Source organism: Thermobia domestica, chromosome 9, assembly GCF_964235325.1.
Source record: "Thermobia domestica chromosome 9, izTheDome1.hap1.1, whole genome shotgun sequence".
NCBI lineage: Eukaryota > Metazoa > Arthropoda > Insecta > Zygentoma > Lepismatidae > Thermobia > Thermobia domestica.
The window spans coordinates 17,799,065-17,943,243 of NC_137462.1; the positions used below are offsets into that span (position 1 = coordinate 17,799,065).

General features: G+C 36.5%; 1 protein-coding gene and 1 long non-coding RNA gene across 6 annotated transcripts; one reads left to right on the forward strand and one right to left on the reverse strand.

Annotated features, from left to right (window-relative positions):
• Positions 1-17,965: 17,965 nt before the first annotated feature.
• LOC145694441 (uncharacterized) lies at positions 17,966-120,218 on the forward strand. 5 transcript variants are annotated; one of them, XM_081770678.1, is made up of 11 exons: positions 17,966-18,328; positions 25,359-25,443; positions 28,715-28,776; positions 31,188-31,221; positions 36,031-36,163; positions 48,335-48,397; positions 61,005-61,186; positions 63,914-64,015; positions 75,268-75,357; positions 95,542-96,252; positions 115,975-120,218. In XM_081770678.1, the coding sequence occupies exons 2-11, from the start codon at positions 25,435-25,437 to the stop codon at positions 116,329-116,331; spliced, it is 1,743 nt and encodes a 580-aa protein (XP_081626804.1). In that variant the 5' UTR covers positions 17,966-18,328; positions 25,359-25,434; the 3' UTR covers positions 116,332-120,218. The 5 variants fall into 5 exon arrangements, with proteins under 5 accessions (XP_081626804.1, XP_081626807.1, XP_081626805.1 ...); XM_081770677.1 differs by having other exon boundaries at positions 17,967-18,328; positions 61,005-61,213; XM_081770681.1 differs by lacking the exon at positions 75,268-75,357.
• Positions 120,219-123,285: 3,067 nt separating this feature from the next.
• Positions 123,286-126,688, reverse strand: LOC145693920 (uncharacterized). The gene is made up of 2 exons (XR_014132852.1): positions 126,359-126,688; positions 123,286-123,447 (listed from the first exon to the last, which is right to left on the reverse strand). It is a non-coding gene; the product is annotated as an uncharacterized LOC145693920 (long non-coding RNA).
• Positions 126,689-144,179: the final 17,491 nt, after the last annotated feature.

Here is a 144,179-nt window from a genome sequence, read left to right on the forward strand (position 1 = left end):
ATATGGTATTCCTCCTGAAGCACCCTGTATATGAAAGCAACACATTAGAATCATATTCTATTAGATCATTCTGAATCATATTACATAATCTGTTGAACACACCATTCTTCCCTCAAATGTACCTTTCTTCCTAAAATTTACTCATCTCCAATTTGATTATACCATTTTTAATGAAAAATTATGACCTCCAAGTATTTTCATGGATGCAACCTGCTCCCTAAAACTAGGGTTGCCATATTACCCGATTTTAGCGGGTACCGCCCCATTTTCAGGTCCTATATTCGTACCCCAGCTTAATCATCTGTTAATCACGAAATACCACCCGCTTTTTTGGATTGGGGAAAAATCTAAGACGACTTTGTTGATAAAGTGTTCTTATGTTCAACGTAAACCGTTACATTTCTGTGTCAATCTCAATCGCGAGTGGACAGAAACAAGATAAACGTAGGAACTCTCAAATTATTACTACTGGTTTTGTACAGTATGAAAGACGTATCATGCGTGGAATTTTATGATAAAATTTTATGCAATCGAGATTTTTTTTAAAGAAAGTTAAAGGGAATGAAAATTATGTAAAACATTTGGCATAATCATACATATTTTGGTTCAATCCATGAATACTAATGTATGATCTCATGGGTGCGTATTTCTTTTATGACCATTCTGTCCAATTCAGCTGAACAAGTCTATGTTTTTACCTGGTCTATATGTTTATCCAAGGGCGCCGATCCTGGGGGGCCGAGGGGGCCCGGGCCCCCCAAGGCTCATGTGGGCCCCCGCATTGTATTTATGAATATACAATATTTGGCATAATTTGAATGCAATTTGTCTTTAAATCCTCATATATATACCTTCTGCATCTGAATGGGTCCCCCAAATTTACAGAAAAATCGGCGCCCTTATGTTCATCTAGGATTCAGAAATGATTGCAAATCGAATTACGGTATCTTTAGCATTTTGTTTAGATTAGATTCATTATTAATATTTTTTTCTTTTAAAATGTTTATGATGTGTTTCATATATTGTGAAACCGTGGTGATTTTGTATGTTAGTACGATTTCAAGTAGCAATCTTTATAAATGATTAGAAATTTTATAAGAGATGGACCAAGACTCCTAAATATGTTTTACATTTCTCATAATAAGCATTTAGAAATTATTTTGTGTTTCTCAGAGAGAAAAGAGTATGAACTATATCTGCCATATATCACTTGCTTTTTTTGGGGGGAAGGAAACTTGCCTTACACAAATCCTTACACGGTGGCTCGGTGATAGAGCGGTCACCTCTGGTGCTTGGGGTGACTGGTTCGATCCTAGATCGCTCCAAATGAACTTTGGTGGACAAAAACCGTGTGCGTGGGTTTCCTCGGGATTCTCCCGTTTCATCCCACTTTCTTTATTCCACCATTTCACTAATTTCAATACCGTCTCTTTTAATCTAACCGGCATAACCGTGGGACGTAAAGATTTTTATTTCATTTACATATCCTTACAATTACAGATATCTTACTGTAATATTTAGGGGAGAGTTTCCGATATCGCACCGGCTTCTAAATAGCACCACCCCTAATTTAAAAAGAACAGTAGTACCAAGGATCTTATAAAATAGAGGACCTGTCCTTACAACAAAATCTTGAAGCCATACGTCACAGTTTCGCCACCCTACTCCGCCCAATAGGATCGCAATGTTTTGAGCCAACAATCATGGCGTAAACGAAAGTAGCCAATCAGACGATGGTAGAAACGAGAGTAGCCAATCAGATGTGCCGATGCTCGGTTGCTTTTTGGCTTCACTGATTTAATAGGTTGAAGATACATATGGGCAGATCCTCTATTTATAACATCCTTGCGTAGTACTAACAAGCCATCTGGTAGTTAAATTAAGTACTTAAGCATATTTCCATAATTACAGAGTAAAGTGACGACGTTGAGTAAGTTATGTGTGTGTGCAGTTGCAGTACAATATAATTGGAGTATTCCTTACTAATTTTCGGGGGTATTTCACAGTAGAATAGGGATTAAGGTAAGAGAATTAGCCTATGTTTCAATAAGTTGTAATAAACAAAATACCATTAATATTATAATGACAAACTCAAGTTATTCTTTTTTTTAATTTTTGAGGTACGTAAAGAATATTTTTTTTTAAATGGTGTAGTTTCCCAAATTGCACTACTACCGTGTGTCCGAAATCGCACCAGTGCGATTTTGGCTCCCGTGATCAATTGTTTTTCCTGGTTTATTTCTCGTTACAATTCACACAAGGTGGGCAAATGGCAATTTGAAAAATGATCTCCGGAGTCTATGAATCGTGCTTGTGACGCTGGCCAGCCCAGAGGAAACAGAACTACCAACATGCAACCACAAAGAACAGAAGTACTCTCAAGTCCTTAGAAAAAACATCTTGAAGAATAAAGGCAAAGGCAATCAAGAGTATCCAAACGCGTGGAGAGACCTAATCTTTCTGAACCGTCAGGTAGATCTGCATGTATTTCAGGAAACCTTAACACCAAAAAGCGAAAAGTAGACACATCCAAATCACGATGCTCTGAGCTACATATTCGCAGTGTTTCAAATGTAGCTTTTAAAATCAATGAACAACATTGGGTTTGCGTCCTTTGTGAACAAACTTTAGTCGAAGATATAGTACAGGGTGTTTTGTGTTAAGTCTGGATACACAAAGTGCAGGTGTTTCAGGAGATGAACGTGCATTCCAATGTGATTTTTGTGCACATAAGGTGTAGCTGCCAGTTTTCCATAAATATGTTAGATAATTTACGTATCATAGAATTGTGAACAATAATGCTCATTGGATCAACAATACAGATATCTTTTTCTTTAATGATATGTTTTTCCTTGTATTAATAACACTGAGATAAAATGTGATATATCATAGAAATAATTTGTTTTACTTGTAGGTTGCATTTCTACTTAGCTTATTTCTAAAGTGTTCTGTGCTCGGTTATCTACATTGCAGTATTTTTTCTCTTTAAATATTTATTGTATCTCATCTTAATATAACATAAATAAAATAATGCGATATTCCATGGAAATGATAATTTGTTTTACCCATTATGCATTACTGTCAAAATTTGCATATATTCAAATGGCGGTGCGATTTTGGCTTCACATAATGTGTTCGGGCCATTCTGCCCTCTGTTTGTTTCATAAAAATAAGAAGAAAAAAGGAGGCTTATGTTTTCTCAATATTTGAGTCTATTGTCAACATTTCCAAAACTTGGAACAAAATATATGTTTTATGTAGTGTCAGTTTTGCTGTAGAGATGTCTCTGCAGGTCAATAGGGTCTATGGTTTCTATTTGTAGTATCTTACTCTGGCGGTCTCTTGACTTTCTTTTCAAAAATACCGTTAGGCCGCCTCCCGCATCTTTTGTCAGTGTTGTGTTGTGCTTTCCTGCAAAAGCCTAGTGTGCGGGATCTTCAGTGTTTGTGTATTGGATTTTCTTAGTCTAATACTTATTAACTCCAGCAACTACACAAATTTATACAGTCCAAAATTCCAGATGCAAAATAAATTGTTATTGTTTTCAGTAACTCATTATCTGTTTAATTAAATACGCAAAACAATAAACTATTGTTTGGTCGGCGTATACATGGTCCTCCGAACCGGATTACTAGTGCTTATGTAAACTGTTGCTGTGAACAATAATACACTAGTGATTGAGTGTTTTTTTTCTCACGAACATAGTGCAGTGTTTTAGAGATGGAGCCGCTAAAAATTAAGAAAAGAACATTAGTCAAAAATTACGCGCGAAGAAAAACCCATGATAGAGTGAATATCAAAAAATTAGCACCAACGAATGTTAGTTGTACTTCTAAATATTAATAGAAAATGGTGAACGTGTACTAAATCCTCTGCGCAACGTTGACATTTCATTTTCTTCCAGTTTACCTGTCCATAGCGTGGACTTAAGGTGAAACTAATCTAATTTGGCCCAGTGTTCTTAGTCGCCACCGCAGCAATCGCTACGGAAAATTAAAAATATGTTGTCCGGGAACGTAGTCGCGAAGATAAATGCCGACAGTGAACATATTTGGATTACTTCATACAGATAAACTTATCATATGTTATTTATTAGCTAATTAATTCAAAACTAAACAGAAACATACAATTACTATTAAAATAATATATGACTGTGAATTTTATGGAATTTTATATTGCTTTCGATTATTCATGAACATACTAAAACATGAAACACACAAGATTAATATCATATCTAACGGAGTAAGTATTGCAGTAAGTAGCAGGTAATTGACAACAGTAATTTATATATATAAATATGGCTAAATAGGACAGATTGTGGGCTTATTGCACGCAGTAGCATTTTTCTTTATTTAATGTGCTTAGATTTAGCTATAGTATGTTAACGCATATTTGCACAGTAGCGTAGGATATTAAGTATATAGTAATGCTAGATGCTTCACGTAGTTTATGTACAATTAGTAGTAAATATAGTATCTTCTGTCGAATATTATATATTTGTAACCACATTTGTTATGTCTCATCTTCGTTTCAGGTATCCCATCCTCAACATACTATGCTGTTTAACCACGACTTGTAAGTATTCTTTTTATTTATTTACCATTTATATCCTTTCTTTTATTTATATTCTATTATTTTACTTTTATCAACTCATTTATTATTATCAATTGTATTTTATATATCTTCGCCGTACTTAATTACATACATGTATATATTCCTTTATTTATTTATTTATTTATTTATATCTCGCCGTATCCTTTTATTAATTCAATTTCTTAATGTCGTGTTACAGGTTAACGCAGCTAACCCAGGTGATACGCTGAAGTAAGAATGATGTAACTACAGAAGACAGAAGTAAGAAGTCGACAGAAATGTACATAAGAAGCAGATATATTGATTATTATCGCTCTAATGCATATTTAGATTGCAATTGCTATGTGCATATTATAGTAATCAAACAACAGAAATTAGCTAAATTTGTATGCCACAATCTTTGTCAGTGCCATCATTTTTTAACTGCTGATCATACTAAACAGTAAGAATCAAATAAATGTGAATAAGTAACAGGATTGAACGAGGTATTCAGTCACAGCAAATTTAGTTGATCTGTTGATCGAGATAAGTATATAATTTACCTCATTTTACGAGTGGATAGCAGATAAGAGGAGGGAATGAAGATTCCACTCCCCGAACCGGTGACTTCTTCAATGATACATAATTTTTGTTATCATCATCTCACTAAATATATGAATAACAATGAATAACATTGAATATACCTTGAAGTTGATTTTACTTCCAACAGCTGTCTAATGTTTTGCCCTCTGGATATACATATACAAATTCAAACAATAGTAGACTGTCTGACTGCAAAATATATGTAAATTCCTCAGAATTTTGGTTAAATTCTTACCTTCACTTTTTACGTTTTTCGTTTTATAATTTTAAATTCAATATCAAGATGGTTTATATTTTCGATGCTATATTATTTTTCTTCTTCTTCTTGTGTCGCAATTTATTTCCATAGCGCCATTCGCTTTTAGTTCATGAAATCTTAATAAATAATGAAAAGAATATTGAAATAACATATAAACATGGAATAAATTGAATAAAAATAAAGAATTAACATTTTAGTAAGATACATTATATTGTAGAAAATTTTAGTTGTAGTGTAGGCAATGACGGATCACTACAACTTTACCCGCCGTCGCAAATAAAATTTTATTTGCAATAAAATTTTATCACTGAATATATAACGGTAAGTATTTATAAGTCCATATCATCATCAGTCTCAGTATTTGGTACTTCATCATTAAAAAGATTGTTCATTAATAGTAAGATGCTGCGAAGATATATCCTCAGATTTAGGAGGATAACGACTAAGTGTATCAGCGACAAAATTTTCCTTTCCCGACACATGTTCAAATTTTAAATCATACCTCTGTAACTTAAGTACCATTCTTGTGGTTCGGGAATCAAGATTCTTTACGAGACGAGAACGCGTAAGTCGCATGATTATCACAATGAATAATAGTAGTTCTTCCCAAAATATAAGGCGAAAATCGTTCGCACAGGAATAATATCGACAGTAGTTCAAGCTGGAATATAGACATTGAAAATTCGTGCAGCTTTAATCGCCTGCTGGCATATGCCAGTACTGATATTTCATCTTCTCCTTCAGGATATTGACATAGATAACCAGCGAGATTCTCCTTGCAGGCGTCACTGAATATATGGAAAGCCAAAGAAAAATTTGGTTGTCCCAATGCCGGAGGAGTAGTAGCTAGCTTTCTTAATAAATCGAATTGATTTAATAATTCATCTGTGAATTTGAACGGTGCATGCTTCTTAAGTAATTTGTAGAAAGGTGCGGTTAATTCAGCATAATTAGGGATGTGACGGTGAATCCATCCTAGTATGCCTAAGAACGACTTCAATTGTTTCCTACTTTTAGGAATTGGGAAGCAACGTATAGCGTCGGTCATTTTGGGATCAACTTTCACTTGAGTTCCACTGACAATATGACCTAGAAACTTAATTTCTGTTAAAATGAATTTACATTTTTTGAAATTTAAAAAGAAGTGAGCAGAATCAAAAATATGTAATACTTTCTCAAGATGGCATAGGTGTGTTTCTAGATCCGGTGAGAAACATAAAACATCGTCTAGATATACTGTAACAAATGCTCTAGTTGACATATTGAAGAATTTGTTCATCATATTTTGGAAAACAGCGGGAGAAGATCGTAGACCCATGGGCAATACTTTAAGACAATATTGTCTTCGCAGGTAGACAAAACTGGTATATTTATAGGAATCCGGATGTAATGCGAGCCCATAATATCCAGCAGTACAGTCGAATGATGAAAAATACTTTGCTCCACTAAGTCTCGCTAGAATTTCAAATATTGGTTCCACTTGAACTTTTGGTGCTATTACTCTCTTGTTCAGATCACGCAAATCCAATACCGGCCTAACTCCACCCGAAGACTTTCTTACACAATGCATGGGATTACGGTATGGTGAGGAGATTTCTTCCGCTATTCCATGTTGTACCCATTTTGCCAATTCAGCTTCGAACTCAGATCTCATTGCATGAGGTACGCTATAAAGTTTTCCAACGATAGGTTCTTCATCCGTAAGTTGGATACGATAAGGTTCGGTCCTAATTCTTCGAGGGTATTCAGTAAACATTAGCCGGTGTCGTTTTAAAAGAGATATCACTCGTCCTTTTGTCGTTTCATCTAGATCTTCTCGATTATTTATAATCGTCTCTATTTCCGTTTCAGTAACATTAGGCTCTGGATCCTTCACTTCTTTAGGCGGTTTGTCTTCTTTCAGGGAGCAGATAAAATATGTTTCCACCTCAGCAAGGTCAATATTTGGCAATGAAACCTGTAAAAAATTTTGCTTAGATATATCGATGGTGATACGTTCTTCATTATTGTTCTTCAAGCTGAGTTCTCGTTTTTCACTATTAATAACGCATTGGAATTTATTGAGGAATGGGCTCCCCAATAATAAGTCAGGTTTAGCGTTCTTTACCACAAACAAGGGAGTTTCGAACAAATTCTCTTGTATTCTTAAGTTTACGACTTGTAGGCCTTTTACATGAAAATGTTCAGCACCTGCAAATGTTCCTAAAGTCATATGTGAGTACGGTCGTAATTTAGCAGTTGGAAATTTGGCTAATATTTGACGCCAAATTCTTTCACTCAATACGTTTACTTCCGCTCCGGTGTCTAATACACAAGTCAAGGAAATACCACCAATACTACCTTTGATCGTAGGGGACGGGTAACAATAAGATTCCATTGATAACTCATTACTTCCCTTATCATTGTCTTCCTCTATGACAAAAGATACTTGGTATTGTAAATCGTTCAATGTTGACGTAGAATCTCTTCGTATACCGAAGTTTTCTGGAGTGGTGATATTTTTAAATATGCAATCGACAGCCCCCTCTACGCTAGATTCCGCTGTCTGCTTCTCTGCTTGATACTTATTCAACAGCCTTAATTTTTCCTCAGGTGAGCAGTTGAAATGCTTGAGGTTCCGAAAATTCTGTGTACCAATTGGTCGATTATCCAACGTGGTTAAAACAGCACAGTTTCGTAATATTTTCTCAACTAGATACGGTCCAACATAACACGGCAAGTATTTGGCTGTTTCACTTTTAATAGTCGATGATAAATGATGTGTCTTTCTCATCACTAAGTCACCTGGCTTTAGGTCCACATCGGTTTTCTTAGTATCTAATCCATTGGATTTCGATCTCGGTAAGACAGGATTTTGTAGAGCTAAAATTCTGTCGTGAATATCTACAGGGAACAGTTCTTCCGGCCAGCAATAGGCGCGTTTGAAATTGTCCACAGCTGACTGTGACAGAAATAGTTCAGCTGGGGTCGACTGTGTTGTAGTGTTGACTGAATGGTTTAGGATATCCTGGACCATTTTTAACATACGACTCCACTTGTTTTGATTTTCGGCGCAGTATGTTCTTATAATTCTATTAAGTTCTCTATGCTTTCGCTCTATGATCCCATTTCCTCGGGGATTATAGGGTGTTGTAAGGCAGTGTTTGATCTTCCGGCTGTGTCAGTACTTTTTCCAGGCATTAGAAACAAATTGTGATCCCTGATCAGTAACAATTGTATTTGGATAAGGAAATAAGTAAAAGTAAAATTTTTCTAAAGTCCTGATTATTTCTCCAGCCGTAGCTTTACGCAAGGGAAAGAAACACACAAATCTGGAATATACATCAACAATAGAAAGAATGTAGTAGAAACCATTACTTTGTGGCAGTTTTCCCTCTATATCCATACATAATTTATCATGTGGGAAGTTAGCTGTTAAATGATGTTTCTCGCTGAATTTGTCTATTTGGAAATTTGTTCATCGCACAATCCAAACAGTTTCGGATAGAACGTATCATGTCCCTTTTCAAAGTTCTCCAATAAAATACAGATCTACAGAATGCCAAACATTTCTTCTGGCCAAGGTGCCCTTTCGATGAATTCTTTGAACTAATTCATTTGCCATTACTTGGGGAACAACTAACAGCCAGCTTCCTCGTTTTACATTTTGAACAAATATTACCGAATTATGTCTCTTTATATATCGCGAATTAGGTAAATTCTTTATCAATTTATTCTTCAAACTTTGACAATATGCGTCACTTTCTTGTGCTTTTCTTAGTTCTTCAAAATTAAATAAATTGGGGACTTCTTTAAAAATAAAATTACCAAAGTAATGAAACGCATCATGTGTACTATTTTCTAACGTCTCCACAACTGGGACAGGGGAATTCATGGTTTCGCAGCCTCCTACCCCTGCGTCCGTAGGCTGCGGCCTCAGTTTCCCGATTGAGGTCGTTGATCTGGAACCGGAGTCTGCTTACCAGGCGGCGGTTCGGTCCCAGCACTCTCTCTGTTGTTTGGAGGTTCTACTGCTGTATTGGTAGGTACTGCAGTTAGGTTCCATTGTGGTTGGTAAGAATACGCACGCTTGCGAGACCAAGGTGGTAACGATCGTCTGTTTCGGAATCCCCATCGTCTTTCCTGGAATCCTGGGTGATAATTTGGTCCAGAAAAACTATTATTTTTCGGTGCCGTGCTCATATTCGTTGACGCTGAAGGCGTTGTAACTTGTTGGTTCACTTCGACATCTGTCTGAGCAGCTGAGTCTGTTTTCATTCTCTTTACATAGTTCACACGGGGAGCTCTGTAAAAGACTCTCCGATTATTTTTCGCGTCAAAACTGTTTAAAACCGAATTTTGACTGTAGTCCTGAATATCAGCCAAACGCAGCAGAAGATCATCTACGTTCTTGCTCGGTGTAGCGCGTAAGATTTTAGCATCTTCAGGAGGTATACTATTAAGAATTAAATCAATCAGTTCATTCTGGTCAAAATTACTTGCAATTTCTTGGTACATGTCCACTAAATCCCAAGCAAAATCAGATAGATTTCCGTGTTTGAACTTGTCATACTTCACATACTGAAGTTGACGCTTTTGCACCCTCTCTAACCTCGGTGAGAGGTACTGTCGTTTAAAACTGCGCACAAAATCGTCATATGTTTTAAGTTCGGGCTGAATATTCCTAAACCACGCTCCAGCACCCTTGAGCAGACATCGTTGCGCGATGACAAGTTTACCCTTTTCGGTTAAATTAAAGAGTTCTATCGTTTGAGTTAATTCATCCAAAAATGCTTTTGCCGATCCGTTAAGTTTTCCACTGAATTTTGGAAAATCCTTTAAGTCTCGAGGTTTGATGTTACTTCCTTCATTGTCGGATCTCGGATTTGTATGTTGAGTGGTAAACCCTACAGTTGGTGAGCACTCACATCGCTGGTTATGCCGCATGAACAACGGTTCTCGTGGAGTGACATCAAGACTAATGTTTTCTCTACTTGGGTCCAATTGATCATAAGCATTGTTATACACATTAAATGAACCAGGTCTTTTTTCCATTTCCAAAACAGGTTTCTTCGACATAGGGAATCCTGTAGTTGTGACCGTAGTCGCATTCCTCGGATTACTATTAATTGTTGTTAGAGTGGTACTACATATTGTCGACGAACTTAAAACAGTTGGTACAACTGGTATTTCAGTTGCCAATCTTTCTTCGGATATTGTGGAATCCATCGTTCCATTATTCGTTCGAAGACTGACTACTTCTTTTTCCAGTTTTTCTATGCGTTGGCTAAAATTTTCTTCTAGTTTCTCCACTCGGTGCCGATCCTTCTTTAACTCATTCCTACTTTCCTCTTGTTCACTTTTAATTATCCCTATACTAATCTGGGTTTCATTCTGAGTTTTCATTAAGTATTCCACGGCATCTCCCATAGTTTCCAGTCTTCTCTCAGTTTGAGCTTCCTTCGACTTCAGTTCTTCAATCTCTTTGTCCAATCTATCTGTAACCGATTTTACGTCTTTCTTCACTTCTTGTTTTAGCGTTTCCATTTCTCGAGTCATATTATTTGTTAACGTCGCCATATCACTGGAAATTCTTTTCAGGTCTTGATTCATGTTATCCATGTTTTTATTCATGTTTAACTCTAGTTGAGCTATTTGCTTTACTAGCATGTGGATCATATCATTTGATATTCCTCCATTGTTACCACCCATTTCTTTTTCGGCGCTAGTTGCCGTCTCAGTATTTCCACTTGCGTTTGTTGATTCGGCATTCTTATTATTTCCAATATTACCGACTTGTCCACCAATTTCACTCTGGGTTCCTTCATTGGTCACACTCTCCATTAATATACTAATATCCTCTTCAGGATTCCATCGATCTGTCTCATTTTCAGTTTGCAATGATTCTTCCACTTGTTTTCCATTACCATGAGGTTCTACTTCAATCATCTGCTTAGATTCTGTTTCCGTCACCTGTACCGGAGTTTCAGGCAGTTTGTTCAATTTACTTTCGTCTCCATCTTCAATGTCGACATACACTTCTCCTTCTTCATCCTCTGTCACGTTTTGAGTGTCACTTGGGCTCGGAAAATCTTTCTCTTTACATTTCGGACACAGCCATCTTACATTCTTCCCACTCAAGTACGCGTACTGTTCGTCTTCTAGTCCCATACACCTGAAATGGAACCATCCGTTGCACACGTCACAAGCAATTATTTTCTCACTTATTTCAGTCTTTCGTTTGGCCGCTTTCTCAGTCAGCACAACACTTTCATTACAGCACATACACTCAAATGTATGTACTTCAGTTCTGGACATTATATTTTCATTAAATTGATCCGGAGAGTTTCATCTTCCTTCGTCCTCAATGCCTACCACTCGACGTACACAATAATGTAAATAAAACAAAGGTTCATTTTTAGTTTATTAACACAAGTTAAATTTACTATTATTTTATTCGCTCCCAACATAATAACATAATATGTTATCCTACATTCACAATCCACATATAATCTTCGGCAGCCATGGTGTTTCGAGATTTCTTACTTACAGAGTGTCATTCTATTCTTGTTCATGTACTTTATCTCTTTCATAACTCTAAACAGCTAAAAGATATACAGAAATTGCGATTTCTATCTTTTAAGTTTAATCCGGTGCGGTCAGGAACGTGTGAACCCGTATTCTCATAAATACAATTTCTATGGAAATCGCATCGAAAGTTTTCCTTATTTCAGTTCATTATTCCTGTTCTCTCTTGATTTTACCATTCGGTTTCTTCTAAACAAAATGGAACTTAAACTTGACACCCTATAATAATTTCGAAATACCTTTCCCCAATTGGCTTCAACTTCATCCTGGCTGGTCGTCGCCATTTGTACTAAATCCTCTGCGCAACGTTGACATTTCATTTTCTTCCAGTTTACCTGTCCATAGCGTGGACTTAAGGTGAAACTAATCTAATTTGGCCCAGTGTTCTTAGTCGCCACCGCAGCAATCGCTACGGAAAATTAAAAATATGTTGTCCGGGAACGTAGTCGCGAAGATAAATGCCGACAGTGAACATATTTGGATTACTTCATACAGATAAACTTATCATATGTTATTTATTAGCTAATTAATTCAAAACTAAACAGAAACATACAATTACTATTAAAATAATATATGACTGTGAATTTTATGGAATTTTATATTGCTTTCGATTATTCATGAACATACTAAAACATGAAACACACAAGATTAATATCATATCTAACGGAGTAAGTATTGCAGTAAGTAGCAGGTAATTGACAACAGTAATTTATATATATAAATATGGCTAAATAGGACAGATTGTGGGCTTATTGCACGCAGTAGCATTTTTCTTTATTTAATGTGCTTAGATTTAGCTATAGTATGTTAACGCATATTTGCACAGTAGCGTAGGATATTAAGTATATAGTAATGCTAGATGCTTCACGTAGTTTATGTACAATTAGTAGTAAATATAGTATCTTCTGTCGAATATTATATATTTGTAACCACATTTGTTATGTCTCATCTTCGTTTCAGGTATCCCATCCTCAACATACTATGCTGTTTAACCACGACTTGTAAGTATTCTTTTTATTTATTTACCATTTATATCCTTTCTTTTATTTATATTCTATTATTTTACTTTTATCAACTCATTTATTATTATCAATTGTATTTTATATATCTTCGCCGTACTTAATTACATATATGTATATATTCCTTTATTTATTTATTTATTTATATCTCGCCGTATCCTTTTATTAATTCAATTTCTTAATGTCGTGTTACAGGTTAACGCAGCTAACTCAGGTGATACGCTGAAGTAAGAATGATGTAACTACAGAAGACAGAAGTAAGAAGTCGACAGAAATGTACATAAGAAGCAGATATATTGATTATTATCGCTCTAATGCATATTTAGATTGCAATTGCTATGTGCATATTATAGTAATCAAACAACAGAAATTAGCTAAATTTGTATGCCACAATCTTTGTCAGTGCCATCATTTTTTAACTGCTGATCATACTAAACAGTAAGAATCAAATAAATGTGAATAAGTAACAGGATTGAACGAGGTATTCAGTCACAGCAAATTTAGTTGATCTGTTGATCGAGATAAGTATATAATTTACCTCATTTTACGAGTGGATAGCAGATAAGAGGAGGGAATGAAGATTCCACTCCCCGAACCGGTGACTTCTTCAATGATACATAATTTTTGTTATCATCATCTCACTAAATATATGAATAACAATGAGTAACATTGAATATACCTTGAAGTTGATTTTACTTCCAACAGCTGTCTAATGTTTTGCCCTCTGGATATACATATACAAATTCAAACAATAGTAGACTGTCTGACTGCAAAATATATGTAAATTCCTCAGAATTTTGGTTAAATTCTTACCTTCACTTTTTACGTTTTTCGTTTTATAATTTTAAATTCAATATCAAGATGGTTTATATTTTCGATGCTATATTATTTTTCTTCTTCTTCTTGTGTCGCAATTTATTTCCATAGCGCCATTCGCTTTTAGTTCATGAAATCTTAATAAATAATGAAAAGAATATTGAAATAATAGCATATAAACATTGAATAAATTGAATAAAAATAAAGAATTAACATTTTAGTAAGATACATTATATTGTAGAAAATTTTAGTTGTAGTGTAGGCAATGACGGATCACTACAAACGGAAGAAAGTAAATTACTAAACGACAAACAGCCAATTTCTAAAATGTCCTACACAAAATAACTGGAGCATAAAATTTTTCTAGTTTCACTACATTCATTAGATTATGGCACAAATAAACGTGATGAAATACTAAATTTCAACAACAAAATGTACTTGTTTTCATCAACAATTTTAATAGTCTCTTTTAATTAAGAAAAATATTATTAAAAGTTTACAAAATCGGAATTTTCAAAATTTTTACTCAGTTATTGAAGAAAATAAATGATATATATCAGTGGTGCCCACCCCCATTATGTCCATGACGCACCCCCCGCAATTGTCTATCCATAGGTGTTCTTCCATGAAAAAAAATCTTTTCGATTAATTTTTACACCCCCCAAACATATTTATATAGATTTTACCGCCCCAATATTTTAATGACGCAGTTTGCGTCATAGCCTCCCTTGTGGGCACCCCTGTATATATACAGTAATTTTAATTTCAATATTTTATAGATTTTGAAAATTTTGTAGTTATATAGCAGGGGAAATTTAAAAACGAAATGGAAACTCCTGCCTTTCGAGATGTGATTTTATAAGATTACAGGTTGGCATCGCTGCCATCATCACTTCGAGGCCACACTGTAGTTTAGTGTTGCTAATTCAGGGGTAAAGTCGCTAAATCTGGAGAATTCGACATCCACGATAACGACAAAAAAAAATCCGATTGGCGACTTTTTTCGTGATTTTCAGTCTCCTTCAAAGTACTCTCCATTAAATGCGATTCATTTCTCCCATCTTCTTTCCCACCTGTTTGAAGCACCTCTGGAACTCTGGAACTTTTATATCGTCCAATGCGCTCTGAGAAGTTCTTTTTACAGCCTCTACACCATCAAATCATTTTGCTTTTAGATTTTGTTTAATTTTCGGAAAATGCCATCATGTTGGTCAAAAGGTTTGGATCACTTTCAATCTGATTTTTTTAAAGTCCTGGCTCAAATTCAGACGAATGATTTGATCCTGTGTGAGCAGGCGAGAAAAACTTAGCGGCAACATGTGTCATTTGCAAAACCTCATGCTTGCACGAGCTCCAACTCACTCCTGTCTCTTTGGAAATATTATCGATCGTGAAACGACGATCCTCGCTGATTTTGGGCAGTTTTGTTCGATGTTTTCGTCGTTTCGAACTGATGAAGAGCACTCAGAACGAGCATGATCTTCAACGCTCATCCCACCTGACTTAAAGCGCCAAAACCACTCAAAAAATTGTGTGCTGTTCATAGTGTCCTTGAAGGCCTGTTGAAGCATTTGGTAAGCTTTCGTTTCCGATTTTCCATGTAAGAAGCAAACACACTCCTTGTTCCTTTGAATCTGCCATAACGATTTTGTAGGCGGCAAACGAGAACAGTTGAGAAAAACAATAATACGATTAAACGTTAACCTCCTACGCAGACGCCGCTTGGCCAACTTATCTAGGAAGGTCTCTACTAGACCCACCTAGCAGGAGACCCCTCTACTACGCCTAGGAACGGCAGCGCTTTTTCAATCCGGTTTCTTTTGGGCCCCCCTCGTAGATGGGTGAATAGAAATGAAGTGGTATTTGTTATATTTCTCCTTTGGGATTTTTTAATTATTCTGCACTTTTCTTTTACAAAGAATTGCACAACGTAAGCACTGTTGTATTAATTATTTCGGAACTATTTTGACTCCAAAATATGAACAAAAGTACCCGAAGCAATGTGAAATGATCCCTGAATTCAGGGATTGGTTGCGCCCTGTTTACAAAGATTTGAGTAGAACATATTGTTTATTTTACATCTACAACTTTGAAACAATGCTTATAGACAACAAATTTCTCGAAATAACTTTCTTGACCGACTTTTCACTCAAAATTGGAGTAATTTTACCTCTCGTTTAGCTACCTTAAGTATCAACATTTTGGCAACACTGCTGTAGCTAGCTGTTTACACTCGTACTTTTAAATGGCAACCTAGCACAAGTAGTTTGTGTTTTTTGGTCAAGCCTCATAAAGTGAATCTGGGTGACCCCCTTAAACTCACCTATGGCAAGTGATGTATTGTTACGTCTCCTAGCGCAAATGTTTCGAAGGCCAATAAGAACTAAATTAATGAAAGAATTATAATTTTTCAACAATTATTTCGAAAAGTATACCTAAACTTATCCTGAATGAAATAAACTATAACTTGGTAATAGTATAGTATTAAACATAAATATTTAAGTCAACTGTATGTAAGTAAGCAAATTGGTATAAATTGATATTTACTTTCAATAACTAAACACTCTTCGAAAATCCAGGAAGACAGCTGCCCTTTTCCCCAATAAGGGCTGCCATAAATACGAGAAAAGCAAGTATTATATATATACAAGGGCGCCCATCAGGGGGGACAAGGTGAGGCTCTTGCCACCCCTTTTGAGGAAATTGTACTTCGAAGATCGAAAACCCAATAGATTTTTTAGAATAGTTACAGTAAAATTTGAGACTACATTTGAAATGTCGCTTATACTTGCTCCTCTTAGAAACCACAACATGGGAGCTCTTGTACATCTGTATACATATCAACATCTGTATACTGTTTCTTTCTAACCTGCATCCAACATCTATATATTTGTGATTCAGATTTTCTTTGTTTTCCATGATTTCCTACAAGGATTTCGTACACCAAATTTTACAGAGATTAATTTTTAATTATTCTTAGGCCACGCCTCCATTGCTTCCGAATGCGAATGCGGATATCCCAGCACGTAAAAATACATTGGAGTGCCTCGACTAGGTCCGACCTGCGAATTGCGAAAACCGACGAAAAGATGCGAATGCGAACGATCTCAACATGCTGGGATTGTTCGTCCGAATTGGTAGGAATGGGGAGTCGTCTGCAAAGGAATTGAGCGCTACGTGACAGAAGAAAGTTTGTTTTGCTTGAAAGCAGACTAGATTGTGAGGTGCGGAGTTAAAGAAAAATAAATAAAAAATAAAAATAAAGATGGAAATAGATGTTGATGCTTTAATATATTGTGTTTTTGATAAAATTACATTATGGAACCAAGCTCATCCAGATTACACAAACAACACGTCGTGAACAAATTATGGGCAGATGTAAGCAAGGAATTTTGAGTGGAAGATATATGTATTTTCGTTTGTTTTCTCTTTAAAATATAAACATTTAATTAATACACGAACCGTAACATTTTATTCAATTTATATTTCGTTTTTGTTCCTCAAATAATGATTTTACGAATACATGTAATTATTGACAAATACGTTTGAAATAGAAAAAAAGGGTTTCTTTACTCGTGGAGAAAATTTTCTTAGAAAGTAGGTTGATTCTGTAATCTCTAATTTTATTTAGTTATTTTAACGGAAGCGACATCCACTTTATTTTGCACACAAAGGAAATTAATAGGTATTATTGTTATTTAGACTCTCAAGACTTTAAGATACGAATTTTCAAGCAAAGATATTTCACGTTGAAGCTTTCAAAGAAACATTTCTTGATTCGCATTCGCAAACCTTCGGATATAGTAGAGGCATATGAATTCGCAGTTCGCATTCACATTCTCATTCGTAATCACATTCAGAAGCAATGGAAGCAGGCCTTAACCTGCAATTCACAGTCAACAGTGAATTTTTCAGGACTCGGAGAAAGATCGTTAAAAAAACACCATTCCATGACAAACATTATTTCATTTTAATTTATATTATCTACATATGATTAAATTTTGAAAATAATTTTAAATTTTGGAAGGTTCTAATTATACGTGTGTGGTTCTGTGTATTATCATAGATTACAGTTTTTGAAATTTTATACGGCAACATTGTTTTTGGTGATCTGTGATTGGTCAACAAAAATCGCAGGAGATTTGATTCATGGGTCGAGTACAAACATGATTCATGCGGCGTCTGTTTAACTTTATGGAACAAGTAAAAGTGGTACAGATTCTGTGTTTTGCATAAACAGTACTCAGTAGTGGCCATTTAAACCTTACACCTATCATTTTATTGAGTTATACTCTTTTTCTTACTTTTGTATCATACGATTCACTCAGTGGTTTAGTTCTTGAAACATTGGAACACGTATATTGATGACATATTTGAAGACAATTGATCTAATCAACCAAAATGTAATCGGATATGTTTCGATACAGTGCAGTATTTGATTCTTCGTATAAATACACATTTAACGTTACAACGACATATGTCCTGTAGGCAGGTAAGCGATACAGTACTTGTTAATTTTGAAGTGTAAACAACTAGCGAAAATTTAGAACTTCATAACCCGAATTTGTTGAATTACATATTAAATGGTGTTACATTTAGCAAAAGTGGTCCAGAAGTGTGTAAAAAATACGTACTTTACAGGAGAAATGGGTGATGCAAGTACTTAGACCAAACATAACGAAATCCAACCTAAACTAAGTTAACCTAATATTAGTAGAAATAAGCGAAATTCTGTCATTTTTTGGAAATATATGTGGCCTATGTTTAGCAGAAGGGGTCCAGCTTTTTTTCTAAAAAATGTTACAATTTTAGTAATTTCTGTTCACATTTGGTTAGTTTAGGGTAGGGTTGGTTAGTTTAAGTTAGGTTAGGCTAGTTTAGGTTACGTTAGGTTAGGTTAGGTTAGTTTATGTTACGTTAGGTTAGGTTAGTTTAGTTTATGTTATATTAGTCTAGGAGTCCCGCATAATTTTCCAAAGAACATAGAATTTCGCTTATTTCTACTAATATTACGTTAGTTTAGGTTAGATTTGGTTATGTTATGTTACGTCTAAGTACTTGCATCACTCATTTCTCCTGTAAATTTTGTGTTTTTTACATGCTTCTGGACCCCTTACAGAAATGACCGAAATTGTAACGTTTTTAAAGAACAAATGCTGGACCCCTTCTGCTAAACATTAGCCATTAAAAGATTTGACCTTTGTAGACAGAGTAGGTCCAGTATTTTCACGTTCTCACGAATGTGAAAATTTCGTCATTCTTCAGAAAGTTCCTACCTTAGCAAGTGTTAATTCCTCGGTGCAAAGTTTAGAAAGTAATTTACCGTCTTTCGTGTCAACACTGGGCCAGGAAATATGCTATAACGTTTACAGTATGAAAAACGCAAGTCAACCTGTACTAGGTGGCCACTAGGACATTTATTCCGAAGTTTGTTGTCCGCGTGATTTTCGACAAAAAGCATAATAATGGCTACGAATATTAGGAAATTATGAATTCTTAGGACCTCTTCAGAAGGGTATAACAGAGTAAGGTAGGAATAAGCAGACTCGTGTTAGCTTAGGGTTAGAGGAGTTTGGCCCCGTTTTGTTGAAAATAATGGAATGTAATTTGTTTGCGTAATGATCCCAAATGAAGCATCTCTGTATACCTGCAGCCAGAATACAAATTGTTACTTTCCCACAATCCAATCTTTCGCGAAGTGGTTCCCTTCGCTTGCAAATAATTACATCTTATAACAGCATATGAATTGACAGGAATTCCGGTCTCTTACATGTTGTCAAGCACACGAACGAGCAGATCATCCATTTGTTCCCGGTGAATTTCAAACATTTTATTAGAAACGAACTTTGAAACTTAACCCTTAGCAATGGCGGGTCTGCTCTTCAATCAGAATGTCCCTAAAAGCACAAGGTTACGTTAATTTAGTTCTTTAACACATTCACTGCAATTAGTTACCTTTACGTTGTGGTGGACAACTTGGAAGGAATAAGTGTCCTTCCATTTTGTTTTCCTTTCTTACTATCAATCAGTCGCATGGAACTGGAAAAATGCTGGGGTACTTTTGGCGCACCACATTTTGGAAGATTTACCGATAAAATTAAATACTTCGTATGAAAGACATAGTTATAAGGAACGCATTTGTGCAGGAGACAGAATTTTATACAAAGTAATATACCTGTATGTTAGGTTTACTAGTGTATGGTTATTAGTGTAATATCATTACGGGTGCTTTACGATGGATAAAATAAATGAGTGCGTATAAAAGGTGTCTCTATTAGATTTTATTTTCCACCGGCAGTATATTTCTGTACAGAGGCTATATTTTATGTGGAGCGTATGAAACCTTAACAAGTGGTATTGAAACTCGTATCTTTGCCAAAACCCGCTTCTTTTCACTATTCTCGCTTACGCGTATACCCATCATCGCTTACGTGCCTTCTCCCGTAGGACGCGCGGGCACGACAGCTTCGTCCTGTCCTGACTCGGTTCGGTGGCATTTATGCTTCTTAGTGTCCACCTAGCACAAGCTGGTTTGTGTTTTTGCACTGTAGTTCTTCCGTTCCTTACGTCCGGAAGCCGTATTTATAAGGACGTCGTTAAAGGTTTGTAATTTTTCAACAATTACTTTGGGTGGCCTCCTTAAATTTTATTTATGCTAACTGATATATTTTCATGTCGCCCTGCGCAAATCTTTTAGAAGACAATACGAACGAAATTAGTGAAAGATTTATAATTTTTCAACAATTATTAATTAGTCCTAGTTGTAGTGACTGCCCGTACCTGTTCATTCCGCCGGTTTTTATTTGGTTGGGGAAGGAGTGGGAAGAATGTATAAAACAGTTACTACTACTAATGGATACTAATGGAATATCATACGGCAGTTAATTGTGAGAACTCTGCTTGCTTTTGTTAGCTACTACATATCAGGGTTGGCAAAATCCATGGTTTTTATTTTTTTTAAAAAAAACTTTTTTTGTGTGTGTGTGTGTGTGTTTAAACCAGGTTTTTATGGTTTAAATAATTTCCTTTATATATTCATATCATATATGGACAGAAATTAGTTTGTTTCGCCTTGATGTTGTTATGCAACAACCGGGTTATGCTGGAAGGGGTCACATAAGCTTAAAGCGGAATAAAAACCGCTTCTCGAGTTACATCCGAGAGAAATTGTCCTCCATTTGAACTCGGAACCAGGACTAATTGGCCACAGATGCGATACGTCTGCCGACTCACTCACGAAGGAATCCTGATAAAAAAAAAAAAAAAAAAAAAAAACGTACTGATCTTTACATGCTTCTTAATATAACTGTCAAGAGTCATTTCAGAAGGACAAAAAGATAAACAGTTGCACAAGTGAAACCATTACACAGAATTACATATGAACAATTTCAAAGTACTACGGAGTACAGAAGAACTAATTTAGTTCAAGTTAGTTAACAACGACTTTTATTGGTCCAAATTAAAGAAATACACCGACTTAATCTGCATATCAATAAGAAAAGTGAATAAAAATACGAATTATTTGAGTCCACTTTGACTCTCACTCATTTATACATAAATAGATACCAAAGATACTTATTTCACTAAATGCCTCTCGTAGGGTCTGTATGACTTCCCCCCCCCCCCACACACACAAAAAAAGTATAGCATTTTTGATGTATTTTATCAACAGTAAACATTGAAACGAAACAATATTTAGAATTTTTCTTCGATTGCAATTACATAACAATAATAACAACTACAAAAAATCACAAAATAAACATTTATAAACTTATAAAAAGAAAGTTTTTGTAGTATAATCTTTTTGAGTAATGAATGGGGAATTTAGGTCTGAATATAATACGAATAATATACGGGAGTGAAACGTGATAACCTACAAATGTGTGTTCATCAAGATTTTACAAACACTTACACTTTTACAAACTTTTTTTTTTTTTTTTTTTTTGTTTAAACCAGTTGGTTTTTTTGAAAAAACCAGCTGGTTTAAACCAGCCAACCCTGCTACATATTTTTCTGGACTGTTCTCCTGTTAAACTGTGGTAAAAATCACAGTCGAAAAAAGAAAAGTTATATATTTTAAATATTTTTCATACAGGTTGAAAAACCAGAGATTGATTTATTTCCATTGAGTTAGAAGAGACCAGAAGTTTCCACCTAACAAATTAAAATTCTAAATATTGTTCTATGCTACATGACTTCTGTAGGTGAGTGGGTCACAACAGAAATAGGTTAAGAGGAATTTAACCACAGTTACACGGTTGATATAAAAGACTGCCGTAAATTTGCTTCGGGGTCCATTTGGTACAGTGGAGAGGCAAGGCAGTTGTTTTGAAGAAGTCTCCATCGTTCGGAACATAGATGGATCTCTCCTGCCCATCAAAGGTTGGATCTTCTGGTCTCTTCTGCCGAATAGTATTGTAAGTGACTATCCTACTTATCCTATAATATGGATAAATGTTGAATTGTGATTTTCAATAGGAAATGTTCAAAATTCTTACCGTGTAATAGGAAATGTCTCCCATCTAATTCTCACTTTCGTATATATTCAATTAATTAGCTTTCACTTTTGTTACCACCATGAATTAGTTATTAATTTTGTAACTTCATTTAATTTGTGTTATCATATTTCAATAAATCATTGTAAATATAATAGCAACCCTTTTAACATCATTTAAATTTATGTTTCCATAATTTAACTAAAGGTGTATCTTATTTAGCAGTGACAGGCATTTTGGTTTTAACGATAACAACTTTTCTTCGTTAAAAAAAAAAAAAAATCTTGAAAACAGTATAAATAGACATGGAAAATTTTGGAATTTAGAAACAAATATCTAGTAGACATTCTGTGGTAAGAATACTCATAGCCAAATTGTAAGCGTTTATGCTTTCAGTGCGGTAGGCCTGGCTTCGATTTCTGGTTAGTACTCATGTGGTTCTTATTCCACATGAAGAGCCTGATATACTAAAAGTAATACAAAATTTGCCGTTTTTCTTTTGCTTGTTTTTTTGTAAGTGAAGTGAGATAATGAAATGCAACTTACCACAATCATAGATACTGTTATTCTACAACAGAAAATACGAACCTGGAGAATTTTCAGTGTTTCAATCCGTAGAAATTACACTGTTGCTAGAATAACATTTCCCCTAAAATCTAAGTTAAAGCAGCGGCTTGAGGAACAAACTCAACTGCATTTCGTTATCATGTATCTTGTGAACTACTTTTTGAATAACAGTAAATAATATTTTACAGGGTGTCTATCGGTCACGAAAGTCATGAAAGTCAAGAAATTTAGCTTTTGGGTCACGATTTGTAAATCTGTACAAATACAAGTACACTAATGCCCAAAATGATTGTCGCATATCTATGACTGTCTTATTGTAAGAATATGCTTTGATAATGATTTTGCAGGGTACTTTTAATACTGATACTATGTGTGTAATTTGGAAATGTATATATGCGGTAAATTTTATAGGAAAATAATTATAAGTATGAAAATTAGAATTAATAAAACACAATGCTGTTAAATGGATAAAAATGTTTTATTTTGGTTTTATTATTCTTATTTACTGCTCTTTTGACATGAACTCTGCCACATACATGTCTATGCCGATTATACATATATTAACATTATAAGAAATACCGGGCGAATTCGTAATTAAATTATATTGCTACACATGCATATTTATAGACATGCGACAATAACTTTGGACATGAGTGTATATACTGGAAAATTTTGTTCTATAAAATGTCAAAGTGCAGCGCCAAACATGTCTATGGCCTGTTTTAGACACTACCATCTCGCAAGCAAACCATGCTTCTATCTCATGCATGAAAAATTCAATGAAGAACACGAAAGACAAAACAATTTCAAGATGAAAGCAAAATACCTTAAAGAGTTGAAAAAGAAAAGGAGATTGTTACGACAAACCGTAGAGGAAGTTGAAGCACTTCAGAAGATCGAAAAATCTCAAAAAGGAGTAAAACCATATTAGCCAACTTAAAAGAGAGATGGGATCCTCCAGTACAACAACTGTTTATAATTAGTGTGACATTTTTAAGGATTGCTAAGGATTTGTCACTTCTGTATTTAGATATGTAATTTTAAGATTAGTAGATTTGTGAGAGTTTGCTGTTGATTAGTTACCGAGCAAAACAGACTATACACAGTGAATGTACTGAAAATGATGCGAGTAGACACCAAGTTTTTATCGCTCCAGGGAACAGATTTTGAAAGTAGATATAAAATAAAGATAAGTGATAAAGAATATAAGTACTGTTATTACTTTTCGAATGCTACGAAGTTTTATGGTTTGGTAAAGAAAAGGTCACGGGAGAGTCACGAAATATCATTTTGGAATGTTAGTAGACACCCTGTTTTCATTTAAATAACTGTACGTTAAAACTATTTTGTTTATTATAAACTAAATACAACTATTCTTTAAGAAGTAGTTCACAGGATACCAAAACAACATGATACGTAATCAAATGCAGTTGAGTTCGTTCCCCTAGTCGCTGCCTTAACTTAGATTTTGGGGAAAATTTTATTCTGGCAACACTGAAAATTCTTCAGGTTCATACGTTGTAGAATAACATCATCTGTGATTGTGGTAAGTTGCATTTCATTATTTGCTTTCACTTATGAAAAACAAACGAAAGAAAGACGGTACATTTTGTATTTCAGATTCATGCCTTACACTTACTGCCTTGCCGACGAAATGGAGCATTCAATCCCAAAATAATAATGGGTCATTCCATGTCAATTCAGTAAGATCATGACGCCCAGCAGTTCAGATTTTCATCTCATTTGATCAGCTCTTAGGACCGAAAAGTTAGTGAGCCATGTAAACGTTTTCTTTAGCTGAGTTCGCAGCATGGAGTCAGAAAATGAGTTTTAATCCCAAAAGGCGAATTTCACTTATTGCTCAGAAAACGAGTTGCCAGTATTGTTAACCATTTTCTTTAGGATTTCCTTTCTTAGAAATACACAGGGTGTTTCAAAACAACACCAACAATGTTTGGGAGGTGATTCCGGACACCAAGATAAGACAAAGAGTATAAACCAACCTGGGTGCAGAAATCCGTCATTTCGGAGTTATAGGTTGCCGAAAACATGCAAAAATGAACTTTAAAGGTTCATAGCTCCAATACTATGAGACCTACCGTAGTCGGACCAAGACTTTACTTAGGAACTAATATGTGCATTATCCAAAAATACATAAAGTTCATCTGCCTATAACTCCGAAAGGAAGCATCTGTGCATCCTGATTGGTCTGTACTTTTTGTGTTATCTTGGTGTCAGGAATCACCTCCCAAACGTTGTTTTAAAACACTCGGTATATATAAATTGTACAAGTTCTCAGATGCATTCATTCTTGATTTTATCGAGAATACATATCATTTCGCTTTAGGTGAACCAAATATAAGAACAATGATTTTGAATTTTATACTTTCGGGTCGTGAGATGCTTTTGTTTTATATATACATATATCATTACATTTATACTATTTTTATTTATTTTCAGACGCATAGAAACCTTGATTTTCTTCATACGAAATTGCCTGTGAAAGGACAATTGTGTTGGATTAGTTGCGATCAAAATGAAGAGGGTAAGTTTGCTATTTTCGTTAGTAATTCTTTGTAGTTGTTATTCTATTGTTCAATCCATTAACTACTATAGTTATTAATGACTTTTGAAACCTTTTTGATGTTGCATTTGACGCTAAAGGAACCATTGCTGATGGTGGCAGGAACTTGCTGTTTCCTTACACTTTGCCTTTTCGTGTTTTCTTAAACAAAAACACCAGGTACTCACTACTTTTCATATTGTTAAAACAGGCACCCTAGAATTGTATAGGATTATTCAAAAATTATTTCATATGTCCAAAGTACAAGTAGACACAAAAGGATAATACAGGGCCGTGGATGATCATTGATAGAGTGCTCATGTCTAATGTGTGGGGTCCCTGGCTCTATTCCAGCTCACATTAAGTGAGCTTTCTTGTGGACAAACACCATATGCGTAGATTTTCTTGCTGTTTTCCCATTTCCTTCCACTTTCTTCATTCCACCATTTCGTTCGTCATCGTCTCCATTAGCCTCAGATACCTCCCTGTTGGTGTAGGGCTAGCGCGTGCGCCTTCGCTACATGTGGTTTCAGATTCGATTCTCCGTGAGAGCATTTTAAAAAAAGATTGAATTTATTACGGTAGTTTGGATTTCAGCTTAAACTATAGGTCCACACCTTATATAGCCTCAGTACTGCAAAGGGGCGTGCAAAACTCCGAACAACCAATCGCAAATCTACATAACTCCGAAGGATGGACGCTTGCTCGACAACTAAACTTCTGGCTACAAGGTTTCTGGAGCGCCTACCGATCAGTCACCTGCTGACAGGTAATCCTTATAAATTTTAGTGCCTATTTTCAGGTACTGGAGTAGTGTCTTCATTATTCAATTAAAAAAGTACCAGTAAAGCTTTTTGCTTCTTTTTTTTAAGCCTGGAGGCATTGTAGAACACGATACATATGGTTTCACGCCTTTCTGCATCGAGACATAGGGTGTGATGACGTCATGACTTCAGAGCAATATTGTTTTGGCGGGCTTCGTTTTACAACTAGAAGATTGAAATTTTCGCATACACTTTCAGTGCACCCCTTAGTATTTTTTGAATCTCTTCGTTAAAACAAGGGTGATTCAGAGTGGCGAAAGGTTTAGAAAAAGGCTTTTTATAACAAAAAGATTTACCTTTTTTCGCGATTTTCTCACCTAACACACATGATGGAGACATGTGAATGGGGACCACAAAAGTTGGCTTATTACCCCTGTTCAATATAATTAAACTATTTTGATTTATAAAATCCTCTATCAATTCACCTTTATTGTCAGTTTCAGAGGATCTCCCCAAAGAACAGATTTAGCGTTAGCGCCCATGGTTAATATAAACTCGTTATTTGAGTTTTGAATAATTTCCTGTATTTTATCAATAAAAATTCGTGTGTTGATTTGTGACGCGAGCGGTCGACAGGTGAGAGCGGCGCTCACTTACAATTTAATCGTTTCTGTAGCTGTTTATGACTATATGGGATTTATTTTGAACACATTTCTATATGTTGACATTTTGTGATTATTATTATTATTATTGTGACCACAAATAAAATTATAATGTGTTTATGGTATATAGAACTATTTTTTATTATGTTATATCTATTTTTATTATCAAATTTTTTTTATGATATCAATTTCTCTTATCCATAAACAATACAATTAGTTGATTATCATTATCACATAAAATTATTTTTATCATCATTATCACATAAGGATTAAATTTTCTAAAAGAAATAAAAAAAACATTTACATAATTAGAGCGAGTTTTCAGTATATGCTCTTAATATGTTCAACTATTCATATTTTGAGTTGGAAATTTCTAACGAAGTTAGATATAAATATCGTAGTGTAAACACTCTACTTATGTCTCTTGATACATACCGTAGGTATTTCAATAAGACACTGTTCTACTCCATGTCTCATCACTATCTTGATGTCACTCATTACACTTCCAGCAGATGCTGTCAGTGTTTCCCACAGATTGGCACCTCACATGTAGTAAATCGTACAGGGTTTTTTTTTTTTTTCTGTTTTTCGCAAGGCATAGCTGAATCTACTCCTTGTTGTTGTCCATGATCTCGGAAAAATCACTCGACGTCGTTGGTCGACAGGTGAGCGTGGCGCTCACAAATTACCCATAGTCACATTTATAAGGCCAGTGCTACTCCAGCAGAAGAGAATGAAAAGATTACACTTGACTCTCACATACAAGACACATCAAGAGACAGCTAGACTGCACCTCAGGTCTGTGACCTCACTAGGACGACTTTGAAACGGAAACATAATCCAGGGTGAGTGCTGCGCTTACCTGTCGACCGTTCCCGGGTTAAAAGCCAAAAGCGTCTTCCCTTGTATTTAATTCCGGTACAAGTCAACCAATTATCAAAATACTGGCCAATTTTGAGTATCTAAATTTCATTAGTCAATACGACAATTGAACATTTTGATCCATTTTCTCCTATTAAAATTCTTGGATAATTACGATATCCACTTCATTTGTTTCTGCCTGTCTCCTGAGTTTCATTGTGGTGATTTTTGATCGCTGAGCATTGTTTTGCATTACTTTTTAAAAATTTTTTACGACTATGCATACCTCGTATGAACTATTGCCTCCCTACCTGATTTGCTGAAATCAAAGTAGACCCTGCCATGTGCGTTTACTAGCTGTTTATATACATTTTGTATACTCCAATAGATCCCTCGCTTTTCATAAACTTCACTCACCAAATCGGTAAGTTCCCAGCCATTAGCCGGAAGATCGTAGATTCTCAATTCCATCTTGTATGCTTCCTCAAGAGATGGATATGTTATCGTTCTACATTTTTTGTGCAAATCCCTCACAGTTTGCCTAAAAGCTATTGTTAAAATTTGTCTATCTTCCAGTTTCGCTAATTTATACTTGTGATCCATATTTTCATTTAGAGGTCCAGGGCTCAATATGATTGGATCATCTCCTATGAATTCTGTAGTTGTAGAAGAAACTTGTATTTTATTCAGAGTCTGAAAGTGATGGCAACATTGTAAAAAGAAATAGAACTGAAAACACTCTGCTTTTTCACAATTTTTTGACCATTTTTGAGGAATTTTAGAGATTTGTAACAATCGGAACAATAAAACAGTTTTTCTAAAGCAATGCTCATTACTTTCATAATGAACCCTGTAAACAGAGTTTTGTCGGTGTCCATTACTCAGAGGTTTCACAGTATTAGTCAGTCATTGAAGTAAATTTGATAAACTGTCTATTAATTCTGGTATTTTCTTGGTTTGTTATAGGCGTCATACGCTCCAAAACAGAAGGGTACCTTCCTCAAGCCAGAAGTTGCATCCAAGGGCTTGTAAGTATACAACCAAATTTTGCATATATACAGATATTAGTTATTTTCTATATACTTCTCTAGTTACAATTTGGCCGGATATGTACCTGTCATTTGTCTGCTTGTATATATGTAAGACAAGATAAAATTGTATAGACCAACCTGGTGCCCAAATGCTTCCTTTCGGAGTCATAGGGTACCGAAAAAATGAACTTTAAAGGTCCATAGCTCCAAAACTATAGGACCTGCCCAGTCTGGTCACGAGTTCACTTAGGAATTAGTATCTGCCCTATCCAAATATCCATGTTTCAGAATCCTAAGATACTCACGAAGCACTTTTTACAAAGGGAGTTTGGCTACGGTCATATAATTTGAAGTACTCTCCAACTACCTCTATAAAAATTATTGCGAAGGTACCACAGGATTCTGAAACTTGGATATTTGGATAGGGCACATACTAGTTCCTAAGTGAAATCTTGACCCGATTACGGTAGGTTCCATAGTATTAAAGCTATGGACATGTTTTTTTCCGGCAGCCTATAACTCCGAAAGGAAGCATTTGTGCACCTAGGATGGTCTATACTTTTCGTCTTATCTTGGTGTCAGGAATCACCTCCCAGACGTTGTCGGTGATGTTTTGAAACACCCTGTATATTTGAAGAGGAGAAAGGGGAGAACAGTAGGAAATCCCCAGAGCTTTGTGGCTAATCAGTGGTCTGCGCTTAAAAAAAGTTTGAGGATGTAAGCCAATCAAGTCATTATTCAATCAGGTTTCGTTTAGACTGGTACAAGAACGGTGTGCGCTTTATATACCTTTTATTGTTTTAATGTTGTTTTAATTAGCTGGAGACTTTCTATTTCAAGTGTTCCCCTGCTGGTGCTGCTGTCGATGTATGTTTTCCGTACCTCCGTCGAAAGAGGAGGGACAAAATGTTGTGGGCGAGATCATTCAATGGTTGGATGCGGACAAGGTTGCCACATTGAATTATTTCACGAACTTCGTTGTGGACTGTCTTGTTAGCCATTCTAAGAAACTTACGATCTTCACTAGCCAAGACCAAACGACTGAATGACAAGTTGGCAATACAGCCGAGGTCGCTCACTTCTTTCCTCCATAAGAGAGCGGCGGGGGTGGGGACGAAGTATGTTTCACATATTTTCCGATTACACACTTGAAATAGAAATCTCTAGCGCGCAAGTCGAGATTTTTTTTCTCCCTTTCATTACCGAAACTTGTTTTCGCTGTCTTCATGAATATCATTAGAACCATCTAAAAAATAAATTTAACCATTCATCCAATAATTTCTCACTTTAGATTAGAGGGCAAGCACAATCTTTTCATAATTAAATATTATATGCACGGAACACTGTCTAAATTAATAAAGTAATTTGGAATTATTTTCTTTCGCTTAATGGTTTCGATTAACTCAATACAATCTTAAACATTTGGTGAGGTTTTTTCAAAGAAATTCTACTTATGGTACTAGAAATACTTAAAAATAATAATAATAGTCGTAAGTTCGTTTGACTACCAAAATTACTGAGTAAAAAAAATAATAAAAAAAAGACTCCAAATTAAGAACACAAATAGAATATAGATATTATTAATTATGTGATCATTCATACTTGATTCTTGGCAACACTGATCCTGAAACCTGATATGATCAGCTTTACACAAAGAAAACAGTATCTTCCATTTTAAAGTATCTAGCCCTTCCTCTTTCGTGAGAAGATAGCAGCCGTATTTTCTTGATTCTTTTCGCTCCTCGTGCATTTAACATTTCTGCACTCAGACTAGGCACTTGTTCATATTGTAGTGACATGTAGACGTATTTTCTGACTTGATTTTGCTACGCTTTCATTAAGAGTCTTCATCCCGGCGAAATTAAAATACCGCTAATTTTACAGTAATTATGTGATATCTTCAAATAGATAAAAGATAATTGAAATATGGAACAAGAGCGCCCTAGACAATATTATTTTGCGTGAGGTACCGTTATCACAAGTCACCTAGTGGCTTTCCGTTTTCAGCTGTTTAGAAACTCGAAAATAAATGCCGATTTTCAAAATGGCTCGAAATCGAAAGCAGATAAGTGAGTCGTGATAACGGTTTCTCATGTAAAATAATATTGTCTAGGGCGCTCTTGTTCCATATTTCAATTATCTTTTATCTATTTAAAGATATCACATAATTACTGTAAAATTAGCGGTATTTTAATTTCGCCGGGATGAAGACTCTTAAGAAGCAGCGATAGTAACTACCATAAATATGGAATTGCGCTTAAGAGTGAGGCGTTGTCTTTCTCAATTCTGTTTTGTAACTTTGTTCGTTAAGAAGATGGTGATGTATGTATTTAGATAAATATAGCTGAAGTTATATGACTAACGCGTTTCTGTAATGTTTCTATAATTTTATTTTCTTATATTTTCAGGTCTCGTTCCAGAAGATTGGGGGAGAGTTCACAGGTAATCTTTGTTTGTGAAATTAAAATTAACTTCGAAACCATCGAGTTAAGCAAAATACAAAATATATTATCTTGTATTCGGAGAGCTAAGTTATATCAAACTGTTTCGATGGTCGTTGTCATCTTTATCAATGCTATTCACTGTTAAACTGGTAACTTGTCTCGGCCCGTTGAAGAGGTAATGATGAACTTAAATTCATAAAATCTGTGAAGAATATAAAGTTTACATAGATTTGCCTTCTAAGGTTCCATCCAGTGTTGCCAGATTGGAGTAAAGGTAGCGGATTGGGCGACTTCTTAACTTCTCTCGGTGCTGAAATTTTACATTGAGCGACTTTTTAGGTTACTTTTAATTAACTGCAGGCTATAACTTTTCAGAATGCTCTACTTTCATATTTTGATATATGAAACCACAAATTATTCGTTCTATATTGTATAATAAAAATTTTGTCGAATATTCTATTCACAATGAACAATAGTTTTACTAAAACTAATATGTTCGATAGTAGTTCACTCTGGTTTTAGTACTTTTTAACCTCCCAATCTGAAGACACTAGACTTTTGTTGATTTTGCTCTCTTGCAGTATCACAGACCGTATTGTTGTCTCAGTTAACGTCTAGGCCTAAAATATTTGTACAGAGATGTGTAAACGTGAACATCACAAATATAATGGTGTTATTGCATTATTCATGTCAGCATAATAGTCGAAGAGGAGTTACATCAAAAACTTCCAAAATTCACGACTCTCAGATAAAGAATTTAGCAAACGAATTTAGAAAGTGAAGTAAAACATTCAGAAAGCATACTTTAAACATTGTAAAATGTATTTCAGAGCCCACAAAACTGACTTAAGCGAATATGTTGGATATCAGAAAGGTCGTCAATTTTATACTATCCCCGTCATTCCAGTTCATTGCAGACTGCAGTTATTCTGCTTCTGACGTAGAATCGGGTTCGCCCTAACACACAACCACCAACAGTCCGAAATTGCGGTCGCCGCCCGCCTGTTATCTCCCAGATATCCAATCCAAGTTTACTAAAATATAAGTTTCATCTATTGAACTTATGTTTTCTTGAAATTAAAAATATCCATCTTAATTCCTTGATGGAACCTGTGAGGACAAATCCATCTCAGCTTTATACTCTTCACATATTTTATGAGTTTAAATTCATCATTTCCTCTTCAACAAGCTGACAAGTGTATCCATGTCATCAAGAAAATTGCACCAACTATTCTACGAACAAGAAGAATATATATCAACTGTCAAATGGTATATAATCAAACGACTGTATACCGTATTTTTTCAAAGAATTTAATTTGCTTTTTTTTGTTAAGGATTCCACAGAAAGACAGGAAACAAACCCATGTTACCAGTTTAGCAGCGAGTAGCAGCTACTGAAGAAGATATCAGTGAGCATGGAAACAGTTTAGATGGAATTTATAATTCCCCAGATATAAGGTAACGCCTTTTATATTTGAATTATTCATTGTGTCTGTACTAATTGGAGCTATATGGTACATACTTACAAGAATTATAAACCTGCTTTTATATCTCAATTTCATTCGTTTACTGAATCATTTCGATCATCGCCAGTTTCTACTGCGTTGCTAGAAACAAATTTGCTTCACATTTGTTTAAGTAGTTCCTTACCTAATGTCGAGTGTTCCAAAATAATCTTTCCAACTTTGATCACGTATAAGTCAGAAATGGGAATGGAGAGAAAGGTGTGTTTGCGGCATAATGTTCACACCACCTGAAGTTTTGTCTTATACCAGCACTTCCAACAAATCTCTAGTTTCTTTTGTGTTTCTTTTTGTCAATGGCCATCCCGAACAGATATCACAGTGTGTGGAATGGTGGATGGAAACCAAATTTGCCACTAAGGTCCACGGAACTTACGGAAATGTTACACACGCACACCCTCATCACGTCCGACCATTGGGCAGTGGTACACGAGGCTCAAAGAAACCAGAAGTGTCATGAAAAGGACGAGTTCTGGACGTCCGAGCACAAGAGAAGCAGATGTGAAATAGGTGCAACAGGCATTTCTTCGGAGCCCAACCAAATCAAACCGTCAAGCATCTCGACTGTTGCAGCTGCTTCATGCGCTTCAACCTAACGACAGGCTAAAGCCTAAAGCATTTGCAATTAAGATTGTGAATCACATCGACGAGGACCCAGATTTTCTAACAAAGGTGATGTTCTCGGATGAAGTGTGCTTTCGTGTGTCCGGGATGGTAAATCGACACAATGTTCCGATATGGGGCTCAGAGAATCCGCGCGTAAGCCAGGAAATTGTACGCGACAGTCCAAAGGTAAACGTGTGGTGAGGTTTGGTCTTGTTTATGATCTTGTAGTGGGACAGTTTTTCTTTGCAGAGGCGTCAATCACTGCAACTGTTTATCTGGACATGCTGGAGCAGTTTGCATTTTCACGGGTCGAACACCTGCAACCTTACAACCTTCTGCAGCAGGACGATGCCCTTAATCACTGGACCGCGATCATTAGAGGGCTTCGGACGATACATTTCTTGGTTGCTGAATTGATCGAGGAGGACCCCAGTGCAGGACCTGCAGAAACTGCGAGCTAGCACCAGCGCAACACTTGAGCTTTTTTACGGAGAACATGCTAGATCGGACGTGAGCAGAATTGGAATATTGCTTATTCTGCGTTCTACAGATAGAGCACATATTGTACTCTGTTAAACAACTTTCGACCCCAGCTTGCGCCATGTGGACTTTGTGGTGAACGGACACCGTGCTCATGGGTTTTCTCGGGGTTCTCCCGTTTCCTCCCACTTTCCTCATTCCACCACTTTCACTCATCTCTCATAATCACAGTCTCCTTTAGCCTAACTGGCATAACAGTTGGACGTAAAACTTAAAGATTTTATTTCATTTTCTGTTAAACAACTAGTAAAACATTAGGTGTGTGTGAACATTATGCCGCAAACTGTACCTTTCTATCCATCCCAGTTTCTGACTTATACGGTATCAAAATTGGAATGATCATTTTGGAGCTACTGGTATATTTAGTATATTAGATGTACTTTCCTAATACATTCTGGAAAACTATCTTTTGTGAACTGCTATATATAAATATACCGTTATTAAAACCAAAACGTTCTTTTGAATTAGCCAGTGAATTAATTTTTTAAAGATTCCAGTGACAAAAAGTACCAGTTAGTGATTTTTATACATATATACAGTCTGTGATATATATAGCTTTTGTATTGAAATTTTTTCTGCACATTTGTTACTTCTATAGCATTTACAACTTAGGTCTAGTGACTACCGCATGTATGTTTGCTGCTCGTGGTCCCAGGTTCGATTCCCGGGAACAACAAAAAATTAATTTACATTCATTCATTTTAGGGAGCACGGTGGCTCAGTGGTAGAGCTCATACCTCTGGTGCGTGGGGTCCTTGGTTCGATCCCTGACCTAGTAAGTTTGTGGTGGACAACATTGTGTCCGTGGGTTTTCTCAGTGTACTCCCGTTTCCTCCCACATTTTATTCCACTAATTCTTCCATCATCATTCACTTGCCTTAATCATCGCCTCCCTTAGCCTAACAGGGCATAATCGTGGGACGTTAAACTGAAAGTTTTCATTTCTATATTTGAAACAATAACAGTACAATATTGATCGCACATCGTCCTCTAATAACGCCTCATGTTCTGACCCCAAATAATATTTTGTAGATAAACGGAGAGAGAAATAGACCAACACGTCCGCCACCAGCAACAAGTGAGAAAGAAATGAAAAGTTGGAAGTGCATAACGCCTTACTTCCATAGAAGCGCATGCCCTCTCTGTGTATTTGCTGGGGTCTTTCGGACTTCACGTATACTCTCTATGATTTGCATTTCAATATTTTACTTTTCGTGCTATGTATGAGTAGCTTGATCGGATCTTGAAACTGGCAAACGGGGACGCCTTGTATCTTGTGGTCAGATTTTAATTTTAGTGAGCTATTTGCTCTAGTAATAAACATTACTATAGTAATAATTGCACTTACGTTAAACGTAGCATCTAGGAATATAGGAATTTAATAAGTGTAACATGCAAATGAATGGAAGTGCAGCATTTAACATTATCTGCATTGTTAATGTAATGTAAATGTGAGTGAGAAATAACGGGTATTCAGTTTAGTTTATTATTTTTGCTTAGTTATGAAAAGAATGAATTTTCTGGAAGAGATCTATGTTTTACTCAAGGTAATCATAAAATTCTGAGCAGGGGTGATGAAAGCTGGCTCTCTCTTTCTCTTTCTTTCTTTCTCTCTCAACACTTAATGTTTGCACATTAAGGAAACGTTGTTTTTCCGCACGACACATGTGCATTAAACTAAAGATACGCTCTACATAAGCAAGATAGTCTCCACCATTTTGCAGATATTGTCAGTAATGATATGTAGTTCTTAACACTGTTGAAATATGTAACTTTTTCGAACAAAATGACCATTTTCAAAAATTGGAATATCTAGATGTCCTATATATATATATATATATATATATATATATATATTAATCCGGGACAGCTAACTGAAAAATAGCGCTGTCGGGAGTGTCGCTGTAAAGCTGGGACGTCTGGTCAGCTTGTTTATGAGGTATTATTTTCTTTATTTATTTACTTTTTGAATATTTTTTTCTTTTTAAGTGCTCATATTTTATTGTTAATTTTTAAATTGACAATACATATCAATATACTTTGACCAGAAGAACGCCTCATTAAATCTTCCCATCAATCAATCTTAAGTTTGTAGACTTGTATATTTTATTGAATGGCTTGAATCCTCTGATATTTAGGAAAGAAGTAAACCCACAATTAGTGTCCAAGAAGCTTCATTCGAGGAGGGTGGAACGTCTAATGAAAACCAAGGAAGTAGAGGAAGAAGGAAGCTTGAACCGATTAGATATGGCGCAGGACTGCGAGTAAGAGGTAAGCACAGAACAGAGCAGGTTTATATTTGGGCCAGCTTTTAATGACTTGTTGAGTGTGAGAAAAGAGATTCAAATTTCAGTAAAATATTTCCCTTTTTTCGAGGAAATCGTAACACATTTGTTTTGTTTAGAGGTCAATAGCAAGAATGGATAATATGATATATGGCAGGCTAGATAGGTTTTCGGTTCAGTTTCCTTATCTTCGTAAAATACACGGTGAGTGAAAAAATCATTAAGTAAAGTACATAATTAAAGCTGTGTGCTTCAGTTATAAAGGGAGCGGCAGAAAGACTCTGCTTGGGAAGCTAATAAATTGAAAACCAAAGATTTTACGTTTTTTTTTTTAATACCTGGAAAATATACAGAACAGTTTTAAATTACAGCGATAACATTATACTTAAGTTGTATATCTAATTTAGTAATTAGGACAGAAGTGCTATCTTGACAAGCACTAGCTACAAAGTAAAAGAAGAAAGAATAATTAATGTCAAGTGTGAGTAATGTATGTGGATTGGGCAATGATTTTGGTATGTTTCAGTTATCATAGTGACAATCTTCGTTGCCAAGGGTATGTTTATAAAATATATAATTGTGTGAGACGCCATTATAGGTAGATGTATATTTTTGAATTGTAAAGCAAACCAGCAGTTATCGTAAAATATAGTATGTTCTGTGAATTTGGGACAGGCGTATGATTCTTTAAGTTATCTTCAGTATGAATTGCATTTAAAATATATACAATTATACGAACTGAGGCATTGAATGGTTATAAAATCGAGATGTTTTGATCGAAACATTACTCAAGTGGTAGCCTTATTACTGATACAGGTCGCGAAGCTGTTGCGAAATGCAAGCTGTGTTGTTATCGGCGACGAAATATTCTTTTTAAAATTCAACCACAAAATGCACGATGTTTTGCAGCTACACCATAGTATACCCTGAAGAGGGCACGTAAACCACTGTTAGTTAGAAAGGATAATTCAGTAATATTACGTAAAAAATCTCGATATTTATGATCACATGTTTTTCTTAAGGTTAGTGTAAAGGGACTAATTTTGTCGATAGATGTCACTACAGTCTTCGTATCTCTCCCATGTATGTTTTACCTTTCACGAAAATTTACAATTTGTTTTATATATTTCAACTTAGAGACTTCAAATTTTTAGAGAAGGAACTTCATAACCTATTAATGGGAACAATCCGTGCCGATCTTTTATTTAGAATTTTCTTCATTGTTGAAACAGTTTCATTGTTAAAAGTTTGGATATCCATTTCAACAATCAAGCCATTTGAACAATGAAGAAAATTCTAAATGAAAAATCGGCACGGATTATTGCCTTCGATAGATTATGAAGTTTCTTTTCTAAAAATTTGATGTCTGTAGGTTGAAATTTGTAAGAGAAATCTTGAATTTTCGTGAAAATTAAAAAAAAAAAACATGGGAGAGATACGAAGACTGTAGTGCCATCTATCGGCAAAACTGGTCCCTTTAAACCAACCTTAATGTCTTACAGGTTGCTTGTACTCCTATATATGTATTTACGGTATACTCTAGGACAGTGCTCTATCTGTTTGCTTTACTATTGTGTGTGTATACTTTAGGTTTTTCACCCGATAGTTTCTTCTTAGTCAGAACGTAGTCCTAATCTCTGAATAGACGATTCTAAATCGCAAAGCAAAAATTGGCTGTTGAGGGATTAGGACTACGTCCTCAAGAACGGGCATTGCAGCTAGTGTGTGTTGCAGTCGTCTTAAAATACTGTAAAATTAAAAAGAAATAGCACTTGCAAATTTACATTAAAATGCTGCAATTTTTTTAAAAATCACCTTTACATTAATTTTAAAGTGCTGTAAAATTAAAAAGAAATAGCATTAAGAGTTTTCACCATAGCAAAATTAAACTACCGCAAATTTCAGTTTTTTTTTCCTGCGATATCTTCGAAACAAATAGAAATAATCAAAAAACAAACATGTAGTGCACTATTCAATTTGATTTGTGTGTGTGTGTGTCAGGGAAGAAACTGAACTGTGCCTCCTCCGTAACATAACCCTAGCTACGGGCATGGTGGATATCGCAAATAAGCCTAAGAATGGGTTCCAACTGAAACCAAACAAAGCTCAGCTGACGCATGGGTCGAAGTAGTTTAGAGCAATCAGCAGTGTATGGCCGTTTTTCGGCTCTGGCACTGGAACAACTTCAAATGTGACACCGGAGTTTGCGTGGTTTGCATATTCGGAAACTAGCCTGTCTTTCCGTTGTTCCCATACACACAATGCCCGAGAGGTCAGTCGGTCACCGGAGATACGCGCCTCCACAAATAAACAATCCGTGCTTCGGGGCCGGTTCTCGTCACTTCTTGTGAGGATCCTGCTCGATCTCTGTGTAGCCCAGGAAATGAAAGGAAAAAATCCATGATTATCGGGGAAAATTCGAGACAAGCTGAATTTTTCCCAGTTGTTAGGACCCAACTAGAGATGTATTTCCCCAAAAGCCCCTCCACCCTCTTTTAACATTCAATTTGCAAGCTTTTCGATTATCATTCATATCTCCGTTATTATTAATCCAATCTTCAAACTCCTTTTACAGTTTTTTCCTTGAACCACGATCTAAAAAATAAAAAGTTATTCTTAACAATTTTCACTGGGTCTAATACTTTAAACGATATTCGTAGAAATATGTAAAATTTTAAATTTTTATGTGCATTTTTCTCCGTTTTTTATATTTTAACTTTTGTGTGTTCGATAATTTGTAGAAATGCTTGAAATAAAAGTTGTAGAGCGCTTCTTTAGCTTTAAAACGGTGTATATATTAATATACTTAAAGGTATGGGAACGTATTAGTAGACACCTTAAGAGAGCGAAGTGCGCGCTCACTATTACTGCAAACTTCGCAGTTGCCGCGCCCTCGCTCGCCTTGTTTACCTCAAATATCGTAGCATAAGATTGTATGGACCCCAATACAATATCCAAAGGCGGGCCCCTTTCATTGTTTTTCTGGCTTTGTAGGTTTCTTGAACCGTAACACTCCCGGTTCCTGACTCAAGCCACACTCAGTATCGTTCTTGATGAATGATGATCGTAAATAACTATTTTCCGATTTTGTAGAATATATTACTCGTATGTTTTCAATTTCGCCTATCTTTTTTGCCAGTTTTTGTTCGGCGTCGGAGGTGGGGAGGGCTTGAATAATCTTGCTTGCAAGTACTAGCCAACCAGAAAATCTGCTTACCTGACCATTTTTCAGTCACAGTGTTTGCACAAACTTTACTCGCCAAATGTAAAAAAATAATGTACTCGCCAGTAGCTAGCAGGTGAGTAGATTTTTCAAGCCCTGCATATGATATAGGGATGTTCCATTATCCAGCACCTATGTACGCGCCGTCTCCCGGACTGACACCGGACAGCTGAGTTAATTGACACTATTATCTATTGAAAATAATCATTGCCATTCACAGCATCATGGACCTTCCACCCACATCTAGCTAATATTGCAATTTTTGTGTTCTTTATTCACGTTATGTTCGTTATTCACTTCTTGACAAATGATGAATATCGTCTCTGAACTTACAGAGGGGGAGCTAGAGCTGTTAACGGAGAAAGGAAGTTCACAGTGAGACGCAGTGGTAAATTTTGGTCAGGTATCTAACAAATAGGAGTATTGAGCAGTCTCTCATGCGTCCAATGAAATCTGTTGGAAGTTTCACACATGGTAGAGGCATAACTGAAAGCACGGTGTCCAACTGGGTGTTGGGAATTCCTTATGTTGTAAAGGTTCACGAAGCCATTGAAGAGTGTTTGGGAACTGCTATAACATTCACTGATCAACATTGGAGAGTAGAGAAACAAGAAGAGAAAGAGACCAGGTAGATTTGGAAAAGTTCACTAAGTGGCTTACAAAACACAATCCGTTCACAAAGTTATCTCAAGAACTTGTCACTTTATTATCTAAATATGTGTCTGATAATTCTGTCAACTGTGATGAGGCTTATGAAATAATAGTCGCAGCGATGGAAGGATTGAAATACAACATTTTTAGCGATTTACAGCTTCATAGAATGGACATGGTGAAAACTCAAGCAAAAAAAAAAAAAAAGTTCGGTCAAAGGAAGTGACAGTTAATCCTCAACAGAATATTGTGTGTTTGTGACAATCCGAACAAATTAAAAGAATACCTAACATATGACAGGGTGCCTAACATATGACTATCGGTCACGAAAGTCATGAAATCAGAGAACGGCCATGAAAGTCAAGAAATTTAGCTTTTGGGTCACGAATTTTTTGTTATCTGTATAAATATAAGTAAAGACTGGAAAATTTTGCTCTATAAAACGTCAAAATTCACCGCCAAAAATGTTTATGATCGGCTTTAGACGCTACCAAATCGCAAGCAAAGCATGGTTCTATCTCATGCATGAAAATTCGGCCTAATTCGCACCCAGATTCACTCGTGAGATTGTCCTTCTGCTGTCATCATTGAGCAATAGCGGTGCAAATCGCATCGCATTGCTGAAACCACCTACGCATCTAACCAGTTTATTCAACTGTCAGAAGACTCCCAAGTTTTTATCGCTCCAGGGAACAGCCTTTGAAAGTAGAGATAACATAGATAAGTTCTAAAGAATGTTTCGAAATTTTATGGTTTGGTAAAGAAAAGTTCACGAAAAAGTCACGAAATTTCATTTTGGAATTTTAGTATACACCCTGTATGAGCTAGCATCTAGACCAAAAGAATACCTAACATATGAGCTAGAATCTAGACCGCCGTCTCGGTTTTTTTAATAATAATAATAATAATAATAATAATAGTGTCACTCTGTAAAAGCACGAAATCCTCATTGCTGAAGATATTCTACGGTGGTTTTCAAGAAGATATTGATGTAAGTGATGCGACATTTGTAGTCGATGGAGGATTTCTGATTCATTATGTGAGATGGCCGAGTGATTCCATATATGGAGAAGTAGTTACAAATTATTGACTATGTGATATCTAACTACAAAGGAAATGCTACTTTAATTTTTGATGGATATCCGAGGCATTCGACCACTAAAGACTAGGAACAAAACAGAATAGCTGCAAATAAAATTTCATGTAAAATGAACTTTGACAATAACACAAAATGTTTAATAGCCAAAGAAAACTTAGGAAATAGGGAAAACAAGAAAAAATGTTGCAGGGAGTAGCATCAGAATTGGACAAATGAGGTGTATCAGTATACACGGCAGATGATGTTGATGTTCATATAGTGGAAGCTGCCATAGAAAAACTAAATCAGTGTTCCAAGATTGTTGTTGAAACCTATACGGATTTATTGGTCCTTTTAGTGGCCCTTACCCCTGAGAAAGAAGAAAAATAGTATGTATTTTTGTAAACAAATAGGCGGTAAGGATCGAACCGAAATATTTTACAACATTCAAATGTTGGTTGAACAAAACAAAGAAATCACAAGTAGTCTCTTATATACCCATGCAGTGACTGGCTGCGACACTAGATCTTGCTTTTATAGTTTAGGAAAGGTAAAAGCAGTAGAAATGCTGAAATCCTCGTCTGACGCTAAGAAGCAAGCTTAAGGTTGATTTAAAGGGACCAGTTTTATCGATAGATGGCACTACAGTCTTCGTATCTCCCATGTATTTTTTACCTGTCACGAAAATTCACGATTTCTCTTATGAATTTAAACCTACAGACTTCAAATGTTTAGAAAAGGAACTTCATAATCTATCGAAGGCAATAATCCGTGCCGATTTTTTATTTAGAATTTTCTTCATTGTTGAAATGGCTTGATTGTTGCAAACGCATATCCAAACCTTTAACAATGGAACTGTTTCAACAATGAAGAAAATTCTAAATAAAAAATCGGCACAGATTGTTCCTTTTAATAGGTTATGAAGTTCCTTCTCTAAAACTTCGAAGACTAGGTTAAAATTTGTAAGAGAAATTCTAAATTTTCGTAAAAGGTAAAAAATACATGGGAAAGATACGAAGACTGTAGTGACATCTATCGACAAAACTTGTCCCTTTACACTAACTTTAAATATTTACCGAGGACAATATTTCCAAAGAAGAATTGCTAAGAAGTGGAGAATGTTTTGTACTAGAACTGTATGGACCGAACAGGTATTCAAACTTGAATGAAGCCCGATACTTGAAATTCACTATGCTCACAAGAAAGTCAAATTTGAGATCGAATTTCGATTTGGCTAAACTACCTCCAATAACAGAAGCATGTCAACAGCACTTACTAAGGGTTTATTTGCAATTACAGAGATGGTTGGGAGCCAATTTGTCAGCTACTAAATGGGGATGGAAACTAATCCATAAGAGAAAATGGAGGAGGGTGAAAAGTACTTAAACCAGTTACCTCTTCAAAGCCTTTTGCACCAGATGATTGGTTGTATTTAGTGTCATGTTCTTGCAAAAATAATTGTAGGGATTATTGTAGGTGTCAGCAGTCAGATATGAATTGTTCAATTATGTGCGAACATCGTAATAGTCTCTCATGTCACAACACAGCAACCATGGATGAAGATCAAGACACAATTGATTTGAATATTAGCATGTATATATATTGTAAATAGTGTTAAATGCCTTCAATATAGATAGGAATTGTATATATCAATTATTGATACGATAATGTGTAAACAAAAGTCAAGAAATGAATACGGTAATGAACATAACGTGTATAAGGAGCACAAAAATTATAACATAAACTAGCGGTGGGTGGGAGGTTCGTGATGCTGTGAATAGCAATGATAATTTTTAATGGATAATAGTGTCAATTATTTCACAGCTGCCGGCTGTCAATCCGGGACACATCACGTCCATAGGTGGTGGATAATGGAACACCCCTATATCATATGAGTTAGGGGCAAAAGCCACCCTGAAACAAAAATGGCCTAGCTAGTACCTGCAAGCAAGATTTTTCAAGCCCTGTTCACATGAGTTAGGGGTAAAAGCCTTCCTCCAATCGCCGAACAAAAACTAACAAAAAAGATACGCGAAATTGAAAAAATACGAGTAATATATTTTACAAAATCGGAAAATATTAACGATCATCATTCATCAAGAACGATAGTGAGTGTGGCTTGAGTCAGGAACCGTGAGTGTTACGGCTCAAGAAACCTACAAAGCCAGAAAAACAATGAAAGGGGCACACTTTCGGATATTGTATTGGAGTCCATACAATCTTATGCTAGGTAAACGAGGCGAGCGAGGGCGCGGCAACTGCGAAGCTTGTAATAATAGTGAGCGCGCACTTCGCTCTCTTAAAGTGTCCACTTATACGTTCCCATACCTTTAATATATACACCGTTTTAAAGCTAAAGAAGCGCTCTACAACTTTTATTTCAAGCATTTCTACAAATTATCGAATACACAAAAGTTAAAATTTAAAAAACGAAGAAAAGGGTACATAAAAATGTAAAATTTTACATATTTCTACGAATATCTCTTAAAGTATTAGACCTAGTGAAAATTGTTAAGAACATTTTTTATTTTTTTATTTTATTTTATTTTTTTTTATGGATCGTGGTTCAAGGAAAAAAACTATAAAAGGAGTTTGAAGATCGGATTAATAATAACGGAGATATGAATGATAATCGAAAAGCTTGCAAATTGAATGTTAAAGGAGGGTGGAGGGGCTTTTGGGGAAATACATCTCTAGTTGGCCCTTAACGACTGGGAGAAATTCAGCTTGTCTCGAATTTTTCCCGACAAAAACCCTTTATTTCCTGGGCTAGTGGTTTCATGGGTAATGTGCGGCATAGAATTACGCAACAGTCAGGAGATGAGGATAGACCCAAAGATGTCCAGCGGAAGCTTCTGCAGTGGCGCACGGAGGTAACCCGAGAAGTGATTACAACACTATTGAGACCGTCGATCGGTTTTTCGACCTGTTCGAACACACCTCACTTTGCGACATCGAAACCAACGTATTCGTGACTGCAGAGCTTACATACCCTTATCGACCCTGGTACTCACCGGTCAAGAAAGTAGAGTCAATAATGCATTGGATGGAGATGCCCTTTTCCTAAATTAGTTCAACTTAGATGGTAAAGACAGTCAGATGCCTTTGAAATTTTAATTCTAGTAAAATAAAACACATTGATTATTAGAAATCTTTACGTATTGAATTAGAAAATGAGTATTTTCCATTCTTGTAGTATTTTTAAAAAGAAATCTTATCTGCTCTTATAAAACTAACTCCGTTTATGGACTAGCTAAGGACCGAAAATTTGGTTTAAATTGATCTGAAAACTAGCTAGATCTCAGTGCTTCTTATCACTCATTTTTTTCTGGATTTGTCAACGATCTGTGTACGGAATCATAATATGCTTTTTTCTGTGTAAAAGTTTTCAAGTGACAGGATTTACAGATTGCACACCCGTTTTCCGTTCTAGTCACTTAATTGGTTTGTTGTAAGCGTTACTTATTTCTTTCTCTTTGAATTATTTTCACATTACAAGCCTCTTACGAAAAAAGTGAAAACGTCAGTACTAAAGATTTACTCTAAGCACTTTCATTAAAACGCTTCATCAGATAGGGAGCGGAAGAAGAAGTAAAGCACAGGAAAAAGGATAGAGAAATGTTGGAATGTAGAGTCACGTAGTGTGTTAAACATATTGTAATATTAAGCTAAGTGGGCAGGAGAGTTTAGAGCTTTAGGTAAGCTAAGGACACAAGAATGATGACCTGAGACTGACTTTTTTTTTTTCCTATGCGGTTTCCTTTTAATCAGTCTTTCAATGTAGAGCCTGTGGAGGGGTTGAAGGAATTTTCTGCGTAAATTTTTGTCATTTTCGTATATCTTCGTGTCGTCTTGGTATTTTGTTAGAAACGGCATCCGTTGGCTATTTGCTGATACTTGCGCTGAAACACGTAGTGTTGTTTGTTAACCCTTTTAGGATTTTCATTTTGATTTTTTAGGTAAATTTTAGACTTTCACTCAAACAGCTAGTGCTTCTATACTATTTACCGTAGGATCATGGTTCATCCTTCGTTATTTTCAGAATAGAGCATCCTTTCCAACGGTAACACTCGCTTGTCTGTATTATACACCAAAAACGGGAAAACCGGGAGTTTTTTTTTTCGAAAAAACAAATAAAATTTTTGCGCCCCTCGGGCCCGAGCCTGAGTTTACGTAGGGATCTGAAAATCTCTTGAAAACTACGTAGTTGTGTACACAATGCGTGTGCAAAATTTCAATCTGGTAACTTGAATACAAAGGACAGAAAGTTTTTCTAAAATTCTACTGCGTCATTACTATTTGGCCTAGGGTCATGGTTCAAACGCCATTTTCTTCAGGATAACGCGCGCTTTCCAACGCTACCACTCATATATCCGTATCATACACCTAAACCGGGAAAAACCAGAATTTTTCTGAAAAAATCACCCCGTCGGAATAGCTGCGGCCCTTGGGCCCGGGTTCACGTCGGAATCTTTTTAAAAAAAAAAAAAGATAAATAAAAATAAAAAATTAAACCGGCTTAAGTGCCTGTTATAGGACCTAAATAAGCGGTCAAAGACAGCACTACGCTATGATAACAAAAGTTACCATAAATCCTAAAAAGGTTAATATAAAGGAATATCGCAATATTCACTTGCTTTAATCATCTTCTCCTTTAGCCTAAAAATACATAAACGTGGGACGGTTTATTTAATTTGAAACACATCACTATAGTAGAAGGATGACTTAATGCAAATATATTGTTTAATAAAAATAGAACAACCTATGTAGCTAAGCTAAATCCGTCGTAATAGTATCTACAAGTACTGTGCGTAGGTTCCTGACAAAAGATGAAAGCACTAGAGAAATAGCGAAAAATGATTTAAACAATTAAAAGAAAACAAACACATTAAAATCACTCACTTTGAATCTTCCAGAGTAAGTATGTTAACCTTGAAATATAATGTACAGATATGTTACGGCCAGGGCCAAATGGGTTCAGATCCTCTGAACACTGACTTGGGGCCAAGTGATAAGAGACCACGCTTAGAGCGCCGCCATAGACTTTTTTTTTCAATGACATTTCTCACATCTCTGTTTCCTATTATTCTCATTTTCACATAGAACCACATTTTTCACATCTCTGTTTCCTACTATTCTCATGTTCACATAGAACCACATTTTTCACATCTCTGTTTCCTACTATTCTCATCTTCACATAGAACCACATTTTTCATATCTCTGTTTCCTACTATTCTCATGTTCACATAGAACCACATTTTTCAATCTCTGTTTCCTACTATTCTCATGTTCACATAGAACCACATTTTTTAATCTCTGTTTCCTACTATTCTCATGTTCACATAGAACCACATTTTTCACATCTCTGTTTCCTACTATTCTCATGATCACATATAGAACCACATTTTTCACATCTCTGTTTCCTACTATTCTCATGTTCACATAGAACCAACAGCGTCGAACTTTTAAGCCCAATCTTGAATAAGCATGAATTGTTTGGAACAACAAGACTACGATTTGCGCCGACTAACGCTGTTTTGGTGAAACGTCTTCTCGTTCGATTGAATTACCTCTACATGAAACTTCCTTAAGGTTGGTTTAAAGGGACAAGTTTTGCCGATAGATGTCACTACAGTCTTCGTATATCTCTCATGTATTTTTTTACCTTCCACGAAAATTCACGATTTCTCTTACAAATTTCAACCTCGAGATTTCAAATTTTTAGAGAAGGAAATTCACAACCTATCGAAGGCAACAATCTGTGCCGATTTTTTATTTAGAATTTTCTTCATTGTTGAAATGGCTTGATTATTGAAATGGATATCCAAACCGTTAACAATATAACTGTTTCAACAATGAAGAAAATTCTAAATAAAATATCGACACGGATTGTTATCTTCGATAAGTTATGAAGTTCCTTCTCAAAAAATTTGAAGTCTCTAGGCTGTAATTTGTAAGAGAAATCGTGAATTTTCGTGAAAGGTAAAACATACATAAGAGAGATACGAAAACTGTAGTGACATCTACCGGCAAAACTTGTCCTTTTACACCAACCTTAAAGAAAATTAGATACCTTTTGTAATACATGGTATGTCGGAAAAGTAACGGAACTTGACAGATAACCACTAGCGCCATCTATTGAAACAACGTATCATCGGAAAGCTGGATATCTGCTCAACAAAACGAGACCAAATCATGAGAACCGATTAACAGAGTGTCAAGTTATAGCAAGAAACGTGAGTGTCTGGTGCCACCTCGTTACAAAAACACGATGGAGTAGAGCCAATATTAATTTTGTTTCAAGCTAGGTAAAACATTTACACAAATATTGGAAATGATGAAAAAGGGTATAGTGATGAGTATTCATCTCGTGCACGTGTGTTCGAGTGGTATACGCAATTCCGGGACGATCGGGAGTCCTTGGAAGACAACCCAAAGCTAGGCAGACCGAGAAACAAAATCGCGATGAGTTGTGGAAGATGTGCGTGAAATGACAGTCCATGATGCGAATTCGACTGTGAATATTATGTGGGTGTTTTGGAGCATTTGTGGAAGCAAATCGTTTACGTAAGGCCTGAGTATCGAGCGCCAGGCAGTTGATCTTTATTGCACGACAATGCACCATGTCACAAAACCGTCGCAGCTTGTGACTTTTTGGATTTAAAAAAAAATGCTTCTTCCACATCCTCCGTATTCGCCTGACTTATCGCCGTGTGACTATTTCCTATTACCACAATGAAAATTGACCATGAAAGGAACATTTTATGACAATATTACACACGTCCAGTCTGCCGTGACGAGGGTCATTGGGGCGATTCAGAAAAAGGACATTCAAAACTGCTAGCATTGGTTGAACGTACGCAGCGGTGTATTGATGCGGAAGGGATGTATTTTGAATAGAAGGAGCTACAGTTGGTAAAATACCTATCCGTTATTTTTACGACATACTGTGTGCAATGGGCAATCGAACGTACATGTGTGCGTCTGTTCTTGCTATTTTTGGTACTCTTTCAGTGGGAGAAAATGCTGTGTGGCATATTCTTTCAATGGGAGGAAATGCTGTGTGGCATATTCTTTCAATGGGAGGAAATGCTGTGTAGCATATTCTTTCAATGGGAGGAAATGCTGTGTGGCATATTCTTTCAATGGGAGGGAATGAAACTTCTTAAACCTTTGGAGTTATAGTATTCCTGCTTACTCTACAGGTGATCCTGAGAACAAAGGTAGTCAGAGTGGGCCCGAGAAACTTCCATTGTCGGGAGGTTTACGTAAGTATGTGTATGTGTAGGGGAAAAATGGTTAGGTATTTGTATTTTGCTACGTGCATCGCTTCAGTTGTAAAATTGGGTATAGATTCAAATAGATGGTTGTGGGTATAAAATAAAATGTAATAGGTGTTAAGTTGTAGTAGAGGGAAGGAATAGAGCACAACGTAAATGGGAAGTTACTACTTTCCGTTCCAACTAGTTTATATTCGGGCTGTAAAAAATAGAAACTGGAATCAAATCTTTGACCATACAAAATGAAAGATGTAATATGCGATAATTTCACCATTATTTCTTAAGTTTTATTTCCGTCTTTAGAGCTAACACATACAAGAAAATTGCTAAGTTATAAATTATTCTTTAAGAACGTGACATACTAAAAGTACAAAATTTACCATTCTTCTGCTTGTTTTTCATAAGTGAAAGGAGATAATGAAATGTAGCATACCACAATCATAGATAATGTTATTCTACAACAGAAAATGTGAATGTGAAAAATTTTCAGTGCTGCAATCCATAGAAATTACAGTGTTGTCAGAACGATTCCCGCAAAATCTAAGTTAAGGCAGTGACTAGAGGAACAAATTCAACTGCAGTTGATTACGTTATCATGTTGTCTTGAAACCCTGTGAACTTCTTTTTAAATAATAGTTGTATTTAGTTTGTAATAAATAAAATAGTTTTAACATACAGTTATTAAAATTAAATAATAATGTTATTTAGAAAACATAACCGAAGTAGTTCAGAGGATACCGAAACAACATGATACGTAATCAAATGCAGTTGAGTTCTTTTCTCTAGTCATTGCCTTAACTGAGATTTTGAAGGAAATGTTATTATTCTGGCAACACTGTAATTTCAATGAATGGCAATAATGAAAATTCTTATGAGTCATATTTTCTGTTGTAGTATAACATTATGTATGATTGTAGTAAATTGCATTTCATTATATCCTTTTACTTATCAAAAACAAGCAAAGGAAAAATGATAATTTTTTTTATTATTTTGTAGTATGTTAGGCTCTTAACTTGTTTTATTATTTTTGTTGATATGAATGAATAAATGGGAAAGGTGATGGTGTCTGTAAAGTATTATATTAATGGGTTTAAATCACGTTGTTGTTTATTACGCGTATTATTATTATTATTATCGTCGCGAAGAAACTTATATGTAAAAGAATTGAAGTATTGCATGCTTCATTGAAGAAGAAAAGTTTTAGTTAAATGTAGGTAAGTAAATAATTATTAATAAAATTTCCAGTTTAACTGAACCTACGCTCTCTACACAGCGTATCATTCACATATAAGCATGAATCTCTTTGTCATAAGTCACAAGATCTGTACGTGTACCGAAGAGATATACTAACCCTGTATACAAATGTGTGGTGTTGGGATGTATAACTCATAGTATATAATACTTTACTTTTTAAAATTTCAACACTTCCAGTATACCTCTAAAAATGTAATAAAGAAATAACGTCCATTTTTAAAAAAAATATGCAATTAGAACTAAACAATCTAAACAAAATTTGCAATCGGTTAGTGAAAACTTCACCTTCTAGACTTGTGATTTCCGAGATATCATTGGCCACAAATATATAAACCTAACATTTTAATATATAAATAATTTCTGTTCTCGTTGGAGAATATCTTATTTCTAAACATTGTAATTGCTAGATTCTATTGCAGTTTAAATACTAACACGATTTCTGAAAATAATAATAATTGAAAATTGCATATTGTGCTAATGTCCTTCTTTAATAACGATATTTTTTACTAGTTTAATACTTGATTTGAGAGCTTTTATTCTTTTTAAATAGGTAAACATTGCATAGCTAGAGGTACGAATTGTTCGAATTGAGGCAAAATCGAAATATAGAGGCTGATCCATGTCCACCCAAACAGCTTGCAGACAGCGGTATCTGTTAAACTAGGTTTCACAGAGCAACACAACTATAGGCACACATGTATGTGAGCGTGATGTAGTGGCCAAAATGCCGCTGCCAAAAAGTCTATTTTGGGAAGGATATGTCATGATTCGTTCCTATGCGAACTTTAGCCTTTTCCCGCATAGTAGAACAGTGTTTGGAACAATGGTTTTGTAGTAGAATGAGCTACTGTTAGTGTTATCTACAACCCGTGACATCCAAAGAGGGCGTTAAGGGGACTTTCGAGATTATGGTAAAGAAAACCCGGGATATGGTGGCCTGTGAGATTCCATTAGCACAGTATTGTGCAGTCGCCCCTTGTCGGTCTGAGAGCTCAGATAATGCGCTTATAGATAACGTAATTGGGGATGTCAGAACCGACAAGTTCGCCCAGGATTTTGTATACATTGAACTTGACAGAACGTAAGGTACGGGATCTAACCTAGGTTGCATTCAAATAAAATTAAACTTATGTAAAAGGAAACAGATTGTGATGTTGACGGGGTTAAAAGGGGTAAGAAAGGAGCAAATTTAGGACAGGTTAACCTACTTGCACTTACTTGTAGATTTGGATGTTGCCTTCTTGACGATTCTTCCAGTGGGCTGACGTCCGTCCATCTCTCTATCTGGCTGGCTGGTCGTCCAAGCAGTTGGAGGTTAAGGGTTAGCGAAACCCGGACAGGAAAACCAACTTTACGAAGACCGCAAGTTCAGTCAGAGTCGAAACTTCTTTTCAGAAAACAATTCATTGTCGTTAACAGCTATGTAACGTTAGCTGAAACAAGGGTGCTCTTTAGGACAGAGCAAGGCTAAATTTGTCATAAGCTTCAAAATGAAGTTCGCGGTCTACATCCTAACTCGTTTCTAATTCAATATTGACTGTCTCTTCCAAAAGTCTCTCGATCGTTTTGTTTAGCGTCCCTTCCGGGTTCATATCCTTGGTCATTCACTACGTTTTCCGTCTTGATGAAAAAGTGCGTGCTCGTTGATTAACCAAGGTAAGGTGATGGTAGGAATGCGGACGGGGAAGCAATCTGTTGTTTTTATTAATTGAGAAATTACAAATGTAAAAAAGAAATGACAGACAGCAATAAGACTTCCTAGTAGGAAAGGCAAATGAACTTAGAAAAAAAAGTTAAAAAGTGATTTAACATTAAATGAATTATTATCCTTTTCACTGAAATGATTCTTAAAATAAAATGTCCCATGGTTCAAAATAAAATATTTTGTCATGTGTCTAAATACACATATCTTCACAGTATTACTCAAATCAATCGTGAAGCGTGCAATCCATCATAAACTGAGGCTACAAACTAGCTGCAAGACGAGTTCATGCGTTAATACCACGGCATATCGCGGAACGAGCTGTCTCAACGCCAGCGAGCTAGTAACTGTTGGAAGTTTGTTGTGACAATAGACGTATGTTTCTAAGTGACTGTCAGGGTTTTTCAGCCTTTTCCATCAGCGTACCACCAAAGCATAATATTAATCAATATTACCATAAGTTGGACGTAGCACTAACAGTGACTGGCGTACCACAGGTTAAGAACCCCTGGGTTTAGACCATCACCTACAGAGATGTTCACGAAGAAATCCATATACCTTCGTTTGCAATTCAAAGATAGCTTCTAGAAAGGTTCTATGGCGGTTATTTCACTGGCTTTCGCTACAGAAGGAAGCTCAAGATTCGAATAAATAAATAAATAAATAAATAAATAAAGATTAATTCCGCTTATTACGAAGAAAATAATAGTTCCTGTCCTGTCCTTAGTTTACAAGGCAAAGTACCAGTTTTGTGTGACGACGACATCCGTATTGAAAGCAGAGTGGATTGATTTAAATCAGTCTGATTTAAATCACGATTTTAATCAAGATTTAAATCAAATTCCGAAATGAATTAATTTAAAGTGAAAGTAAGTAAAATCCTGTTTCTCTTCTGTTATTTCGATTATGGAAGATAATAATCATAATACAATGAGACTCAAATGTATGTAAGCACAGTATGAAAACGAGTATTATGTAGAGAACGATCAGGGAAAATCCCGTTTGAGCGGGTAACGGGTGAACCCTGCTTTCTTCTCTTTGTAACACAGGGTTTTAAAATTAATATTCCAACGGGGAAATCACCATGGACATTTAAGATGAAAACTCTTTTGTGTCCACGTCTATTTGTTTGTTTCCAGATAATAGGGGCGTATTTAGAGGGGTCCGATCCCCTCTCCGAAAAAAAAATAGATTTTAAAATTTTGGCGAAATTTATGTACTAAATACATAGAAGTTCCTCGGGATCGTAATACGACAAATTTTGGATGCGTTAAAATATCGAATAATACTTTTGATAAAGTGGATACTTGACCCCATTGCAGATGTGATCGCAGAAAATTTTCCGCGCCTGTGCAGGAAAAATTGTCAGAGGAAATAAAATAGCCAACAGAAAAGTATAAAAACATGCCTGCTATGTATAGATGTCTTAAATGCACGGACAACTTGCATTTGAACTGTTTTTCACGTCACATAAAGGATATTTTTAACAATCACAAGTGTTTCTTCTGCTGGAACTGATCATCTTGATTTTTTTTATTTTGGAATTCCTGCAGAAAATTTTTGACTTACAAAAGCTCATCGCATAAACACAAAGAGAGTTCTGCCATCGGCTAATATATGGGATCAGAAAACGGTATTCACGAAGAAATTAAATATCGACTAAAAGCAGGGAATTCGTGTTATTATTCAGTTCAAAATCTCTTATCGTCGCGAATTCTGTCAAGGAATTTGAAGCTTTAAAATATATAAAACGATAATTATGCCTGTTGTGCTGTATGGTTGTGAAACATGGTCGCTTACGCTGAGGGAAGAACGCAGACTAAAAGTATTTGAGAATAAAATCCTGAAACGAATATTCGGAACCAAAAGGAACGGAAATGAGGAATGACGAAAACTTCATGATGAGGAACTGCATAATTTATACCGTTCACCAAACATTTTTAGGGTCATCAAATCTTGGATTCTCAGGTGGGCAGGACATGTAGCGAGAATGGAAGAAAGTAGGAACGCTTTCAAAGTTTTAACTGGAAGCCCAATCGGAAAACGACCATTAGGAAGACCTACGCGCAGATGGAAGGACAGTATTAAGATGGATCTCGCAGAAATAAGAATACAAAATAGAAACTGGATGATTCAGTTGACTAAGGATAGAAGTCAGGAGAGCTTTTGTGAACATGGCATTGAACCTCCGGGTTCCATAGGTCATAGAGTGAGTTAGTTAATTTTAGGCGAAATTCATGTGCTTTATATGTATTTCGTGCCGCTAGCTAGTTCCGATTGTTTAAAAATATGCCCCTGCCAAATATCAGCAGCTTTCGTGAAAAGAAAAGTGTCATGTTGATATACATTGCTGTACTTTTTCCTTAATGCTTAAGAACCATTGTTTGGGATTGAAATAGGTTAACGATTGGGAATTAATTCAAAATTAAAACCCAATACTTTCACTTAAATGGCATAATTAACATTTAATACTAGTTCCTAATGCTTTTTCTTCAGTTCGCGACTTGTATTATACGAAGGAAAAGATTTGATTTAAATCAAAAAAATCAACAAAAATGATTTTTTTTCCACCCTGATGGAAAGTCATAGGACCGAAACATTGGTTGACCTTCTACCAAGACCTGGAGCTGCAACTGGTATCCATGCTATCCTTTTCAAGAATATTCCCGTTGAAGAATTCAAATGCTAGTCCCATGGATTTAGAAGAATAAAACGGCACCTTTCGTCATGTCGGTTCGCTCAATAAATAGGTTATAGGAAGTCTTAAGCAAAAATGGGACAATAACCTCTGCAACGAAATCTGCTGAAGTGGAAACTGCTATGTCGTGCAATGGGCATACAATGGCCATCACATCGAACATAATCGATGATTGGAGGGCAGAGCAAGAAATTCAGTTTGTTCGAATAGAAATTGTTCAGAGCTCATTCGTGGCTAAGCGGTTAGTGTACGCGCCTTCGGCGTGAAGGAATCGGGTTCGATTCCCAGCGGAGCTCCATGTTCGGATTCCACATTAATCATTAGGTCCCATCTCATATAGCCTCGCTGTTGAAAGGGACGTTAAACTCAAAATAACTCAACTCAGAAACTGGTCAGTCTCTTTGTATCGGAATTGTGTGATTTCCATCTTCGTGATGTTCCTTTCGTGTAATTAAAATTGTTTTAATTTTGCGATTGTAAGCGACATCTTTATTTCAAACGGGAATTTAAAAAAAAAAAGAGTGGAAAGTAACAGTCGCTATTTAATTATTTTCTATCATTCTTTAGTTATAATGATAGTGATTCTGACTATGGTTGTATGATATATATAATTTATGGTGGAGAGACTTTTTGAAACTTACATTACCCGTATAAAACGAAAGTCGCAATATATATATATATATATATATATATATATATATATTATATCGGGTGTTCTAAAAATGGCGCCCACGGACCACAGAGCACTATTCTACAGATCAAAATAAAGCGAAAATGTCATACGATGGAATGCTCTCCGGAGCCTCTTTCAGCCCCTATGGGGGATCAAAATTTCACAATGTGATAACGTCGCAGACTAACTTCGAGCCATTAGCATTACTCTACTAATACAATAAACTAACTAAAACTAACTCTATGGCCTATGGAACCCGGAGGTTCAGTGCCGCGTTCACAAAAGCTCTCCACTGACTTCTATCCTTAGCTAATTGCATCCAGTTTCTACTTTGTATTCCTATCTCTGCGAGATCCATCTTAATATTATCCTCCCATCTGCGCCTAGGTCTTCCTAATGGTCGTTTTCCTATGGGTCTACCAGTCAAGACTTTGAAAGCGTTTCTACTTTCTTCCATTCTAGCTACATGACCTGCCCACCTAAGCCTCCTAGACTTGACGACCCTAACAATGTTGGGTAAACCGTATAAACTATGTAGTTCCTCGTTATGAAGCTTCCGCCATTCCCCATTCTCGTTCCTCTTGGGTCCGAATATTCTTCTCAGGATCCTGTTCTCAAATACTTTCAGTCTATGTTCTTCCCTCAGAGTAAGCGACCATGTTTCGCAACCATACAGAACAACAGGCATGATTATCGTTTTATATATTTTAAGCTTCAAATTCCTCGACAGAATTCGCGACGACAAGAGATTTTGAACCGAGTAGTAACACGAGTTCCCTGCTTTTAGTCGACATTTAATTTCTTCGTGAATATGATTTTCGTCTGTTAATATTGATCCTAAATATTTGAAAGTATCCACTTTATCAAAAGCATTATTTAATATTTTAACGCCTCCACAATTTGCCGTATTACGGTCCCGACGCACTTCCATGTATTTAGTTTTCTCTGCATTTACTTCTAAACCCATGTCCCTGCAAGCGTTTAATAATATCTCTGCATTTATTTCTACTGTTCTTCTATCATCCCCTATTAAATTTACATCATCAGCATATGCCATAACCTGGTGAATGCCGTTCAACTCTAGGCCCTGGTTGCTATCTTTGATTTTCCTTATGGCGTATTCCAGCACGAAGTTAAATAATAATGGCGACAACGCATCTCATTGTTTCAGGCCATTTTCGACGTGGAAGCTCGTGGACAAAAATTTTCCTACCCGGACTTTACTTTGGGATTCACTTAAACATATCTTAATTAATCTAATTAACTTTCTCGGTATTCCAAGTTCTGTAAGAACGTTGTATAATGTTTCTCTCCTAACCGAGTCGTAAGCCTTTCTAAAATCAATAAATAGTTGATGTACCGGGGTATTGTATTCCCACTTCTTTTCGAGTATTTGGCGAATGGTAAATATTTGGTCGATAGTTGATCGATTTCGTCTAAATCGAATCGATCGAATCTTTGGGTAAGGCTAACACCCTCATCCTGTAAAAAAAGGTACTTGTTCAGAAACATTCACAAAAGCCTACTAATACAATAAGCAGTTGAATCGATTGCTACACTAAAAAGTGATGCTAGTGTCAATCAATATCGACTTGAGCTGCCATCTGGAAAGAATAGATGTAACTATTTGATAGATTGTAGATCTAATCTATGGTTCTTTATTTGCGACGTTGCCACATAGTGCAATTTGTGCCTCCAGATGAGGACTCGAAAGGTATATAAATATATATATTCTGCTTTATTTTGACTTGTAGAATAATGCTCTGTGGCCCGTGGGCACTATTTTTAGAACACCTGATATATATATATAAATGTCATTTATAAACAGCTAATAAAATAAGAGAAATAAAGTTCTATCTTGTTATCTTAAGTAGTAAGAAAGCAAACAATTATCTGTTCGGATTCCACTTTAAACTATAGGTCCAAGTCTTTCATAGCCGCGGTGATGACAAAGGCACTAACTCCAACCAACCAATTACCGAACTGACCTAGTTTTGTTCTAATAATTTAGGGTCTAAGGAGAAATTTTGTACATTCAAACACCTTCTTCCTTTTCTGTCAATAAATCAAGGAGAAAATCGTGTCTTATCCAGTCAGAGATTTCAGTGATGAGTGAATAGTGTAACTCTTTCATATACAGTGTATATAAATTCAGTAATAAACATTTCAAGTAACTATACAAGAAATCAGCAAAATAAAATTGTAATATTTTACCTTATTAATCAACGGATTAACAAGAATTTTAGGAATGATCCAAAAAAATGCATCAAAAGATTGCGATCTTAGCCAATAATTAGTTTATGAATCTGGGGCTACAAAATTTTTAAACGGTCCCTAAATCAAGTTTTCATATTTTCTACAGAATAAGCACATCATACTGACAAGGAACGAACATGAATGTCATCCGGACATCCAAATCAAACCTAGTACATTCGATAAACATAAAATATGCTCATGCACACAAAATTAGGTGTCATGGACAACGGAGTAATTCCCTGAAGTTCATTAACCCTGGTAGTATAAAGAAAATCGTCGACTCACAGTGAAATAGCTATTGCATCAACACTGTTCATTGGAAAGGCATGGTTTATAGTTCATTCTCTTCAGCATGGAACAAGCTTTCTAGAGGTACTATATATTGGAGCGCATAACGTACTTGAACAAGGAAAATTAGCAGAATGTCGGGAAAATTCCCTCCAGAAATCCATCCCACCAACTTTTGAGCCCTCTGAGGTAGCCCCGGGTAAAAGTACACAATCCAAATGTATCTCGAAAAATACCATAGGGTATAAGATGTGTGTACCAATTTCTGTATTGCTAGACAGAATAGGTATAAGAGAAACTGGTATACAAGCTTTCCCCTCATACCTATTCCGTCTATCAATACAAAACTTGGTACATCGCCTTCGGTGCGAGCGGTCCCGGGTTCGATTCCCGGTGGGGGCACTCGGTCGAAAAAGTGTAAAACGCTTTTTCAGGCCAGCCACCCCGAATGAGGTTTTCCTGGGTTTTCCTCATTCACACCAGGCAAATGCCGGGGTGGTACCTAACTTATAGGTCCCAGGCCGCTTCTTTCCTTCCCCCATCCTTTCTACCTTCCCTTTCCCCGGATTGTGTGCTCGCCGAGGGACGTCATCCCTCAAAACGTGAAGGGCTAAATGGCCTTAGATGCCGAAAGCCCAGAAATCTAAATCCTAACCTAAAACTTGGTACACACATTTGTTATCATCTATAGTATTTTTCCAGATACATTTGGACTGTGTGCTTTTACCCGGGGCCACTCCAGAGGGCTCAAAAGTTGATGGGATGGATTTCTGGAGGGAATTTTCCTGACATTCTGCCAATTTTCCCTGTTCAACTACGTTATGTTCCTCAATACATAGCACCTCTGGAAAGCTTGTTTCATGCTGAAGAGAATGAACTATAAACCATGACTTTCCAATGAACAGTGTTGATGCAATAGCTATTTCACTGCGAGTCGACGATTTTCTTTATACTAACGGGGTTAATCGGGCCCCGGGACTTACTCTGTTGTCCATGGCATCTAATATTTTGTGCATGAACATATCTTTGTTATGCTTATCGAATGGACTAGGTTTGATTCGGATGTCCGGATGACAGGTTCATGTCCTTTCCTTGTGAGTTAAGTGATAGTTTGGATTTGGCTACATTGTATGTAGTTCTCCAGATATAAGGCTTACAAGAAAATCTGTGTTGCCCGGTAATTAGTTTTTGGATCAGGGGTCACAAAATTTTTGAACGGCCCCTAAGTCGAGTTTTTGTATTTTCTAGGGAATACGTAAGTCATACTAAGTTAAAGTAATAGTTCGGGTTAAGTGTAGTTCTCCAGATATAAGGCGTACAAGAATTTATTAATATTATTGAAATATATTGGATTTTTGATTCAAAGAGCGAAAATGTGTCAGCATATGCAATCTTCAAATCTTCATTTCCTGAACATGAACTAGTCACTCGAAATGTATTGATTTTATTTATTTATCATAAACTTTGAGATGTAGCTGTAGAGCGGGATGATAGTAGTTGGTTTTAGGCTGTAGGTTGATAGACATTCAGTGAAATTGTGGATTTTAGTGCTAGGGTCATGCATCGCATTAGTTCCATGTATTTGATTCGTTAGTTAAGCAGGTTTGGAATTGGTAGCAAAACCCAGTAAACTTATGCTGTGCGCAGATAAGAGTACTCACCAGTACTGAAACTTGAAAATTATCCGTTAAACATTTCAGAAGTTCGCGGCTCACTTCGTCAGTCTGTCAAACAAAACAAAAAAAAAAAAAAAAAAAAAAAAAAAAGTAGGTATCAATAAAATAAATTTACATAGCATACATTTTTCTCTAACAGAAAACAGTTTTTAAGGTAGTTCATAGTAAGCTTGCCAGCAGATATTACAACACTTCAAAATACAATACTGGTTGTTAAAAAATCTTTAGAAGTATTTATTTTTACTACTGGTAAAAGCAGTGAAGAGTGTTTACAAATTTTCAAATTCATCCAACCTCACACCATCTAAATTAAATATGCTCGAAATTGCATCGTATGAGTTATACCGTGAGTTCTTCGGTGAATTTATCAATATTAAAATTTTTCAGTTCCTACACCAGGTTTTGTAAGTAGTATATTCTATTTAATTTGTAGTGTATATATCAGGGGTGCCCACAAGGGGGGGCTATGACGCAAACTGAGTCATTGAAATATTTGAGTGGGTTAAAAATCTATATAAATATGTTTGAGGGGGTGTAAAAATTAATCGAAAAGATTTTTTTTCATGGAAGAACACCTATGGATAGACAATTACGGGGGGGTGCGTCATGGACATAAGGGGGGATGGGCACCACTGTATATATATATGCTGCGAAAAAAAGTTCCGAAAAGGTCCAATATCTCGAGAAATATACAGATCAGCAAAACAAAAAATAACACCTGTTAAATAGTTTTGAAAAAGCTATCCGGTGCCATGAAATGCAACTCCGTATCCCCAACTCTTCGTGGGTAGGGAGGATAACTTTAAAATTTTAAGTCGGAACCCCCATTTCGTATTACACATTTGTATTCTCCAGAGAAAGTGACAGTGATTTGACCCAGAATTGAAAACTATGTCTTGACGTATGGCGCTTGAATAGACTTATGAAAATGTGAATTGTCAGTCTGTGGGGCCGTACAGTTAGCATAATGGACTGCGGAGTTAGAGGTCCTAAGTTCGATCCCCGCTCAAGGCAGCCTTTTTTCTTTTGTTATTTCCCCAAATAAATCCCATATGTTTTAATTTTAATTAGTACTTTATTCAAGTTACAACCAATACAAATTACGATAATTGTTTTGAAAACTAGCTTTACGAAGTGGTTCTTAGAAATAGGGTTAATTTCATAGGGTTATTTACAACACAAACTATTTTTGTCGCGATTTGTATTTTCTTGCAAGCTAAATTATGGACATTATTTTTATCGAAGTTAAAATGTATGAATTCATTATTTAGGTACAGAAAATACACATAAAAATTGTTACTCTGTGCGGAATCGAACTCAGGACCTCCGATTCCGCAGTTTAGTACGTTAATCGTATGGCCACACAGACTGACAATTTCCATTTTCGTAACGTTTTGGTATCCCGTTTTATTTGTATGTGTTGTTTCAAGCGCCATCCGTGAAGGCACTGTTTTCAATTCTGGGACAAATTACGGTCACTTTTTCTGGAGAATCCAAATATGCAAGAAGAAATGGGGGTTCCCATTTAAAAGTTACGCCCCGTACCTCCCGAAGGAGGTGGTGATAGAGGGTTGCGTTAGCTATCATTGGATAGCTTGTTTCAAAACTATTTAACACGTGTTATTTTTGTTTCGCTGATCTGTATATTTCGCGAGATATTGGGCCGTTCTGGGATTTTTTCCGCACCTGTGTATATATATATATTAAAGAGCAGTGTCACGTTTTGAAATTTTTTTGACAATTGCTGGTCAGCTTCTATAAGGTAGCTTAAACTCAGCACTTTCTGTTGAATTGAGGACATGTTATTGTACAATAATTCGCGGATACCAATATGATATCCCAAAATTCATATATTCGTTCAAAAATTAGTTCATTTATGTGTTTTTAACTTTTTTTTTCTTTCTCATGGAATAATTCGAAAACTAATATTTATTGTTAATGATTATTCACTACATATATAACGTAAATATTCAGTAGTTTTGTCAATTGTTTAGTAATGAAATTTTGGAGAACTTCTAATATTTATTTGATAAACATTTTTGTTCCAGGTTCATCGTCACAACCGGTCAGATACGGACCTGCTCGTGAAAGCCACAGTTTGCACCCAGTGCGACGACAATTAGAATTCGATAGAATGTCACCGAGCTTTGCAGAATGGAGAAACAACAATGCCTCGTCCCGATTTTCGCGACGTACAACATATAAGACAGGAAATACGCCTACCCGAAAGGTACTTGGGACATTAGACAATAACAAGGTATGCTTATAACTGTTATAAAAATTTACCAGCTATAACGTAGAGACTGATGTAATATAGTAGTAAAATTGACCGTCAAATGTTCTTCAACTATTCCAGTGCTTAACACTTTGGGTGCTGGGCTCTGAAGTGCAGACTTTCCCAAGAATGCTGGGCTTTTTTGTGACCTTTTAAAAAATTGTATCTCAAAATCTAGAAAAGCTAAAATAATACAACATGCACCGTTTGAAAGTTTAGGGCTTGCTCTTTATTCTGAAATATAATATTCTGTATTCCAATAATATGAGTATATTGGAAATTTCAAAATTTAAAAATGAAATTTACAAAAAATAAAAATTTCACGAAATATATAACATACACATAGTCGTATCTGATGTTTCTGTTGCTACATAGTCTGGATCATTCTCGCAATCGTCTAATAACTCTCCTTCAAACAAATCACCATCACAGGGTGTCTATCAATCACGAATGCTACGAAAAAGTCACAAAATTAGAAAACGGTCATGAAAGTCACGAAATTTAGCTTTTGGGTCACGATTTTTTTTAACTGTACAGATGTATAAAACGTCAAAGTTCACTACCAAAAATGTCGATCGTCGACTTTAGACGCTACCAAATCGCAAGCAAAGTACGTTTCTATCGCATGGATGAAAATTCTGTCTAATTCGCACTCAAATTCGCTCTTAAAAATATTAAGAAATTTTGATTTGGCAAAGAAAAAGCCACGAAATTCATTTTGGAATTTTAGTAGACACCCTGCACCACTGTCGCTCAATTCCGCTTGTAAACTGAAGCGTATTGCTTCGTCCGACAGGCTCTTTCTCAACATTTTGACGGTCAAACAGTTAGCACATGGTTTTTGAACCCTGGAGGCAACAAGGTATTAATATTAGAATCTTCATGCCATCTATTGACGAAATTCCGAACTGCAAAGTCCACGAGATATTTTAAAACTGTTAACTTCGTATAATAAAGGAGCAAAACCATTGAAATACATTTTGAATCAAATCACGTATAATACGGAATCCACAGTCTACAAAAGATCAGCTACTCCGTAAAAATACGGAATTAGCATGAAGTGTTAACGAAATCAAGTAGCGATAGTTTCAGGAATTGCTTAAGATAGTGAAATTTAGACTTCGATCTTGCTGTGTTATAATGAATATACTTCTTAAATTTTGTAATATTTAAAAAGTGGTAGTATGGATGTACCTTATTTATTGCGTCGTTTAGAGCTTTTTTTGAACGGTTTCAGTCACTTGTACTCGGACCTTTCTCAACAGGTGAAGTCACTTACATGAACATTGAATCACTTGATGAAAGCATCTTGTTCCTTAGGTGCAACAGTTGTAAAATTTGAAATTGAACAGTTTGACCTTTTAATAAACTTGTTTTTGTAGAAAAGAATCCTCGCACCGATTTCTTCGTGACTAGAAATTTTACAAATGTTCTACAACGAATAATTTATTCGAACGATTGTAGGAATAACGAATAATTTCTTCAAGCGATTGTTGGAATAACGACTAATTTATTGGAACGCTTGTTGGAATAACGACTAATTTATTGGAACGCTTGTTGGAATAACGAATAATTTATTCGAACGCTTATTGGAATAACAAATAATTTATTCGAACGCTTGTTGGAATAACGAATAATTTATTGGAACGCTTATTGGAATAACAAATAATTTATTCGAACGCTTGTTGGAATAACGAATAATTTATTGGAACGCTTATTGGAATAACAAATAATTTATTCGAACGCTTGTTGGAATAACGAATAATTTATTCGAACGCTTATTGGAATAACAAATAATTTATTCGAACGCTTGTTGGAATAACGAATAATTTATTGGAACGCTTGTTGGAATAACGAATAATTTATTCGAATAATTGTAACAGCACTAGTTCTAAAAATGACACACGTTCTGATGGTGACGCACATACTACTTGCACTATGTAAATCTATAAAAATATTAATTAAAAAAATAGTAATTCTGCGTAACTAACAGCATTGCAAACTACAGGGTGTCCACAAAAACACTCCTCGAATTTATTTCGTTATAAAATGAAAACCTTGGGAAATATTTTGTTCATTTTTTGGGTAGACAGTGTCATGTGATGTATGTTCATAACAGGCACTCAATGTGTGCCCCACCTATCACACGACAAACATCTAGGCGATAATCGAGCTCATTCCACACTCTGGAAAACATATCTCTTTTCGCTTGCATCCTTCTTCGAATCCTTGTAAGAATCCTTGTTTGAAGTAGACGAAATCCTTGTACCACTTCAAAATTTACTTCTGCGAAGGTGGCTTCACTTCAAATTTGTGCCTGAACGCATGTTGAAAGACACAACACTCTTTGTTGTGTGGAACTCTAACACACACTAGCTGCGTTGTTATTTGGAGAGCGCCATCTTGAATTCACTGCCTTCTAGTGGAAAAATGGATAAATGTTACAATCTGTAGGGAAGAAAAAAAATATTGAGTTACTACTCCTTCCGACACCTTACTTACAAACATATTGCAATCATTGCAATATGCAACATATTCATTGTACAATCAGTTCCAATTAGGGAGTTTTCTTGTGGACACGCTGTATTTTATACGCCGAAAAGCCATGCCAATTTTCTTTTTACGTTAATGACTGATTTTATTCTTATTTTCCTCTTAAAATATTTTACTTCTATGTTCCAGCCTCAAGGTAGATGTACGCAACGAGTGAAAAGCGGAGTCCAAAAACCAAAGAATTTTTTGGTTCTGGATGATGAAAATCATGATCCCAACTCTGATACACAGGTAAGGGTTTGTTTATTTGAAACAAAATTACTTAGTAATTCCTAATAGATGCTATACTATACGTATTATTGAAATTAAAAGCTTATCCTTTTACTGTCCCGGCTCAAACCTCTCGACGTTTAGGGAAAGCCAATGGCACGTAAGAGTGATGTTGTCGGATTTCATTTCCTTTCGTGTACAAGTATAACGTGAAACATTTCTTTCTTGAAACACAGATGGGAGAACGAATGCAAACGCTTCAAATCGAGAAGGTGAAATAATGAACACCGGTTTAGATTAACTTTTATATGAACAGAATCGTAACAATAAAACAATAAACCACTGAACGTAGAATCATGCTTTTTCCCCTAATTATTTAGAAACGATTTTATTTTATCCTAAGCATACACTAACGTTCTCTTAACGAAGACATTTTTGCAAATAATATTTCCCCAAAGCATGAGTATTAGACAACCTCGCGTAACTTTCATTGGGTATTGCCAAGGGGGCCGGGGGCCCGGGCCCCACAAAACTCATGTGGACCCCCTATTGTATTTATGAATATACAATATTTGGCATAATTTAAATGCAATTTGTCTTAAAATCCTTACATATATACCTTCTGCATCTGAATGGGCCCCCCAAATTTGCAGAGAAATCGGCGCCCTTTGCAAAAAAGAGGGCACACCTTAAACGTCAAGAGGTTACACAACACAATGTCCTTATTTAGGATTTCATTTTGACAGTATTTCGTCCTCTCTGTGCCCATGTAGTCGTGCGTCTAAAATGTAAGGCAAAATATTTAGTTTTTTTTTTTTTTTTTTTAATTTTTTTAATTGATCGTCTCTTTTCAGCAGCGAGGCTATATGAGACATGACCTAGAGCTTAACGTGCGATTAGAACCATTTCACACCGACAAACTGCAATATCATTGCTTTTTCGTTTTATTATGTTGTTACTAGTCCTGTAAAAGAAAAATAGCCTCAAGTATTTGAGCTTACATTTTACAAACACGAGAACTTGGGTACAAAGAGGGTCGAAGTATTGTGAAAGTAAAATTGTAAATAGGACACCGGGTTAAATATTAAGCTAAGATTAGTCTTCCCCACTGGTACAGTGGCTAGTGTGTGTGCCTTTGGTACACGTGGTCCCGGATTCGTTCCTCGGTGGGAGAGTAGGAAAAATTTGACAGTCATTAACTTGCATTAATCATTTGTCTCCTTTAGTCTAAAGGGAATTAACCGTGATACAATAAACAAAAAATTTCATTTCATTTTACAAAGGTAAGGTTTTAATTTCAAAAGTTTTGAAATTTAAAAATAGAAAAAGTGTAGCTCAGTCGGGGATATAACGTAGTTTTTAACTCATTGTAACAGTGCGCTGTAAGCTATAAAACACAATCCGTCCCATAAAAATAGCGATGTGTATTTTTTCAGACTTTGAATTACGTGGAATTCATATCTGTAGAGGATATGATGTAAGACAAAAAGTTTACTCCATATTTCATATAATAGGACCAAAATTCTAGAAAAATGCATTATACCACGTAGTTCAAGTCTACTGTATTAGTTTGGTCACAACTTTTCGGAGGCAAGCCAAGTAAAAGCCAAATGCCTATCGACAAACTAAAATATTCGGTCGCCAATGGCAACCTATCGACCAGAAATTTGGCTCCTTTCATTATACCGTATTTACTAGCGTTATATCATCCCCTTTCCGTGTATTCACTCAGGCCTTAATTATTAGAAGACAACTGCATAGTAGCCATGTGATCGTAAAGCATAAAAAAATTTATCTGGGTCTTCATGTACGAAGTCGGAGTATTTAGTAAGATGAGACATACAGAAAGACATATTTGATGCATCCTCTGTCATGTTGTTAGAAACTACACTATTACGTGTGCCTACCAGACCTTGTTTCCGGCATTTAAAAAATCGCACTAAAAGAAGATAAATTAAAAGAAGAGGGAAAATGGAAATTAGCAAAATTTTGATACTGACCTATTCGTTTTTGTGCCTGAATTAGTTAAAATTCTGTCAGTAAAAAGAGCGTACCGTACAAAACACCGCGCCTGTCACCATGTAATGTTCTGTAGGTAAAGACAATAACAGATCGGGATTTAGCTCATCATCTAATTTATTTTATAAAATATTACAAAAAGGTCTTTGTATCTACAAAGTGAATATCTCAAATTCTTCCTTATAACAAGTAAGGTGAAGGAATTAATTGTTTTATACGGGAACCCCTATAGCTCATGACAGTCTCCAGGGCATCTTGCAGCAACCTCAGGATACGGTACTTTTTGGTAACGACCTTAGCTCATGGCAGCCTCCAGGGCGTCTTGCAGCGACCTCAGGATACGGTACTTTTTGGTAACTTCCTTAGCTCGTGGCAGCCTCCAGGGCGTCTTGCAGCGACTTCAGGATACGATACTTTTTGGTAACTTCCTTAGCTCATGGCAGCCTCCAGGGCGTCTTGCAGCGACTTCAGGATACGGTACTTTTTGGTAACGTCCTTAGCTCATGGCAGCCTCCAGGGCGTCTTGCAGCGACCTCAGGATACGGTACTTTTTGGTAACGTCCTTAGCTCATGGTAGCCTCGTCGGCTTTAGATGCTACCAAATAGCAAGCAAAGTACGTTTCTATAGCATGGATGAAAATTCGGCCTAATTCGCACTCAAATTCGCTCTTGAAAATATTAGGTAATTTTATGATTTGGCAAAGAAAAGGCCACGAAATTTCATTTTGGAATTTTAGTAGACACCGTGATACAACTTTTTCGACATAACTTTATTTTCATTCATTAACTAGAAATCATGTCAAAGTTGGATAGAATCTTTCAGAAGCCACATCTGGCTCTCGGACCATTACATATCCATAACTGGTCTAAATAATTTTTTAAAAAATGTTTTGCCTATTAGATATTTTAATATACTAAAAACAAATTTTGTTAACTAGATTGTATATTGTCTTCTACCACCACAGAGGCTGGTCTTATTTCCTTCCGAACAAATTGAAGTTATTGTCTATATATTGATATTTCACCCCTCTACCATCGATCATGCTCGATGTACACTCATGTCCAAAATTATTGTCGAATGTCTATAAATATGTTGTAGGAATATAATTTGACAACGAATTCGCCCGGTATTTCTTATAATGTTAGTATGTATATAATCGGCATAGACATGTATGTGGCAAATTTCATGTCAAAAGAGCAGTAAATAAGAACAATAAAACGAAAATAAAACTTTTCTTGTGCATTTACCAGCATATTGTTTTATTCATTCTAATTTTCGTATTTATAATTCTTTTCATGTGAAATTTACCACAAATATACATTTCCTGATTATACACATAATATCAGTATCAAAAGTACCCTGCAAAATCATTATCAAATTATATTCGTACAAGAAGATAGTTATAGATATGCGACAATAATTTTGAACATCAGTGTACAATGTCTGTCCGGAAATTAATGTCACCAAGTTTACAATTATGAAAGCAAAAACATTTGTTTACGTAATAACAATAATAATACCTATATAGTAAAATTCTTCAATATATTGTCCTCCTGCGTCGATACATCTTTGCCAGTGGGATTTCCAGTCTGTGAAGGCATCCTGGAAGGCTTGTTCAGGAAATGCGTTTAAAGCCATTTCACAATCTGCTTTCAGGTTGTTAATTGTTCTGTAATGATATCCTTCCCTGGGCATTTTAAACGGGGAAACAAAAAGAAGTGTGCGGGAGCCAAGTTGGGACTGTAGTGTGGCTAGGGCAGCGTTGCCACGTTAGATTTGGTCATGTAATAGTATCGCGATTTATACAAGAGGCGAAACAAAGGTTTACGAAATTGATCGTCCTTTACCTCCGAGACCTTGGAGACAATTGAGCGAGCACTTGCTCGGTAGTTGATTTACACCACCATCAATCCCGGTGGACGCAGCGCGCTGCAACGTACAATCGCTTCACAATAAAATTTGACATTATTGTTTCCGCAGCAGCTGTACCAGGGATATATATTGTCCCTCTTTTGCTTGTAATCTTTCAAGAGATCATTGATCATGTGAATCCGATGTGATGAAATGCGCCGTTTGAGAAGTCCAAAATCACAGTTATCCATGGGACTAGTATATCTACACTCTCAATGGAAATATTCTCGAATGGAGTAGCATGAATACCAGTTGCAGCTGCTATGTTCCGGTAGAAGTCCAGTAATATTTTGGCCGCGTGACTTGAAGCTTTGTCCTGGTTGCAGTTCCACATGATGGGTGTCGTCGTCATAACAATGTTGATATTTCGTGTGTATAAACTGGAGATAGGACAAGTGCTTGGTAGTAAGGAGCATTGTTGACTTGTATTTTCGACCTTACGAATCATTAGTTTCTTGTGCAGTAAAACCCAATAACTACCATAAAATCTTCCGAGTAACTTTCTTTGCATTGAGGCACAAACTATCGTCGGTGTTTTTCATGAACTCCTCCATCGTCATAACAAATTACCAGCGTTCACCAGCTAGATCGCACTCGTACAACTTTCTGCCCTTGCTCTTTCGCTTCACGGTGTACCGTGGTGTTAATGCATGCAAATTGGCCTTGCAGACAGTTTGCAGCCTCAATATGTGGTGGATTGCATAATCTCCTGTTGGTTGAACCAGATGTAATCGTTTGGCTATAGTAATGGATTCTCAGAGGCCATCATATCCCAGATCATCTTAACAGAGCTTGTGTGTATTTCACTAACGTCCTTTTGGATGGAATTTCTTTGGTGTAGTTTGAAGAGGAGTCTGTTGTGCATATGGCCTGTCCTACCACAGTCGTTGTTCCGATACTGCTCTATTATATGGGAAATGCTTATTGCATGGGAAAGAGCCCACAACGCACTCTTTCCAAAATCAATTTTATTTCGGTGACATTTTGCCCATTATAACACATTTACCCTCCTATCAACAGCGTTAGTGATACACGTATGCGTACAGTTTAGTTGCTCTGTCAAACCTAACTTGACAGATGTCGCTCTGTAAGTTGTTCAAATGGAAACCGATCAGCCAATATACGCCTCAGTTCGTAAGTGTAAAGAATTATAAAGAATAATATGTGTATTAGCATGACAAAAAAGAAAGAAAGAAAAAAAGTGTAGGAACTTTTGAATTGTAATTTTTCGACTGTCAGCCGTAAAGAGAGATTATCTTCTGTTTTCCGCTATTATCACACATTATTATGGACTCGTGCGTACAGCCTTAGGTGACGCGTAACTTGAATTGAAGGCGTTTGCAATAGTTACTTTGGTTCGTGTTTCCACTTGCCAGAAATTGCAAAGTATAGGTCGTTTGACAAGATCGTGGAATCGTTTGAACATAAAACAACATAAAATAAAATGTAGAATTTATACAAAACACCAAAATCTGTTAAATTGACCCGTCCTCGATTACTTTTTCGAATTATTCCATAATGAATACAGTTTACCCTTATTTTTACCCAGAGGAGTTTCCGATACCTACATGAAGAATACATAGATTTCAACTCTTGCATGTGATGATTGAAGGAAAAAAAATCGAATTCATGATCATTTTTTACCCGATTTTGACGTTCCGAGTGTTAATATTGAACACTCACTCAGTATTTCACTGACAAAAAGAATTGCACCTACATATAATTGCTAATAGTTGCGATAGGATACTTTATTTAATATCTCAAATATAAAAGATCTTATCTTGTTTCCGTGAAATTAAAAAAAAAAAAAAAAAAAAAAAGCTTCAAATTGTTTCGATGATCCATGCCTTCCTCTGGTAACATATATGGGTAGGCTCCTGGCTTCCTTTAGGATTTTCCTGGGTGAAAAAAGCAAATAAAATTCTGAACTCCCAAAACTACGATGAACTTCACTTCTTAAAAAAATGTGTGAAAAGGATGATAGTCTTTTTACTATTTGATAGTAGATATGTGTACACTCTTCCTATTCGTTAAAACCATTGATATAACTCGAAAAGACAAATCTATTTTAACTTCATACTATTCACAGATTATATGAGTTTAAATTATTTTTCTCTTTAACAGACCGACAAGTGAATTGATGTTATTTAAAAAATCACGACTTTTTTTACGAACAGAGACAATATGCAGATACTAATCAATTAATTGGAAACACTTGGAAGTTGAAAGCTCGTCAAGTGTCTGGTCATAGGTGTCCAAATTCGCGAGCTCGGCACTTCCGCTCAACTGGGCTCGGCTCAATAATTGAGTGCGAGCCAAGTGAGCTCGAGCGAGAATGAGCGCTAGACTAGTTGAGAGAAGTGAGGGCTAGCCTAGCTAGTTGAGAGAAGTGAGGGCTAGCCTAGCTAGTTGAGAGAAGTGAGGGCTAGCCTAGCTAGTTGAGAGAAGTGAGGGCTAGCCTAGCTAGTTGAGAGAAGTGAGGGCTAGCCTAGCTAGTTGAGAGAAGTGAGGGCTAGCCTAGCTAGTTGAGAGAAGTGAGGGCTAGCCTAGCTAGTTGAGAGAAGTGAGGGCTAGCCTAGCTAGTTGAGAGAAGTGAGGGCTAGTCTAGCTATTTGGGAGAAGTGAGCACTAGCCTAGCAAGTTGAGAGAAGTGAGCTCTAGCCTAGTTAGTTGAGAGAACTAAGCGCTAGCCTAGTTGAAAGAAGTGAGCGCGAGCCCAGTGCAAAATGGCCATCTATGGTCTTGATTGACAATAAGCAGCGACCGCATTTAAGGGTTGTTTGTGATATGTTGGGGCAAATTCCTTACTACGTGAGTTGCAGTAAAACAGTAGTGAACTAAGCAGATTATTGTAGTGTAAAATTGGCGAACTCGGATTTTCAGAGAGGGCAATGTTAGTGTTTGGTTCTGTGCTGCGAGCGTGACGTAAGTGGCAAGTCAATTCGCAAGGAACAACGTACTAGGTGGTGGTGATGTACAAAACTCACGGAAAATCACATCGGCTAAGAGGAACAGTGATCAGAAGAAAACCCTTAGTGACAGATCTCTCGAGCATTGAAGCGGAGTGTCACTCAGAATCGTCATGCGGCTGCGGTGTAAATGATGGAGGAACTGTAGCAGCACCTCCTCAAGCTTGTATCGACAATCATATAACTCGTAGCAAACTGACATAGACGTATGGGGTCGGGTTTGATGGGCGAACCCGCTTGTAAGAGACCATAACGCTTTAGCATGACTGGAAGCGTGATGCGATCGAGTGAGTTACTGTTCATCTTATTTCAAACCACAGGCGGGTCATGTTTGTGTGGCAGACGCCTAATTCGCAGTTCAATTCTATCGGCTTCCTCCAAGGTTGGAAATGTTATAGTTCTTCCATTTATATGAATATCTCTTACTATCCGTCTTAATGCAGTCATTAGGATTTGTTTTTCTTCCAATTTTGCTAGCCTATACATATTGTTTATATTTTCGTATAATTGTACATTATTTATTAAAATTTCTTCATTTGATGGTTTTACTGGAGTATTTTCTGTACTTGAAACTTCCGGATCTTGGATTTGTTGAATTGGGAAAAGATATTTTTCTTCACCGCGGACAAATGATTCATTAATGTTAGGAGTCTGTTGCATACATTTATAATTCTCTTCGTTATATTTCTTTTTCCTATTCTTTTTTCTATTTTCTAGAAGTGTTTCTAGTTCTCCTTTTTCCTTGTCGTTTTTTGTTAACTTCCCCATATCGTTTTCATCAGTTTTTATTTTCGATTTTTCATTTTCTTTTGTATCATATGTTTGTGTTTCTTTATCTCTCTTTTCTTTAAGTAGTTGTCTTTTTCTTTCTAGAAAATTTTCCAATCTTTGTTTGTCCCTACGTTTCTTACTTGGGCTTTTTCTCTTTGTATTTACTAATTCTTTCTTTTTACTCTCCATAGTTTTAGAAATTATCCTTTCTCTGGCTACTTTGTATGAGACACATTCTTCCGTTTGTGGGTTTTGACATACTTTGTGTCTTAGTTTACATGGTATACATATCTTTTTTCCTTTGTCTTCACATTCGTCGCTTTTATGTTGCAATGAGCCACAATATCTGCATCTCACTTTTTCCTTATTGTCGCAATATTTCGTAACGTGACTGAATTCTTGGCAAATAAAACATTGAGGTACGGCCAGGAAATCTTTTATTCTATGTGCCTCATAATCGATGTAGACTTCTTTTTTTCCACTAACAGTTTCCTTATCTTCGGTTCAACTTCTATCACCAAGTGGCATCGTTTTTCTTGTTTCTTTCCTGCTCGAAACCTTGCTTTACTCTTTTTGGCTTCTTCCATCTCGTTTTCATCAAAATTCTGTTCGATAAAAGCTTGGAGTAGTTCTTCATCCTTTAATTCAGACGGTACCCCATATATGATCATCAGCGGGTTTTTCTTCTTAGTTTCTTCGCACTTGAAGTTTTTCCTTATTTCTTCTTTAGCCATTATTTTCCTAATGTCTTCTTTCGTTGCGGTTTCAAGTACTACCATATCTCTGGTAGTTCTTAAACCAGTTATATTTAATTTCTCTTTTCGTGGATCAATAGCCCCTGTTAATCTTTCCGCTGTTTGCTTTGATGTCTCACCTTGATTCGGTTTTATTATCAATGCCGGTTTTGTTTTTGCTTGCATTTCCTGTATCTTCAGTTCTTTTTCAGTGGGTTTTCTTTTTTTAATTACGTCTGTCCATCGGTTTCAGTTTTTTCTGTTCTTTCATGCCTTTCTTCAATCTTTCTGGTTAGCGTTTGTATTTCATGTATGTCTGTGTCGGTCTTCTGCTTTTCTGTTAATTCTTCGATTTTATCCCTATATATGTTTCTTTGTTGTTCCCATGATATCTCTGCTTGTCCGAAAGCTTGTTGTGTATTTATTAGTTCTTTTTTTTATTCAAGCTTTTTTGTTAGGTATTTATGTTCATCTTCTAATTTATTTAACTTCCTTGTTTTTTCTTGTAGTTGCTTTTTAGTTCATTTCTGTTTTCTGTGAGTTCTTGAATTTCTGTTTCCAGTCTTTTATACTGCCTGTCTCTGTCATTGTTAATTTATGCTTTTTCCTGTTTTAGCTCCTCTATTTCCTTTTCTAATTTCACGTTTATTTGCCGTAACTCTTCCATTTGTTTTTTCTCTTCAATGCGGCTGCATTTCTGGCCTGACATCATTTCCATTTCTGTTATTAGTCTTTCTTTCTGGAGGTGGTCATATTTCTCCTGAAGTGTACTATTAATTTTCTCCATTTGGCTTAGTTGCTCTAAAAGCTGTGCCCTGTCCTTAACCCATAGTATGGCCCTCTTTTTTAGTTTCTCAAGGTGGGATCTTCCTATCTTTTTCCAATCTAAGAGATTTTCTATGTAATTCATTTCTTGCTCTCTTTGCCCCATTGTGTCGAATCCTGTATCTTCCAAGGTGTTTTTCTTAGTTGATTGTTCGGATGTTGAGGATTCTTCTCTCGCTATTTTTCTTTGTTCTGTTTCTTCCGCCCTAGATTGACGTACTGTAGGATTTATTGGTGACTGGTCTCTAGCTGGCGTCCCTGGGGGGGAACGATACATCGCCATTTTTTCCCGTATTACGCGTTTATGTTTGAGTTTAAATCACTAAAATTATAAATACTATTACACTTAGAGTTTATTCCGATAGGCAAAAGTTTTTAGTTTATGGGCCGATTTGCACAAAACCCTGTAGGGACACTTTTGGACACCCTTCCCGATCGGCGGGATCCGAGAGGGGTAAGGTTCCTGGGAGGGGGGTCCCCGATATTCTTCCGAAAATGGGGTCAAAATCAAGACCTATCCCATTTTCGGTCGAATATAGTTCAGAAAGGGGAGGGGGAGAGGGAGGACATGGGAGGGAATGAGGGGTTCAGGTCCCTGGTCCTTTCGGTCCGGGTGCCATAGTGTCCCAAAATTAGCTTAGAAGCCCATATTATACCACTTCATGCTCGAGAGAAAAGTTAGATCCAGGATAGTGAAAAGAAAAAGTTTAAAGGTAATATTATTTCCCAAGCAGGAAATACTGTACTTACAGTTTTCTTTGCTTCTTGTATCACTCAATTTTCTTGTTCATTCACTCACACCGGATGCTGATCTTGCATTTTAGAATTGTTCTTCCTTCATTTTCAGCCACAATGTTAATAAACGGGAGAATTTTTAGGTATTTTTTTTATTTTCTTTGCAACCGTTTGTTCGATTTTGGTGCGGTTTTCTTTGTCTTATTCGTGAGACTTTCCCGAATCGATCGGTACCTTTCACGACCCGGAAAACACACTTTTTCCCCCACTTTCTTGAACTACGCTTCAAAGCACAAAAAACACACGTTTTCAATCCACACCTCCGACGCCATGTATGTCACGATTCTGTAAAGAGTGTGTACTTGTGTACGAACAGAATGCAGAACTAAAATCGTGCATTTTACGCAAAATAAAAACCCTTTATAATTAGCCCGCAAATCAGTGGCAAATGAAAGAAATGAATCATTCTTGTGAATTTACGACAGCGGAGATAGTTCCTTCCCCTCTCACATACCGTGGTTGGTGTCTTCCTCCGTTTAAAGAGCACAAACAAGTGAGTCACACATCTTCAAGCACGCTGCAAATCAGGAAGTTGGAGGCAGAAACAGGTTTGGAAGGGTAGGGGGTGGTGCGGGTGAATGAGTTATTGTTTCGGAATGACAACCTGCATTCCTAAAGATTTGCAGGTGCAGTTTAAAAATTTACGTCTTCTAGCATTGTGACTCTTTCGAAAAGACCTGTTCGTTCGTGATATGGCTACCATTTGTTCCTGTGCCATCTTATAGAGAACTATTGAGAGATTTCCAGAGTGATACCAGTAGTTTACAGGCTGCACGATGAGTGACAAGCGAATTAATTATTCTGTCATTTTCAAGCGGAAAAATGTAGATTTTTGCCAAGGGTGCACCTTACATTTGAGGGCATCTTAGATTCGCATAAATATGGTAAGTATCCGTATATGAACTTTCAAATAGTGAAAAGCTATCAACTTCTTTTTTTTTTAAGCAGTGAAATTTATCAGTTTGAGAAGTGAAAATTTACCTTTCTCTCAGAAGGTTGCACAGGAAAGCAGAAATCCACCCGTATGTTACTAATTTATCAGCGAATAGAAGTCATTGATAAGCATCGAAATAGTTTGAAGATGATATTGAATTTCACGGATTTGAGTTAGCATCTAGACTTAGTTTCCAGAAAGACCACGATCAAATAAGTTGCGAACATTATCGAACCTCAATCGATTGTCATCAAACAATAATTCTGGAGACAAGAGTAAAAGGATTTCTTCAAATAATAATGTTTTGTTTGCAGGTACCACCACATTCTTCGGTTCAACACAATAAAGAAGAAGAAAATGGTAGAATTGAAACAGAATGCGAACCAAATGAGAGTGTTTTAATCGTAAGTTATTTATTTCTGATGATGTACGCATAAATGTTAGCAATTCATATTGAAACATTATCATAATTATTGCTAATAATAATAGTAATAAATAATAATACATGCTTGTACAGCAACTACCAGCAATAGTATGTACCCATCTCTCATATGTTCTGGATACTTTACTTCCCTATGCTTTTAAAATATGGTTTCTTGAGTCTTAATGAAACCTATATGGCTGAAATGTACTGACTGTCGAAATACTTTCTTCGTAACAATTTAATGTCCAGAGCTGTGATCGTTAAGGTTTGTGGTAGTGATGTAATAATGCCTATTCACTATAGATGGGTGACCTGACCAAATCGAAAGATAACAGACACAGAGTGAAAAAGTGAATGACTTGACCGTGCCTCGAACCCAGGATCTTCGGCATGCCATACCAATGCGTTAATCACTACGTTGCCCAGTCCGCTTGCCAGAACAGTCACACACACACGCGCGTGCTCAAATTCGCACCTACAGAGAATCTGCTGTGTAAAAAATTCGGTTGTTTCATAAATATATATATATATAGGGCCGGATTTAGGGGGTTCACCGGAGCACGTGCACTCCTTCTCCGTTCTGAATATACACTATCTAAAGTGAGAAACTGGCAGTGGAAATAGCAATACTTTCCTAAATTTTCATGTCATGTTTCTGTTTCTGGCTTAAAAGAAAGCGGTTTTGCTAAAGACAATAGTTTAAGTCAGTTCCTTATACACATCACAGATGCCTAAAGGCATTTAAAAAAAATTAAATTTGATTCAGATGTACTGATACTTATTGGTGCACCCCCCTCAGAAAATCCTGGATCCGGTCCTATATATATATATATATATATATATATATATATATATATATATATATATGAAATTACATTTGTCAAAAGGTGTTCTCAATATATGGACACTGGATTGTGCAAACACAGCAGCTAGGCTGTTGTACAAGTCATATGATCTTAGTGGAGATCACCGACTTCAGGAGTGAGAAAGTATGTGGCTCTTCTGGATTGCGTAGTGGTTAACGCATCGGCACGGTATACCGAAGATCCCGGGTTCAAGTCGCGAGCCAGTCATTCACTTTTTCACTCTTTGTGTGGGGTTCAATTCTCACCTACAGAGGATCTGGTGTGTAAAAAATTAGGTTGTTTCCTCCGTCCATTAATATCTATAACAAATCGAAAGATATTTAAAATAATAATAATGATAATGAAATTTTATGGGTTAACGTCCGCATATTCGTGTAAGCTACCAAAAAAAAAAAAAAAAAGTATAAAAATTTATGGTAATCGAATGGGTTGCAACAGTGGAGTTGCAGGTCTTCATATTTAACCAGTAGCAAATGTTCATGGTGAAGACATACAGATGCATCATCTAGTAGTACCTCATATCCTGTTCGCATAAATAATAATTGTCTCCGTTCTTCTGTAAAGTTTGCACACATTTTAAATCCACAACTACTAGAAAATCTTTTGTTGCGGCATCCAGAGCCTTCTTTGTTGCCTATAGTAAAATCTGGAAGACCAATATCGCTTGATTTGGCCATATTACCTGCAAGAGTAAATTTCTTAATGTAACTTGATAACAAAGAGCAAATGTTCAATAAAATTACTACTTGCATAGATATACTAGAGAAATTAGGTATGTGATGATTTTGTGAACTGGCCTACAATATAACTTACAACTATCCAAAAAGCAAACAAGGCACCAACACCAAAATTCATTCCCAATTATATCAAGACATGCTCTTTGCATTGGTTATGGTTACAAGTTGGTGCAAGGTTGGCAACATGGCCATTTTTGGGTACCAAAAAAGTTCGTTTTGCGCATACTTTTTTAAAGGCCAGATATCCCTTAAACCATATGCGCTAAAGGCTAAATGTTTTATCTATTCCAAAGTATGTGTGTTATGGTTTCTCTCTTTCAAATATCAATCTACTCACTTGACTTCATCCAGCTTTACGGGGGTCTAAATATAGCACACATGAAACGTGCACACACTTTTTAGCCACTTTTGTTAAGGCTGCAGACTACTAAATATTTTTGAAAAACTGATATTTTTTCTTTTGTCCATTTTTCGTAAGTGGAAAGAGGTAATAAAATGTAACTTACCACAATAATAGATAATGTTATTCTACACCCGAAAATACGAATCGGAAGAATTTTCAGTGTTGCCATCCATAGAAATTACAGTGTGACCAGAATTTCAATTACTCAAAAATCTAGGTAAAGGCAGCGACTAGAAAAATGAACTCAACGGTAATTGATGACTTATCATGCTATGTTCCTTGTTTACTAGTTTTTAAATAATGTTTCTATTTATTTTGTAATAACTTATTTATTTTGTAATAATTTATGTAAGGTTTATAAAATAAATAGAAATATTATTTAAAAAGTAGTAAACAAGGAATGTAGACAGCATGATAAGTCATAAATTACCGTTGAGTTCATTTTTCTAGTCGCTGCCTTTACCTAGATTTTTGAGTAATTCAAATTCTGGTCACACTGTAATTTCTATGGATGGCAACACTGAAAATTCTTCCGATTCATATTTTCGGGTGTAGAATAACATTATTTATTATTGTGGTAAGTTATATTTTATTACCTCTTTCCACTTACGAAAAATGGGCAAAAGAGAAATTATTAGTTTTTGAAAAATATTTAGTAGTCTTCCCCCTTAATTTATTGTACAAGTTCTGAACCCCCAAGAGAATTTGTGACCAACTTACCTTCATCTATTGTAAAAGTTATCCTAGGAAATAAATTTTGAAGGTTATCAGAGCTTCCAGTTCAAAATAGCAAGCACTTCAAAATGGGAGAAGACGGTTTGCTACTCGTTTTTGCTGAGACAGTAGCCATTTTGGAAACGCCCTACTACGTCAACCAATACAGACCTTCAACTCAAATTTGACCATTCTTCATTATTGGTGTCAGGTAACATTTGTGCAAAATTTAAAACAAATCGAAGATGATGAAGTGGGGACCATTGGTCCACTTGACATGGAATGACCCTAGAGAAATCAGGGAAAAAGAAATATGGAAATGTCAGGGAAAATGGTACTTAACCTGAAAAACAGGGAGAATTGGGGATTGGGGATTTTGCTTAGGTAATTATTATTTTCGTTTTGTTTATTTCTAAGAAATATATAAAACTAAATAGAAAAAGGCAGAAACTTGTTACTCATTACTCTTCTGAAAGCTTCAGTACTTGCTACCACATGTGAAACAGTCAGCTTTATTCTCATTTCAGCTTTTATTCTTTCTAAAGCACAATGAATGGTTGGTGGATGCTTAAGCTCTCAAGGTGGAGTTGAAAACCCTTTTGTGTTATTCTTTCTTCTAGGATAATAGTCTTTTAGTTTTCTCTCGTAATAGTTAACGCTCCACTCAACGTTGTGTATGTGGGTTTGTGTGGTTCATCATGTTCGTCTTGTGTTATGCATCCTGTATGTTCTTCTTAAGAGTAGATGATGAATTTGAATATTTCATGACTTTGAGAGCTCTCAATGCTAAAGTTAAATACAATGTCTGGGATGAAGAAATTCGGAAATAGGCCAGAACTGGTTCTACTTACTCAGAAGCTTCTTACATCTGCTAAGTGTGCTTACCGTAACTACAAAGCATACTTAGAAAACCTAAGAAAGGAGGAAGCTCAAAAAGAAGAACTAAAGAAGAAAAACGAAACAAGAGAACAAAGAGAGAGGTGATGCAGAAATTGACAAAGGAAAAGGGGGACATGATGGGATTTTGGTAACTTTTTCGTGTGCTTTTGGTCGCTTTTCAACTATTTACAAGAGGCCATACCACTATGAGCCCTGTTCAGTAAATCAAATTTCAATTCTTTGCGTAGTTTTCATGTTTGCTTGCCACTGTTACTAAGAAGCTTTTATTTAGCTCTTGCACGTGCTCTTCATTAGTGGACTTTTATTTTATGAAATTCCGCGGGTAAGGGAAAATAGTTGATTTGGTACTTGGAAGTTAGAGAAAAGTCAGTGAAAAAGATAAAAATTATTTTATAAGAACCCTGCTTTTGCTCATGATGTGCACGCAGAACTTCGGTGTTAAATTGTTGTACCATAGCGAAAACACAATGTTGCGTCCTCCGAAACAAATAAATTCAGGAAATTTCTGTTCTTTCGAACAGTTTCAAGAATGTCTCTTGCATAATGCATACCATCATGTTTTTGATCGTCAGACAACGAGTGAGGCACAAACTGAGATGCGACTTGTTCTTACATAACACCAAATTTACAGAAGGTTGTTCGCTGTATATCCGACCATTTTCGATTCGATGGTGCCACCTGGCGTATCATGCTGGAACTATGGGTTAGCTGATGGGAACAGGTTGTGTCTAATCTTGTAGGTACGAGTGTGTTATCAAATGGCGCCGAAATCAAGCGCTATTGGGAGGGTTATGTAATGGCCCTTTTCCATGCTAAGTTTTCGTACGTAAGTATTGTGAAACAGCCCGAAGATTGGGTTAATACTCGGGGTGACTACTGCGAAAGCTATTGTAGCCCGTTACACACAATAGGCTCTCCTTGCGAAACATTCACCCAAGAAAACTACCAAGACATAAGGAAAAAGGCTGAAGCAAAGTGACACTCGTAGTGCTAAGAGAGCTCCGTCAATTGGCATGCCAAGAAAATCCCCCAACGCAACATGATATGGGCCCGATTCCACCTTACACTGTCAACTGTGAACAAAACAGTTCTTCAGCCCCTCAAGTTGAAGTATGTGGGGAAGGCCAGTGACACCACCTGCTACCGCGTCACATCGCCAAGCTGCAGGAAACTGTGTGAAAAGTTATCTGGCAGGTTCCAAATAGAAGGAAGTTATCAGAACGGATAAATCATATGTTCATCTAACTGCTGGTGGTCATATTCGAGCGAACACACAGAGTGACATTGACGGCAAGGGGCTCAGCAACTTTGTTCGTCAGTGCAGGGAAGGTTTCCCTCATGGCTTTGTTACGGGAGTCTGATATGAGGGTAAGTTGCTGATTTGCAAGGTGGACGAAAGCGTGAAGGTGAATGCAAGATACTTCCAAGAATCCATTCTGATACCTATCTATCGGAGAGAGATCCCACAATTGTATGGAATGGACGCGAACTAGATAATCCATATGAACACGGCTTCAAGTTATACCGCCAGAACATCACTACATATTTTATAAAAAAATGGAAGATGAATTAGCAATTCGTGTCATTCCGTTTGAAGACATTCCTGGGAAAAGACCAGATGACAGCCCAATGGATTTTTTGCGCATTTGGACTGTAGAAAAGTCGTCTTCAACATCGCCGCTCGCATGGATGGTCTATGGAAAGCTTGCAGGAAGGAATAGGAACAGAATTCCCATGCCTGCCCTGCGCCGGAGCTTATTGCGATGCCGTGTGATAGTCGACAATGCTGAGTGTCAAATAGAACATGATCGGTTGTGGCGGCGCGGTATCTCTTAAGGTGAGTACCCGTCAAAAATTATCAGATATAAAACGAACAACCTTCTGTATTTGACAACAGTTTTACGGTCACATTACGATCTTCTGGAACATATTAGCTCACTTGTATGATGAGATCTTTCCTACGCACTGAAATTGGACGACCAAGAAATTAGAAATTCATCTTCAATTGATTGCACACCACTTTTAAATCGCTCATACCATCTGAATGTCTGTGCACGAGCCAAACAAGTTCAAATCAGTAGACTTTCGACTGTCCGGTCTAACGAAAAAAATCCATAATACATACACGGTGTGGACTATGTACTTGACTTTTAACGCCGTTAGAAAAGCGCGACTTTGCTAACAAGTAGTAACCTATCAGTGATGTATTCAAAAGCTAAGAACTGTAAGTTTTGACTTTTATCCTGGGCCTGCCTTTTCACATTTGTCTAATTATTTGTCATTGAAAATAAAAATAAATTTAAATCCTCTTTCTAATAACTAGGCCTACGTTTTACGTTAATATATATTTTTTTCTGTTTTAAAATTGTATGTATTAATACTATATGTATATCATTTTGTTCCCTGCGATTAAGTTAGATATTATATTTATAAAAGGAGGACACAACCGATGTAAATCTTATTTTTTAACAGCAAATAATCTGTAGGTACGAATTTAATAATAGACAAAGAATGGAAAAGTGTAATACTGGACCGGGACGCGAATCCGGTATCTTCAGCGTACCGTGTCGGTGTGTTAACCACTACGGTACTCAGTCCGCTCTCAGAACAGCCATACACACACTCTTCGGTGTTCTTCGAATCAGATCACGTGGCTTGTATAATCAGTGACAAAAGTTCTTCCCATTCGATGAAATTACTTTTGTAAATAACTTCAGAATGGTAAGGACAATGAGAGTTCAGTTTTCAATAAATTAAAAAGAGTATAATTTTCTGTATGTTCCAGCCATACCACCGTTATTCCCAGTTACCAAGCGGATAGAACTTTTGTCGTTGACTGTACTACAACCTAGCTGTTGTGCTTAAACAATCCAGTATCCATATTCAGAACACTGCTGACGTTTGTATTATCATTATATTATCAGAACACCGAAGAGTGAGAGAGTGTATGGCTGTTCTGAGAGCGGACTCGGTAGCGTAGTGGTTAACGCATCGGCACGGTACGCCGAAGATCCCGGGTTCGAGTCCCGGTCCAATCATGGACTTTCCACTCTTTATGTATTATTAGACATTATATTCTGAATGTCTGTAATAATTCTTTAAACATACAGTACAATACATAACAAACATTTATAAAGTATTGGCCAGTACCAAGAAGTAAGAAAATATTCGTAACAGCGTGGCATAGTGTGTTTTCAATGGTATAGGTAAGGCAGGAAGTGAGTAATTATGGAACTCAGGCCTCTCCGGCATTTTTATCATCATCCAGCCTGCCCTTCTGCTACAATAGACCGCATAATCGGGGGTCTACTGTAATCCCACGCTTTTGTTGCATCAGTTCCACGGTCTCGGTTGCAGTTTCGCCCAGTTTCAAACAAAGTTTAACGTTCACATGCTACTCCATGGCATTAACGTGACAACGGTCTCTCATTACTGACTGGGGGGCGCGGTGGCTCAGTGGTAGAGCGTTCACCTCCAGTGGTTGGGGTCCTGGGTTCGATCCCAGCTCGCGCCGTGTGGACTTTGTGGTGGACAAACACCGTGCTTGTGGGTTTTGTCGGGGTTCTCCCGTTTCCTCCTACTTTCATCATTCCACCATTTTACTCATCTCTCATTATTACCGTCTCCTTTAGCCTAACCGGCATAACCATGGGACGTAAAACTTACAGATTTCATTTCATTTTTTCATTACTGACTCAATATGACTGTCATGATTAGCGTGCAACGATGCAATGTTACCAATTTTTAGACGAAGGTTACATATTTCGTTGGCATATAATTATTTGTTGCCAATATTTTTGGATTCTCTACAATAAAATCAGTTGCACTGTTTGTCAGACTGTTTACATATGAGATCAATATGAGTACACAAATTCATCATTACGGAGCTATAGTCTGCCCGCCGAAAATTGTCAGAACGGTACAAAAAGCTCGAAATCGAGAAGTTGGATCAGGTTCTGATAGAAATACTTAAATGATTATTTTAAGCCGTGGATTTCATTTAATATATCAGTGGATATTTAATAAGAACGACGCATGGGTTAGTCTCGATGGAAAATGTTTGTGAAATTTTCTACGAACTAACGATAATATATCGAAAACAGTGAACTAGTACACACTCCATATCCATTCGTACTTTAATAGAATATTCAATTTAAAATGAGCACTATCGACATTCAATTTCGAGTTATGGCTTGTTATTGTAATGTTTTCGACAAATTTTCGGCAGACCATAGTTGAATAATGACTCGTATGTGCATGTTGGTGTATATATTTTTACATGCTTTTCTTAAACTTACTTTACATACATTAATTTTGTCCTCAAATCTTGCAACCTTAACTTAATTACGCTAATTTTCCATCGTCATACAATGATGAACTTTAGCACAGCGACACTCGGTTGAAAATGCAATATTTAATTGTCACTTTTGTGTATCTCTGTAAAGGGTGTTTCAAAACAACACCGACAACGTTCGGGAGGTGTTTCCTGACACCCAGATAAGACAAAAAGTATAAACCAACCTGGGTACAAAAGTCCGTCATTTCGGAGTTATAGACTGCCGAAAAGAAAAAATAAATAAATTAGATAAATAAAGGTCCATAACTCCAATACTATGAGACGTACCGTAGTTGGGTCAAGACTTCACCTAGGAACTAATATGTATTTTTCAATAGGGCACATGTTTCATAATTCTACGGTACTCACGCAACAATTTTTATAGAGGGTGTTTACTTACAGATATATAATTTGAAGTACTCACCAACTACCTTTATAAAAATTGTTGCGGAAGTACCGCAGGATATTTTGAAATGAAATGAAATCTTTAAGTTTTCCGTCCCACGGGTATGCCGGTTAGGCTAAATGAGACGGTGATAATAAGAAATGAATAAAATGGTGGAATGAAGAAAGTGGAAGGAAACGGGAGAACTCGGAGAAAACCCACGAGCACGGTGTTTGTCCACCACAAAGTACACACGGCGCGAGCTGGGATCAAACTAGGGACCCCAAGCACCGGAGGTGAACTCTCTACCACTGAGCCACCGCGCTGCCACGCAAGATATTTTGAAACATGGATATTTTGATAGGGCACATGCTAGTCCCTGAGTGAAGTCTTGATCCGACCACGGTAGATTCCACAGTATTGGAGCTATGGATCTTTAAAGTTCATATTTTCGGCAGCCTATAACCCCGAAATGACGGATTTCTGTACCCAGGTTGGTCTATACTTTTTTTATTATCTTGGTGTCAGGAATCACCTCCCAAACGTTGTCGGTGTTGTTTTGAAACATCCTGTATATATTTATATACTTTTAATTAAGAGTAATTTTTAATTTTACTGTATGAGAAATATAATGTAGATAAATGTGTGCATATATAATAAAATGTAAATAGAAAATCTATTTACTGGTAATTATAACTAAAATAGTAGAAAATAAAATTTTAAAATATTTATATTTGATAACACTAAAAATTACAATATATGTTTTCAAGAAAATTCTAATTAAGCATGACCAAAAGGAAAACTATGAGGAGCGGATCTCATATATTATAAGTTGATTCCATATGAAAACGCTCCCGACAGAATTACCTTGTACTTTTAAAGCGCGATTTCTTTTATTTTTGAAGAAATCATTCTTATGTAAATATTTTATTTTCTTAATGTTTGTGTGAGAAATAATTTCCTAAAGTTCGTAGTAGTTTCCGAATACTATATATATATATATATATATATATATATATATATATATATTCGGAACTACTCCTATATATATTAGGAGTAGACAAAAAATCTAAAAACACTTCATACAGGACACGTAAGTTTGGCTCTCCACTGTACAACACGTGTTGTGGTTTCCGATCGTTTTTGTTTTCAATGTGTCATGTGAACCTTCCTCTTCCGTCAGCAGTAACCAGTTCACCTGTGAGTGCCGTGGTGTGAAAGTGGTGCGGTAAAATCCTGTCCTGACAGACTTCCAAAGAGGCATGATCGTTGGTACCCGTCTGGTTGGAGCTTCAGTAGCAACAGTGGCGAACATTGTGGGGGTATCGAAAGGCACTGTGTCCAATGTCATGACGGCATACACAGTTCATAGGCAAACGACGTCTGCAAAGCACAACAGTAAGACAATCCTGTCAGATAGGGACCACAGGGCATTAAAACGGATTGTAGCAGCTAAAAAGAAGACCACTGCAATGAAAATTACGTCTGAAAATTCCGGCCCACAGAACCCGGTTTCATCAAAAGCAGTGGGACCTTAACTTCATAAAATGAAAATTCATGGCAGGGCCGCTATCGCCAAACCCCTTGTCACAGCAGTAAATGCGAAGAAACGTATCCAGTGGTGCAAGGACCACAAGGGTGGACTCATGAGCAGTGGAAACACGTAATGTGGTCCGATGAATCGACCTTCACCTTGTTTCCAACAACCGGTCGTGTTTAGTATGGAGAAACCGTCGCAGGAGTATGATACAGACTGTCTGCTCCCAACTGTAAAGCATGGGGGTGGTTCTGTTAGTGTATGGGCAGTGATATAGTAGTAATGGCATGACTTGAGGAAACTTTTTGGCCCCTGGGTCCCTGCCTCAGGACCCATGGTCCTTGGCCCAGGGTCAATGACCTAGGGGTACATAGGACCACCCCCTCTAAATTTTGGCAGGGGTACCATGGCCCACCCCCTAAATTTTGGCAAGGGTACATAGGACCACCCCCCTTAAATTTTGGAAATTGCCAAATCTAAAAATTGGGTGTGGTAGCCTAGGACCACAGTATGTACCTCTATCAGTATTGGGTGTCTATGTCGTTCCCTTTCATGGGTAAAAAATTGCCAAAAAATCAAATTTCGGGGGTTTTTGACCTAATTTATCCCCTTTGATGAGGTATTATTACCCTATATGGTTATATGGACGTATACAGGGGTTCATTACCTATCATAAGACATGGGTATATTAATGCACCCCTTGAAAAATTTGGGAGGGGTACCTTGGCCCACCCCTTAAATTTTGGAAATTGCCCAATTTAAACATTTGGTATTATAGTACAGGACCCTAATATGTATTATGATAAATTTGGGTGGTCCACCTCGTTCCCTTTTAGGGGTACAAAATTGCCAAAAAATATAAACGTAAGCAATACGTTGTACCACGTGTTTGGTTTTTGGTCCATTTTATCCCCCTTTGATGAGGTCCTATTACCTTATATAGTTATATGGTCATGTATAGGGGTCCATTACCTATCATAAGACATGGGTACATTGGTGCACTCCGGGAGGAGTACCTTGGCCCATCCCTTAAATTTTGGAAATTGCCCAATTTAAACATTTGGTATTATAGTACAGGACCTCAATATGTATCATGATAAATTTGGATGGTCCACATCGTCCCCTTTTAGGGGTACAAAATTGCCAAAAATATAAATGTAAGAAATATGTTGTACCACGTATTTGGTTTTTTGGTCCATTTTATCCCCTTGGATGAGATCCTATTACCTTATATGATTACAAGGATCTATTTCCTATCATAAGACATGGGTATATTGTTGCACCCTTCTTAAAATTTGGCAAGGGGTACACTGAAATTGTCCAATTTAAGCATAGTACATGACTTCAATATGTTTCGGTGGTCCTATTGCCAATTTTTTTTTAGTACAACCACGTGTTTGGTTATTGACTCAATGAATCCTATTTGATAAGGTATGAACGGGTATCCCCTTTCAATTTGGTATAACCCCTCGGGTGTAGTACGGTCACGTGATCGATGATTTGGTTTTGATGCGCGACGAGGTCCCTGGTCAATGTTCTCTAGGAATTAGGTGGAAACTTTGATAGGAAAGATTCATGGCATTTAATTTTTTTTTGTCAACTTTCAAACTAAAAAAAAATCAAACCAAAGTTTTTCAAAACAAAAATTGAAACGAAAACTTTTAAACGAAAATCTTGAAACTAAAAAATTTTCAAAACAAAAATTTGAAACGAAAAATTTTCAAAAATTTTCAAACAAAAAAAATTTCAAACAAAGTTTTCAAACAAAAATTTTCAAACGAAAAAATTTTCAACCAAAAATTTTGAAACGAAAAATTTTTTTTCAAACTAAAGAATTTTGAAAACAAAAAAAGTTTGAAGCAATATTTTTTTGAAACGAAAAAATTTTGAAACAAAAAATTTTCAAACAAAATTTTTGAAACGAAAATTTCAAAACAAATTTCAAACGAAAAATTTTCAATTAGAATTTAAATCAAACAATGATCAACTTTCACGGTTAACCGTTAAACTTTATCCGGTTTTTAACTATTCGATTAACAAATAAACGGTTTTCAACTATTCGATTAACAAATAAACGGTTTTCAACTATTCAATAAACAGATGAGCGGATTTTTCCTTTTCACACCAGTGAGTGCAAGAATTTACAAACTAAAACAAGAAAAAAAAATTTGTACTCGCTTTAAATACGCATCATTTTTGAAACAAGGTGTTAGTGTTCATCATGGATACACAGTGGAAACATCCATTTACCTGTATTCTCGCAGGGCCTAGTGGGTGTGGAAAAACGTATTTTGTGAAGCGATTACTGTCACATCTCCCAACCATGATCAATGCAAAATTTCGTAAGATATACTGGTATTATGCAGAATGGCAAGATGTGTATGCAACAATGCCGGTTCCAGTAGAATTTCACGAAGGACTTCCACGAATGAAAGATTTTCAGCCTCAAGATGGACCACATTTGATTATTATTGATGACCATATGCGAGAAGTGAATAGTGATATTGTTGATATGTTCACAAAAGGATCACATCATCGAAATATTAGTGTGATTTTTATAACACAAAATGTATTTCATCAAAGTAAAGCAAATAGAAATATGAGTTTAAATTGTTCGTATTTGGTGTTGTTTAAAAATCCACGTGACAAGTCACAAATCAAGCATATGAGTTATCAAATCATGCCTGAGCATCCACTGTTTCTACAAGAAAGTTATGCAGACGCAACAAGAAATCCACATGGCTATTTACTGATGGATCTTAAACAAGATACACCCGATGAAATGCGATTTCGTACAAATATTTTTCCCGACGATTTGCATCATTATGTTTACGTACCAACAAAACATGTTTAAATTATTGTGCATGTGAAAAGAATGACTTAGTCTGTCACGATGTCTCCTACAGTGAAACACGCTGATTTGCTACGTGCTCTGCACAAAGCTAAACCAAGATTGCGTAAAGCTATTATTGCCAATGCAGACGCTTCATTAATTCATAGTATTTGTGAATGTTGTTATAATGTCTTAAAAGGCAATGTTCCACTGACAAGTGCGCAGAAGTCAAGATTAAAGCGTTACAAGAACACGCTCCGCTATCTCGTAGACAATACAAAATCATTGGATAAAAAGAAGAAACATTTAGCCGTACAACAAGGAGGATTCTTACCTGCATTACTTGCACCTATTGTAGGAAGTGTGTTATCCAGTATTTTGTTTAAACAATAATCATCATGGAACATAGCAAGAAGATGGTTTTAGTGCCACCAGAAATGCTTCAACGAATGCATGCATCATCATCCCGTGTGAGTGAAAATCGAGAATCTAATTTCGATCGTGAAATGCAATCTATATTGAATACATCGTATCCAAGTGATGAAGAAAAATGGAATGAGTACAATAGAATATTTCAGAAATATCTTTATGTGATACGTAAACAAGAAGAACCAATACCTCTTACAATTACATCAATGAAACCTGATGGTGACGTTCCGAATGTTGACGATAGCACGAAACAAGAAATTTTAGCCGCAATACCACAAATGTATCGTAAGAAAGCCGAACTACTATTCCGTCGTTTAAAACAAGATGACGCAATTATGTGGGATCATAAAGGAACAGTGTACATCAACGACAATAAACTACATGGATCCAATATTGTAGATTTAATGTGTGATGTGACTCGACCGAGGAAACATTCTAATCCTCAAGGCTGGGAATTGTTTTGCAACTACCTTGCATCGTCAAACACACCTCAAGAATTGATTGGTAATCCACGAAGATTAAACTATATTGTCAAGCATAATAGTACAACAGCATCTGAAGGATCTGCACCACCAAAACCGGCACCTGAATTATTTTCTTCCGGAGAAGAAGAAGAAGAAGAAGAAGATGATGATGATGATGATGATGTTTTAGAAGTCCGACCAAAAAGAAAACGTATCATTCCACAATGGTCAACGTACAAACCATGAACAAAAAGTTGAATTCCATTTATTACAATCCAGCACACCCTGCATCGTTTTCTACTGCAAAGAAATTATGGCAAGCCACAGGAAAATCTATACCTCTAGCCAAAATAAAACTTTGGTTAAACAAACAACCTACCTACACGTTACATCGTCCTGTACGTCGTCGTTTCCGTAGAGATTTTTATCTTGTCAACAATATTGATGATCAATGGGAATGTGATTTAAATGATTTACAATCACTTCAAAACTATAATGACAATTACCGCTATATTCTTACAGTGATTGATGTGTTTAGTCGGTACGGGTGGGCTGTACCACTAAAATCAAAAAGTGCCAAGGATATAGTGAATGCATTTGAAATGATTTTCCAGGAAAGGAAACCAATTGTGCTACGTAGTGATCAAGGAACTGAATTTACCAACAAGACAGTACAAAAGTTTTTCAGGAAACACAACGTGCAACATGTTACAACAAAGGATCCAGATATTAAAGCCAGCATCGCAGAAAGATTTAATCAGACATTGAAACATCGTATGTGGAAATACTTTACCAAATATCAAACATACAATTACATGAAAGTATTGCCTTTACTTGTAAAAGCATACAATGAAAGTCGGCATTCCAGTATTAAAATGGCACCTGCAAACGTTTCTCAGGACAATTTACTGGAGGTGTGGCATAACTTGTACGACAAAAAGCTACAACGTTCAAAACAAGATACGGATTTATCTGTTGGTGATACTGTTCGTATAAGTAAAACAAAACGTATCTTTGACAAGGGTTACCTCGAGAACTGGACTTGGGAAATATTCAGAGTAAAAGCCATTGTACCAAGAAACCCACCAGTGTATCGACTAGAGGATTTAAATCATCAACTCATCGATGGTGTTTTCTACAGAGAAGAATTACAACCAGTGCCGCTCCCTTCGACGTTCCTCATCGATAAAATATTACGTAGAAGAACAAAAGGTCGCAGAAAGGAGTATCTCGTCCAGTGGAAAGGATATCCTTCCTCATTCAATTCGTGGATCCCTGCAACTTCATTGAAGAAGAAGAAGAATGGAACCTGATCAAGATTTTTACGTTACACTTCCCAGTAATAGTTCCATGGATTATTTTCCAGAAAATACATTGACTTCATATATTACGAAATTACAACGACGTGTAGAGTTTCGCCAGAAATGGGATGTGGCAATTGTAGAGATTCATTATCCACATTCTTTGCTGAACATTAACAGTGAAAACAATAAAATATATTACAAATCATCAAGTAGTAATGATCAGGAAGCGTGGAAGGTTGTAACGATCCCTGTTCGCTATTATAACAATATACGGGATCTTATTCATGCAATTAATATACATCATAAAGAAACCAATTTATTTATATCTCATGATGCAACTAATAATATATGCCTCATAAGACATCCCAATAAGGAAATCCATACTTCTGTACAAACCTCACCAAGTGTTAGTTTAATGCTTGGATTTGAACCAAAAAGTGATTTAAAAGATATGCAAAAGGGACAATATACACCGGATGTACGATTAGGTTTACCATCACAAATGTACGTCTATTGTGACATTATTGAATCTGTCATTGTTGGAGATACAATGGTACCCTTGCTACGAATTGTCAACATGGATCCTGTGAATCATACTTTTGGAAGTCATGCAGTACAAATCTTTAATCCTGCACATTATGTTCCGGTGGAAAAAATGAATTTTGAGCAAATACAAATCGATATAAGGGACAGTACAGGTCATCCTATGCCATTCACCTTTGGAACGGTGTGTACAAAACTACATTTCCGTCGTCGTCGTCATGACTGATCCGTATTTGCAATACTACCAAAAACAAGCGTTATCCGGTATCGGCAACGTCTATGTGGGAAGTCCCTATCAAGCAGGACATGGCATTGGAAGTTTCCTTGGTGGCTTATTTCGTTCAGTGTTACCACTTGTGAAGCAAGGAGCTAAAACTGTGGGAAAAGAATTATTAAAATCAGGTGCCAATATGATTAATGATGTTGTGATCTCGAATCAACCGCTGGAAGAATCGTTTCATCAACGGATGCAAGAGGCAAAATCAAATTTACAAGAAAAAGCTAAAAATAAGTTGAAAACTATGCTGGGAAGTGGATATCATAAACGAAAATGGGATGACTGCTCTCAGTTTGAGGTTGACCTTCCAACGATCAACAACACCATCAATCCTACGAAGAGACGTAAATTATCACATAAGAAGAAGAAGAGATCATTGGCATCGTCACCAGATATTTTTGATTAATTCAACGATGGCTTTCTTACATCATCAATCCTGTGAATGTGTAAAAAGTGAATTGGACATTTTTTCAACATTACCCACGCAAACCAGTGTTCTGGACAATCGTATTATTGGCTACAAACCAATTAGTTCAATAGCTGAAAATTCACCAATAGAATTTGTAGTGAGTGGTAGCAGTGATGAATATATTGATTTGCCACAAACCTTATTGTACATCCAAGCACAAATTGTGAAACCAGATGGTTCCCCCTTCACCGAAACGGATAAAGCAATAATTGCACCTGTCAATGATTTTCTAAATGCTATGTTTAGTGAAGTACAAATCTACTTGAACAATAAACTGATTTCATTTCCGTCACATAATCATCCATATCGTTCGTACCTGGAAAAACTGCTCAATTATAGTGATGGAGCTAAAAATACACATTTACAAACAGCAATGTGGTTTCAAGATACGGCTGGTCATATGAACGCAACCACCAGGGAGAACAAAGGATTTCAACAACGCTATGAACTGACAAAACAAAGTATGAAATTCGATATGATTGGACATCTTCATTGTGACATTTTTAATCAAGATAAATTTTTAATTCATGGAGTGGAATTACGTGTGAAACTTATTCCTGCAAAGCCAAACTTTTGTCTCATGGCCGGTGAAAGTGGTGTCAATGCAAAAATCAATATTCTAGATGCATCGTTGCAGGTGAAAAAAGTCAACATTAGCCCTAGTGTCAAATTGGCACACAATAAAATTTTACAATCTACACCGGCAAAGTATCCTCTGACAAGGGTTCAAATGAAATCATTTACCATCCCGAAGGATATACAATCCAAAACTATTGATAACCTGTTTATGGGAACATTGCCAAATCGTATTATTGTAGGATTTACATCGAATGAAGCATCCAGTGGAACTATTACCAGCAATCCATTTGAATTTCAACATCTAAACATTAATTTCTTTACATTGTACGTGGATGGAAAAGCTGTACCTTCAAAACCATTGCAACCCAACTTTGAAGAAAATCTCTACATTTCATCGTACCACACATTGTTCTCAGGCTCTGGCATACATTTTACCAATACTGGAAATACAATTTCAAGAGCCGACTACAAGAATGGATATACACTGTTTGTATTTGACCTAACTCCCGATTCTTCTGCTGGAGATTGTCACTATTGGAATTTACAACGACATGGAGCCATCCGATTGGAAGTTCATTTCCAAGAGAAATTAGCAGCACTGCAAACTGTATTGTGTATGGGGAGTTTTCCTCACTCCTAGAGATCGACCACCAGCGCAACATTATCCTGGACTTTTAAATTACAAGGTACGTATACGTTATGTATCATTTCCATTCACGATGTTGAACACATTACAATTAGCTAGTGCTTTAAACGGTAGTCCATTATTCAGAAATCAATTTACCGGGGTATTTGCAAGCGATGAGTTGCCCTCACGGATTTCTCTTCCTCTGGCAATCATTGTAAATACAGATCCATCCACAAAAGTAGGAAGTCATTGGATTGCAATTTATATTGATAATCGCGGTGTTGGAGAATATTTTGACAGCTATGGCCTTCCTCCTTATGTACCACAACATGTTGCATTCTTAAAACTTCATTGTATGTACTATAAATATAATAATAGCCAAATGCAAAGTCTTGGTTCATCTGTATGTGGCTATTATGCTTATTTTTATTTGTGCTGTAAAGCTCAAGGAAAATCTCTGCGTGAAATTCAATATTTGTTCACAACAGTACCCACGGTTAATGATCGTAGACTGCTGCAATATACCTTCCAGGTAATTTTATCATATTTATCATTGCAAGTGTATTTGTTTAATCATCATCTATTGCTATACTAATCATCTTTTTCCTTGTTCTTTTTACAGAATTCACAATACGAAGCTTTGCAAACGGGTGCTATGCTGCAAAACATGGAAACAAATCATCACAATCAAGAAGAAGAGGCGGTCTAATGAAGAAACCCAGCTCAATATACAAACGTTGTCAATAAGAAAGAAAAAGAAGAAACCAGAAAAATGAATAAAATACAATTTATGGTTATTTATGTGTTTTTATTGTCCATTCCACATACAACGTTATCAGATTCTCCTAAAGAACTGTGCGATATAAGACGAGAACCCTGGGCAAAGTTTCCACCTAATTCCTAGAGAACATTGACCAGGGACCTCGTCGCGCATCAAAACCAAATCATCGATCACGTGACCGTACTACACCCGAGGGGTTATACCAAATTGAAAGGGGATACCCGTCCATACCTTATCAAATAGGATTCATTGAGTCAATAACCAAACACGTGGTTGTACTAAAAAAAAATTGGCAATAGGACCACCGAAACATATTGAAGTCATGTACTATGCTTAAATTGGACAATTTCAGTGTACCCCTTGCCAAATTTTAAGAAGGGTGCAACAATATACCCATGTCTTATGATAGGAAATAGATCCTTGTAATCATATAAGGTAATAGGATCTCATCCAAGGGGATAAAATGGACCAAAAAACCAAATACGTGGTACAACATATTTCTTACATTTATATTTTTGGCAATTTTGTACCCCTAAAAGGGGACGATGTGGACCATCCAAATTTATCATGATACATATTGAGGTCCTGTACTATAATACCAAATGTTTAAATTGGGCAATTTCCAAAATTTAAGGGATGGGCCAAGGTACTCCTCCCGGGGTGCACCAATGTACCCATGTCTTATGATAGGTAATGGACCCCTATACATGACCATATAACTATATAAGGTAATAGGACCTCATCAAAGGGGGATAAAATGGACCAAAAACCAAACACGTGGTACAACGTATTGCTTACGTTTATATTTTTTGGCAATTTTGTACCCCTAAAAGGGAACGAGGTGGACCACCCAAATTTATCATAATACATATTAGGGTCCTGTACTATAATACCAAATGTTTAAATTGGGCAATTTCCAAAATTTAAGGGGTGGGCCAAGGTACCCCTCCCAAATTTTTCAAGGGGTGCATTAATATACCCATGTCTTATGATAGGTAATGAACCCCTGTATACGTCCATATAACCATATAGGGTAATAATACCTCATCAAAGGGGATAAATTAGGTCAAAAACCCCCGAAATTTGATTTTTTGGCAATTTTTTACCCATGAAAGGGAACGACATAGACACCCAATACTGATAGAGGTACATACTGTGGTCCTAGGCTACCACACCCAATTTTTAGATTTGGCAATTTCCAAAATTTAAGGGGGTGGTCCTATGTACCCTTGCCAAAATTTAGGGGGTGGGCCATGGTACCCCTGCCAAAATTTAGAGGGGGTGGTCCTATGTACCCCTAGGTCATTGACCCTGGGCCAAGGACCATAGGTCCTGAGGCAGGGACCCAGGGGCCAAAAAGTTTCCTCAAGTCATGCCATTACTACTGATATCGTGGTTTTCTGCAGGTCCCATCATAGCCCTGCATGGAATGATGAATGCTAAGGCGTATGAGGCCATTTTGGGGGACCAGATTCCATCACCGTGGCCCAAATATTTTTCCCTGATGGTGATGGCATCTACCAAGATGATTTGTCACGCTGCAAAATCGGTGAAATCATGGTTTGAGGAGCATGACCAGGAGCTATCACACCTCCCCTGGGTCCCACAATCACCAGATCTGAACATCATTGAGCCATTGTGGTCTGAGTTAGAAAGGCGTGTTCGGTCTCATTACCCTCCACCAGCATCCCTCAAGGAACTGGAGCATGTTTTGGAGGAACCATGGTACAAAATTCCACGCACCACGATTTAGGAGCTGTATACGTCCATTCCACGTCGGATCCAAGCTGTTTTGGACGCAAAAGGAGGCCCCACACCATACTAGGTATGATTTTCACACTTTTGCAAACATTTTAGATTTTTTGTCCAACCCCTGTGTATATATATATATATATATATATATATATATATATATATATATATATATATATATATATATATATATATATATATATATATAATATTATTATTATTTTCAGGATATGAATGAAGTTGAGAATAAGTTGGGCAATAATTTTGCTTTACATATTGAGCGCAGTAACGTGAGTGAAAAAGCCTGTGATCAAACAACTGCAAAACTTGAACCAGCAAAGGAGGTTAACACTGAGGAAGAACCGTCTACTAATGTGAAAATTGAAAAGGCACAACCACCAATTCGACAAAAGAAAATTGTTCTCAGTACTCCACCTGAACCTGAGTATCACTGTGAGTTCTTGAAGAGACGGCGTCCTAAGAAAACAGAAAATATTGTACCCAGTGCAAGTGAACCTGAACTTAGATTAGATCTTTTTAGAAGACAGAGCATTAATCCTCTCGCAAATGTCAGGGATACCCGAATTGGACAATCACCGCTAATCCCTACCAGGTTTAGATCTAGGCGATTTACTAGTATTTTTTCCGTAAATTATGGTTCCAGTGATGCATATTCCGCCTCAGAACATGTACCTGCCTTGAAACACTGTCAAGATGATAAAGAAGTAAATGAACCAGTGAAAGATGTAGCCTTAAATCTTCTCTCAAATGCTCCGAGAGAGAAAGGTTCACCTCCTCGCATTCCCTTCGCTGCACACGAAGAAAAGAAGACATTTAGGACTGTCGGTGTGCAGGCGTGTTTAGGATTCACTTACGCTGAAGAAACTGAATTGCGAGAAGCCCTTCAGAAGATTCACACGATTCTTGAAAACTGTAAGGTACGTTGGTCTCAGTTTTTAATTTTTAATATAGATCCAAACTATGTTTTGTGTGGTTAGGTGCGTAGAAAATATTTTTTTTTTTCGTTGGCACGTATCCAAGTATTGGATAGGATGGTAATGTGTACCTACTTGCAAGTAATTGTAGTAAAGAAAGTAGTCATGAGAAATCACTGAAATGCGTATCACGGAATCCATGAAAGAATTCCATTTTCTTTTACCATACTCTTTTGTGTAAATACATAATTACATTCAGATTTCAAATGCTAGAATCACAGAATTCCTAGTATTAGAGCCTGTTTATTTCAGATGTGCCCTCAGAAAATATGCGAAACATACTTCGGCTCCACCCCCGCCATCCTCTAATGGAGGAAACACTCCCTTTGCTTAAGGAAAAGAAATGAATGACCTGAGCTGTGCTGCCAATTTGTCATTCAGTCGTTTGGTTGTGACGAGTTACGAGTTAAGATCGTAGGCTACTTACAATGCAGGGTGTCTATTGGTCACGAAAGTCACGAAATGAGAAAAGGGTCATGAAACTCAACAAAAAGTCACGAAGTTTAGCTTTTGAGTCACGATTTTTTAAAAATCTGTGTTTGGGATTATTTGTGTGTTTTACAGTGAGTGTGCCTTTAGCTGGCAACAGTGTTCAAGTTGCTTAACGCTTTTCTATTGTTGGGTGAAGAGTGAGTGTGGTGGCAGCAAGAACATTCAGTTTGGTGGACCATATATTATGGTCGAACATCATACAATATAACACAAACAGTAAGCCATCGAACTACAATCATTTACAACTAAAGACCTTGTGAATATGTTTATTCTCGTGTATTATTTTTGTGTGCAAACTAAAGTTGTAATCATTAAATACAGTGAATTTATATTGGGTTGCATTCATGTGGTGTACGAATCAAGCCTTACAGTCCACTAGTATGAACATCGTTTTTAGCATTGTTATTGTACTTTAGTGAAAAAACAAATACATACATTCATATTGTACATTCGGTCCTCCGGGCCGGATGAGTGCGAAGATTTCTGAGAATTGTTCTGTGCTGTTGTGAAGAGAAATGTGTTTGTGTCGGCCTATATCTGGTGCTATCACGTACGTTGGACAATTATCACGTTTTTTGTGTAGGCGAACAGCTGTTGTACCAGGACCACGCTTCTGGAGTATATTTCATAGGTAAAAAGAAAAGAAAAAAGAAAAACATCATCATCAGGTCAGTAGTTTTTTATTCTTCATATTTCTGCGTAGCATTTAATCATGAGTGAATCACACCAGCGTCTTTTAAGGCAAAGATCTGCATACAGAGGCCAGTTAACAAGAATAAACACTTTTGTTCAGGCCTTTGATCCAAATGAAGGCAATATAGAAGAAATACGTGCACGCTTAAAACATCTAAATAACGTTTGGTCAAAGTTGCAGGAGGTGCAAGATACTATTGAAATTCATCAAATCGAACCCGAAGCGGAAGCAGTTAACGCTCGTGCAGAAATTGAAAATGTGTATTTTTTCTTTAGAGGCTCAAATGCAAGCACTTGTGTTAAAGCATGGAAATAAAGAATCAGCTGTTAATAATAGCACTAGCAGTAGCGCACAAGTTAAATTACCGGTCATACAGTTACCTGCATTTGACGGGAACTGTAAACATTGGTTATCATATAAGGACACTTTTATATCTCTTATTCACGAGAATAAAGACATTTCCACAATACAGAAGTTTCAGTACCTCCGAACTTCTCTTAAGGGCGAAGCGTTAAATCTAATTGAAAATTTACCAATTACCGAAACAAATTATTCAGTAGCATGGCAATTACTCGTTGACAGGTATTCAAATAAAAAGCTAATTGCTTCTTCTTACATTCACGAAATACTACAAATCAAGCCAGTGTATAAAGAAAATGTAAGTGAACTTCGCGCCTTTATAAATACAGCTACTAGCAATATAAATGCGCTACAAGCACTTGAGCCAAACGTAAACCTCACAGACGTAATTTTGACCCAACACTTTGTATCAAAATTAGACGCAACTACTAGAAAGTCATGGGAGCTTCAAAATACGAATTCTAATTTTCCTGCTTTATCAGAATTCTTTTCGTTTCTCGAGAAACGTTGTCAGGTGCTTGAGAACATGAGAACTAGTATTGATGGTGTGAAGCAGGGTAGTAGCGTACAAAACAAGCAAGTAAAAGGTATTCAGTCATCAAAGACTTATTTATCAACATTTTCAAATGCATGTGAATTTTGTAATAGCCAGCATCCTTTATATTCTTGTTCGTCTTTTGTGAATGCGGGACACGGCCAAAAATTAGAGTGCATTCGTAAAAATAAATTGTGCATGAATTGTTTGAAAAGTAATCATTTTGTGAAGAATTGTAAATCGAGAGGTTGTAAAAGGTGTTCCAAAAAGCACAATACATTATTGCATGTAGACGTAACAAAAGACAAATCAGTGCGGTTTCCAAGTGTAAGCAGTGCCGTGGTGCAAGAGCGTAGTAACAATTCAGATTCCAGTGAAAATTTAGGGCAAGTGTCATATTGTGCATTAAAGGCTAGGCCTAACGCAAGAGTATTGTTATCTACTGCAATAGTAAAAGTAAGGGATAACAAGGGAAATTTGGTTCCTTGTCGCGCGCTTCTAGACAGTGCTAGTCAGACCAATTTCATAACAGAGAATTTGGTGCAACAATTGAACATCAAACGGTATAGACAGTATACTCCAATTCAAGGTATAAATCAAGCAATTTCTAATACAAAGTATTCTGTAGATATTTGTGTCCATTCATGTGTTAACACATTTTCATTGAATATAAGTTGTTCAGTTCTCCCTCACATTACAAGTAAACTACCGGAAGAGAGAATTAATTATGACATTCCCAAGGACATTGTTCTAGCAGATCCCACTTTTAATACTCCTGGAGACAGATATTCTTTTAGGTGCGGAAGTATTCTACATAATTATGAAGTCAGGACACAAAACACGGCCAGGTGATTTTCCAGTACTGCAGGAGACAGAATTGGGATGGATCGTGGCAGGACGCATTCCTCAAGAACGTGACCCCCATATTCCATTAACAACATGTTTTGTGAAGACAAATATAGATCTACAGCAACAACTTCAAAAATTCTGGGAACTAGAAGAAATTACTGTTACACCTAGATCAAGCGAGGAGCTTGCATGTGAGCGACATTTCGTTCAGAATACAACAAGAGATCATACCGGGCGTTTCATTGTACGATTGCCTTTGCTTGAAGACCGTACAGTTTTAGGCGATTCTTATCAGCAGGCATTGGTTAGATTAAAGCAATTGGAAAGAAGATTCGATCAACACCCGGACTTTGAAGCTAAATATACGGAATTCATGCAAGAATATGAAGATCTTGGTCACATGATAAGGATAGATGAGAGTAAAAAGGAGGACGTCAGCGTTGCATACTATTTGCCATATCATGCAGTTTTTAAGCCCACAAGCTCTACAACAAAGCTCCGTGTAGTGTTTGATGCTTCAGCAAAATCTGACAGCGGAAAAAGCCTCAACGACATTCTCTTAGTTGGTCCTACAATACAGCAAGATTTGTTTTCTATCATTTTGCGCTTTAGAACTCATTCGGTAGTATTCACTGCAGATATCGCTAAGATGTATCGCATGGTCAATGTTCATCCAGAAGACACGCCATTACAACGTATATTGTGGAGAAGATCTAGAAATGATCCGATTCAAGTTTTTGAGTTGAAAACACTAACGTATGGTACGGTATGTGCTTCATTTGTGGCCACAAGATGCCTACAGCAATTAGCAGACGATGAAGAACACAGTTACCCTGTAGCAGCAGAAATATTACGTCGAGATTTCTATATTGACGATGTTTGTAGTGGCATGAGCAACATACAGCAAGCTCTAGAGGTCCAGAAGCAATTGATAGAGTTACTGGGAAAGGGAGGTTTTATACTTAGGAAATGGAGTTCGAATGATCCAAGGTTATTGGAATCCATCTCACCAGAGCTTCGAGAAGTGCAGCGTCCAATCCAGTTCCATGAGGGCCGAGGCGTCAAGGCATTAGGATTGTCATGGCATCCAGACAAGGATATATTTCTCGTTGAAAGCAAGACATCACCAATGAAGGTTCAAGAGTGTATTACTAAACGCCAGATTGCTTCCATCATTGCCACTATATTCGATCCATTAGGAATAATTTCACCAGTTGTCATTTCATACAAAATATTTTTGCAAGAATTGTGGCGGCAAAAGGTTCAATGGGACGACAATATACCAATGGAATTAGCAAAGAAATGGACTCAATTGTACCAGCAACTTCCATTAATCAATCAGATTAAATTTGACAGATATGTACTCGTTGAAGGAAACACAGCGGAGATTCAGATCCATGGTTTTTCAGATGCTTCTCAAAGAGCATATGGAGCCTGCATTTATATGCGATCGATCAATCAACAAGGAGAAATATCAGTTAAGTTATTATGTGCTAAATCACGTGTGCCCCAGTCAAGAAAATCACTCTCCCACGTCTGGAGTTATGTGCAGCAGTTGTTTTGGCAAAATTAGTTCACAAGATTTTACCGAATTTAAAATTGAACATAAGTAGCGTCCATCTATGGACTGAATCCCAAATCGTGTTGGCATGGCTAGCTTCTCCGTGCAACAAATGGAAACCTTTCGTGGCCAACAGAGTAGCTCAAATTCAAGACTTAACTGACGTTAGCTGTTGGAAACATGTAACTTCTTCAGACAACCCTGGAGATTTGATTTCAAGAGGAATAGATGCAGTTTCCATAAAGGACAATTCATTATGGTGGCACGGTCCACAATGGCTTTCTAGTTTACAATCTAATTGGTCAGTGACAAGTAAGGATTCATTGCAACCAGATCAAGTTCCAGAGAGTAAGGGAACCATAACATTGACAGTCACTTTAGACAATTGGTGCAATGGAACCATAACAAGATTCTCAAAATTGTCAAGGTTAGTTAGGACAATAGCATATTGTAGACGTTTTGTTCATAACATCAGACACAAGCAAAACAAACTAACAGAAGGTCTTTCAGTACAAGAACTCCACACAGCGCTCCGTGTTTGCATCAACTGGACACAAGAAATTGGGTTTCACAGCGAATTGCAGCATCTTCGTAATGGAAACATTGTTCCGTCAAGAAGTAAATTGAACAATTTACATCCATTTTTAGATAGTGAAGGCATGATCCGAGTTGGAGGAAGATTGGAGAATAGTCAGCTTCCGTTTGACGCCAAACATCAAATAGTTCTGTCTTCAAATCAACACTTAACAAAACTTATAGTTGAAGCAGAACACTTAAGATTACTTCATGCTGGACCCTAATTATTAATATCATCACTACGCCAGAAATATTGGATCATCAGGTGCAAACAGGTAGTAAAACAAGTGATCCATCATTGCTTCACGTGTTTCAAGTTAAAGGCCAGTGGTTCAAAACAACTTATGGGACAGTTGCCAGTAGCTCGTGTGCAGCAAGCCAGACCATTCCTAAACGTAGGCGTGGACTACGCTGGAGCGTTTTACATAAAATCAGGAGCAGTTAGAAATAGATCTGTACGTAAGGCATATGTTGCGTTATTTGTTTGTTTATCCACCAAGGCAATACATCTGGAATTGGTAACAGATCTTAGTGCGCAGTCATTCATAGCAGCTTTACGCAGATTCATAGCCAGACGAGGAAGATGTCTCAATATATACAGCGACAATGGCACAAATTTCGTTGGAGCCAACAACGAATTGAAAGAATTGTATCAGCTGTTTTCATCAGATCCTTTTAGTTCTCAAGTTCATGATTTTACATCGACCGAAGGAATTCAGTGGCACTTCATACCACCAAATTCGCCGCATTTTGGAGGACTATGGGAAGCCGGTATAAAATCAATGAAATACCATCTAGTTCGTATTACGAAAGGTGCAGTGTTAACATATGAAGAGTTTGCAACATTACTCACACAGATTGAGGCCTGTCTCAACTCTCGACCACTTACAGTGCTATCAAGTGAGCCTAACGACATCAGTGTTCTCACCCCTGGACATTTTAATTGGAGAAGCACTTACAGCTTTACCAGAGCCTAACCTCACCGATCTACCATACAACCGCTTATTTCGTTGGCAGAAGATACAACTAAAACAACACATTTGGAAGAGATGGTCCCGAGATTATTTACATGGTCTTCAACAACGCTCTAAGACAACTTCACCGCAACACAATCTCAAGGTCGGAGATGTAGTTTTGCTGATTGAAGACAACGTTCCTGCATTGCAGTGGAAATTGGGCATCATTGAAAAAGTGTTCCCAGGAAAGGATTTCTTAGTTCGTGTAGTGACGGTTCGTACTACAACTGGAACATATAAACGTTCCATCAACAAACTAGTTGCATTACCATATAACAAGGAGATTGACCATATACAATTGAGATTTGAGTAATCTAAAAAAATAAGTACAGTTCTTCAAGTTTTGTGTTTGTTATCATTTTGTTTTATTTGGTCAGACCTTAGCTGACCAACAGGGGGGAGTATGTTTGGGATTATTTGTGTGTTTTACAGTGAGTGTGCCTTTAACTGGCAACAGTGTTCAAGTTGCTTAACGCTTTTCTATTGTTGGGTGAAGAGTGAGTGTGGTGGCAGCAAGAACATTCAGTTTGGTGGACCATATATTATGGTCGAACATCATACAATATAACACAAACAGTAAGCCATCGAACTACAATCATTTACAACTAAAGACCTTGTGAATATGTTTATTCTCGTGTATTATTTTTGTGTGCAAACTAAAGTTGTAATCATTAAATACAGTGAATTTATATTGGGTTGCATTCATGTGGTGTACGAATCAAGCCTTACAGTCCACTAGTATGAACATCGTTTTTAGCATTGTTATTGTACTTTAGTGAAAAAACAAATACATACATTCATATTGTACAATCTGTACAAATATAAGTATAGACTGGAAAATTTTGTTCTATAAAAGGTCTATGGTCAGCTTTAGTACTAGGCTAGTCGACAAAGCGTTACCCCCCACAGCGAACGCGGCCTAAGTGGCTACACGGTAATTTTAGTTTCACCAAAGTTGTAAATCATACTATGAGCCAGTCAGGGTTTCCAGGTCTTTTCTTTTCATTTCCCGCGCCAGAAGTGGTAGACCTGGATTCGATTTTAGGCAGGAGGTTATGTGGTTAGAGTCCCACGTTGAGCTGTAGTTCACGTCTGATGTAGCCTCGCTGATATAGTCGAAAGAGATGGAGCAAATGGCATTTGTTTTTAAAGATATCCTCTGTATCGAAAACAAATATTAGACCCCAATCAATAAATTCCAACAGTTACACTACTTTATATTTTACTAGCTATGCACGTGCCTTTGGAGAATGGGGTTCCGGATTCGAATCCTGTGGGAGATTATTGAAAAGTTTCAGCGCATAAAGGTAGTTTAGATTCCACCTTAAAACTGTAGGTTCACATCTTGTATAGCTTCGGTGCTGAAAGGACCGCTAAATTCCAAGCCACCAACTATAAAATTTACATCATGATATTTTTAACCAATTCTCTGGTTTAATCTTTTAATTTTTTTCCTCTCATGATTTTGGCTTCTTCTGAAATTCCTACTCTCTACCAATTTTAGCACCTTCTCAGTTTCAGAACAAAGTTGATAAAACACGAGCAGTTACAGTTAAAATAAATAAATAAATAAAATAAAATAAACACATCTTTCCCAGGAATATTTCTAAGCTGCATGGAAAGAAATGTCTGGAAACTGAAACATTATGTGTTTGTTTTACAAAACTAAGTTTCGAAATAATTAGGCAACGTAGTTTTTCGGTCATTTCAAAGACTGGAAAGAGAATAAGATGTATTGAATCCCAATTTAAAATTATGGTCTTTGCTGTTTAAGATTTTCGATATACTTAAGTACCAAATTATTAGAGGTGGCATTTTCCGTCTTTCTACTGTGCACACATCTATGGCTTAGACCATCTAAGGGCAATTGTTCCATCATCTAACATATCCACCCCATAAAATGCCCTTTCGGGCTGTTGCGCCTTAAGGTTTGGTATATATTAGGTATATTGGAAGTTGGCACAACTTTAACAAAGTATTTATTATTATTATTATTATTATTATTATTATTATTATTATTATTATTATTATTATTATTATTCATAGTGAACATACAATTTGGCTCGATGTAGCTCTACTTAACAGTATTAAATGAAATCATATAATAAGAATATTCTTACCTTCTTCATTCTGAGAATTCCGTTCCATTCCCTCCCAGTCTGGAACAAATATCGCAGCCACTTCTCTCCACATTTTTATTTTTAAGTCACGATTCATGTAGTTCGGATCTCTTAAATCATATAGGCATGGCCTATTTTGTATTTCGATTATAAACGCCTCTGTGTTAAACACACTAACCATGACTGGATATGTACACAGGACACGTTTTCAAACACAACTGAAAATTTCTCTTTGTGATTACACTTGTGGTTATCTGTTTGGGGGTGGAGTTCAAGCTTCGGAGATAGGGGCTCAAATTCAAGTTATTTCGTTCATCTTTTGCCTAAAGCCAAATATTTTGCTTATAGATTACCATGGCACCAGCTAAGTGTCAATCAAGTGTATCACGAGAAATCACCCTATTGTGTTACATAGATTTTTCTGTGATTAGCTAATTTTTCGGAATTTCCTTCTATTTTTGTGAATTTTCTTTTGTTATAATAGCAGAGTTCCAATCGCACAAAGCGTCTTCCAAGCAGCTGTTTCTTGTTACAATCCCCTTGCCTGGCAACACGTTTTTCCTTTCTGTCCTTCCTTTTGAAATCTTTTAAACAGCAGGCGGTCTATTGTTCCGACCTGCACCAAATACGCTCGAGCCGGCGTTTTCTCAGCGATTTTATTGCTTTCGCGTTCATGTTTAGCCGCTCAGATTTAAATACATGGTCAGCGTATTTCAAGCATACGCATGAGCAATAAATACGCTTTGCGATCGCTTCAAATAGCCGCCCACTTAGACGCTACCAAATCGCAAACAAAGCACGCTTCTATCGCATGCATGAAAATTTGGCCCAATTCGCACCCAAATTCGCTCTTGAATATGTTACTAAATTTTATGGTTTGGGAAAGAAAAAGTCACGAAATTTCATTTTGGAATTTTACTAGACACCCTGCAATGGCTAATAAGACAGAGCACAGCGAAGTCCGTGAAATAATTCATTGTGGCAACGCTTCCGCATCTAACAATTGAAAGATCTCGGCCGCAGCGACTTATCCCTTCTCTTCGAAGGAGATACAGGAAAATCCATCGACAGCAGCGCCAGAAGAGGAACACTTGAAATATGAAGGCTTTAGTCGTGGTTGAACACTTTGAAATAACATTCACGTATATCATTTAGGTTTTATTATTATTTAGTATTTTGCCTTGTTGCAAGTCCTGGGACTAACGAGGTTTGGGCGTGGAAATGTTTCTTCCACGTTCATCTTAAACTTCCTCTTTTAACTCCCAATATTTTCTTCTATTTTTCAAATCCCCAATTCCAGTGTTCTTCCTACTCCTCGCTTTCCTTCTATTGCGGTATGAAGAAGACAATTTCTTCGCAAGATGTGTCAAATCCAATTGGGCTTCTTACGAAGGATGCTGGGTAAAAGTGTCCTCTTCTCTCCTATTAGTTTTAAAGCATCTTCGTTTGTTATTCTCTTCATCATTGCGTCATTGCCTGGACATATCTGGACCATAGGGTGTACATGATAGAGGTGTGCACGGGTTTGGGTCGGGCTCGGGCTTACAAAGCATAGATCACGTCAGACACGGGCCATAAAATTTTAATTTCTCGGGCCTTTTCGGGCCTAACTTTGTAAATATACTGTACGATGATATTTATGGAACCGTTCTTTCTAGAGAACTTTTAAAGCACACACAAATTTGTAACTTGAGACGTCCACATTAAAAATCTGTTTATCATCGTGCAATTGGTAGAAGAGCTATCAGTCGAGTAAACAGAAAACTAAAAGTACAGAAATAAACATGCTTAGCTTGTTTATGAATGAAAGTATTGTTTCTTACACTAAATTAAAGGAACAAAAGCATTTAGAACAAACTGTCTTTTGTTCTTTCTTCAAGACAATGTCAGTTTATATTTTATTTTTAGTATTATTATTTCTTTTGCTGATATCGGAAGCATTTCTTTGAGAAATTCTCGCAGGACTCATAGCGAGTCACTTTTTAAACTAAAAGTTACTTTTTTTTTTTTTTTCAAGTTGGTCACTAAAAGTTACTTTTTTTTCAAATTGGTCAAATTTGAAAACTGCCAAAGTTACTTTTTTGGGAGGTAAAGTGACTATTTCGTGTGATTTATGTTTTGCATTGGCAGTGTCCTAAGAAAAGTGTTATAAAAATAAATGGAAAAAGGCAGAAACTTGTTACTCATTACTCTTCTGAAAGCTTCAGTACTTGCTGCCACATGTGAAACAGTCAGCTTTATTCTCACTTCAGCTTTTATTCTTTCTAAAGTACAGTGAATGGCTGGTGGGTGCTTAAGCTCTCAAGATGGGGGTTGAGAACCCTTCTGTCTCTATTCTTTCTTCTATCATAATAGTCTTTTAGTTTTCTCTCGTAGTAGTTAACGCTGCGCTCAACGTTGTGTGTGTTAATGTTCGTCTTATGTTATGTTTCTTGTATGGTCTTCTTAAGAGTAGGTGATGAATTTGAATATTTCATGGCTTTGAAAACTCTCAGTGCTAAGCTAAATATAATGTCTGAGATGAAGAAATTCGGAAATAGGCCAGAACTAGTTCCACTTACTCAGAAGCTTCTTACATCTGCTAAATCTGCTTACGGTAACTACAAAGCATACTTAAAAAGCCTAAGAAAGGAGGAAACTCAAAAAGAAGTAGTAAAGAATAAAGATGACCAGAAAACAACAAAGAGAGAGGTGATGGAGAAATTGACAAAAGAAAAAGGGGCAGGATGAGATTTTGGTCACTTTTTCGTGTGCTTTTGGTCATTTTTCAACTATTTACAAGAGACCAAACCACTATGAGCCCTGTTCCCGACAAAAAATATAGCATTGCCATTTTCACTTGTAAAAGGATAAATCAAATGCTGCCGAATCTAAGTAGCAACAATTGCACTTATTCCCTCTTATAATTCCAATAGTTCAAGAAAGAGGGAAGCTCTTTTTATTATTATTATTATTATTATTATTATTATTATTATTATTTGAAAGCACGTTGGAAAGCTTTAAATCTTTTTATCTCTTAGAGGTGAGGTTTTAACTTTCATTTCTGCTTTTTATGGTTTGTTACAAGTATTCTCAAATTTCCCTTGTCGCAACCATAAAAAAAAATAGCGAAACAAACACCAACTCAGCTACTGTATTAAAATGACTAATATTTTTTTTCTTCAGTGTTTCTATTGTTCAATGGAAGAAAACAAACATTAAAAGGAAAACGACATACACACGTACATGTATATATAATTCAGTTGAGGGTGATTCTCGCGTTGTTTACTCGGATTTAGCGGAATTTCTATAGTTTTTACTAGATCTTTTAGCTGGACTAAGGACTGAGAATTGACAACCGTGGGAGACAGTAGTTGTGGAGAGAGACGAATAGGAGATGGTAGCTCGATATTGAAGCTATATTAAGTTAAAACATTGACTACTACTTTGTTTTTCTGTGTATTTTGTTTCCAACACAATGGATTTGGAAAATATAAAAGAACACAATTACAAAAAGGAGAATATGTATTAGTGGAAAATAAACGCGTTGAAAGTGAGATTTGGAAGAAATTTCGCGAAATAAAAAAAATAAATAAATAAAAAAGTGATGAAAAAGTTCCCGCTCTTCAGTGCATAAAGTGTTGTGCTATCTTAAGTTACTCACCTTCAAAGACAGGAAATTCGCATTTAAACAGACATGTTTGTAAAATTGTTAAAGGTCAAAACAAAATCGAAAATTTTCTAAACTCTATCTATCTCAGCTTTGCAGAAAGCTCAAGCTGAAGTAACCAAAGCGTGTGTGTGTTTCTCAGTTGTAAAGACATAAGTCTGTTTTATATTGTAACTGCTGACGGATTCTTAAAATATTCTCAAACGTTGGTTAAAATAGGATCTCAATATGGCAATGTAAATGTTAAAGATTTAGTGCCCCACCCTACCACAATTTCTCGAAATGTGCAGAAAGAAATTGATCAAACTTCACTATTTGAAACTATTCAATCAATGCTAGACAGAAGACAATGTGCAGCAACTACTGATATGTCGACGCTTACAAACACATTTGTTATATAACTCTGACTGTTCACTTCATAAATGAAAAATGGACTCTTTGCAACAAGGTGCTCTTTACTGTAGAATTTTGCGCTGAGCGAGAAACAAGTGTGAATATAAATACAGAGTTGATTCGGAAAACCACTGCTCTGGGACTGAAACAAAAGAGCTTCTCGCAAATAGTTTTCGTGACAGATCAGGGAAGTAACATAGTGAGTGCTCTTCAGGGTTGTACCAGATTAAATTATTGTGCTCATATTACAGAACACTTTCAAGAAAGAGTTTTTGGAAAAAGACCTCCCACATGTAAACTTACTGACTTTAGAAGTTAAAGAAGTAGTAATATACATGAAACATATAGGCTTGATCAATCAGTTGAAAACTACCCTTCATCAAGAATGTGAATCGCGTTGGTATAGCAGAATTGACATGTATCAGTCGTTTGAGAGTAATTTCAATAACATTTGGATTGAACGGCATGAAAAAGAAAGAATGGAACATGTTGAACAAGATTTATTGAAGATGCTGAGCACTTTCCTGGAACCATTCAAAGAAATGTCCCTACAGCTGGAAGCAGACACATCCCACACTACCACTTGTTCTGCCATTGCGATTCAACCTGATTACACATCTAAGTCAATCGGATTCAACAGACTCAGAAGACATGATGAGATTGAAAGATAGAGCCTTGCAGTTACTTCAGGAAAAATTTCCTGTTAATAAGATTCACCAGGTTGCTTGTTTCCTATGCCCAAACTTTCGTCAATTAAGGATACTTTCAGACAAAGAGAAGGAAGAAACAAGGAAAGAAGTTCCTTTCTTAATAAATGAGATAAAAGCTGAAGGACAGTTATTCAAATAAACTCCTGAAGAATTTTCCTTGCAGATATTACAGTGACTGGCGCTGGACCGCGTGGAGGTGAAAGAGTTGGAGAAGCTAAAAGACAAAAAAATATGGATTTTTCTACTTTTGAAGATAAAAGTTTCGGAAAACCTAATAAAAAGGACGATGAAATATTTGAAAGGAAACACAGTGATACATTTCCAATTGACATAATAAGTTCATTAAAGTGATGGAAAAATCATGAAAATGATCTCCCGTATATGTCCAGATTAGCTAAATGGTGTCTCGGCATTCCCGCATCAAGTGCAAGCAGTGAACGAAATTTTAGTGCAGTGCGTACAGTGATTCAGCAGCGTCGAACCAGTTTGAGCAGCCAAAGTGTGGATTTCATTCTTTTTCTTCACAACAATCAACAATGACTTCCTTGAAGACTGTCTGAGTGAGTACGGTACACATTCATTTGCATAAGAGTTTGCAGACATTGATATTTTGTTTTAAATATTTAGAGTATTCATGTTTCTATTTCACGAAAAGAATTCATATAGTTAGTAAGGGTAAACGATAACCTTTATTTCGTTGTTCTCTCTGAATCATGTAAGCTTCTAAACTGCAAAATTAAACCTTTAGTTATAAATAAAATACAATTTTGCGTTAATTATTAAATTTCTGTAATTCGGGCTTGCTTCGGGCTCATTTGATCATCACAAGACCTCGAGCCTAAAGGCTAAAACATATTTCGGGCTCAGTTCGAGCCAGGCCAGGCCTGGGCTAAAAATTCCGTCTCGTGCAGACCTCTAGTACATGGTCCCCTAAAATGGAGACAGAATCACGGACAGTGACGAAACGGGTAAGCGTCATCACAGGACCAACTGTAAACCAGAATATTGCTTCCCACGGCATCATATTTTACAGTTAGGCAGAGACACTATGGATCATACGCTTTTCTGGCCATCCGCTACACACAAACATTGCTCGTGATTTGAAATAAGGTAAACGATGGCTCATCCGGCCAGAGAACACGTTTTCATGTCATCAATGGTCTGTGTTGCATGTTTGCGGCGCCATTGTCGTCGTACTAAAGAATTATGAACCGTTATAGGCTGTTTCTCTCATGTAATCTGACTCTGCATGTCAATATCATGTAACTTAGGGATGTACCGATACCGATACTGAAGAGGCCGATACCAATACTTTTGGACACATTTCTTATATATTACCAGGAATTTTCAGAATAATGAAATGATCAACATTGTAATAGGGTATATTAGATATAAGGCCAAAATTTGACATACAAAGACAAAAAACAGAATTTCATATTATATTCCCCACAAAAAATATATTTCCTCTAAATTTAATCGAGCTCACATAAACTGAACTAAAAAGCAGCAAATACTTACATAGTGTAAACTTAAATCTAAGAGTAAGTGATTGATATTTAGAGTGATAATATATACTTTGATAGTTACACTGTATTTGCTAATCTCTATTACATACATATAGTGCAAACGGATACTTACCGTTACAAATTTTATTGTTTACAAAATTATGCGTGCTAAACCAGGTGTTGCTGTGTGTACCATCAAAAAAAAAAAAAAAAAAAAATCTTTAAACAAAGTCGAAAACGATAACACTTTATTAACTTTAATAATTGTTTTTAACCAGTAAGTAGGAGAAAATAATGACAAAGTGAGCGTCTTGTGGGTTTCTTACATAGCATTTTCTACTGAATCAAAACCACTGTCTCGTTTGGAATTCAAATTACGGGTCTGCTATCCTGACCATGGGCTCCCGAAGGGGAAGGGCAGGGACTCACGAAAATGTATACGCAATATAGCAAACCACGTATATTAAATGCCAGATGTAATATAGCAACCATGGAATGCCTCCCCCCGTAGAAAATTTTCTTCGGGCGCGCATGATCCTGATTGAGGACTTTGGCTTTTCTTCACTATTTTGGCATCGGGGGAATAAAAATGTCAATTGAGTACGAGTAATGCAAATCAAAGGCATACACATGCATAAAGAAATCGATTGTACAATTGATAATAATTCAAATCAACTTCAAAAAATCTAAAAGAAACCGATGAAATATAAGTGTCAATTTTAATATTAAACAAGTATATCAAAAATAGTTCGGAAAATATATCGGTAAATATCGGTATCCATTTGCCGATACCGATACTTCCAGTAGTAGCCGATATCACCGATACTGTTATATCGGTACATCCCTAATGTAACTCACGATGGACTGATTGTCGACACAGCCTGTGGGAGGTTTTACTTCAGTACTTCTGTCACTTGCATCGCAGTCTCTCAACGGTTCCGAGTGACGATCTGCTTTAATGTTCAGCGGGTTAGACTGTCACTAAGGGTTTTCTTCCGATCACTGTTCCTCTTCGCCGATGTAATTTTATTGAGAGTTTTGTAGGTTGTCATTACCTTGAATACAGTTCCTCGCGACACACGCACTTCATGTTTGCTACTTTGTCACACTTGCATCACATAACCGATCGCCAACAATTTGCCCTCTGTGGAAGTCAGAAAAGTCGACCATTTTACACTATCATAGTCTGCTCAGTTCACTGCAGCTCTACCGCTTCCCACGGAGTATGGAGTTTGTCCTAATACTACCACTGACAGAAGGGGCACGGTGGCGTAGTGGTAGAGCGTTTCAGCTCGCGTCAAGTGGGCTTTGTGGTGGACAAACAGTTATCGTGGATTTTCTCGGGGTTCTCCTGTTTCTTCCCATTTCATTCATTCCATTCATTTATCATCATCATCATCTCCTTTAGCCTAGCCGGCATAACAGTGGAACGTAAAACTGAAAGATCTCATTTTTTCACTACCATCAACAGTTCTGGCCATTGTCAACCCAGACATCCAGGTGCTACCATTAAATTGATAAGTATCTGCATATAATTTTTTGTCGTGACAGGAGAAATATGTACGAAAGTTATATCTTCCATAGCGGTGATGTCAGCTACCTGCCACAAAGGAGATTCAGCCCCTTCAGTTTATTTTTATGACGTAACTTCTCACTACTCAAGCACTGAGTATTAACTTTATTGCTTACAAGTAAAGGGTCAAATAGATGAATCGAGTTGCGGGATGAGACATAGTGTGCCTGATAGAGGATGTGAAAATATGTGTATGTGCAAAGTTATAGCGGCTGAGCGCCATAAGAAACGGAGGGGGAGGGGATCAAAGTTGGTGGGAGAAGGGTTATGCTATGTGGTTGAAAAACATCAAACTATTGAATCGTGAAAATAATGAAAGATACAGAACGCAAACGGTGGTAGTTCCACATATTGGTAAAAGAAGAATTGGCAGAGTAGATCACGAACCTCCGCTGCCATCTTGAAATCAGCCATTTTGAAATATGTGATTCTTTTTGAAATGGAAAGGTAGTCATGTGATATATCAATTAGGGCCAGCACGTTCTCCAAAAGTCACTTATGAACTTTATTGATCGTTATCTACACTTATTTGTAAGATTTAAGATCATCTTTATAGTTATTTCCGAAAATTTAGGAGACTGATACTCGTATGTTGAAAGTTTGGATTATCACAAAAACATATGTAAGTTAAACATATCTACAAGCCAAGTAAATTTACAGTGAAATTTGATATACAAGTTGTATATTATTACGTAATTATTTATGATATTCTAATTTGCTTCATATAGAGCCGAAAAGAACTGTTACGATCTGGAAGAACCGATTCCGCTTAACTTTTTTGTTTTTGTTTTGTTTTATTTCGTTTCTTGTGCTTTTCGTCGAAAACAATGTGAAATTTATATAGCTTTTGTTAAACGACATATTTACTAATATAGACCATAACACAATAAAATCTGATAGATTGGAATGCAAATATTACGTACTGTACGTAAACCACAATATTTTTTACCACTTGCTATATTTTTACTCATAACTAAATTGAAAGTGAACTACTGCAGTCGAATATAACAATGAAGTTATAGCGGAAAGTAAGTTATCGGGTGAGGTGGCTTTCTCGAGTGTCTGTTCTGTCGCATTATGTTCGATCGACATTGAAATATGAAGCCTTCGATTATTGTGACAATGTTAGCACAGGACACGATTATTGTGTTCTTCTACGATGGATCATCATTGTAAGCTCCCAACTCGCGAACCAACATTGTCACAATAATCAAAGGCGAATCACTCGCGAACCTAACTTTCAACATACGGGTATTAGTCCCCTAGATTTTCGTAAATAACTATAAACATGATCTTAAATCTTACAAATAAGTGCAGATAATGATCACTAAGGTTCATACTTGACTTTGAGAACATGCTGGCTCTAATTGATGTATCACATGACTACCTTTCCATTTCAAAATGGCGGATTTCAAGATGGCAGCGGAGGTTCGTGATCTACTCTGCCAATTCTTCTTTTACCAATATGTGGAACTACCACCGTTTGCGTTCTGTATCTTTCATTATTTTCACGATTCAATAGTTTGATGTTTTTCAACAACATAGCATAACCCTTCTCCCACCAACTTTGATCCCCTCCCCCTCCGTTTCTTATGGCGCTCAGCCGCTGTGACTTTGCACATACACGTATTTTCACATCCTCTATCAGGCGCACTATATCTTATCCCGCAACTCGATTCATCTATTTGGACCCTTTACTTGTTAGTCATAAGATAGATACATCGTAACTATAACCAGCATAGTATTGTTAAAGTATGTAAAAGAAAGGAACTAAAAAAGTATATATATGACATTTCCTGTAATTTTCGTAAAATTTGACCGAAAATCCCCGTATAGCTCGGGATTAGGGCCTCCATGTAAATGATAGTACTCCTTTCCTGATGCTGCTGTTTAAATTATATAAACTATTTAATTTTTACGGACGTTCGACGTACACTCATGTCCAAAATTATTGTTGCACGTGTATAAATATGTTGTTGTAGGAATATAATTTAATAACGAATTCCCTCCGGTATTTCCTATAATGTTAGTATGTGTATAATCGGCAAAGACATGTATGTGGCAAATTTCATGTCAAAAGAGCAGTAAATAAGAACAATAAAATGAAAATAAAACTTTCTTGTCCATTTAGCAACATTTTGTTTACTTGTTCTAATTTTCGTAATTATAATTCTTTTCCTATAAAATGTACCACAAATATACATTTCCCGATTATACACATAGTATCAGTATTAAAAGTACTCTGCAAAATCATTATCAAATTATATTCTTACAAGAAGACAGTTATAGATATGCGCCAATAATTTTGGACATGAGTGTACATATATATTGAATACTTTACGTTGTGTTACTTCTGTTGTCTAGGGACAAAAAATGAGAAAGGAATTAATTTTAAAGCATATTTGCGTGATTAAGAGCATAAGGCTTCTATATCAGGGGTATAGAAGCAAAACCTGTTAAATCCATTTTCCAATTTTGTCAGGAAACTAAAAAAAAAGTGACGCCCTTATGTTTCAGAATTGTTGAACAGTTTTTTATTTAGTGGTAGATTTCACTCATGTGCATTAAGTAGTGACCACTAAACAAACAAAACGTTCAACAATTCTGAAATATAAAGGCGTCACTTTCTTTTCGTTTCCGGACAAAATTGAAAAAATGGATTTAGCAGGTCTTGCTTCTATACCCCGATATGATTGATTTCTTTTTAATTTTTCGTTGTAAGTCTTTCTTTTCTCTCTCTCTCTTTTTCTCAAGCATATAAGTAGCAAACTTGAGATATTTTGTGCAATGAACACTCATTTTATCATTCTAGCCTCAGCAACTGATCTTACGCAATTTTGATCCATGATTTAAAAGGTAATGTAATTCATTTAAATTCAGAATAAACAAATACACATTACTCTTGCTACTACAATACTTTCTTTTCTTCTTTTGTTTGCACATCAACTTAATGAAGTCCGTATGTATTGATACCACATTGCTGGTTCTATAGCAAGTTTCTTATAATGTAATTCATTCTTGAGCCATGATTCGTGCTCCATTATTACTGGGGGCTCATGACTCAGTGGTAGAGTGCTTCTCTCTGGTGCGTGGGACCCATGGATCGATCCCCGCCTAAGTTTGTGGTGGACAATATGCCCATGGGTTTTCTCAGTGTACTCCCGTTTCCTCCCACATTTTATTGCACCTATTATTCCGTCATCATTCGCTCACCTTTCTCATCCGTCTCCCTTAGCCTAACAGGCACAATCGTGGAATGTTAAACTGAAATATTTTATTTTTTATTTTATTTTAATTTAATTTTATTTTATTTTATTTTAATTTATTTAGTTAGTTAGGTAGGTAGGTAGGTAGTTAGTTACTTACAGAAGTGTTAATGTTGGCATTTTCTGGGGTCGAATCGTCCCAGAGATGAGCTCTCGAAGTAACCCTATTCTTGTTCTACCCCGGCCTTTGCCAACGGAGATTTATTCTTTGATTTGCAGCCGGTTTGTAAATTGTCAGTCTTTATGTAATTCTTAAGAATATTCTCCGCATCGTTCCTAAGTATCATCATAGCTCAATCATTACAACTACAAAAGCTTTTTCTGTCTTTCCAAGGTAACTACATAAGTTTTTTCTGTTTTTTCAAGGCTAGAGCTGAAACTGATGCTTGTGACACCTCAGAAGCGAATCAACCAGAAACAGAAGATAAACACATCCAACAAACGAAAACAGTGGAACAAGATTCAAATATTCAAACAGAAAATGTTCTTGCTGGTCAAGTAGAAACGCCAAAGGTTAATCACAATGCCAATAAATCGCAAATAACGTATTCCGCGATGCGATCCACATTTCGATTTCTTGCAACACCAGTTTCCCATTCAGCGCCTGAACTGAATAGTGCCGAGCTCACCAAGACGCAGAAACAAGTGAAAATGATCAAAATTAGGCTTCAAAGATCGATTTCTAAACTGTACCATAACAGCACTGATACTCCTGATTCTTAAGCTTGTTTATATAATATATACTCTACGTATTAATGAATATATATGAAATGAAATGAGTTTAAGTACAAATATGTGTGATTCCTTTAGTATATCGAGTGAACTTAATATTGAATTGTGCGTTTATATTGCATGTGTGTGTGTGTGTATGTTGTCTCTTGCTTTATATTGGTCTTTATCCTTGCGTATCCACAATAAAACAACATTTTCATCTCAATATAACAATAATTTTACTTACTTGCCAATTATTATTACTTTAAAAGACTTTTTTTGTAATATAGATATATATTGTCCTATGTTAAATATTTGTTTCTGAACAGCAGAGCGACATTTTTAAGCAAGATTGGTGTATTTTAAAATTTACGAGGGTTTTTACATTTCTTAAGATTATTTTTTGTGCACAAAATGGTGTCTTGGTAATACTTTAGGTTAATAAGTGTATCTCTGTAATTGCTGCAATACATTTTGTACTTGTAATATTGATTCGACAGGAAAAAAAGAAATCAATCAACAACTGACATAGGAGTTCTTCGTACCTAGTTCAGTTTTTCCAATTGTTTATAAGAGTATACAAACTATCAGATTTGATTTTGTACTAACTCTATGCTGTTTATTATACATAATTCCGTAATTTACCAGAATAAATACGATGTATTTAACTTAATCCCTTGGTACCGAAATTGATATCCCTTTTTGACAATTTTTTGCTTGCTTTTTTCGTAATAATAAATTAACAACAATTCCCATGAGTGTGTGTATATATAGTTTCTGTTGAAATTATTTCAAATGTACGCCATGTGTATGCAAATCCAGACGTAAGTTTGAACTCATTGTGGTGCTAAATTTGTGTGTTAGTTACATTAAAAGAAATAAAATTAACGACACTTTCCACACTAGTTTTAAATTTCTTAAAAGTATCACCAAAAATTCAATTAAGTAAATAAATTATAAGACTAGATCCCATTTTAATACAATTCTTAAATACTGAACATTCGAGGTGTGTTCCAAAAGTATGGAACCTTATTTTTTCCCGCCTAAACCAATGAATCGGGGGAGACTTTCTTCAGTCTAGATGTAGAGGAGACACTCATACGCAGTCGTGATTTTTTTCCCGTCCGCAGAAAGTGTCAGTCGTTGGCAATCGGCCAGCGAGTGGAGACGTTTAGTGAGTGCGTCGTGGGATTTCAGTATTTTTTGTAAAATGACAGAAAAACTTGAGCAGTGATATTGCATCAAATGTTGCCAAAAGCTTGGTGATACCCACACGGAAACCATTGAATCGGATCGGTACATTCAATTTTGAACGAAAATTTGAGCATGAGGAGAATGTCCGCGGAATTTGATTCAGACTTCCATTGCCAAACATAATATTCATATGTGTCGTCAGGCTCCCTACTCGCCTGACATGGCTCCGTGTGACTTTTAGTCATTTCCCAAGCTGAAAATGCTATAAAAAGGGACCCGATTTGAGTCAAGAGAACAGGGTGTCTATCGGTAACGAAAGTCACGAAATCAGAAAACGGTCATGAAAGTCACGAAATTTAGCTTTTGGGTCACGATTTTTTAAACTGTGAAAATGTAAGTACAGATTGGAAAATTTTGTTCTATAAAACGTCAAAATTCATCATCAAAAATGTTTATGGTCGGCTTTAGACGCTACCAAATCGCAAGCAAAGTACGTTTCTATCGCATGGATGAAAATTCGGCCTCATTCTTACCCAAATTCGCTCTTGAAAATGTTAGAAAATTTTATGATTGGGTGCAGAAAAGGTCACGAAATTTCATTTTGGAATTTTAGTAGACACCCTGGAGAAGATATCATGCGGAATGCGACGACACGGTTGCTCACCATTCCAAGAATTGCGTTCCAGAAGTGTTTCCAACAATGGCGGAAGCACCGGGAGAAGTGTGTGCATTACCAAAGAGACTACTTTGAAGGGGATTAGTGTTTCGAATTTCCAAATCAAATGTATTTTTACCAACCAAAGGTTCGATATCTTTTGAACACACGTCGTACAACTGATTTCACTTGTTAGTGTGTCGAATCTATGTTCATATTTTTAAATATTTCTCCATTGTTTCTAGAATTTTAAGTATGGTCCAGAAAAAAAGTTTGTGTGAAATATTGTAGCACGTAGAACTATATATGGCGCAGGAGTTTTTGCAACACGGAAGTTACGAAGGGTAGAAGGGTAGAACCTACTACTAAAATGGATCCGAACTACTTTTTGTACCTTAATTCTAGACTGTGAATTCCCAATAAGATTTGAACCTCCAAACACAAAGACTAGCCCAGTTAGAATTTTGGTTTGGAAAAAGAAATTAGTGAAGCTATAGTATTTTAATAAGTTGGATTTTTTTTCTTTGTAATGAAAACAAATTGACAGTACTTACAGTTCCTAGGACTTCTACTACAATACCCTGGTAATTCGATTCGTTACGCTGTTCTGTTTGAAAGAGTTTGAGAGTGATCTTAATTCAGGAAAATTCGACAAAACTGAATACAGTAGACCCCCGAGTATCCGGTCTAATGTGGCGGAAGGGCAGACCGGATAACAAAACAGCCAGATAGGCCGGAGCTCTATGAACTCATTTTCTTATAAACATTAAGCATATCTCAAGAACAATTTACGAATACATAACTGTACATACTGTACAGTTATAATGAGGAACAGCGGCAAGTGTACTGTATTGAGGTCCGTTACGCACTGACGAAACAATGAACAAGGAGCAGAACTCTGGTTTTTCCTTGTCACAACTTGTATTTTGCACACGACACGTAGAAGGATCGTAGCAGACGACCACTTCGAATGCCTTGGCAAGGTTGCATATGCAACGCCTTGCCTTCCTCATTTAATTACGATAAAAGAAAAGTGGGCCGGATAGTCGAGAGTCTACTGTATTATAAACTATAAACATAATAGTTAACGAAAAAAGAAAAGAAATCGTCAATATATGTACACGAAGCTTATCCGGACTTGGTTTCTGTTATTTGGAAGTGGTTAATGTTCCATATTAATATGTCAACAATAATCCCAGCCGACTGTGCATATGTTTCCTTCGATGAACTCAAGGAAACTTAGTTATCTGGTTCGATATTCTTTGAGAAAGGAGGGGTGGGGGACGCAACTTAATTTAATGTTGGATAATTAAAAGATGAGACCAAGCTGGTGAGAAGTTTGCAAGTTCGTTGAGGAGAAAATGCTGTCCATCAAAATTGCTGATTAATGAAACAGTAACAAAAAAAAAAAAAAAAAAAAAAAAAAAAAAAATCCTAAGTTCTAGTTTTCATTGTAACCAACAAAAATGAATGATTCAAAGTTCTAGGATTTAACTGTAATGGAAGAAAAAAGTATAGTTCACTAAGTACTTACACATTGTTTTTGAAAATACTCTAACGAAACAAATTCAGTTTCGCGTAAATATTTGGTCTAGGAATTAATTCGTGCGGTTGGTACGCACACATTGAAGCTGTAGTACAAACACAAAATACATAAATACCTTAAGAAAAATATTGTCCATCGCTAGCCATCACTTTCGCCCATCTGTCAGGCAATGTACGGATTCCGTGGCGAAAGAAGTCCTCATCCTTGGAAGCGATTCAGTCAGAGACCCATGTTTCGATATCTTCTGAAGAAGTAAACCGCTGTCCAATCAAATCGTTGTTCATGCAATCGTGCAAGTAGTAGTCCGAAGGAGCAACGTCTGGTGAATACGGCGGGTGGGGTAAAACTTCCCATCCGACATTTTCCAAATAGGTTTTGACTGGTTTTGCGACATGTGGGCGAGCGTTATCATGTTGAACAATAAGTTTATCATGTCTGTTCTCCCATTCTGGTCGTGTTCTCCCATTCTGGTCTGTTCTCCCATTCTGGCCAGAGCTTGCTTCAAACGCATGAATTGTCGTCGATAACGTTCTCCATTCATAGTTTCACCCGGTTGCAGCAGCTCATAGTACACCACACCTTTCATATCCCACCATATGCACAGCATAACCTTTGCACAGTGAATATCTCGTTTTGGTTGTGATGGACCTGGTTCACCTGGTTTCACCCAGGCCTTTTTTCGTTTAGGGTTCTCGTAATGGATCCACTTCTCATCACCCGTAATAATTCGATGCAGAAACCCCTTTCTGCTCTGTCGTTGAAGCAGCAATTCGCAAATGGTTTTTCGTCTTTCAACGTTTCTGTCTTTCAATTCATGTGGAACCCAATGTGACATCTTTTGAATCATTCCCATGGCTTTCAAGCGTTTGGAGACTGTTGTTTGATCAACGCCTAATGCTGCTGCAAGTTGTTCCTGCGTTTGACACGAATCCTGCTCGAGCAATGCTGTCAATTCTTCGTCTTGAAATTTTTTTGGCTGTCCAGCTCGCTCTTGGTCTGCCAAGCCGAAATCACCACTTCTAAACCGTGCAAACCACTTCTGACACGTTCGCTCAGCTAGAGCATGGTCACCATACACTTCCACCAAAATACGATGACTTTCAGTCGCACTTTTCTGCATGTTAAAGTAATGCAGCAGGACACCCCGCAAAAACACTTTATCAGGCACAAATTGCGCCATGTTCACTTAACTACAAACTGGTGTTGTTGACGCTTTAATCCACTGCCCTATACTACGAACGATACGCGATGACAGGGGTTTGCAACACATGTGTGGATACACGGAACTGTGGGACGCTCCGTTCGTTGCGCCATCTCTTGTCCACCCGCACGAATTAATTCCTAGACCAAATAAAACAACTTATAGAATCTTCTTATAACACTTATGTATTTCTTGTATGTTTGTGTCAGTTTTAAGGATGTATAGATTATTTTCAAGAAGAATAGTACTTAAAAAATAGAACTATTCAGAACTAACAGTAGTTGTAAAATATCGAAAAAAATTCGTTGTAAAATAGTTTTCTCGCTCTCTCTTTTTTTTAAATGTATAGTATTTTTAAAATTTTTAAACTTTAGAAATATATATCATGTATACACTGTGTATAAGATTGGCAAATAAACTATTGAACAAAAATAGTAATTTTTCAAAGGAGATAAGTATAACATTTTACCTTATTGATTGCGTCTTTGAGTTTTTTTTTTTTTTTTTTTTCCCTGAACGGTTCCGGTCTCACTCTTTTAAATTATGGTGCCTATTTTTAGGTACTAGGGTAGTGTCTTCCTTGTTCGATTAAAAAAGTACAGATGAAGCTTTTTTTAAGCCTGGAGGCATTATAGAAGACTTTACGTATGGTTTCACGCCTTTCTGAACATCTGTGGAAGTACAGGGTTAGTATAAGTGATTCATTTGTTTTGAAAAGGCTATATTTTCGAAAGTATTATACGTACACACATGAAAGATATATTAAAAGAACCACAAATTCCCCAAGTTTGTATCGTGTAGAGTTTGGCACTCCCTCATTGGCACATCCCAGTTCGTGACTACCTAAACAATGAACTTCCGCATCGCTGGATTGGGCGTATTGTGAGAATGGCCTAGGTTTGTTTCCCTGTCCTCCCAGATCTCCTGAGTTAATGCCCTGCGACTTCTTCCTGAAGAATCTTGTTTTCATACCCTCACTACCACAATCCTTAGTCGAGCTCAAAGAACGCATCAGTGCTGCAGTGCATACGATTGACAGGACTATGCTACAAAATGTATGGAATGAGCTCAAGTATCGTCTGGACGTCTGTCGTGTCACCAAAGGAGCAAATATTGAACATTTGTAGAGCTAGAGGGTGTATGAACTTGGTGAGTTTATGGTTCTTTTTCATATATATTTCGTGTGTGTACATGTAGTAATTTTGGAAATATAGCCTTTTCAAAATGATTGAATCATTTATGTTAATCCTGTACTTTCTGTTAAAAAAAAAAAGTATTAGAGGGAAAAAAATCCTACGTAAATAACCAGCTCCTAGAAATCAAGCGTTTCTTCTAGTTTAGAACTCTTGAATCGGTCATAATATGTTCATAAAGAAAACTTATCTCTATGTAATCGGGTGAGAAAGCCCATACAATTTAAGTTGCCCAAACCCTTCATGTATGAACTCTTTAATTCACACTCAATAACAAGTGTTAAACCTTATCTGCTGTGAAAATTAATATTAAGAAGGCGTCGATTACTGTCTTTAAATACATTTTGAAGAAAAAAGTACAAATAAATTATATTAAGTAATAATAATAATAATAATACTGTTAGAGATAAGTATTTTCTGTGGTAGTGTGTTTTAGATAGTCGAGATTTGTTTGCTAATGAAGGATTTTTTAACTATTATTACCTGAATTATTTTCGTTATTAATATAACTGAATTTATGAATGTAGATCTATTATACATGGTGATTAAAAACACTGGCGTCTCTGGTACGTAACATTTGTGGGAGACATCAAAGAAAGTTATTTAAATAGTACTATGTAGCCCAACCTGTTTATTATCTTTGATTCCATTTGTTACCTTTCTGCTTACCTTCACGGATCCCCTGAGTTTACAACCTGAATATTATATTCCAAATAAATACAATTATTTTTGTTTATATGTTATTCTGTCGTTAATAAATAAATTAGAATAAATATTGAATATTTTGTACTGCAAAATATTGGAGGGATGCGTCCTCCCCCCCCCCTTCCGCCCGCCAGAGACGCCCATGATTAAAAATATCCATTGAAGAGCGATGCAATGACGATTATTGATACTTAGCAAACAAGGTTTATAAAGGTCTTGGAATAGAATTTCGTAAACCCGGAAATTCAGGAATGTAGTCTTGCGCGGGTTGATTTTTATTGGTTTATTTTCGTTGGAAATTCATTGTTCCAAAACAGTTAACATTTAACATTTCAATCTTAAACCTATCCCCCGGGGGCAACGGTGGCTCAGTGATAGAGCGCTCACATTCTGGTGTGAGGGGTCCGTTGATCAATTCCAGGCCAAATTTTAATAACTCTAAGTTTCAGTAAGGTGGAATGAACCAAACAAATTATTAAATTAAATAATTACATGTTTTAATATAATTCTGTTACATTTAGAATCAAATAATTTTGTACAGTTTGTGCAACAGTGATGTTCTGGTAAAAAACCAAGGCTCTTTCGTTGCAGGGTCTGTATTGACTTCCTTCTTTAAGACCAGTATGCTGTGAAACTGTAACAAGAGAAAGTAAATAGATATTAGTGACAAAGGCGTCGGCAGAAAATTTACTGATAAAACTAAACTACAACACGAATATATTTCATTAATTCTACATTAGCGTATTACATAAAGAAATGTCAATAGATATGACAAATACCAATCGTGACATATTGAACTAAACAAGGTGTTATGGGTAAGTCGATATCTCATGCGTAGTTTTCGAGAAAACTATTTTTCCTTTGTAAATGATAACCACGATATCTATTAAGAAATACTAAAGAATCTCCTCGTCAAGGTTTTCATTATTACATTACCAACATTATGACTATCTCTTAAATTTTAATTTTTATCTAACTACGACGGAGTTTTTTTTTTTTTTTTTTTTTTTTAATTTATTAACTTCATTAACCCACCAGGAGAGAACCACACAAGATGGTGAAACGCGGATCAGCCAAGTCTACTGAAAGACACACATCCTCCATACCAAAAGATAGGCTGCTGTTCGACCAGTGTGCGGTAGAAAGGGTAGAAACCGTATCGAGTCCAATCGAAGCGTCCACCAAAGATGGACTACATAATGTAATTCACTGAAAAGGTCAATATTTTTGTTCAAATACGTTATTTATTGTAAATATTATGTAATAGGTCAGAAATATAATAATAATTATTATTATTATTATTTCATGGCTTTGAGAACTCTCAATGCTAAGTTAAATATGATGTCTGGGATAAAGAAATTCGGAAATAGGCCAGAACTGGTTCCACTTACTCAGAAGCTTCTTACATCTGCTAAGTCTGCTTACCGTAACTAGAAAGCATACTTAGAAAACCTAAGAAAGGAGGAAGCTAAAACAAGAAGTAAAGAAAAGATGAAACAAAAGAGAGGTGACGGAGAAATTGACAAAGGAAGAAAGGAGCATGATGAGATTTTGGTCACTTTTTCGTGTGCTTTCGGTCACTTTTTCGTGTACTTTTGGTCACTTTTCAAGTATTTACAAGAGACCAGACCACTATGAGCCCTGTATGTTTATTATAGTTCATATAATAAATTCCTGAAATCGGGTCCATCACTTTGACTTGCCCTATAAACTATTCCTTACAAATAGGGTCTCTATCTCTCTGTAGTTGTACTCTGTATTTTTCCCCTTACGTTGTATATATTTTTTTTTCGATGTGACTCCCATGAAGAGCCGCCACTCCCTAAATAAATTTTAGTTTCTACCACGTATACTTCGAGGCTTTGCTCCCTTTTACCTCTGGAGCTTGCCAATCATCCCCCCAGGAACTAAGACAAATTAAATTGCGGAGCCAACCTCTTCACATTTTGCTTTTGCCTTCCCAGACAAAATTTTCTCAAAGAAACCCTGGTGTTGTAGTCCGTTCATTAAAGTGTGTCGTTTGTTAAAAAGTCACTAACTTTTGGTGCTACACTAATTTACAAACCAAGCCAGGGAAAAGACAGGACGAGATCAACCATGCAGCATTTTCCTACCAGAAACGTACAAATTTTTTAAGCTACCAACTCCAATTCACAAAAATGTATTAAGCAAGCAAATTCATGTAGTTGGCTCTCGCTCCAGGCTTGCTAACCATATGATGATTTATCGTTATATACGATAATTTAATCCTTAATGCTATATACGATAATGCCTTTACGATAATAGGTGAATATACGATAATTTAAGCCTTAATGCTATATATGATAATGCCCTTGTGATAATAGGTGAATATAGGATAATTTAAGCCTTAATGCTATATACGATAATGCCCTTGTGATAGGTGAATATACGATAATTTAAGCCTTAATGCTATGTACGATAATGCCTTTACAATAATAGGTGAATATACGATAATTTTATAAAACACACTTTTTTCTATGTGTGTAATCTACGCCAACAAAATTCTCTACGAGGGAGAAGTAGGTATAAGGGGTCATTAATAAACGTGTCAGTGTTATCAACTTTTAGTTTGAAGTCTTTTCCTTGTCATCGGTGAAGTCCTTGCAAGTAAGGAACGACTTAATTATATGTGGTTCTTAAATTCAAGTACGAAGAAACGAAATATGTGCTCTGGTGTTTGAAGAAAGAAGAAAACAAACCAATGAACGAGTGTAAGAAAGGGAGTCAAATATAAAACGAGAAACAATCATTTTCAAAACAAACACGTGTGAAGAACAAAATTTTTCTAGTATCATTCGACTTAGTATAAAGTGGTCGTCACAAGTGTGATAGAGTCCTGTATTTCTTATAAAATATACTTGTCGGAAATAAAATAAAATATAAAATATACTTTCGTAAGCAAAATAGTTATTCACAAACTATTTAATAAACGTGGAGGATCGAAATTTATAGATAATTCACCCAGAAATTGAAAAAAGTAATACACGACATACATAAATTTTATTTTCATAGTTTATTATTATTATTAGTAGTAATAGTAGTAGTACAACGTCGGAAATTCAGATGCAAAATGGGATTTTTTGCTTATCAAGGTGGGATTTTAAAGAATTTCAGGTTGGCAGCACTGACCTACCAGTAATGCCGTCCAGCATTTTACCACCAGAAACGTGGAGGGCTTTTAGAATAGCAACTTAAATTCATAAGAAGTATTGATCAAGCAAATTCACGTAGTTGGTTCTCCTAGGCCGGTAGCCAGCCCAAAAATGTAGGGGGGCCGATCCAAAAATATTGTAATCACCATATTATAGTTGATTTGCAAGCCTACCGTGAAAATCTTAGGCCGGGCCCGGCCCCCCTAGACCCCCCCTGGATACGGGCCTGGGCTCTCCCTCAGAACAACAAAGAAACTTCGTTACTGCACACAAGTCACCTTAATCCAACTACAAGACGATATAGAAATAGAAAGCAAAAGGGTTTGCTAGCTGTTAAGATCATTTAAAGTCTTTAATGTTCTAATTAATTACCTTCATTTCCATATTTCTCTGCATCTGCCCAAAGCATCAAGCATATATCCTGGAGGACAAGTTTTCTTAAAGATCCTTCGTGGAACTTCTAATTCTTCTGTATTTTGACGATAACCTATTGTTGCAGAACGTTTATTAATCAGAACCCTTTGTTCTGATTTCTCTAACAGCACTTTATTGAACAACAACAAAATAACAAAGAACACAACACAAATACGTGTAAACACCATATTCATGCAGTTCGATTTCTAACCGTTTTTGCAACCGTCTATAATGTTTCACTGCAATTTATTTAGTAGCAATTATAGGAGCTCGGGGAAGGGAGACTCCTTTTATCTAAAAACCACACACCACTACAACATTACAAACTTCCTGCGAATAATTAAGGAGGAACATTTGTAACAATTCTCCGGACAGATAAATAAAGTAATTCTCCGGAAACTGTTTCATAATGATAAATCAGAAAATGCGTCAACTTAATACATGAATTATAATTCATTCAGATACTAGGAGGAACTAGAAAGTAGACCTTCCTAGAAAAAAAATATCTAATTAAGTCAGTGTTATGTGGTTATACCCTGTAGGCTGGTAGAAAAGGATAATTCATGAGAATGATTTTTTTTTAAATAGTGGAATGAGGATGTGGAAAGAAGCGGGAGAACCTCCGAGGAAATCCACGGAGGTTAGTCGCACACCACAATATATATGTTGGTGTCGATCGCAGGACTCCTGATGCAAAAATGTATAATCTAGTGCTTTTTTCTTATGTTTCGAGCGATGATAGGAAAAAAGAAGTTATGGTCTGGTCATCCTTAGAAAAAAAAAACTTTGAATTCGAGAGTTCAATAGATTTCCTCATTTCGTCGCTTTACATACCAAGAAAAGTACTTTGTGGAGTCTGTCTGTCCGTCCGTTCGGCCCGATGTATTCATCTAGAGATACCATTCAACGTAATATACAGGGTGTCCCAGGAGGAAGGGGTAATATTTTGGGAAATGATAATATGGGTGATGCTAAGCAAGAAAGTTCATATGAACATGGGTCCTAATCTCAATGGTTTGAGACCTATAAATTATGAACCATTTTTGACTTTATATTTCATATTGCTCACAGTGTAGTTATTCTATACAGATACGACATAGTGGATTTGAATAGTGATGGAATTGGCTTTTCAAAGGTATGCTACATGCAGCAGTGGTGTCTTTGGAAGAGAAATTCCATTTTCCAAAATATTGCCCCTTCCTCCTGAGACACCGTGTATATCTGGATCAGAAATGGATCATCAATAAAAACTTGACCCCAAATCCACTTATCCACCGTAACCCACTCTGACCCACGACCAACAATGACCCACCAAAACCCATCGTCATCAACTTTAACCCATGATCCACGCCCTCCTCACTACTGACTAAAGAGTTTACACTTGTAATAAAACAAGGCTGTGAAATTATCACTAATCAGAGTTTGAATTTCTACGGTCAATCGCTCAAGCAACCAGTGGATCTGACCTTTACGATATAAAATGGTAAAGTGTTTGTCATGGACCAAATTACGACGAATTTCAATTTAATTATCATATAGGCTATACCTATAATTATTTCCTTGTTGAATTACAGACACTTTTCAGTGGAAAATAGAATAAAAATTGAGTCTCAAATCAAGGTAAAGGTAAAAGGAACAGTAAAATTCGACTTTGTCTCGAAAGTCAAGTAGTGATTTCTATTGCTACGTATTATTACAATTACAAATATCAATATCCAAAAGTGCCTGAAGTTCAGTTTTCACTTACAGCTAAGTAAATAGAAACAAATGAAAAAGGAATAAAAATGAAGGCTTTGAAAGTAAAACGTAGATAAATTCACCAGTGTTGAGATAATGCTGTCTACAATGCATTGAGCAGAATGGGTCGGTTTGTTGTAGTGAGTCGGTAGGTCAGAGTGGGGCACGGTGGATGGTGAGTCGCAGTGGGTCACGTCCTGTTGACCCACTCACAAATCTTAACCCATAACCCACTCCATCTCTGCGGTAGACACTACAATTCAACATCGACCAACCTCTGATCATTTGGTAATGTCTGTTAGCAACTACTCAAACATTGTTCGTTCCCAGTGACGACGCCACCTAAAATTTCTTGTGGGCGGTCAGAGGGGCAGTACTTTTTGTATACCGAAAAGGAAAGTTTTATGTTACTTGATCTCGGATGCAGTCTGGAACAGACTTAGCCACCAGAGGGACGCCCCCCACCATTCTCTCCTCTGACGCCGTCATTGTGCATTGCTCTGAAAATGTATAGTTTCATTATATTAAAACATTAAGATTTACTCAAGTTCGTAGTCAAGAGGACTATATGGGTTCAACTCAGCTAAATTTTATTAAATAATGGACGGAAATAGCTTCAAATCCTGAGACACTAGATAAAAGACGTGTGTCAGTGTTAGACAAATTTCATTTGAATTAACACATTAACCTTTAATTGTTAATTTGCAATTAGCAATTGAAGTATATAATGATCAATTGTTAATTGCAGTTGACCATTAATCAATAAGAATCACTTTCAATTAATCAATCAATTGAAAGTAATTACAATTAAATTAATTCAATTGCAATTTAATGTAATTTTCAATTAATTCAATTGCAATTGATTTCCACAGCAATTACTTTCAATTTTTTTTACTAATTGCAATTGATATTAATTAGTGCCCAACACGCTAAATTTTGTCCTCCTTCAAAATTTCAGTTTAACATTTTTCCTTCTAAAGAACTGTCTATAGTATTCGTAATAAGTATAAATATAGAAAATAAGTGTGCAGATTTAGAGAAGTTCGACCTGTGCTGACCCTTGGTCATCTTGTCAATCTGTGCTAATCTCTCTATTTAGACTTTAAGCAATTTTGTGTTCTGTAATGTTTCTGTTGATTAAATTAGAATCCCAGGGTCATCCTTACAGAAAGCAAGCACATTAGCAATTAAAAGGACATTGACAATTGTCTTACTTACACTCAGTGGCGTATTTACGATTTTCTTTCGGGGGGGGCTTTGCTAACTTTCGGGGAGGGCTTTGCCTGAAAATGTGAAAATTCTGCAAGATATTTCATATACTTTACTATAGTAAGTAAGATTTCGGGGGGGGCTTAAGCCCGGAAGCCCCCCCCCTAAATACGCCACTGCTTACACTCTATTGCATACACAGTACTTTCGTGATCTACACAATTGTGTCTCGTAATTTCATCTCTCCATATTATTCTGCTCGAAGACGGAAGGTTAATACTTATTTAGTTAGTATAAATACAAGGGCTGTTCATTTATTTCCGAGGTTTTTTTTTTTTTTTTTACAAAGGTTGTTCCAAAACAGAGAAAATCTGTACCGACGTTTGGCAACACTGAGTATAACCTTGATACGCTCAGTAATATATAGACAAGTTGCTCTAATAGTATGAGAACAGATAGCAGGTGCTTATACCGCTTGTACTGATTGTTAGACAAAATGGAATGAGTGTGTTTCTCTGTACACCAAAATGGTTTTGAGAAAAGAGCAGAAGGTGCCATTATGTTTTGTTGTCGATTGAAGAAACCTGTAGAATAAACTTTCTGTCTTCTGCAGGAAGATCTACACACCAAGACAGAAAACCATTTGGAAATCCTCTTCATCACCTCAGGCAAAAGAAGGTTAGTCAATCAAAATTAGCTGGAAAAATTATGTTGATGGTATTATTTGACTGCGAAGTCTGATTGTCAGTATATCCCCAAGTAGTATAGTGAACATTGATTACTACAGAACAGTGCGCAAACATTACGACATCATGTGGTACAGTCCGCAGCACAAACATCTGCAACATGAGTATGTAAGTTTATTGTGAAACTACGCCTAACAGCGCAAGGAATCAACATAACGTCTAAGTGGCACGAATCACGCCAGGAGAAACCTCGGCGTCCTCCCCTGAACATTTATTTTAGAACAAAAGACTTCGTCGTTTCACAATAAACTTACATGCTCATGTTGCAGGTTTTTTTTTTTTTTTCTGCGGACTATACAATAACTACACGTATGGTTGTGTCACACAACAAAACCAATTGGATGTTGCACCATGATAATCCACACCACATACACCAATACTGTTATTCCTTACTTATATGAACTGAATGTCACAACTTTCATGTAGTCCAGATTTACCCCGTATGACTTGCGGCTATTTCCCAATTTATAAAAAAAAAAAAAACAGTTAACGTGTAACGAAATTTGAGAGTGATCGACAAGCCGTAACAGCTTGTGATGGGTCCTTACATGCTAGCGGTCATTACCTTTACCCAGGCCCGTAGCCAGCCCAAAAATTTAGAGGGACCCAGTCGAAGTTTGGGGGGGCCTGATCCAACCACATTATAGTACATCACCATACTATGGTTCACTTGTAAGCCTACCGTGAAAATTTTAGGAGGGGCCAGTAAAAATTTGGGGGGCTAGACCCCCCTGGATAGGGCCTTTCTTTACCCACACCCACTAACGGGAAGATAAATGCAAGGCTTGGAAGCTGTACTAAAGGCATCTGGCAAGCCAAAGGTACGAGCTACTCAAGTTGGGAGATCTTGGTTGATCACAATCCTTTAGAGGTAATGCAGTTGGGAAAGAAACTTTTCCGATACATATAATTTCCACATAGGTCATATTTGATACAAAATAAACATGTTATTATATTCATTTTGTAATGGAATTTTATGAAATTAAACAATCAAATTTCAATTTGTGATTGTAGATGACTAATTTTGGGTTTACCATGACTTAAATAAAGTCCATCTTTGACGCCATCCCTGCTCAAGATTCGTGCAAAAGGTTACTCTTGAATCTGAAGAGAAAAAGAAAAAAAAAAAAACTTTTTGTCTATACCAGTGATAGATTTGCATAATTATAAATTTTCTCTTACTTACCCTGAATCAGTTAAACAGATCCAAGATGCGAAATCTGTTCCTACGTTCAGCGACTTGTTCGTCATGAGGATTAGCATACACGTGATTCTCTCTGTTTTCACCTACGCCTTCCAATCCAAGAAAGAATTGCTGCAACATTCTGAGGAGCCCCAGACACCTCGTCGGACGCACAAATTCGTTATCTTCGTCCACACTCTTTTCCGTTATAACAAATAAATTTGGCGGCAAAGTAGGATCTTCCATTTTGTTTTCATTTCTTTCGGAACCCAACTCGATTAATTGAACATTATTTACAAATGGATTGTCGATTTTCACGTCAAATTTTAATACTGGTCGGCACTTGGAATGATCTATTAATATTGAACCAAATATAAAAAATATGAAGACCACATTTTGTGTAATATTCATGGATACCATCTGTTGACCAGTCGGCAAACTTGAGCAAGAAACTGTTGTTTCTGTTGTAGTAAAATAATAAAACAGAGTTTCATGTTACTTGCAACAACTTACGTCAGAGAAATGCTAAAAATATGTTCAGTACGTTTTGTTTAGATGTTTATTGTTTGTTTTGCCATTTATGAAATATGGCCAGTCGAAAAATATGACTAGTTCACTACGCAAAACTCTTAAATGTTGACATTTTATTTAATCAAGGCCATTATATGAATTTTCACACAACTTCTTGCGTAATAAACAAGCAGAAAACATTTGTTTCGAAACAGCTATTTGCAATTATTTGCATCATAATTAGCAAAAAGTAATCGTTCTTCACGCGTGTGGATGTGTCCTTGTTTGTCAAACAGATTAAGCAATAGACCCTATTAATCTAATCTATGTCGTGTACAAGAGGACTAAATTTCGCCTTTATTGTTTTTGTAAAGATTGTCCTCTTTTTGGGATAGTTCATAAAGTTCCACGGTCAGTGTGTGCAGATAAAAGCTCCACATTTTCTTCACTCGGCACTCATGGAGGTGATGCAGCCAGTGCCACGCTCTGGTGCCTTTCCTTCCCAAGGTATCTAGGTTAAAAAAAAAAAATGGGTGAACTTCAGCAATGTTGCCAAAACGTTGACACAAAAAATCGAGAAGTGAGATTTAGAATACCAATTGTGGATGAAAAGGCGTTAAAAAATATTCAGGAAAGTCTATGTTTATCCACTTTTCAGATTTTATATTCTCTGTGTGTGGGCGGGAAAGGGAGGGGAGTAGGTCTATAATCACTCCCAAAACCCAAGTCTGTTAATCAAAATGCTCTAGTTATACTTATAATAATAATAATAATAATAATAATAATAATAATAATAATAATAATAATAATAATAATAATAATAATAATAATAATAATAATAATTTAACTGGAACTCGCTCTTCTACAGGTAACCGGTTAGGTATCGGTAATGACGTATTTAAGGTCGTTCTTAGGAGGTGTGTGTGGGGTCCGATTGGAAATAATTTTGGTCGGCCTTGGGTTCTAGACAACTTGCATCAAAATCTGTAGAATCGAAAACACAGAAACGCTTCTAATACACTCTACTGCGGAGCCTAATTGGGAAGAATGCCTCCAATAACCTTAAGGCTAGCCTTGGATGTATTACTTGAGCTTCTCAACAGAAGCTCTGCAAACTAAAGGACATTTTTAGAATTGAATTTCTCCATTAGAGGCGAAGAATAACAGGAAACAAATAGGACAAGTTGCTCGCAATACAAAAGTGGCTAGATTTTTAAGAAAGTAGCCAAATCGTCATTTAAAAATCACAAAAAAAGTCGCCAATCGGATTTTTTTGTCTCTGTCCAGGAAGTCGAAATCCCTAGGTTTAGTGATCCCCCCAAAATTGGCAACATTGAACTGCAGTCGCATTTGAACGAGGGTAGAACGAAAAAAAACCTCGTCTCCCCATGGAATCGTCTCCCCCTTCAGTTGGCAGACAAACGGCTCACCGCGGTTCTCTTTAATGTTTTACCAACGAAAAGCACAAAACACATATACAATGCTACAGGCCGTTGTACAGGTTGACTGCGAACCTAAGGCCGTCCAAAATTGTGTGTAAGTCCGTCTCTGTAGTTGGCAAATGGTCGGCTAAAAGGCCAATTAAAGCGTAGGCCCAAGATTAGTAGTTGGTTGGTCTACCATTTTCCATTGTTGAGCTTACCGTTTGTGCTGCTACGATTAATTCCTTTACATAGTTTCCAATCAAATATACACTGATGCGCATAACTTAAGTAAGATTCGCATGCGGCCCCACTTCCAAGTAGGATGGATCGGTGAAACTTGAACCATACATGGAAAGGAGTGCTACACCATGATACAGAAAACAACAGAAAGAACGTGAGTAGAATCACTATATATAGAGGCACTAAAAGCACTGAGACACGTAATGTCCCTCCCCCGTGACATTACAGAAATAGTGAAAAGATCCTTAGAAGAATGTTGATCAGCACGAACACCGATGCATGCATGCTCTGCAACGTGCTCCCATGTTGCTCACATGGTTGGTAAAGATTTGTTGTAATATTGAGTTCCATTCCTTCATCAGCACTGGTTCGACTGCTTGATGGTCCTTGATGCATTTGGAGATGTTGTCGAGCATCTCATGCATGCTCGATATGATTCAAGTCGTGACCACGGGCAGACCAATCAATTCGTGCAATGTTCTCTCGCTGCAAGAGTTCCGCCTCCTGCGCTGTTCAATGCGGTCGTGCGTTCTCATCCATAAAGTCGGGGACGATTGCACTTCTGAAAGGACGTACAAAGGGAAGAAGTACAGTGTTACAATACCGTTGATCGGCGACTGCAGTGTGTTCAAAAATTTGGAGGTATCCATTTGGAGAATCCATATGCAAAATTATTCCTCCTCACATAAGAACACCTGGACCACTACAACGATCAGTTCGATAATGTTTCTAGTTTCTTTACTTGTTCCCACCTCTTGTCAGATGATTGTACGCCTAGAATCTCTACACAGACTGAATTCTACTCTCATCAGAGAAGAGAACGCGTCCCGATTCTTCCCTGGTCCAGTTCTGGTGCTCTTGGCGTCACTGCAAACAGTGAAGCCGATTGGGAGTGTCAATGGAACACAACGTAATGGTCATCGGACAAAGAGACCATCTCCATATAGACGTGCCATTGTTGAGCGTGAGATTGGGTGACTTGCGGTCCTCTTAGATATTTTTATAACTGGATTCGCTGTTTGACGTTTGTCCCTTCTTTCCTGATTCACAATATAGCCGTCGTCGCTTGACCACTACTTCTTCCTCGCGCAGCATTGCAGCAGCGTACGTAACGCTTATCGTGTACGTGAAACAATGTAGCGGGTAATACCAATCTCCTGTACTACGCTCTTCGTACTTCATCCTTCTTTCAGTTTCCCGAGGATTCTATCCTGTATGAAGTCATTCAAATGGTGTAATCCGTGACATGTTGTTGTGAGTAATAGCACCACAACGCACCTCAATATCTCTCTGACTGGCACACACCGTCTCGTTTCTTTCATTCAACTGTTTCCTGTTGGGGGTGTGATGGAATAGACACACTTGCTACAACCACGCTATGCGAAGTCTTGCTCCTTGTGCACGTGTAGATCTCTGGCAGTATGCTGTCGAGCTTTCATTGATTTCCACCAACTACGGAATATGTTATGTTACTTTATCTACCTCGTCCTTAAGTTTTTCACACCATTGTATCATAGGCTCATGTAATGCAAGAATGTTTCTGGGGATAACTAAATTAAATTTCTGTAGGGGCCGCGGTGGCTCAGTGGTAGAGCGTTCACCTCTGGTGCTTGGGGTCCCGGGTTCGATCCCAGCCCCCGCCAAGTGAACTTTGTGGTGGAGAAACACTGTGTGTATGGGTTTCCTCCCACTTTCTTCATTCCACCATTCCCTTCATTATTCATCATCACCGTCTCCTTTAGCCTAACGGCATAACCGTGGGACGTAAAACTCAAAAATTTCATTTCATTTTCATTTTTTAAATTTCTGTAAATGCACCATTTGTATGAGATCCTAGCGAAAGAACTAACGACAATGCAACTAATAAAAGGTACCCATGATTGAATACATTTCTAATTTTGTTTTTATATTATTACTTTGAGGATTCTGAATCCTATGGAATTATTTTAAAACCAGGGCCGGTCCTAGGCAATTAGCCGCCCCTGCAATGGCATCATTTGCCCCCCCCCCTTTTTTGTCCAGAAAGAACAAATAATAAAACCCATGAGTTTAAAAGTATACTACCCCGTCATGAACAACGAAAGGGAGGGAAAGTGCACTTGCACTCAGAAAGGCTTAAACACTACAAATACAATATCGTTTTTTCTTTAAATAATAATCTGTTATATTAGTGAAAGATAAAGGAAACACACTTGCAGAGGAAAGATGGTAATTCTTCCTACAGAGTTCAATATCGAGCTTCAATCTCAATATAACAGTTTGCATTTCCAGTGCAAGGAGCTCTTTTTATCTTTTTCTTGATTTTCTTTCTACAGCTGTTAAAAAAAAATTAAAAAAGTTTCCACATTCAATGAAGGAACTTGTTTGTGTCAAATACAAAACCAGTTTTCATATCAAAACTGTGATAACTAACTAAATGGAACAAGTGTTCGGTACTGTTCGAGAATTGACTTCTTATATTATTTGACAACAATCAAGCATTCATGCTGGGATTTATTTGATTATTTTGCTTTACCATTGTCTATGTGATCTTAAACTAATGCAACCTAAATCTGATTTATGAATGTTGTATTCAAATAGAAGATCAGCTTAGTAACTTTAACTGCCCTCATCATGAAGTCTGTTTCCAACAAGAAATATTTATTTTAAATAATATAGTTCTGACAGATTTTGCCGCTCCGTGTAAATGCACCTGTTGCACATATGGTAGAGGTAGCTCTATTTAAAACACACGCGTCCTTCGGGTGCCTATAAAAGTTATCTCAAATTTGGAATATAAATTAATACTAGTATCCTAACTTTGAGGTTATTTTTCACGTGATCTCATGGGTAAATATGTTTAAAACTAGTTTCTTTGGATTTAGCACTCCGCCAAGCATGGCTACTTTTTTCTAGTTGCAGAATCCCTACCCTGTATATCAGGGTTGTTTTGTTTAAAACAAAAGATTAAAACTTGTTTTAATCAATTGATTTTGTTTAAAACAAATTTTGTATACGTTTTAAACATTTTGTTTTAAACGCGTGTACTTTTTAAAGACTTGTTTCAAACATATTTTTATTTTTATTTTATTTTATTTTTGTAAAAATAATCTGCCAGAGAAAGAAAATTGTTAAAAAGTGCTCCCTGTTCTGAAGACTAATTTTCTTCCCATGTGAATGTGGTGATCTACAATTTATTTTCTCTCTTTTTTCCTCTTATTATTAACGTATATTGTATTGTTTAAATGCTTGTTAGTTAACTTGCGAAAAAGTGTCGTAGTCGAAGGTTGGACTACTTGTAGAACTGATATTAAAAAATAAATAAAATAATTATCATGGAAACAAATTTTGAATTGTATTCAGAAAACAAACAAAAGATTATTTGCTAAGTTACGGTTCTGAAATTAAAATATCGCAGGCATTCGTTGATACAATGCATGTTGGTTCTCAGTCCCCGTGCAACTTGGAATCGTTTAACGTAAGTTTTACGTGAAGAAGAAAGGACATCATTTGGAGCAAATTTATTAAAATAACCCAAACTCCATCAGATAAGAAAACGACCATACGAGCTCGTTGTAAAACGTGTAAGAAAGAAATGGTTGGTTTAGTTCAAAGAATGAAGAATCATTATGAAAAATGTTATGCTGTGAAAAACTGGAAACCCAGACACGTGGTAAAAGTGTTGATCCGAAAATTGCTTCTGAAGACTCTAACGTCAATGATGTGGTTGAGATGCAACTGGAAACTTCAGACAAGAATTAATTTTGTATCAACCATATCTTTTTCATTATATTATGAAAATTTTATTTCGTCCTACCTCAGTTCTGAATTTTCTTTAAAACTTTATACCTTGGCATATCTTGTATGAAGGGACCAGGCGAGAAAGTGCAAAGTATGGCAGTCACCCGCATATCTAGCCATTAAAAGCGTGATACTTATTGTAACATCAGTGCCGAACGTCAGTGTCTAGGACAATTTGATATCAATTTGTTCGTCTGTCTGTATGTACGCACCACGCTACAGGGCGCAATTTTCGGTCTTTTAACATTAAATTTTGAGGGTAGAGGCACGAGACGTCGGAATTTGCAGTATAGATTTTGACTGCGATCCGACGTAAATTTTTAAAATTAGTGGTTCGGATTAGACTTTAAACAAAAAGCCCTGTCTCATATAGCCTTACTACTGATGCGAAACTCTAATCAATCAAACTAAACAAACTAATTTTATGCGTTTCGAACGAACTTGGATTGCAGAATAAATTTGTTCCAACTCAGTTTTTTAATAAAATATTTTTAGATATGGGGCGTTCAGAGCACAAGGGATCCAAGTCCATTTTAAGAAAGGTGCACTTTTGCTCAGCAAACGTAGTATCTTCGTAGTCAAGGGTACGAAATAAGTTAATCAAAAACCACGTGAAAGGGTGTGGACTAGACAAGGGCGTTGATGGAATGAGGGAAGAGAGCTAATTTCCCCCTCCTTGTTCATAAATTTAAGATATTAACATTATACATTATTGTATTGTGTACCGTACGCTGAAGCGTGGGAATGATTAACAAGTCAAGCTCCGAATGCCATAGTCAATGATTCATAATTACGTTAAATAAATGCAGGGTGTGTCCAAAAGAATACATTGACGGAAAACGTCATATTTTCACAACAACGAATCCGAGATGAAAGAAAGAAAATCTACATGACAAGATGCAATCTAGAATTTTATATGATTGCCGCTGGAGGGGAGCGTTTGTATAGAGGTCATCCGCTCCTACCCTGAATTTCAGATTTTGAGGCCAGTAATGCAGATTTAGAAACCTTTTGCTGAGCAAAGTCCAACATAAAAATTTTGAAGTCCTTACACCGAATAAATACGGATTTTGATCAGTTATAATCCATTTCCATTGGCCGTAAGGAGCTATAGGCCTATATTGCTCTATCTATATTTTTTGACCCAAGGATTCCAAAAGTGACTCTACTTTCGTGTTTCGGGCCTGCTTAAAATTCTGGAAATTGGGCCTAAACAACTTTCCAGTTTTAATCATCTGTATGTTCTCCGTATTTATTAGGTGTAAGGATCTCAAGCTTGTTCTGTTGGACTTTGCTTATCAAAAGATTTCTAAAGCTGCCTTACTGTCCCCAAAATCTGAAATTCAGGGTAAGGATGGGGCGGTTGCCCTCCTGTCTCACTGACGCCCCTATCTAGTGGCTGTCATATGAAACTATATCACGCCCTTTCGTATGGTTTTAGTTACATTTGTTTTGGACTCTTGACTGTGAAGATATTACGGTTTGAAATAGAGTTACTGATCAAACAACTTTATTGAAAATGAATTTAGATCCATTGTGCTCTGAACGCCCAATTTATTGCATTTCTTCAATAAATCATTGACTCAAAAAACAACCAATTACATAGACTTGCAGAAAATATTCTAAAGTTAGCACAACATGAAGTGTGCTTCAAACATTAGTTTTTGAAAATTTATTATTTTAAAATAATTTTATTAGCATCAGTGTTCTGTAATAGTAATCAAAGTTTGTAACAGAAATCTCACCCACCTCCAGAAAACGCGAGCTTAGCCCCTAAAGGTATAACTAGAAAACTTTCAAAAGCGGTAACTCTGAAATGACTTGCTTTAGGACAAAAAATAACCGCACAATCGTATTTCTGGTAAAATTCTAGCCTTTAAGCATTTGAAATTTCGAATATCAAACAAAGATGTCCACCATAATGCTTGATAGCACCATCTGATGTGTCAGACTACTTCTAAGTTTCATCATTCTCCCTCAACCCGTTCTCAATACACAACGATGGTGAGGACTTTGTTTTGCCGTGTATATTGATAGATTGTGTGAAATCTCTGTAGTAGGTAGATTTAAACTCTAAAAGCTTATTACAACCAAGAAGTACTTATGAGAGTCACTGGCAAGAGGGTGTAATAATAAGAGGTCGTGATATGAAATAAGTTGAGAATTACTAATCTATACTGAAATATTCTGTACCCAACACTGAGGAATATTCTATATCCAACTACGGAATGTTCTGTGTAGTCTTAACGAGAATAAAATAAATGAAAAGATCGGTTGCAAGAGCAAAAAAGTTAGGGATGCGCACGAGACAAAATTTTTGGCTGTCTCGTCTCGAAAATGTGCTGTAAAAGTGATGTCTCGACTCGAAAAATGTATATTTCACTATTGGAAGACCCGTGTCTCGACTCGAATTTTGTCAGGAAAATCCTGTCTCGACTCGTCTCGTGCGCATCCCTAAAAAAAAGTCAATAAATACATTATTACACGATTTTGAAACATGTTTTAAACTGTTCAAAATGTTTAAAACATGTTTTTTTTTCGTGTGTGTTTTCAAATATGTTTAAAACATTTTGAACACCTTTTTCATGTTTTAAACACATGTTTTGTTCTTCTTCTTTTTTTGAAAAAACTTTCTTTCCAACCCTGCTATATATTCACTTCTGTACTCCTTTGCACTGTTTTTAATTGTCTGAAGTGTGAACAATATAAAGCTAAAAGTTTCCGATATTTCTACTTCTTAATTCAGATAGCTCTACAACTAACTAGCTCTATGGCCTATGGAACTCGAAAGTTGAATGTCGCGTTCACAAAAGCTCTCCATTGGCTTCTGTACTTAGCCAACTGGATCCAGTTTCTACTTTGTATTCCTATTTCTGCGAAATCCATCTTAATATTGCCCTCCCATCTGCAACTAGGTCTTCCTAATGACCGCTTTCTGATTGGATTTCCAGTTAAAACTTTGAAAGTTTTTTTAGTTTCTTCCATTCTGGCTATATGACCTGCCCACCTCAGCCTCCTAGATTTGATGACCCTAACAATGTTAGGTAAGAAAGCTCTATAATTCAGTCACAAATATGAGCCAATACCGAAGTTTACTCAGGATAGTCGAACTCAGAATCCCTCACGATAACTAGTCAGTTATTTTTTATTTATACCCATAGTAAAGAAAATAATGACATAAATAAAATACTTACGTAGAATCACATCAAAAAGTCCAATAGGTGCATCAATCCTTCATGCCCACGAATTTCTTCACGATCTCCATATGCATTTCTCGACGAACCACTTGGTCTCGAGCTTGGCCGTTTGAATTTCTCTTTCATTTCGAGAAAAAATTGTTTAAAAGCCGTCACTACTTGTTTAACACACCTTGGTGATCTCTGATATTTTTCCAAATTATAAAACGCATTTTTTAACATTATAGTGTTCAGATACGGATAAAACTTCGTATCTATTTCCGTACTAACGTCTCTGGATTTGTAATCACTCTGTCCAATCGGAAATCTTTTAGATTCAGGAAACGCGATTTTCACTCCAGTGTTACCAGATACTGACCTTATAGAACATGTTACATTACTACAATAAGTAATTAAGATTAAAAATTGTCCAACATAGTAGAAATTCTTCGGCATTTCATTGGAATCACCAGCACTTATTAAAGTAAAAATAAAAACTAAAAATGTTCGGAATAAATTTACTGAAAAAGTCATGAATTTATAACACGATTATTATAATAACTTACTCGACCATTTTGAATATGTAATAATTGTGTTTGAAATGGTCATATTTGATGTAAAATGAGTGTTTGGTTTACAATATTATACTTAGAAATAATGTGTAATTGTTTCGTAAAATTGTTAAAAGGTGGAAGTCCACGCGTACAATGATTGAGGCAAAATTATTGGATAAAATTAGTTTAATCATGTTTTCTTAAGTGTTTAGAGAATTTAGGACATTTCTAGAAGGCACTTCATAAAATGCAAGTTCATTAAATGAATATTAGAGCAGTCGTAAATGCACATGTTGTTAAGAATGTTAACTGGAGCAAGAAGAAATTAATCTAGATATAAAATATCTGCTATATCATCATAATGCAACCACAATTATGTTGTTAAAATAGAAAAGAGAATATGGTGTCAAATAATTTTCAGAATATTCAGTGCTTGCCTCTTGTGCATTGCTGACAAAGTAAATGTGAGATGTTATTTTAAACATGTATTGGAAAATTTAAAAACTAAAAGTACTCTTCTATCATAAAATAAACAGTAAATAGAATTTGTGAATGAATCTACATGTGGGTAGTTGAAGCAGTCAATGTTATGTACCCTCTCACATCCCAAGCAATATTTATTGAGATTTAATCAAGAAAATCTGTTAACCTTACAACACCCCCGCGTAATATCTAGTGGTCCACTTGTCGGTAAATGTTGATCGTCGGTATAGTGACGCATCGAAGAATTACTGGCGGCAGAGTTTCGTCGAGTCGAAACAGATATCTAGAATCGTAGTGTTGAAGTTACAACTGCATAGCAGCGAGGACTTCACTTTGGTCCGCGCTTATTCGATTCGTTAAGGAGAATCGAAGAGACCAACACGAATTATCGCTAGTCATGTGGATGCGGTTATTATTATATATTATTTTTTCCTGACGAGCTGTTCCTAAAGTGAGATCCGGGGGTCAAGAGTAAGTCCTGACTCTACATCATGAAGTGAAATGAGTGCATATAATTGCATGAATTTAGACGGCAACTATCGCCGATCATTAGAAAGTGAATACGGGAGAAGTATGAAATAAAGTAAATAGACTTGCATCATTTTCTTATAAAATTAAATGGCGAACGCATTTTGTCTGATCTCAAACGGTTATCGTCGAATATGCACGATTAAAGGTGTACTCTGATTGGCCAAATTAAAAAGAGCTCAACATTTATCCCTCTAAAAGCAAAGGTTTCTTCATAGCCTCCGTGGCGCCTTCCCCGCTGATCTGGTTGCTAGCACGTGCGCCTTTGGTGTACGGGGTTCCCGGTTCAATTCCCGGTAAGAGAGCCTTTGGAATTTTAACTGTCCTCGATGTTTCTGTGTTCGTGTCCCTGTCGTTCTAGGTTACTGGTAAAGCGAGTAAAATTAAGTAAAAACTAGTAATAAGTAGGTAAGCAAGTTAATGAGGCACGTTCAGTGAATCTCTTAACTTTTAGTTAAAAAAAAAAAAAAAAAAAAAAAGTGGAAAAGTCGGAAGAACACGCACCTAATAATCATAAACGGTTGGTGGTTCGCGCCCATCACTTGATACTTTTCTCTTAGTGCTTTAACGCGAGTTAACATATTTTGGGGAAGTAATTTTGTGGTTCATTGTCGTTTTGTCGCGTCTCTGCTGCGTGGGCCGCTGGTGGTTTAATTTTCAAGACAGAAGCGGAGTCACCGCGGATCATCACTACGGGGACGCCAATTTTTGCCGAGATGTCACTAGTTGCCCATCGGTGGTCCACCGACTCTTACGGCATAGGGACTTTTAACTTCAAAAAATATTTTTACCTTTTAACCGATGTTGTCCACCAGAAACTTACTAAGCAGGGATCGAGCTAAGGACCCTACGCACCAGTGATAAACCCTCTAATAGTGAGCCGCTTTACAACCTCGATGGTGGATAAATATGCAAAATTCAAAAATTCGAACTTGAACATACTGATGATGTTTGCATAATATAGGAAGTCCACAAACTACGTTACCAGTTTTCAACACCACAGTGATCACGATTCCAGTAATAATATTATTTTATTTCGTGTAACTTAATTAATGAACTTTTTTTTAACGAATCAGTAGACTTCAAGGGCGCCCATATTATGGTTTCCAAGGGGGGGGGGGGGCAAGTATAAGCGATATTTTAAATATAGTTTCAAATTTTGCTGTAACTAATGTAAAAATTCTATTGGGTCTTCTATATTCCCAAGTACAATTTCCTATAGAGGGGGGCGAGCGCCCCACCTTGCCCCCTTGATGGGCGCCCTTGGTAGACTTTGCTGTGCTTAGTTCGTTAGTTGGAGTTCAACGCCGCTTTTCAGAAAGGTGCTACATAAAACGGAATCAGGGAACATGTAGGCTCGGTCGTAGAGCGCTTACCTCTTGTGCGTGGGGTCCCGGGTTCGATTCCTGTCCAAGTAAATTTGTGGTAGACAACATCGTGTCCGCAGGTTTTTTTCGGTGTACTCCCGTTTCCTCCCATTTTGTCATTCCACTAATTCCTCCATCATTATTTGTTTACCTTAATCCAGTGGTTCTCAAACCTGTTGTTACCGCGACCCACATTCAATATTGAAAAGTACTTTGTGGCCCACCTACTTTTATGTTGGTATTTCAAACCAATTAAATTTTGTAAATCATATTTCTAATTTTTTTTTTCATATAAAGGTAACACAGAGCTCACACTATTCTCAACGCAATGCCCTACCCCGTGACAGATTTTGACTCACCCATTCTCTTTCCATCCTAACCCAGCATCTCTACTGACTGTACAACAGGGCAGGGCTATGAATAACCACTTACTCTTCACCTCATTAACAAACGCTCATTAATTTTAACTTCCTGAATGGTACTTACTTTACAACATATGTTTCTGCATCAAAATTAAATTTTCAGAATTAAAAGAAAAAAATCGCGACCTACCAAAGAAACGGCCCGCGACCCACCAATGGGTCGCGACCCACACTTTGAGAAACACTGCCTTAATCATTATCTCCCTTAGCCTAAAGGGCATAATTGTGGGACGTTAAATTCAAAGACTTATATTTCATTTCATAAAACGGAATCTATTGTTTAAAGTAAGAATTCGAACCATTACCCAAGTTTGTATCCCCACCGGCAGACGAACTCGGGATCATGGCCACAAAATGCACGAGTGTTCGGAGCACAATCCAACTGGAATTCAATTTCAATCCATATTCGACGTAACTGTT

Excerpts from the sequence above, each read along its gene's own strand:
- LOC145694441 (XM_081770677.1), top strand. Across the intron at positions 36,164-48,334 it reads CGCAGGACTGCGAGTAAGAG|GTGATCCTGAGAACAAAGGT; the intron begins GTAAGCACAGAA and ends CTTACTCTACAG. Across the intron at positions 64,016-75,267 it reads ATCCCAACTCTGATACACAG|GTACCACCACATTCTTCGGT; the intron begins GTAAGGGTTTGT and ends TTTTGTTTGCAG.